This window comes from Lepisosteus oculatus, chromosome 3 (genome assembly GCF_040954835.1).
Source record: "Lepisosteus oculatus isolate fLepOcu1 chromosome 3, fLepOcu1.hap2, whole genome shotgun sequence".
Taxonomy (NCBI): Eukaryota; Metazoa; Chordata; class Actinopteri; order Semionotiformes; family Lepisosteidae; genus Lepisosteus; species Lepisosteus oculatus.
In genome coordinates, this window is record NC_090698.1 from 3,824,972 (window position 1) to 3,969,150 (window position 144,179).

A 144,179-nucleotide genomic window follows, 5' to 3' on the forward strand; every position below is an offset into this window, starting at 1 on the left:
TACAGCTCTGATCTTTCCTGTTCAAACACTTTAATTCAAATGCTAACAATAGCAGAAGTCGATACCAAAAACAGAAACCATTTTGGCAGTAGAGGGTGTTAAAGAAAGCCACATCTTATCTCACACACATTTTAAATTCTTTTAATTCAATTAATTCAGAAAATAAAAAAACCCACTCTGCCAATCCTTAACATATTGTACGTAATCCATCTCCACAATCAACGCTAATGACCTGACGAACAGCTGAAATAGATTCAGCTCCAGACAAGGCTGACACAAGACAAGAGTGCAGATATATCTGCATTGATTCCATATGCTTTACCAATAAGCCATCTGGCATATTTTCCAGAGGGGTAGGAAGTGAGAGTTACGGTCGATAAGTTCAGGCTGACAAACACTGCTTATAGATTCCTACTGTGTTTATATCAAATCAGTTTAAAAAAACAGCATGCTTAGCAGCCAATATTTACAGCAGCAATTCGATAAGACTCAAGGCCGGTGCAGACTCAGGCTCAGTACCCCCTTTTGACCAACAAAATGAAAGATTCAGGGTGTCTTTTGTATTTTACAGGTAAGGATTTATTTTTACCTACAACAGTTTTCAGCCTGGTTGGGAAAACTAAAGAAACCGAGACTGTAGCTCTGAGCAGTATCTGTAGAGTAATAGGCGACAGTGTCTGCTGAACAAAGTTTCAGGACCTTATGGACCAGATGTTAAACTTGGTCTTATCTACATGATCATTATTAAAGATCACAGCCCCATTGTTGGTTAACAGTTTCCTGGCTCAATTCAACTCTCGACTTCTACAATCTGAGTTCTGTACAGAGGTTTCTCACATCTCGATTGGTTGATGAGTGGGACAGCAGGAGTGCAATGGGTGCCACATGTCACCCAGTTGGGTGCTGCACTGCAGGGAACAAAGAAGTGGGTCCCCTCTTAAATATAATGTATTTTGGGAAGCAAAGAACTATCTGAATAGTGGTAAGTATTATTTGAATGAAGGAGCTTGCAGTCGCTTGGGCAATCATGCAGGCTCTGTGGACAGCGAGGTCTGTAGCAAGACGCTGAAGAGAACCTGGACAACCGTGAGGTTGAAGAGAGATGACACCCCACTACCTGGGTCACAGGATAACACCAAGCCCTCAGGAGGCAGGACGAGTGGCAGATTTTCACCTACTCCGTCCTACTGATGATGATGATTAATATAGTCTTTCCGGGGCTAACCAAAAGGTGGACAAACCAGGTTTACACGTGAATAATCACAATGGGAAGAAAGGAAATACCTGATTGAGAAGGCTTATACCGCAAAGCCAGCTCAATTGATCAGCAAGCGCAGATAAATTTGATGACACGATTGGTGTGATGAATTTTCAATTTCCCTGTCACCATGATTGATAGCTACCTCTGTTCACTAACACAGACCGACTAATGGCATTGCGCAGCACACACAGATAACAAAGGAAACGTGATTAACTGAATAACACAACTACCAGTACCTCACACTTTATATATAACTATATATGGCAACAGTATGAATGCGTGTTTGTGTCTGCTTTCCTTCCCCTAAAGGAATGTGGAAAATGGAAAAAGTAAAGATCATTTGTAAGCACACCACAAGGGAATTCTACAGAGTGTTTTTAGATGTACAGAGGCAGCTATCAAATTGCAGATCGCCACAGTTACTGTTGTACACATTATGGACAACCACATAAGGAGTGGGTCTGTACACTGAGTGTGCAGCATAATGAATAGCTTAAAAAGAAGGTCTGTGATATGATTATCTGCAGTAGTGGGGTGCTGCAGATAAAACCATGTAGCCTTGAAGGCAACGAGACAAGAAACTTTTATAGCGCCTATCTTAATAGGAGGTTAAGTAGCTTTTCATCTTCATGAAAACTCGGACACGTACAGTGGAAACATTTGTGTCTATGATACTCGATACACTGCAGACAGATTCTTACCATCCTAAACCAGATTAACTGCAGCATCATCCATAGATTAAGGGAGCGCGTTGCACCGAGATGACCAGGTGGCATGCCCCCTAGATCAAGCCCAACTCCTCTATACTATGCTAATGCTTGGGAGAGTCCCATTGTAAAGCCCTGCAAGGGTCAGACATGAATAATGACCTCCTTACATTATCTCTTAGCAACCTCTTTTTTCTTAAACGCTGCCATCCATTGGGCCTCATCATAGGTGTGATTAGTCGAGCCTGGACCTGCTCGGGTCTCCTCTCTGATGCTGGCCGGGTGCGAGGAGAAACAGGGCAAGATCGCTCGGCGATTCCTCCGGGCAGCAGTGCCAGGAGAGTGATGTTCCCCCGTTCGCTTATCGCTCCGGCAGCAGTCAGGCCAGAGGAAATGAATGTTCTCCTCCTAAACAACAAGGAAGCAATGAAAAATAAGAGCAATACCGAGGAGAGCAAGATTAACAGATCGGCATCTCCAACACTCCCCCCCTCGCCCTGTAGCGGAGTTTGAAGGTGACTCTGCAGACTGATTAGTCCAACACCGTTATCTGCTGCTAATCATGTCACTCGGACCAATAGCTGAGCAAATCGAATTACTGCAGAGAGGCTTTCTGAGCTGCCACTGCCCTGCCATCACAATACCAAGAATGAATGAGAATTTCTCGCTTGTTGCCGTCGGGTGTTTTTTTATTTACATAAAATACCAGTTGTTTTTTTTATTACTTCATTTTGTAAGACAAAAAATCACTGAAAAAGCTCCTTGACTAATCAGGAGTCTACAGAATGACAGGTCACATTACTAGAGATACTCCAGACACCTTCCTCTGGCAGAGAGAACTCACCAAGTCTATTTACCATACCATAATGACTCCCTAAATCTCCCCCAGATTTCAGTTCTGACCCCCTGGTCAGTTCAGAAATACACTTCCCCTCATCCCAGAAGCACAAGGTGGAGCTGTAGTTTGCAGGTAGGTTGTAGGTCAGCAAAGAAGAATTAAGTGTACTGAAGCTACACACTTTGCAATTATGATGAAAGTTTAGGGAAAATGATCCATATTTCTTCAAATCCAACCTCACACTTGTCCAAAGAGATTTGATTTCCTTCCAAATTCTGAACCGCTATTCACCCTACGTCCAATGATTCAGTCCGAAAATTAATTCATCTTCATCAAACAAGACTGCATGCCCAACAGCTTCAAACGCCACTTGCAGTCTGGCGAACACATGGTGCCCTATTCGGACAAGAGCGAAAGCAGTGAAGCCCCAAGGCTGTGTTTTCCTTCACGATCCTTAAGGCTTCAATTATAAATCCAGAAAACTACACCTCATCATAACCCTGTTGCAATAACATCTACATGATCTTCCAAAGGATCTTTAGTGTGCAGTAAAAAATGTACCAAACATTCGGCATTCAATGAAGTGCTTGCAAAAAAGCTAATGCAAATGACAAATAACAGCATTGGCAATTTTATTGACAGTAAAACAACTCGGTTAGTCAATTCAAATCTTTTTAATGTTACTCCTAAAATCTCCAGATCTGAGTTTTGGACTTTAAAACACTGCAATTCATTATATTAGGTGGAACAGCTGATTTCACTTGAGTAGCTCTCTGGAGCTACACTGTAATTTAGGAGCAGTGCTTTAGGAACACATCACTTAAATTTAAGAACATACTGTAAACATAAGAACATAAAGCTTACAAACTGAAAAAGTTCAAAATTCAGGACTTAAAGAGTTTTCTTATGCAATTAAAACCATGGTCAGTGTTGTGCTACATTTTAATTTAAGTGCTGTTTGTTTGTTACAGCAGCTGAGAGGATGAAAGAGTTACAGTGAGGTTCTCTGAACCAGAGCAGAGTGGTCACTCTCCCCATAACACTACAAGTGGTCAATGATCACCCTTGTATCATTTGCTGATGATTCTCCTAGAGGCAACAGAAGATCCCTGTTAAAAAGCACTTTCAAACTCTTCCTTACCCTCAGTAGCATGTGTTGCTTGTTTACTGAAGACCCCATACAGAGGTATGACTTGAACTCATTCCTGCTTTTCAGCACGTATAGATGCATGTTGCCCTCTAGTGCCCAGCTTGTATACTACAAATAATGATTCTAAATCAATAAATCTCTCTTTAAGTACCACTGAGCTACGGCATCTGAAAGCTGGTTATATGCTTATAGCTCTCTCTGTCCTAGCTCTCTTTAAGAGAGTTTAAGATCAGCAGCTACAGCAGGAACAGGAGAATTGGGCCATTCAGGAGAGAAAACAACAACTGCAGCCTGGATTCGGGTTCCGACACACATTACCGAAGCTGCCCCTGTAGGAGTCTCCCAAATCAAAACAACCAGAAACCACAAGAGCTGGATGGGCCTCACAGCCTCATCACCTTTTTAATAATTCAATGCTTCACAATTTGAAGACAACAAGAAGTCAGTCGACACCATGCAACTTCCTAGGTCGAGCGACTGAGCCGTGCATTCAAGTTCCTGCTGTTTAAAATCAGGGACACCAGCAAAACCTCAAGCGTGAGGGAAGAATACAGTGTTGATTTTTTCCCAGTGAAACAGTGACCTAGGTGAAGTTGTCCAGATGTATAATACAAGAATATACAGATGAGTTACTGACAGGTCCTGTCTCGATGACTATTGATGGCAATTTTATAAAGTCACTTGTTCTTGCGAAATTAAAATGGACAGAAAGAAGTACCAGGTCAAGGCCCATGAATTCTGTACCAGGTCCCCAGTGCCATCACAGGCCTTTTGTCCCCTTAGTCATTTCGGTTATGTAATAGAAACTTCTTAAACTGAACCAGCAGCTATATCACCATGCAACTGGTATCCCACTGAAGCTCTGCAGCTGTGAGCCTGGCCAGTACCTGGATGGGAGACCTCCTGAGACAGCTGAGGCTGCTGCTGGAAGAGGTGTTAGTGGGGCCAGCATGGGTTGCTCACCCTGCAGTTTGTATGGGTATAGTGACAAGGAAAAATCCAGGTTTTGGCAATTGAATTCTGTCAATAGCAAGAGTGCATCTATAAAGATGTGACGGGATTCAAAATGGAAGGGACTGCAGTGACAACGGAAAGGCAGTCCCACATCAACTGGGCAGCAGCGTGATTGAATTAGATCCTCTTAGCAATCGAGGATTAGACTTGTTTGCAGAGCCAATGGTAGTGAAAGCAGTAGTTTTTGTGTTTTCTTAAATGTGGTTCTTGAGTCAGCTACATTTATCATGAAAAGATTTACACAAGATCTCTGCTCGGACGCCTTCATCTGCATTACAGAAGTTCTGTTTTATTTTTTCATTTTAGTAGCTGAGGAGGGGTCTCCAGAACAGAGCAGAAAACAGTATCTGACCTTGTGAATACATATTAGAGCTTGAGGACTTAATTTAAATGGACCCTGCGAAACGTGTCTTTCCTCTTCAGCACTGCAAAAGAGTTGTTTTTAAGCCTTTTCCAGCAGCCAAGGAGTACTGCCAGGAACACTGCAGCCAAGAAAGCAAAACAGGAGCAGGAGACAAACACGCTTGAAGAACAATTAATCTGCTTACGGGACCTTAACGGTCTTTGCTTTAACTTCACAAGCGAGAGAACTTCGTCAACACGCTTGCTTAAGCTTCCAAAAACTAATTTGAGAAGAAAAATGAACTCTGAAGGCAGTTTGCCCCTGGCTGCCCATGGCCCAGACTGGCCAGAGTGAGGCCCTGCAGCACCTGCCCTCGAAGTCCCCTGGGGGCTGGCGTCACACATATCAAGAGGTTCCGGTTTTCAGGTGGGCGAGCTGAGGCCATCACAACCAAGCAGACTGTGTCGGTCCAAAACTGTCCCCACTCCCAACCCAAGTACCACCAGTGCTTTCTCTCTGCAAATCTGTGAACATGCACAGGGTACTTTTTTAAAGCAGCACCCAGAATGTGTACATCCTGGGACAGAACATTCATCGACTGGCTTTCACCCAGAGCTGTTGACCAGACCAAGCCTTGCATGTGCATAGGTTGGGCAATCTTCAATTTAAAAATCTTTAACAATTCTGTAACTTTATGAAGTCTTTTTCCAACAGCCTTGCAGCAATAGCGTACTTGAATTAAGTTGATTAGGTATTGTTCTGCACTAGCTTTAAGATGACCATTAAAGCATTACAGTAAGATTAAAGCGGATTATTTTGCAATGATGAGTGATTGAAATTGCCACAAGTTTGCTAAAGTTCCAAAAACAAAGTTAGCCAGTTCTAAGACCCGGCTGGAACTATTTAAGCAGTAGATCCAATCCCAGTCTGATAATTTTGTGCCGAGCAACAGTTATGTAATGGAAACCTCAAATGAACCAATAACAGGACTGATATGAACGTGCTCATTTCCACGGGTTAGATGTTTCCTTTTAACTTTTACATTTTATGAACAACTTCAGAGGAAAAGTGAAAACCTTCAAAACATGTAGCAGCTTGCTAGACCAGTGATCAAAGGTTTCAAAGAAGCACATGGGAGCTTAGCGGACTCGAAAACCAGCAGGATCAGAGGGCCTTCCAAGGGGCAAAGTCAAAATATCTGGACTGAAAACGTTCAAGTCATAACTTTCACAGCTTTCATGCAATCAGCCGGGGTACACAGTGGAGCGCTACGCGTTTGCATCAAAGCCAAAAGCACGTTCATGAAAAAGGGTCATTATTTCCCTATGCTCATTCATCAATGTTACTCCTCACTTTTACACAGCGTCGGTTAAGTGATCAGAGAAAGCTGGGGTCCTGCATCCAAAGGGGAAATTTAGAAACGACTACTTTCAGCTCACAATGAGATCTGTAAAGCACCAAAAACAGAATAAAACGCTGAGATTGTCATGGGGCCCATTTCTTGTTCTTGGTTACATAATTGCAAGCCGCTGGACAATGAAAAACCAAAATAAAAGTTCAGTTGGCGTAAAATGATTTAAGTAACTCGGCATCACAGGGTGGGGGGTAATGTTTCCTACCAGCTGCTGTTTGTTTAAAGCCATCGATCTCTGTCAGCGGTCAGAGCTCACATCAATTAGCATACAGATTTTTCACTGCATGTTTTTATTAGCAACTAATTTCATAGAAGGGACACTCTGCAGTCAGTCATCCTGCAGCAGGGAAGAAATTTCCAATTAATCCTTGAAAAGGTGACTGATACCGCTGTAATTGGCAAGGTCTCAACCACTACAGTGGCTTCTCCTGTTAACCCTAATAAATGCCACTCTCCAGCTATCAGTCAGCTCTTTTCTCATTCAGACAGTAAGCAGCTCCTGTTTTAGATGCAAATAAGCCTGCCATTATTTTGCTTTATAATATGAAAGCTTCAGTTAGAAGATAATTGCCTCGGACAGTGATACATGGAACACTGCGTCCTAAATGCATTAAATGCGAAGGCGAACCGAGTCCCCTCACTGTGTTCAGTAAGGAACAATCAAAGCTTTATCACACAGAAAGACGGGGCAGACTTTAAAAAATAAAAACAGCCAAAACAAACAAAAAAAACTATATAGGGCTTTCAGATCAAAACTTGCTTGAGCTGACTTTAGGTCAAAGAAATCATATACAATCCCCCACCTTCCCCAACCCCCAACTCCCAATTTTAGTGTAACTCTAACCCAGTGAGCTCCCCAGCCTTAAATCCTCGCTCTCACTCAATTTCTATTGCTCAAGGCCACGTCTGCAAGATGAAATTCACGGCTACGATTTCCCTGAATAATTGACATTGTCTGGAACATCACTGACAGATGATAGATGATCAAGGGTGCATCAGCTAGCCAAGGCAATCAGTCTTAAGTGGGAATTCAAATCATGTGACCATATTATGTTCTAACTCTGCGTGGACGTGATAGAACAAGTGCTGAAAAACAGATACTATATATCAGAACTCTAGTGAGGGGAATGGGTATTAAAATGCTCTTTGCCAACTTCAATATTCTCATGTAGCACTTAAGAAACAATAGGAAATTCAACTTATGGAGCTGTCCACAAACCTATACACAATTACAGCCACTGGGCTTCATGCTTATGCTGTTGTGGACCCCTACAAAACCAAGCTTAGGAGTAGCATTATAATACAGTGATCATAACTCCAGTTCTGGAGCCCATAACATGTATGGGCTTTTATTCCATTTCATTCCACAGCTGCTATCAATGACCTAATTGAGCTAATTATGAGCTTACCTGGGCCATTTGTAATACATTCCAAAATATTCCTAATCTTGAGGAGATGTGCATGCAGAATAGAAAGCATTTCTTCACAATAGAAACATCTTTTCACGTCTCCAAAGGCATTGGAAGCACAAAGCACCTATCTTTTTCTCCCAAACGAGAATGGTTCTTTCACAAAGAATATCACAGCTGTACTGGGCTCACCTCACTACACAAGGTAAGCAGTCTTGGCTGCTATTCCCTGACCCTCTGAACTGTTTCTGCAGCCGGTGATAAAGAATAAGTCTCCAATTGTACAGCAGTTTAAACCAATTCAGGTTTTAACAAATCAAGCTGACGAAGCACAAAGCAATAAATTGCTCATTTCCAAGCTCATGGTCCACCTCTCCAAGTCCACTGCAGTGCACTGAAAGATTTGTCTCCTGGCATGTGTTCCTTAGCGTTTTTGCAGGTGATCCTCCCTGGTATTAAACCCATTGACTTAAAATCCTGCCAGGAACACAAACCACCAGATCTCTTTGCCAGGTCCCCGAGAGCTCTAATCACTTACCCACTGTACTGATCACCATTCACCAGTGGGAGACATTATATTGGTTATTTCCGCCATGCACTGCTGGATATGAAATTTCAGATCATGTAAAATTAAAACCAGCATTTTTTTTACTTTATGCACATGAACTCTGCCTCTGGTACATTATCTGTTTCAAAATATAGAAGGCAGTAGCTCTAAAGAACCATCTAGTGGGTAACCGCAGTATTGCAGTTTCAAATTAAGTGCAATTCTGCTATATTCCCATTTTTGATAAGATAAGATCACTTTATTGGCCAAATACGATTTTTTGCATTAGGAATGTATCTTTTCGCATACCAGAGCTTGCTCTCCATCAGATACACAGACACACTGACAGGGAGAGAAGCTTCGGATCAGAGCGCAGGGTCAGACATTTTATAAGGCGCCCCTGAAGTAGTTGGGGTTCAGGGCCTCGCTCAGGGGCCCAACGGAGTAGGATTCCTCTGCCGGCCGTGGGATTTGAGCCGGCAACCTTCCAGCCACAGGCGCAGATCCACCGCACTGCCCCGCAGTGTTCTCACACAGAGTTACAGGAAGGCCCTCTGAGGTAGCAGGCACCTCCAGGCCTTGGAGGCTGGTCTTATCAGTGTGCTTACATCATCAGTTACTTCAGGATTTGGGAGAAGGCATTAATTAACTCCACAATTAGCTCAATTAATCAAAAGCCCGAGAGGAACAAGAAAAACAGAAGCTGCATGGTCCTCAAGGAACAGTCAGTCAATGATTGCTGAGCTGCTGCAGTGCGTAGGATTTCATTTTGTACTTCCACAGTTTATCACAGGCATGCAATAACTGGTGGCACTGACATGGAAAGCTTATCACTAGAATATTTGTTTATAGATTCCGAACCAGTGACCTCAAATACCAAAGAATAGGAAGTGGGTGTAAAAATGAGACCTGGAGGTACTTGTTTACTCCAAGGGTTGTGGAAGTCTGGAACAAGCCACCCAGTCATCACAATCTTGTTTTCAAGAACAGCTGGATTAGATTGTCAGATCAATTTACTAAGTATAAAAACAGCTAGATAGGGCAGATAGCCTCCTTTTTCGCAATTTTACTTGTGTTCTTATTTCCTGAATTATTGGGTCTGGCTATACCTGGACTGAATATGCTCAAAAGTGCACTCATGTTCCAAGAGATTTTTTTTGGACGTTTCTGCAAGTGAAGAACAAAATCCCTCAAGATTTGCTCAGAAACTGGAGGCTCAGTGTTTTGATAAACCTCCAGCTCCACTGCACTGCAAGATGTTGAACTGGGAGTACAGAAATGGCAATTAAAACCAAAAGCAAAAAAATGTGCTGTCATTTAGGTCGTGCTAACTGATTTAACCAGAAAACCAGCACAGCACGGTCACAAAATGTTTTTTCATGAAGCTGGAGGGAAATGCCACAGCTTTCTCAGAGCCCTGTAAAATTTCACAGAAATTCCTGGAATGCCAGAGACCTCCCTGCAAAGCAGAAGGAAGAACTGCAGAGAAGCACGCAGACAAAGCAGGAAAGCTAAGCTGAGGTCGAGAGATTAACCATCCGCAAGACTAAGTAATGCCACGCCTAGATAAAATAAAGATAAAAAATAAAAAAGTTAAGGTCTGTGCTGTTATTGCACTACAGATTACGAGAATCATTCTTGAGGCATTTCTCTGCTTTGTTCAATAACCACAGACCAGCTTCACTGAAATTCCAAAGCGGCTCTTACATGACAACCGATACTGCTTATTTCTCTCCTGTGTTTAAAGAAAGGAAACTGCAACCCCATGTTTAAGCAGCACACTCAACCCAGAGGTCTGGAGGAGCTCCAGGTTCTGACCGCAGAGGTTTGAGAGATTTTTTCTTAGAAGTGGAAAAACACATTTCCAATACATTGCTTTTCGGTAAGGGGTTTCCTCCCTGTTGGAGTCTATATTACATTTCTCAAGCATCCCAGTCCGAACTGAAATGCTCTTGACTTCTGGCTCTCCATAATTCCCCACTGAGGTAGACTGAACCAGAACATCAGACTTTTGTACATACTGTACACTACTACAGGCTCAAGACACCTTTGCCATGTTCAATGAAACGGTAGAAAAAAATGTAGATCTACAGGAAAATCCCACTTGAACAGGTTTTAACCTCCATATTTGTACTTCTGCATGTTTATAGATATTATATCTATGCTTCCTACATACCTCACAGGCCCAAACTCAAGATTCTGAAACTATAAACTGACTTTAAACATCTCAAACTGGAGCCAGGGAATTTTTTAAAAAATAATTTTATCCCAGGAGCAACATTTCCCCCACGTAATTGAAAAGAGCAAATGGCTCACCAGAAAGGACGGCAATTAATGTTTCAATTAGAGCACAGGCTGCGGTGCTGTAACCTCGGGCATGCGGGTACTGACGCCTTCAGGCTGCGAAGGCACAAACCCACTAGAGTGCTGCCAGGGTAGGGCAGGCGTTGGCGAACCAGGGTCCCGTCAGCTCCTCTCACAGGAAACTGCAGGGCAACTGCGGCCTCGTGGTGATGTCACAGAGTGAGACGAGCTGCTCCTCCAATCAGAATGAACTCTTCTGTAAGGCGCTGCGGCGCTGAGTGGCTGTGACTGGCGGGCACGCCAGCGCTCCCCGCTTCCCCAAATCAGATCTGACCAGGAGTCTCTATGCTGAACAGCTGGCGATTCCAAAATGAGTAGGTTTACAGTAAAGCTTCCTAATCCTGGACCTGGTGATCCACACACCCGTTGGTTTAAGGTTTAGCCCAGCCCTCAGTGACACAATCAAGCCCTTCCTTCATGAAATAATAATAAGATTAATTTTAACTAGATGTTCCCAACTCTTAAACAAGTTGGAGCTTTAACTGTTATATTTTGTCAGTGAAATAAAACCCCCAACTTGCAAATAGAAACAAAATGCAAAAGTTCTAAGGAACTTCTTAGATCAATGAAGGCTTCAGTTAGCTTATGAAGGCTTTCATTCCATCTGACCAGCGGGTGTGCAGGTCAACAAGACCAGGATTGAGAACTACTGCTGTATGGAAAAAAGAGGGATGACAGCTACAACACGGGTCTCTTAGAAAAATATCAGCAAAAACCTTTGAGACATACTCCACTTCCGGATCGTGGTCGCCCGTCTTTTCTTTTTCTTTAAGATAAACGCAAGATAAACAACGTTTTTTTCAAACCACTCCACAAATTTTCTCCCATGCAAGTATTCTCCAATATCATCACAACAAAACCATAAAGTTTGTTTCCACAGATGTGACACTATTGTGCAATAAACCAATAAATTAAAGGGACTTTTTTTTTCTCTCAGAGAAGAATGTTTCAGTTTTCAAGTACATATGCAATTTGTACAAATCATGTGCTTATTCGAAGCATGGGCGTGTTGGAAAGTAATGCCAGTTTCTTCAGTAAGAATTTAGCAGTTTTCTTAACAAATCACAAGTTTTTGAACAACAAACTTTTCAGACATTAAAAAAAACAACAACAGATCCAACATCAACAGATTTACTAGCAAAAGCAAACGCATTCCAACAAGTGGCATACAGAATCGACTGTTCAGGAAACAGTGCTTCTTGCTTTTAAGAGTCCGTGCACATCAATGTTTTTTCTGCATCTTTGCAAAAAAAAAAGTTGGCAGCGTTACACTTGAGATCAAAACGCAGAGGTCTAAACCTGGAGAATGCTAACAATATGGGAATGTAAACAAGATTATGTGCAAATACAGTGGATAGTTTCGTACATTGCGGACTGACAGAAAAAAAAGATTTCAGTGCTTAATATTCCGCCAACCTCAACATCACATAGTGATTAACAGCAACTGCACAGTAGCACCCATGACAGGTGAATGAATCATGACTGCATTGTGAATTTTTAGCATATGGCAATACGACTTTTTGGCTTTTTAAATAGGACAAAAATCTACGTTTTTGTATAACAGACAGGGTGAATCCTGCTAACAGAGAAGAGTTACTCCCTAATATAAAGCCCTTTACTGAGGAATAAACTGCAAAGCCAAAGAGAACAGTATATTAAATTCAATTTAGTCACAGAAGCATTATATGACCTGAAAATGTTTTACTGCCTTTCTTTCTATGTTGACTTAACTACTTTCAGAAAATAGTTTCTTTACTTGCAGAGAAGACAATGTAATACACTACTGTACCTCAGGGATTAGAATACAAATGACAAAGTCTAAAAATGTCTCATTTGATTACCACCATGACAAAGCACGCAGCAGACTGAATTATGAGCTCAAGCATGAATCGGTGAAGAATAATTCATTCCGAGACTTATGAAGTGCTGGCAGCAATTGCAGTTTAAGTACAAGTTCAGATAAATCCAGTTTTATTTCAGATTTAACAATGTAAAAAACAGTGCAATAAGTCACTCATAAATTGCATCCTCTAAAGTTACCGGTCTGACACGTGAAATTATAGCTGTATTCGAAGAGCTGCTACAAAGTAAATCAAAGAAAATATTCCTGTCCTGTGCTGTACAGTTTACATCATTCACAAGATGAACTTCATACAGCACAATAAAGGAAGTACAAATTTGGGGTTAGCATAGACATGTAGACAGACTTTTTTTCTATGTAAAAATAGTGGGCACAACACTTTAATGCTTTTTTTCCTATTTTATTCAGTTCTTGCCTGCACAATGTCTGTAATTTAGGCTGTGCTTTGTGTATTTAAAGAAACCATAAATATCTCCTAATTTCTCAATTAACCATTTCAGAAAAAATGACTTCTTGGAAACACTTGCAAAACTAAAAAGGATGCATGACAGCCAACACTCTGAGACTAACTTGGAATGGAGAATGACAGCCATGATCAAATTATCACAGAGAAAAGCCCCCGGCAGTTCACAAGAAAACATGTTTATAAAGCCTGTTCAAGAATAATGAGTGTCCAAACCTAAACCTCATTTTTCGACCACCCCCAATGATAGTGCACAAACTCAGAGTTTTCCTGAAAAATTACAGGAGTCATTTAGGAGGAGTAATTACAGGAGTAATTTATGGAATTTAGGCTGTGCTTAGTTTCTTTGCTAAGGCCATCAATTGATGATCCAATTAACCATTCCAGACAAAATGACTTCGTGAAAACACTTGCCAAAACTTAAAAAAAATTATTGACAGCAGACACTCGGAGACTAGTACAGTTAGTACACTCAACCAAATGCATGGGGCAACTTACTCTTTTCCGAGACCAGCTTTAATCAGAGATGACCAAGAACAAAGGTAACAGAAATATCAACAGAGTGAACCAACAGTAGGTAGCAAGATAAGAAAGTTCTCCCCAAGTCCTTAAGGGCAAAACACATTGTGCAGCAACGTTTTGCTTCCTGATAAATTCCCAGGGACAAGTTCTTAATACATACCGAATCAAGGCAGAGAATGCAAAGTCTTAACCAAAAACTCACAAACACTGGCTCATTCTGGGCAACTGAAGAAATGTCAGCATGTGTTTTCTTTTGTAGACTCCACAGCAGGATCTTATGTTCTGACGATCAAAGGGGCTTCACTGAGAGGAGACGGGGTGCTTGATGTTTCATTTTCCCACCTGAAATGCGCCCGTACCATTTTGAAAGACTTGCAGGAGATATGACTTTGGAAATTGTCTTCTGTTCTGAAGGCTGGAATATCAATCCTGAGTTTCAGGTACAGGATGGTCTTCCCATGGTGTTACACCACCCAACAGCCCAGTCCTTCCCAGGTCTATAAATCCTATGTGAGACAGCAAGCAGCCCGATACAGCACCGAAGGAAAACTACCTATGATTCTGACATTATTTTGCCAAGGTAATTTAAGGTATGATGTAACTGTGACCGGAACTGCTCTATATTGTAGTTTGTCACAAAACAAGAAGGTTTCATTTTCCACTTGGGTATTCAGTCTCAAATATGATAAGACAAAAGGGTCTTAGCCCGTGCAGATGGTCTACGTTGGAACTGGGTCATGCAGTTTATGTCCAAACACCCAAATATCTTCCAGGTGCCATTATCAACTTCGCAATCCCTTCGTTTGTCATCAGGATTATTGGTGGATCACAGATTTCATTACACAACGACCAACCACAGAGGATACAAAAGTTGTTGTTTTTTAGATCAATGAAGTGATATGGCTAGTCATTTCGTGCTTGGGAAATGTGCTTGTTCCAGAGAGCAGAGGTAGTTCTAGGTAATCAAAAGTACCAGCGATCCATTCTCCTCCATTCTCTCTGCTGTTTCAAGGTGGAGGACTGCTAGACGAGCAGGCTATTAATTGGCTCCCACTAACATTCGTCAAGAGTGGTCCCACCCTTCTTTACTGCACAACCAGATAGCACAAAGCTCCTCATCTTCGCGTTCCTAATTTTTTCCCCCCACTTTCTTCACTTTATTGGGCTTATCTACTTTAAAAGTATCAGCAGGCTGCTCAGTGATAAAGCTTGACTGGAATAAAACTGCTTAATGTGGACATTTATCGGCACAAGGCATTAGGACTCCAGATTTGGAACAGGACACACAAGGAGACCCCTTAACTTATGAAGGTGTTTTTTATAGAAACTCAGTTCCATATCGCTGCAGCAGTGCTCCAGTGAGCACATCAGTAAGGTGTGAGATGGGGTGAGGCTTGACATTTGGGAACAAACAGATTAATTGGGTGAAAACAAAGAGTTGCGACCAAGTAAGGAAATAACAGTTAACAACGCTTCCTCCAGGATCAGATGTTGTAAAGAGACATGAAATAAAGAATGGCAAAACCAAAAAAAAGTGGTAAATTAAGACATACTTGGCTCTTTTATTTTGAAATCCCATCCACCTTTAAGAAAGATGCTGGAATAAGCATTAAAAAGTATCCTCTGTAGGATAGTGACATGAATTACTTCATTGGACAACAGCTTTTCAGAGGTCTAAATAGAACCTGCTAATAAAGACGACAATAAATAAAAAGAACCAAGAAAAGTGACAGGAATTCACTGAAATCTACCAACTTATCTTCTACCTTAAAATTAGATACACCTGAAGAAGGCTCCACAGCCAAAACGTGTTTCTTTTCTTCTCTTCTCAGCATGGAATAAACCTTTACTTGTTCCTTTGCAGCCTACGCATGCTGACGGAGTTCCCCTACTTGAACTACCTTAGGATTAGGCCTTGTGAAAGAAAGCCTTCAGGTAGCAGGGCCTGACAGAAACGGCCAGCATGATCCGCGCATGAGCTTCCAATCCTCAGCACCAGTGCAGTGGTTCCTGCAAAATGTAACCGAGAGGGCAATTCCACAAGTAAAAAAAGAAAATCTACAGGAAAGAAAAATACGCCTATGAATGTCAAGAAGCGCCTGTTGTGCCAGGAACGTGCACGAGAACGCTGACTTGACGCGAGCTCTAAACTGGAGGGCAGGGTGAGCTGAGGAAGGCGCTGTTCAGGCTACTCCCACCAGGTGTCAAATCTCCTGACTCGCACTTTCTGCTTGTAATGATACTCCTTGAGGTGCTCCTTGAGGGCGCTGGGGATGGGCAGAACATCGATGCCGTCATAGGTGGTGCAGCTGGCAATCACAGCCCGGCAGATGTGCTGCAGGCTGAAGGGGTGGACGCGGTGGATGGGGTTGGAGAGCAGCGGCTCAAAGAACATGCAGGAGTTGGGGTCCTTGTAATGCTCCAGGAGGCCCGTCACGGTGGAGGCGTAGAAGACGCTGGGGTCGTGCACGTCGAAGCTGAAGTTGTGGTTCCACTGCTCGATGCGGGCGTGCAGGGAGCGGCCGTAGCGCCGGAAGCTGACGGAGAAGAGGTAGTCCTCCTGGGCCGAATCCCGCAGCAGGAAGGTGCCCTCCGGCTTGCCCTCCAGGAGGGCCTCGGCCTCGTAGCGGTCCATCACCCCCCAGTAGCAGGGCAGGTTAGTGATCTGGAGGAGGTCGGGCACCAGGCAGTGGATGTAGTCGATCTGCGTGTGGACCCGGTAGCTCTCCCTGGCTTTCAGGCGATCCGACTGCAGGACCGCAGAGGACAGTGGTCGGACAGCCGCGGCGGCTGAAGATGACAAATTGGAAGAGGATGCTGCAGATGATGCAGAAGAAGCCACCACATCATCTAAGGTGTCCAAGCAGTTTTGCAGAAGGAAGTGCTGCTGTTGTTGTTGTTGTTGTTGCTGCTGCTGCTGCTGCTGTTGCTGCTGTTGCTGCTGCTGCTGTTGTTGTTGCTGCTGCTGCTGTAGCTGTAGCTGCTGCTGCAGTGTAGCCCGGTCATCTCCTGCCAGCTCATTCATGCCATGCGCCAGTTTGGGCCCAAGCTTGTAGAGTGGGTTGATCTGTGCAGTCACCTCAAAGGTGTGGATATGGGCATTGGGCGGTGGCTCAACTCCCTGCTCGATGCTGATGCGCCTCCTCTCCCGAAGGCGGTCATCTTCATCCTCCACCACAGCCGTGATGGGCGAGCCCAGTGTGTTCCCGTTGAGGGTGTCCAGCAGGGCAGGCTGGGAGATGGGCACCGTGTGCTGCTTGATGAGGTACCACTTCTGTGCCAGGTCAGAGCCAGCTGGGAAGGGGCACTTGTCCAGCATGAGCTCGCTGAGGTGGATCTTCCTGCGAGAGGAAGAGGAGGCACATGACGAGGTGGAGGAAGAGGGGGAGAGGCTGGGAGACGGAGTGCTGCTGCTCTTGATGGGGAAGCACTGCCCCACTGCATCCTGGATCTTCTGCCGCAAGGAGCGGCTGCTGGGCAACTTTGCACTGCCACCTTCGCCCTCCCCTTCCTCTGTCCCTGCCACCGGCCTGTCCACGCCCAACTCCTGCAGGGCAGTGCCCGCTGACGTCAGGTCCTGCCACCTGCACCTCTCCTGAAAAGGCAACCCAGTGTCCCCAGGGTCTCTACCACCCTGCAGCTCTCCATACTCAAAGCCATCGCTCACAGGGCGCTCCGGAAGTGGATTCTGGGGAGGCCTGCCTTTCTTCTTCCCTCTTCCACTCTTCCGGCCATTGCCCTCCCTCCTCTCCTCCGAGCGGCTCTGTCTCACTTTGGGTCGGGCGCCCCGCTCTTTCTCTTTGCCCCGCTCCTCTGCTTCTGGGGACTGCGACATCTCAGTCTGGGGAGAACTCCGGAGCGTGCCGGAGGGGCGGCGAGCTACGATTCTGCGCTGTAAAATAAGTGGCGCACACTCGTGTCGTTATCAATGGAGGTGGTGGTGGTGGTGGTGGGGGGTCACAGTTATCTCAGCAGGAGATCCCTGGTACAGCAGCTTTCGTCAGGCTGTTCTCCATACTTCAGGTGCTCCACTCTGCTTCTCATGTTCCCGGAGTCTAAGACAAAAGAGAGCCGCATTCAGAGCAGTCGAGCCTGTGATGAAAGAGTTAAAACCCTCACAGAACTGACACAGGGCAAAGTAAGCCCAGTGAAAAACCTGTGGAACATGCAAAAGGCAAGTCTGACTAAACAGTTCAAAATATTACCCAGGTGTGCAGCAGCTAGGGCGTCCAGTGAGGGCAGCACAATATTGTCTGTCCCGTGTTTGTATATAACTCAATGTCCCTGACAATGTAATGTTAGTTTTTAATTTAAAGACGTTCTTAATAATAAATAACACTTTGCAGGATATTTTAGAACTTGGGGATTGTGAAGTTATTCACTGTCCTCCCTGCAAAATCAGTCTCCCTGCAGAGAAATTCAGGACATGTGATGCAACAGAACTGTGGAACTTCTTATGAAAGAAAAAAAGTATTTCTGCCCTTGTGAAAATGACTACCTAGATGAATAATGGCCAACATCACAATTACTTCTGTTATTCCTAAACACCTCTTTTTTTTTCAGCACCACAAGCTCCTCATAATAGCAAAAACTGATTCTTCTATAATTTGTTGCATGTTTGTTTCAACATGCACATTTATCCAGAAACTGCCTTTTTAACTGCTTGCCTGAATTTTAATTTCTTTATACATTTAAATAGATGTAAAATTCCCATACTATTCCCATAAAAGGCAAAAACATACAAAAGTAACAAAAAAAAATCACAGGCCATAACAAAAAAGCTGACAAAATGTCAGCTCAATTAGTCAATGTAAACCTCTGTAAAACAACCACTGTAAAACTGTAAAATTAGGTTTAACCTAATTAAACCTCAATTAGTCACTGTATTTCCAATCCAAAACTGGAAATTCTTTGTAATGTGACTGAAATGCGTACTTGTAGTAGCTACTGAAAATGCATATAAAATGAACAGCAGCAGCTGAAAAAAAAATATTGAAGATATAGCGAAAGTAAAACATTAAATCATCCAGGTGGGGCTGCACATTGGTGGTGGTAGAGGGGAGTCCCCATTACCTGTAAAGTGCTTTGAGTGGAGTGTCCAGAAAAGCACTATATATGTGTAAGCAATTATTATTATTATTATTATTATTATTATTACCTCTCCAGCTGCTTAAGCAAGCTGATGGAACCGACAGATCAATGTCTCTTTCACAGGGATAAAGCAGCTACGTTAACTGTCCTTACTCGCCAGAATGACAAAGCCAAACTCTTCTTTCTGGAGAAAGGATGCAAAGAGAATCAATAATTAAAAAAGAAAACACACTGACACACAGCAGGCTTGCAGAAGTCGTTCTGTTAAAGTTAAAATTATATACATTTTACGTCAGTGTTCACATGTTAATCACTTGCGTTATTCCAGACGTTACAAACTGTACCGATCCTTAAGTTAAAAACCGTAAAAAAATAAGTGTATGTTTCTTAGGCTTAATAATGCGTCCTAGTATGACAGTTAAACTATGAAAGTCTATTTCAAGTCATTGAAAAAGATGTCCTCATACATATAACTAACGAGGACACACAACGGAAAACGGATCACTAACAGGAGAGACCAACAACACAGTTCAGAAAATACTCGACTGCCAACGTTACTAAACACTGTACACGCGTATTTAACAATCTGCAATGATCAATTTTATAATTCTTAAAGTTAAAGTACAACAGGAAATAATACAATTCCCCCATTCATTACGAAAAGGTCCATTTGTTGAAAGGATTACAGTAACACACGACACCTGAGTATTCACACACCGCTGTAGATGAATTGGTAGCTGAAAAACACACATGTAGACGGTACACTTTAACCGTTACAAAATGGGTGTCCACACGGTATTGAAGTATAATACCGTACTGTACGATTAAATACCTAAGTTGAGCTAAAAACCATCACCCAACATTTTGTTACACACACAACCGAGACACCCAGCCGATCCCAAACGGGCGAGAGATTTCCTTGTTAAAGAGACAGGAAAACCGCGAAGCGGCTCCTTGCGGCAGTATGAAGACAGGCGCCCGGCGAGCCGGTTCTGTTGCGCCCTCTGGCGGGCGGAGGATCGCGCTGCTCGGCTTCTTCATCCGACGCGGCTCGACGGTGGAAAATATGCGCCCTCACGTGTGCGGAGGACCGCCCGGCGCGGCACCAAACCCGGGGACTGAAGAGTTTGCACATGCGTTGATTTGGCGCATCCTCGGTTTCTTACAGTTTTAATGCATTCTGTCTTCCTTTCACTTGTCTTAGGCCGTTTCACAGTGCTATAAGGAGGATGCACATACGCCTTATAATATTATACTAGACTTAGAATATTTCACGGTGTGGGAAAGATTCGCTGAAACATTAGCCCCCGAAAACAATTTACTGCCTCTTGTAGGTAAGGTAAGGTACCTGCCTTACCCAGGTACGCAACAGTGGGCCTGACTGTACAATGAAGCTATGCCCCCGCTCAGTTTTATTAAAGTGTATCGACCACTTAACGTATTAGCTGCAAACAAGGATTCTTATTATACTATATTAGCCGTCGCGATGTACATAAACAATATACATTATAATACGAGTTTGAACACCTGAAGTGAAATGCTGAACTGTTAATTGAGCTTAATATTTGTACAGTGCAGGTGCTTTAGACATGTACTAAAATCCCCCAGAATCAGTCTGAGGTAAACACGAGGGGTTTACGACAGTTCTTGTTTAATGAACCTATTCAATCCCCATGCAAACTCTTCTCGCTGGCTCACGCTTTTCTTAACCCTTCTATGACAGAAAACACTTTTCGCGGTGCAGTCGAGCCGAGTTATCTTTAAGAAGAGACGAGAGAACTATCCGATTCCCCAGACGATTACATCAACTTTCTCTGAAAAAAACAACAACCTGTCATTCGCCACCTCACCTCAGTGAGATATTTAAAACCTAAAATGATTTAATTTTCGGGATGCACGAGACCAGACAGGCAAACCTAATTTTCCTTCAGTCTTGACGTCAAATTCTTACCTCATTTTAAGTTGCTTTTATATTCCGAAGAAGGAGCAACACCGATAGCTGTTCAGAAACAGTAATACAGAGGGAACAGGGTAGGATTAATGATAACATGGCAAAAACAATCTTCCTCTATTTTCATCTCCCAGCCTGGGTCATTACATTTGTGAGCTGGAGGAAGTCCTTACCACAAGAGGGGTAGGTGAATGCGTTCCAACATCTTCCATGAAAACGAGCTCCGGTCTCAGTCAAATTAAAATTTTAAGGCATGCTTGTCCTCTCTGTTTTAGGATGTTTTGTAAACTGGTCAGACAAAACAAAGGACGAGCATCAATGCCAGTTACTTAGGGCCAGTCCATTTTAGATTTTTATTCAGAGCCGTCACAAGGTGGCAGAAATTTCCAAAAGAGATTTCTGGGTAACGTCAATAGGTTGTCACTGGCTGTGTGGACATTCTGAGTGGACAGTCAGGGAGTGGTGAAGACAGCAATGGCAGTACAGTTGCATCCTTATTTTTTAAATGGCAAAGAGTGCTTCACTAACTCTTAAGCTGAAGAAACAACCTCTTAAAAGGCTGATAATGACAGCCTACAACAATTAAGAATAAAGTACATTCATTTTGTCAGCTGAGGTTACAGTTCTAGAAGAGACATAAAACACACCAGACTCTTACACTGCCACTGACTGAAAAACACTAGATTGGAAATGGGAAGAAATCTATTTTACAGACCATTTGCCTTTTTTTTTGTTACTGTTCATACCCATGAATTCAAGTAGAAGAGAAGAAGCAGTTGTGACTTCAATGTGCATGAAACTCGAAGGAGTCATGATTGATTTTTTTAAGGTGCATTCTGCATCAACAAGTGTTCACCAAGTCTGACAGCTCCTCACATCTTGCCTGTTATTCTGACACCTCAATAAAAAATAAGCTGCATGCTGCTGGCCTTAGAGCCTTAGAGCAAGGTCGACCTGTCAGAGGCCCTCTGCTCACACCTCCTAGGCGTCTTGGAGGGGCCAGACAGAGGCTGCGATGGACTCGTCAGCAGTGGCATCAGGTCCTCTTCATGGATGACTCACTCTTCAGCCTGTTCCACGCAGACGGGAGGGCCGGAGTGTGGAGCAGCAGGTGTTGCATTTCTCCCCCCCCCCCACCAGTATATCTAATTAAATTAGGAAACGTTACCCTTTCACAAAAAGTGAGGATCCCTGCCTTTGTTAGAGCTGCAGATCACAATTCATAGGTATTGTCCTCCGATTAGACTAACTGTGGGTGAACTCAAACCAAAATACTGGCACTGCCTTCCTGCTTGGTCACAAAAAATGACAGAGTCCCTGCATTTTAAAATGAGCAGAGATGATACAAGTGTAAAACAGCAGCACCATCTGGGGTGCACACACTCCAGTGCCTGAGGCGGACAATCATGTAGAAATCTGACTGTGCTGAAGTATTAAAATCACAATTTTTGGTTTTGGGCTTTGTGTTGAGAACAATCACACTTGACTGCCAAGAACAAATAAAATCCCAAAGGTGGTTACCCAAGTTTCCCTCCTACCTCCTTCGTTTCGATCGTCCTTAATAAAGGAAGTGTGCCAGATGGCCACAACCTCCGAGAGAAAGAAGACACAGACACTGCATCATTTTTTTAAATGTATTATAACAAAGGTATGAATTTCCTCAAAATAATGTTTCAGCCTTCATAAACCAGCAAAACATGAACAATTTGAAACAGAGCTTTAAAAACCTTTAAGATTATTATATTTATATATTTCTTGTTTCAATTCATGTTAACTATTAGGGAAGGGCAATCAAATAAGAAAAAAAAAACAAGAAAACAAAGGTAACCCTCTCCCCTTGCTTTCGAAGTATCAAAGAGATGTTAAATAAATGCAAATTATATATATTTTTATAACAAAGGCTCCGCTTTTCAATGCTGCTGAGCACCCATAAAGTCTATTTGCATCTTTCTGTTACGAACAGGAACAAAGTAAGCAGCAGTACCAAGGTGAAATTGAAAAATAAAAACAAAAAAAATAAACAGTGTCACAACCCCCCTCTCAGGTATGGGATCACAGTTGCAGGTCTTGCTCATCTTCGAAGGCTGCTGCACGCTCCCACTTTGAGACTTTGAGTCGAGTGAGCTCCTTGCTGATGCACAATGACAGGATCGCAAGCCTCAGGCTGTAATGTGAGCCATCCGTGGCCTGGAGATCCTCAGTTTATTTCCCCCATGAGACAGAGAGACAGATTTGGAACTACTTTGCAAAGAGGAGAAACTTGTCCCTCTGTTAAATCGCGCAAAGAATGAGGAGACGGACCCGTGGAGCCCGCAGTTACCACTGCGCGTTTAAAGAGCTGCACTACAGCTCCGTGAAACAGAGCAAGAAACACTTGGAATTATATAAGGATTTAAAAAAACGTTTGAAAGTGTGGTATTTTCTCCAGAAAACCTTGCTTAACAACTCCTTAGAATACACCAGGATCCCGTTCTCCATACATTGAGCAGTGAACAGATACCAAAACACTTCAAGACAAAACTCCCCCTACTGCCCTTGTAAGCTTTGGGATCATTGCTGCATGTTGCAGTACTCCATGTTTTAACACAATAGAATGAAATAAATCTGAGTGTTATAGCTTATATAAATAACTTTTCTCTTATTCAGTTTTTTTGCCCTTCCCCAACTTTTTTTTATTTTTTTATTTTTAATAGGGATCAGATAATATACAAAAACAAGAAAAAAGGCACAGCCACATTTTGCGTTAACAAGTTGGGATACTTTTTCTCTCATCTGCATGCAGCGTTAAGGTATATAAATAATTCTTATTCAAGATAGGAGAGAGCTCTGCACCTGTAGCCAGTACAAAACACAACACACAGCTGCATTTTACACAATGGGTTTTTACAATTCATCATATCAACACAAACCACCCCGTTCCCTCCCCTTGTCCCACACTTATCTCCCCCACCCCCTCTCCACTGCACAGTTTGAGAAAGGTCTCTGTATTTGTCAAGCCTCTGGACAGCTGGAGTTGACAGTGCAAATTATTTTCAAACACATCATTACACTCTGGTCCAACTGGGCAAGGCAATGGTACTGTGGGGCCACACCTTAGTATTAAACAAGTTAGGTGCCAGCAGTGGTCTCCAACACTTACTGTCATAACCACTTTGCGTTGGCCAGCTTTGTTTCAGCAGCAATATAAGACCAAAATCCCAGACTACAGACAAGCCACTCGCTAACAGAACTCAGCACAAACACAGCTTGAAGTGCCCCTAAATCATGACAAACATACTTAAGAGTTAATGTGCAGTCGAGTGTTTTCATATGTGCTCCAGGTCAGAAATTTAATAACTTCAGAACTGGATGACAGGACACCACATTCAGCACATGAAACAAAGTAGAACAGTTGCAAATTGCAGAGTTATTCTTACGACTTGTACCAATGGATATGGTGCAAGGGAAAGTATCATTTTAGTTTACTTTATCTTTACATGCTTTCCTTTAGAAAAGGAACCATACCATCTGATTAACTTCTGATTAACTTCTAGCTCAATCCCAAGCTGTGGCATGAACATTGTTGCTGCAATGACACATAAGGAGATTAATAAGATGTTTTCTGAAGGGGGCAATTTTCATAAAATCAGCCGTGAGAAACAGATCTTTGCTCTTATTTCTAAAAACAGTCAGAGTCAGAAACAGTTGCAGTTTGTTGTTTCTCCATTGATATAGCATTCTCAGAGAGCTTTATTTAAAGTCCCAATGGGAAGATACAAGGTGCAGAAATTAACAACTATGCTAATTTACTTTAGTGACTCCAAACAAAAACCAAAACCTAACCTCAAGGTGTCCCATATTTTAAGAGGCAGACAAATACATTATCAAACATAAGCAATGTAAGTAACCTTTTTTGTTCCTATACAAAGATGCACTAGTGTCAAGTGTAAAGGCAGCTCGGAGGAGAGATGAGTTGGGGAGATTTTACCACCCCCCCTCCACTTAAACAAAAGGAACAAAATAAAATTACAAAATAAGCACAGCTTTAACATGGAAACACAAAAACAAACAAAAACAAAATTACTAATACTTGTGTTTTTATCCTCACTTGCCTTTACAAAGAGAAGCAATAATAAACCAAGCGACTACACAATAGAGTTTCTTAATGTTCTCATGGTTACCAGCCATAGCAATAACAAAAGTTATTCATAATAAAATGTATCTAAAATAACATCTATTTTTCATTTTGAGGACCCTTATTCTTTATTTTTGTAGAAATAAATATTTAACTATTGTCTCTGTAAATACACCTTGGAAGTCTCCTTATGTCAACAGGTAAAAAGCTGACCTCTCACCTTTATCCCTCTGTTCTGTCCTCTGAAAAATTCCTTTGTACCAAACTTAGGAGGCAATTCCTGCTAAAAACTCATTAGGGCACAAGCAGGCAATTAAAAATCCCTCTTGCTTCCACCTGCCCTGGAAAGGGGACAGATTTCCCAGAGGGAGGGAGGACGTCTTAGCGTTTGGTTAAAATGCTTTCAGGGTACCCTTCTGCCTTTCCTTGAAAGCGTAGCTGAAGATATTTGTACATTATGTATTCCCCAGCTACATAAAAAAACGCCAATTTCTGAATTATCAGCCTTACATTTTTTTCTATTTGGTAATTTTTTTCCCACCCAACTGCAGCCACATCTAAAACAGAAGTGAAAAGATTCCAACGAGGTAGCTCTAGTTTCTAAAGAGAAAATTCTCCCTCCCAGTCAAAACCTATTACTTTCTCTGAGCACAAAATGTTCCAGTTAGAAATGATCTCTGTACTAAATTACTCAGCAAGAATGGAATAATGTATGTCCTGATATCTATCAGAAAATAGCTGAAGAAGCAGTTAACCTGAACACAAGACTGGGAGGAAAAGAAGGTGGAATACGAAGTGGATGTTGTTTTCCATTTTTCACAGTTACACTCCGATCAAACAGTAGGCCAGTGATGAGGCTAATCTCCCTCACTTGCATTTGTATTGTTAATCCACCCTTCCGTCTGCTCAGACTTGGTCAGCAAAAAGGTGTTCCTTTTTCGAGCCAGCACATCAGGAAGAAATCTGTGCCAGTTTACATTTACACAAGGGAAGGTCAGTAAACGTCCTTCAAAACCAAACTAAAGCAGCAACGACCTACTTGGTTAGATCAAAGACTAAAATAGTACAGAGGCCTGTAGTGTCTATAGGAGAATTTCATTGCTGAAAATAAAACATTTGGAAACAAATAGCAACTGCAACATTGATGTGATTCCACCTTAAGAATACACCTCATCTGCAGCAATTAAGGTATTGCTCCACAACGGACGAGTAAGATTTCTCCATTTCTTAGTCTTTTGAGGATTTAACAATTCAAGGACACTGCCAAAGATGTACACAGCAAACTTGCAGTTCTGAAGGGAGCATCTCATGGGACAATATGGTGTATCTATGGCTGAGGGACTTTAGAGTTTTCTATTACTTTCAAATTGCCCTTGAAAGAAGATGGATTATGGAAGATGTGTAGCAAGTGAACTCAGAAGCCTTATTCAATCTCATCATACTCATTCTGGAACGAACCTGAAAGACCCACACTTTTTCCAGTCTAGGAGGTCAGTCTAAAATGAGCATATGTGATTACACAAAGGTTTTTTTCATCTCACTGGTGAACGGGCATGTTCAATCTACATTAAAGAGTGTCCCAGTGTGGTCACATTTGCAAAAGCATAACCAACCACAGCATGAGATTTTCAACTGAAATAGCAGAATGACTAATAGAAAGCACATACAATCCCATAGGCCTCCTGCCTAAGCCTTTCTTCTCACAAGACAATGACAAAGTCAAATCTGAAGAACTTTCCATGCTACTTTCACTCATGTTCCAGAAAAACCATCCCTCACCCTGTCCTCAAAATTCAAGAGTTTGGCTTTCTCTGTCAGTTCACAACATTGGTGCACAAATCAACATCACAGACATTACAAATGTGTCCATATATAGTTAACCATCTGTCTATAGTCCTTTTAGCTAAAAGAATTGAAAATACCACACCATTACTATAAACAGGCAAACACACACTGCTAATCACTGGGGCTCTCCAGTGTCTTGATCAGTAATGGCACACACTCATAAGGCAGGACAGGTCCTACAGTCTAAGCACCAGATGGACTATAGGTTTGAATAGGTGGGCTTGAGTCTGTCATACCGTTCTCAGCTTGGTGCCACACCTGAGACTTGCGGAATGCTTATGACCTTAAAGTGTTGTCAGCAAAAGTCACATCACTCCTCCAGTGCAATTTTGCTATGGGCACTAGGGGACTTGCAAAATGAATTCTGCACATTCTGCGGAAAACACTCACCGTCTAACACCACTTGTGCTGATGCTGTGGTCTCAGAGGAGGGATGATACAATTTACAATAAGCAATTCCAAATTGTGTGTGTGGGAACTGGAGAAAGGGGTTAGATCCCAAATTGAAAGGATAGTAAAAACCTAACATTAACCAAAAATGAGCCGGTAAGGGAAAAACCTCTTCCTCCATTTGTAACTGCATTGCTGCCGAATCAAACCAATCAAAAGGAACGGGACCTAAATAGCATAATCTTCACGAGACAAATATCACCTACACCAATTCCTCTTCCAACCTTAATGTTTTATTTCATCCACTGGATGCGACTCACAAAACCACACACAGCTGGTCAGCAATCCTTCCATGAGACATGAACAAGCAAAAGTACCCAAGTGCTAAACAATATAAAAAAATACTACAATATGGTCCTTTAAGCTTCTATAACACCTCTTGGATAGACAAAACAGAACAAGTAAAAGAAAACATTACCAGTCTAGCATGATGTGTACATATGAAGTCATCATTAGCTTCAGACTTCTGTAGGAGGGGTAGGTCTAATTCTTAGTAAAGCTAATTTCTCTTTCTAAGATCATGTGCGGATGATTTAAGGAGGTCCACATAACCTGCTGGACTTGTGGAACCCTGTTTTAGTGGTTTAACACATTGGGCTAAGCACATGATACTGTAAGGGATTAAAACAGCTGATATGACAAAAAAAACAAGTCCACATGCCTAAGAATGACAATTTGAGAAAGAAGGCAGTGGCACAGCAGCAGACAGCAAGGGCTCACTCCTGCTGACAGCTCAGAAAGCCACAAGATCATTACACCTCAGCCGCAAAACTGTCTCATTGCAGGAAACCTCTGTGTCAGCACCCAGGCAAGCAGCTTGGTCAGGGCTCCTTCCTCCATTCACTTCCAGCAGCCAAAGCTGGGCTGCAGAGCCACCGACACCCACCAGAGGGTACTGTGGAGTGAAAAAGTAAAGTGTTCAAGAACAAGTAATCTGACTCTGCAGTTCTGCAGCCAGACACTGTCTGATGCGAGGAACACAGGAGAGACCCATTTTTACAGCACACTCTCATTGGCTCATTCTCAATACCCAAAACAACTAAGATCTATGAGGGGTACATTTAAAATCATTGTGATTTGTAGGACTTATATGACGCTTTCTGCATTTCACCATTAAGTGCTGAACCAATAAAGAACCATAATGTCAGTGTTTGGAACAACCTGATGCAGTTTTGTGTCCTGGGAGACATATATGGCTGCATGGGCTAGAGAGATGTGCAGACAATCAGGTGAAGGAAATTTCAAATTAGATACCCTGTAATTAATGAGAAAATTATTAATCAAGGAATTAAGCAATTAAACCCCATTAGGTGCTGCAGTACTGGACAACACCAAAAGTAGACAGCCATTGCACAGCCATTGTGTGCAGTCACTTCACTTAACCAGTGATGTGGCTGGCTCAGTCTATGCACTTTACACTCTTAGTTTTGTCTGTTTCACAAGGCCTCTTAGTTATACCTCACACTACTTACACTTAAAACAACCGTTCTGCAGGTCAGTTCTGAAAAAGGTTTCCAAGAGGCCAGGTACAGCACTAAAAAAGAGAAGATGTGCACAGAATCGAGCTATAGTCTACATTATATAGATGAGTGAGTTATCTTGTCCAATATTCTGATTTCTTCCTGCCTGTCACCTATATAACCTAAAGAATTTCAAGATGTTAATGCTTTGAGTCCATTAAAGCAAATTAAACAGAACTGCACCTAATTCTAACAGTCATCCCAGCTTGGTGGTAAAATAGGTTTTTTAACTAACCTTGCCATAAACTGTGATACATCTCATCTATTCTGATTCAGAATCTTTGCGTTAATAACTCACAGGCAAATCCCCCTGTATTGTTAGTGACCCACTTTCAGTTAAGGCATCATTCCTCAAATAACTGATCTGAATAAGTAAATGCTGTTCTACTTTCACACGGAAACCCTTAATTGTTGTATTGGAAGCATGAAGACTGATCCTTTTAAGTGTGATTGATGCTTAATTATCATACAGCAACCCCAGCTTGTCCCCAAGCCTAAGATTATGAGCCATAAAGCACATAACTGATAAAAATATAAACTTTTGCAGTGCCTTGTTAATTTGCACGAAATAGACAAAAATTGTGTTGTTTTAAAGCCTGGACAACTGTGATGTCCATTAATTCCTAACTGCAACATAAGGAAGAAGTTTACCCTAGAGGTTAATGGTAAAAAGAAGGAATGATGCAAAACTGCCCAACATGTAGCCTCCTGCTTTGGGTACCTAAAGCCCAGATTCGTATTACAGAAAATAACAAAATCCGAATCATTATACATTAAAGCCAAATTAATCAGTTGAATCCAAAGTAGCTGGCTACATAACTATGTAACAAAAGCAGTAGCTGGCCTACATCAGACTTGATATGATATACCTGTTACAGGTTATGAACTGTCCATTTTATTTATTGCAAGGATTAAACAACAATCCCCCCCCAGTAAGGGTGGGGAATATGAGATGTTACAGATTACAGGGTGTGGCAGTAGATGGTTCATAGTTGTAACCTTAGTTGTAACCTTATAATGAGAAAACCTACACAAAGAAAACTGTGGAGCTGAAATAGCATTTAAGAACCAGCAGTATTGCTTTATATGAAACACTTCATTTAAACATGGGCCTGCAGTGCCCTTGTGAGAAGGATAAAACTATTTTGAAATTGGAATCATATGTCCATCTTTGAAATCCCAAAATCCTCAAGTCATTCATACTTGCATATTAAATAAGGAGATAACTTTTGATTCAGATTTCACACTTCAGAGCAACTAAAACAACCAGGATAAAGATAGCATTTTCAGACTACAATGACTAACCAAAGACATGGACTTACAATTCAAGTCATTTTTATCTAAGGAGGTACTGAAGAGAAAATATGAAAAGGGGTCAAGATTATGACTGTATGAACTCAGTTAGGTTTTCATCCTGGAATAATCCTGCAGTTAGAAGTCAGGCAGTCCTCCCCTCTCCCTCATACCAACGAAATGTACATTCTTTTAAACTGTAAATCAGAAAATCTGCTACTTCCAGCTTCCAGCATCAACACTTCCTTCTCCCCCCCTCTACAAAAAGCATTTTCTGAGCAAATCACCAATTTAATCAGGCAGACAACCACAAACACTGTGTGCTCTAGTAGGACACTTTTCTTTCTAACCAGCTTATTATTTCATAGGCAGAATAGCTGGAATCACACTAAAGAGCAACATGCTATGTGGAAATCAGGTAGACAAACATCACCCAGTACCCCCCACTCTTCTTATCTATCAGACCTCTGGCTCTAGTTAAAGCATTCACAAATGCCCCCCAAATACTACATAGCCTGAACAGTTGCTATAAACCAAAAAAAGAATTATAGTAAGAAATATACCCCCATCAACCAGAGAAACTGAAGGATGTGTAAAGCGTAGCCAGTGCACAGTGGTGACAAGAAAATCAAAGCCGCTGTTTCCTCTCTTATTTATATACACAACCTACAAACCTCTGTCTCTGTTAAATTAGGAAGTTATGCTGAATGACAAAATCTTGCTAATTTAACTCTCCAGCACCTGACTCTCCAAAACATAAATATAGAAGAAAATAGAGGATTATTTCCCGGTGACACAAAGCCAGCTGTGTACTGTGGGACCACTGAGATCGTCTTTGAATTTGTGCAAAAAGTGAGGCAAAAGTGTTGAGATAAAGGAAAATGAGACAAATCTGCACACAGCAAAAAAAACGAAAATGGTTAAGGCTGATAACTTTCAGCTGCAAAGTACCGCAAAGGCCAAGGTGACATTAAACAGCTCTTTGTAACCAAGAACTGGAGAGAAAAGGAAAGTATTAATCATTGGAGAAACTGAAGACCTAAAAATGCAGCATAGAGTGTTCGGCCTGTTCCTTTTCAAAACGACAGCTCAGAGTACTTAAGTTTGAAAGCTCTTTTCTTGAAAAACTAAACTGACAAATAAGTTACCTTCCCTGAAATTAGACTAAGACATTGTGTGTGTGTGTGTGTGTGTGGGGGGGGGGGGGGGGGGTGGCAAACAACTTTGATTCAGGTAGTCAACTGTAAAACTAGAGGCTATTCTTAACTGGCTGGCATACCAAAAAGTGAGCACCTTAGACAAATATTAGTTCATGAACAAACAACAAAAAACCTTTTTTCTTTTGGGGACGTGCTTGACTGATGGCAAATGAATTCTGACCTGCAGAAAAGCAGTTGAAATTTGAGGTTTCACTCTTGCAAGCACAGCTGAGGTTAATCTCTTTTTAAATACCAGAAGTGTCTTATTCTGACATTTTAAACATGCATCCTATGGAAAAACTAACAAACACAGGAACCCTAGACCTCAGATCTGAATAACATCCAAAGACTTTGAGAAACCAGAGAAAAGACCCTCTAAGATGATTACTCTTTAGGTGGTTGCAATGTAACCAGGGGACTGAAACAATCAATTTAAAACATTACTTCTAATATCTGTTATTATAATCATAAATTCTACTCAATGGCTGATAAAACTATTCAAATTATATGTGCATAGTATTTTCAAAATGATCTGAGAAAGAGTAAGGTTTGCGCAATCCAACTAACAAAATCATAGTGGCTCATTTTTAGAGCTTGATGAAACTGCAATGAAAACATGAGAAGGAGGATGAGGAGGACTGGAAACCTGAACAACATTTTAAAACTGCTTTTTTCCTGGTGGTGTTTTGTAAATTGATGCAAGTTTACTGAAAATCCATTTCATCATTACAGTCAAGCTCATAAAACACTAAATTCACCAATGACTTGGGTTACCAACTTAATTAAAGCAATAAACACAGCAGTGTACACCAGAAGAGCTACTGGTTGCAGCATATGTCTTTATAGAAATAGTCTCAAATAAATCTCCTACTAAAACTAATTAAGGGACAGAATGGAGAAAAAAATACGAAACTTCATGAATTCCAACATTTGCAAAAAAGCTAATTTTTCAACAATTGGTAAAGATGACTATGGAATACCTTGGCAAGTCCCAATAGTGGAGACATTGCAACCACCTCTCATGGTCTGTTTCACCAGGCTACAAGGAGGACGTGTGGTCTAGGTATGCTTGAAGAACATCCCTGCCAAAATACCTTTGGAGTTGTACAAATCCTCCCTTCCTTTCCAAATGCAAGACCAGCACAAACCAGGACCATCAGCATCACCCCCTGAACACTATACTGTTTCCATGTTCCTTTTACCTTGTGGTACATCTATAGAAGGAGACATATTGAGTAGTTGGCTTTGCTAATCAATGTAGCATTCAAAACTCTTGCAATTTGTTTAAGTAATTTTCTCTCTTAATATTGTAGTAATCTGTACTTCTCTTATAATAAACCTCAGTTAAGAATAATAAAGTACAAAAATATCAGAGAACATATACACAGTTAGTTTTTTTGTATACTTTTGTCTTTTTGTAGTGACCATTTTCTTTACTTTTTTTCTTCTTTTGAGGGTCAATTTGTCCTGCGCCACTTCTGTGAAAAGAACGATGCAGGATCCAAAGTGTTTTATAGAATGTGAAGTGTCTGTCTTTTTTAATCATTTTCATATTGTCGATGTCCTGTCCATTCCATCTGTAGAGAAAAGAAAGAGCCCTATTTTTTCACCATGCAAACGTGAAGAAGTTTAGAAAAGAAATGATCTTGCCTTCTTGAGATCTGTTCAAATCAGATGAAGATTTACTCATTTAAATGTGCTATGTCAACCAGCCATCAAAACTCATAAGTGACATTCAAGTACAATGGTGTGTTTCAAACTTAGTCATGTGATGTCAAGAGCCTACATTATGTATTGTTTGTAAAAGCTAATTACTGGTATGTATCACAGTATCACAATTTTCCATTAATCTGAATAAGACCATCATTTCCATTATAAGCATGAGAATCTACAGGGTTTTATAAACCTTTTATAACAAATTCTTCATGCATCACAAAATTCTAAAAATGGAAAGTGGTAAGTGTTCACATCTGACAAACTGATTCGATCACGAGGTACAAGCTGTTCTCACAAGATACTGATACAAGCATTCTTGTAAAGTGATATTGGCTTGGTATTGCAAAGACTGAGCTCTACTGTAGCTTTTGATGAGTAGAGAAGTCAATCCCGTAAAGGAAAAACTGAAAAGCAGGCTTGCGTACCAAGCTGAGACAACTGCATGTTCTTACCCCCTAAGGCGTGCTCCGTCATACTGAGGCACAGCGACTCCAGCGTTGGGTTGATCTCCAGATCCGTACCAGGAACTTGGCATTCTGGAAAGGAAAAAGAGCAGAAGAAGAAATTCATTACTATTTCTCAAAAGAAGAATATACTCAGTTGCAGGCACAATCACCCAGGTCTTAAGGTAATTCACTCCAACTGCAAAACACTAGCCTTCAATGACAAACCTACTTTATATTTAATGACTGTCTTTACCATTTCATTCAACTGATCAATAGAGTACCTAGAGTTGTGCATTGTCTGTCAAACAAAGTCGGCTATTAAGGACTTAAAATAGACCTGGGAACCCATCTGTATTGTGGAAAATCAAAGACAGGAGTGGAGCACTATAGCTCAATACAATCTTACATGCTACTTGGTAGGATGAACGTGTGCTTTGTTGAACTTAGGAACCAATTAACACATAATGCTTACAATGCAATATTTACTGCACACATGCAACACCTAGATTCAGAACCACAGCACCAATAATTTATATTTATCCTGCTCTGGACACTGGTTGCCCAATTTCCCTCAAAAACAAAATTATCTAGTCAGGCCTTCTCCAGTTTATAAATACTTCTGTACTTTCTGAAGTTGTCTACGAATCTTGTCTAGCTTCCTGAGAAATTCTTTACATTTCAGTAATTTGTGTATCGTGTCACTAAGAACCCTGTGAAATGGATTTAAAAAAGTAACAAGTTGGAACATATCAAGACTAATCTCTAGTCTCTACATCAAAACTTAAAACCAGTAATACATGCTCCAATGCCATTTCTTTTATTAAGCCAGTTATGGGAATACAACTGAATTTCATTTCAATCTTTCACTCGGTCTGACACCTTACCAGGCTGCTGAAACATGAGCATGGTCTGAGGAGACGTGTGGACGGGGAGAGAGTGTGTCCTTTGCACCGAGCTCCGGCTCTGGCTCGGCATGCTGTTGCTGCCCCCAGGGTTGGCAAACCACAGGTTCTGTGTGAGAGCAAGACATTATCAGAAACTAGTCTGAGACCATCAGCAGTGCAAGAACATCGACACCACGCCTCTGTGCAGAGCAACCTGAAGAGCTTCCGTTCACCAGCTTCGGTTCCTTTAATCTTGTGGTACATATTCTGAAGTAGGACATTGAGTAGACTGGATTTCTGAATCAATACAGTATTCAAAACTCTTGCAATCTATTTTTAGTTACTTTTCTTAATATTGCAGTAAACTATTTCTCTTTTAATAAACCTTAAGAGTAATTTAGTATAAAAACATTCGAGAACATGGCTTTTTGTGTATAGTTTTGTATTTTTGTAGTGACCATTTTCTGTATTTTTTTCCTCTTTTTGGAGCTTGTGAACTTCTGTGAAAAGAAGTGTGGAACAAATTCAACTCAACCTTCACTCTGATTGTGGTATGCAATATGTCAATTATACTAATTTTATTGTAATATTGCTTTTATGTGTTGTAATTTGCTTTTTAAGATTTAAAAAAAAGGAAGTTTATAACTACAAATTTATCATATCACTCCATTATGATAAATAACAAAGCAGGATGTTTTTTTTAAAGGAAGTGATAACCATATTGTGTACCTCAACCCACTGTGAATTAAGAGTGGAATCCTTCTCTGGGAACGTGGTGACATTTGTAAAAGGCGTCAAGAAGTCTTGCTGTGACAACCCTATATGAACTGCTACTCACCTGCCTACCCTGCCCCCCAAGGCCAGGGCTGGTGAGGGTGTGTCGTGGGGAGGCACCCCCTATGCTTGCTGGGCTAATCAGTCCCATCCTAGTGGGGGGGAGCCCCCGAGGGGGCATCTGAAACTGCCTCTGCCCTCTGCGTCCCAGCCCAACGCCCACAGAACCCGCTGTGGGGAGAGAGTTCGACCCATACGCCCAGCTGGTGGGAGGATAAATGTATTAAAAAAGGCAAACTGGGGACAATTAGTTATAAAAAAAGCTATCGCACAGCAAATGCATAATGGTGTCCAATTTATCCAGCAAAGATGAAACACAGATTAGAACTTTTGAACTTTGTAAGTAAGACAAAGAATCATGAAGAACAAGACCTGATCACTATTGTACTAAAATAAAATCCAACAGCAGTCAGTGGTAAAAGAGGGTACAATGAGGTGATATTCGCAGCTAGGGGAACCAGAACTGAGTGCTCAGTGAAGAATGAGGAGGCTCAGACTGAAAAGACACCTTGACTCTTAAGTTCTTTAGCAGGAAGTCAAAGGCCTAGTCCTCCAGAAGCCTGTAGAGACTAACTGTAACTATTCCACTTATCCCGCAATTCATAAGACAGAAAGGGAAACGCTATTTTTCTTAGTCTCACATTACCCACAGTCTTTCCTCACCCTTTCTGTCGGTAACCAGGCATGTCCAGCATGGATTTCCGAGGGAACAACCGGAGCAACTTCAGAACCTGTTGCTTCCACGATACCAGCCTTTTTTTCTGGGTTTCTGTGAATGCCTGGAGTTAGGAGGAATTGAAGAGGGACACCTGTGAGTGGAACACAAAACTGAATATCTGGCTTAAACAACTCCATGGGAAGGAGCAATTCATCCATGCAACGTGGCTACCAGCAGAAACTGTCAGAAAACAAAATTGTCAGTATATGCTAAAACTTAGAAAAAGAGCACAATTTATGAGCTAGAAATTCTATATGCCAAGCTTTAACATACGTAAGCATTCTAATACATTATCTTTGTAGTTTTACTATGGGGTTTTAAAAAAGTGCCACTATTTTACCAGTTGTTTCTCAGAAGAAACTGAATCCTGGGTAACAACCTTATAATAAGATGGTGCATACGATTTGAAATTAATAAAATTATTTGAATTGATTAAATTGTCATCAGAGGGACAAATCATTTAGCAGTTTAAATGATCAGTAACATCTTTTGTGAATGTCTATCTTAAACTTAGTTTTAAAAATAACTTGCAAACAAAATTACCCATTTTTGCAATTCAACATTTTCAATGAACCAATTACACTTTGGGGAAAAAAAACTTTTGATATTTCAAAAATGCAACAGAAATACCCACTTCATGCACCAGACACTTCTCGATGAGCTGTAGATAGCAGCTGATGTTCTCCTCGTCTGGCCTGGACACAAGAAGCTGGGTACACACTGCACAAGACAAACATGGCATAACATGAGTCTAGACAATCTAAGCAGAGCTGCCTGTCAGATCCCAGCCTTGAACTCAACCTCAGGCTTATGGTTAACAATGTGATCACTGTGCAAAGAACCACCTGTCTATATAAAACTAAAGATACTAGGAAGGATCTACAGAAATTTGTAAAACCTTATCAACAACAGCTTCCAACTCATTGAAATACCCAGAAAATCACTTTCTAATGCTGGTGTGCTCTCATCAAAACAGTTCCAAGGGCTTAAAGAAGAAAAAGATGGAGGTCCAGTAATGTGAGATGTATATAATCCCATAAACCCTCATTTTTGCAGATGTTATAACAGAAAAATAACTTCAAAAGTAGGAAGGGTAAGAGCACAACCGAAGCAAGGATAAAGAGTTACATCTTTTAATTAAAATATTTTGCTTTAAATTGCAACTGTGTAATTAAACTTGCTTGTATTCTCCTTATTCATATAACTACCACATTTCATGTGAGAAGCGGGCACCAGAATGAAGTCTTAGTCTGAGTGACTTTCAGTGAAATACTTATTTCAACACTTAACATCAGCACTGACTGATCCTCTGCTATATTAAAATGAAGTCAAGATAATTCCACAGGTGAGTGCATTTGGCACACTTCCAGTTCCTGCAAACTTAAGCGATTTCATCCACCCATTTTACAAGAGGTCCTCTTTAAGATTAATTCTTAATGTAAATGAAACTTACTATCAAGCTTAAAAATAGTGTTGCAAAATTGCACTTTACAAATTCTCATTATCTGCTGATACCAGTTAGCTGACATCATCAATTAGCTTTATAAAAAGCTATTTATAAAATGGGATTCATAAAAAAACAGATTGAGAATTAATCCTCAGAATCTGGTTTCAGGAAAGCAGGCTATACATGAAATAACATGAAAAAACAGGGTTCTGTAATGCAGAACCATTACCATATTTTTTGCTTCAGCAAATGGGCTGTACTATAAATGGAAACATCTGTGAAAACTCTCCAATAGGCACTAGAGTTAGATTTTAAAAAGCATGGTTATTTCAAGACATGGACAATGTGTGGTATGTGAAGTTTAAAATGGATACAATTTTAGCTGCATAAATTCTTATCTCATGGTTTACCTGTGAGGAAAAAAAGCTTCTGCAAACACAACAATACAGGCAGGTTATAAACATCCAATCAGCAGAGCAGCATGGCAACACAACATTTACCAGCATGTCCACTGTGTTCCCCCTCTCTTGATTTATAGGTTTAGAAACTTCTCTACAGAAACAAATGCTTTTATCATGAATTAGTATCAGAATAAGATCTGCAAAGCAAATTCAACAGCTCACCCTTGCCCATGACCCTGGTGAATTGCCCAGCAATGTCCCCATCTCCAATGGGCGCAGTTGAGGACTCCCCGTCACAAGGAGAGGGATTCTGGGATTGGAAGCCCTCAGCTGCTGCTTCCTTGTCCTCCCCTGGCTTGGTGCCCTTGTCCGAAGCCTCTGCAGTGGGCTCGGCCTCTTTCTGTGTAGTGGCAGCAGGCAGGGTGTAGGCCTTGATGGGTGTGATGATGATCTGCTGCAGCTCCTGCAGGGCATTACGAAGGTTGCCTCCCTCCAGGATATCCTAGGGGATGAACAGCTATTAACTTGCCTGTGGGATTGCAGCCTTTAACCTAATACAAAACTTAAGTTCAATTTTCTTCCTAAAAAGGCATTTTGTGTGCTTCGAACAACCTCCAACCTTGCCACAGGGGCGGTAGAACTGCTGTTTACTTGGACCAAGCTTGGCTTTTGCAGATAAGCAGCAAATGTCTGAGTTTTTGTATGAATTGTTTAAAAGCAAAACCATATTATCATATTGCAATTAAGTTTAAGAATAGAAAATAACACAATTTTCTAACAACCACAATGCTTTCTTCCAAATAACTGCACATCTGTTTCTTCTAGATCTCCAGTTTACCATTTTCTTGTTCACATCCATTTCTAGGTTAAATTTAGACCCTTATACCTCCACTGTCAGTCAAGCTGATTTCCGCCAAGAGAAATAAAGCCTTCCTCACTCTTATTTCAAGGCCACTCCTATACTTGCAGTCAGAAACAACAACGAGTAACTGTTCAACTAAAGTGCCCAGGGAGACATTTATTTCTGAGTCATCCAACACTATGAAGTGTCAATGAGGTAATCATATATTTCTGGTACAGTAAACCACACAATGGAACAAATTTCTTACGGATTATGGGGGGGTTAATAAAGAAGTTGCTTGACTATCACAATTATATATTATAAGACTTAAAACAGAACAGGCATCAGTGACTCTTGCTGTAGTCTTCATAGACTAGAAGGTTCAGCCTTAAAATCTACCTTTAAATTGCTCTTCTGCTCATCTAATTCAACAAAATATTCAGTTAGTTTCTTTTAGTACTGTAAGGTAACAATTCAACCTGAGCTATTTCTGCCCTTGTTTGCTTTAGTAACTTCAGCAGCATATAACATAAAAATGGTACTGGCACCAACCACAGAAATGATAGGCACTGCAGCCTGTAGGAAATACCTGTGGGGAGCTTAAACACAAGCTGTGCAAACTTGACCCATCCTGGTCCCATTTTAAATCTGAATTCAGTCTCTGTGCAAGCATGTTTAATTTTGTCCTGGTATGATTTGGTTGCCCTCCCTTTTTTATGTGCCCTTTTGCAACAGACTCCACTGTGCAATGCACTGGACTTTTACATTGAACGCCTCGAACCTGATATCTTCTTTCTGCTCTCACTTGTTTTGTGCCTGATGGCACCTCATTAAAATTCTCCTTTGTTTCTTCCAGGTTTATATTTAAAGGGCAATTGCCTGGGGAAAATCTTAAAGAAACCATGTTGTCCAGGTTACATTTCTCAGTTTTCTCTAAGTGCCTTCAGAGACTTGGGGACTACCAATATGATACCTCAAGATTATCTCTAAAAAGCACTAATTAAAAAAAAAGGCAGACTTAAACACAGTAATTAAACATTTACACTACGATATGCAGCCCATCAACAGCCAAATTGAGGGAGAACATCCATTGGGCATTAGGCAAACACCTCTCAGTCATCAGCAGACTTCTTACCTTTTCTAAAGACTTCAGCACACTCTGCCTCTCTCGCAGCTTCTGGATACTCAGGGCAATTTTATGCCGAGCCCCCTTTGTAACATTCTGAATAACAAAATGTTAAATTAAATTTATTATGTGGAACTAGACATAAATGTAGCTCTTCCGAAAAATCTGAAATCACTTTACAGCACAAGCACAGGTCTGCAAAGAAGAGCTTGTCTTATTCGTCAGTTTCACAAAGCAAGCACAGTTTTAGGCAAGTGTTTGGATAAATGTTCCAAGCTGAATTCCACAGGGAAGTTCCATGACATTCAAGCTACATGATCATAATGTGATTAATGATTATTTTCAGAAGGATATAAAAGACAACTACTTAAGAGCTCAGATTAAATTTCTTAATAACTCTACAGACTTTCCCCCCCCCAACATCTGATTTTTTCTTGATTCATGTGTATTGCCAGAAATGGCAAAGGCATCAATCTGATGCCTCATGACAAGCACACCATAATGCAGACTGCATTACACGGTATTCACCACCATCAGCACCACCATCAAGGAGTTCATTTTATGAGTGATTTGTGCCTTATTCCTCATTTCCAAATTCAATCTGCCACAATTGCAACAAAAAATTTTCACACCAAAACAGAAATGCAAATGAACAGATATCGACCTCCCCATGGAGACATCTTGCTCTAAAGGTACATTTTTACAAAGTGTAAGGTAAGAGAGAACAGAAAGATGCTTCCCCAAACCTGTGACTCAAGGTGTTGCTCTGTCAGAATCATCATTTCCTCATAGGTCATTTGGGAGAATAATGATGCATACTTGTGGAGACGAAGGCTTTTTAGCCATGTGGGGACATCTGCAAAACACAATCAGTCACTCAGTACTTCCACCCAGACCCACAGTGCTATAAAATCCTACTGTGAGATGGAAAGAACAGGTGCACAGGCAGTGCAGGTGAGAGAAAGTCTGACTCTGCCAGACAGGACTTGTAGGTTTCACACCTCAGACGACAAAGGTCATGCTAATCATGATCCAATGACTGGCTCAGTTTAATAACTGGTCTGAATGAAACCCAGGAGACTCTGCTACTCTTTTGGACAAAGATCAGACATCTTCATGTTTTAAATGTATCTGAGTTTTCAGATGCTTCTCAATATGGCTCTCAGAAATTTCAAGACAAAGGAGAAGAATGAAACAACATCCAATTCACATTGAAGCCTCTCGGTTAGAATGAATGTGGTTTGAACCTCAGATGCGCCTAAACGTAAAGACACCCCCATACTCACCTTTCATCCCGCTGCCCTCCTCCTGGAAGGTATTGCGGGCAGTGTTCTGGTCCTCGGTCTGCTCGCTGCCCGAGGACGCCACGCTGCTCTGGGGTGACAGGGGAGCGTGGTCAGAGGGCACAAAGGCTGGCCGGGCCCCTGGATCCTCCTGGCTCAGCCACTCGCTCCCGCAGGCCTGCTGGCTTGAAGGGATCAGGGACATGGACCTCTTCAGGGGGCTGGGGTGGATCTGGCTTGACAGAACTGCAACACAGCAGAGGAGGAGAAGGGAGAGAACGATGTTCATCTTGAAAGTGGTTTTGCTGTTTCAAAGGGTATTGACAATTTCAATAAACTTGTCTGGTCATTCAGTATAGTTTCTGAAATTAAATTTCCCTGTGGTTTTAATGAAAACAGATACCCTTATGTTTGCTGGCAGAAAATTTCTGTTTTTTGCATCTCTTGAAAATTTTTTCCTGAACTGAACAGACTTGAAAGTTCAATAAAACTTTTTTTCTACAAAAGAGTGCACTCCAAAAAGAGAGGATCTGCTGACAATCAAGCAAATATTTTATCTAGTATGCACAGAATCTGTCATACAGTACACTTCGCAGTTTACTCAGCATGCCAGTGGAATCAGTGGAGCAGTCCAAAATCTACAAACTTGCTGTGAGTCAGCACTTTTGTTTATCATTCAGTATGAAACAATGTTAATAAGTAATCATTACAACAGACATGCTGCCATGCGAGTAATACTGATCATTAGTTCTGCCACTTCCTAGATGCATTAAGACTCATCAAATGAGACACCCTTTTAACTCTGAATAAAAGATCATTAACAGGAAACAGAACATGCTGCAAATAAGCCTTTTCATTTTTTTTCAGAATGACAAAACAAATCACTAGACCTAAATACTGTAATTAATCCTCAACCAACGTTGCTGTCTGCTACTGTATGCTTACATCCCATTGATATCACATCACATTTAAGTTGTAAATGAAGCACAGTAATTGATGTGGACTTTTTCCAGAACAAATTAATTTTTTTCAAAACAGAACAGAAACACAACAGCATGGCATTTCACCACAGCCCTTCTGATCAACCCAGTGGTATCCACTACCCAGTTCACCCATCTAAGGACCCCCAAATATAATTCATGGCTTCATGGGTCAAGTAACATGTATACAGCAACCCTTCATACCCCCAATGTTTTCTCCCTGGCATCAGGGAACTGAGCAGCACAGAATATAGGCAAGAGACATTTAGGTTCCAGTGATACCAGGAGAGGGAAATGTAGAGGTTCCAATTGGATTGTCAGCAATTTTGTAGCCACTATAATGCCTGTCAACCAGAACCATTTCTGCTGTTGTGAAAGATCAAGACTGGATTCTTCCTTTAACAAGAACATGGGGTGAGCAAGGAATAATGCTTCTTTAGATCAAAGAAAAGGAATCTTTTGTCTCCAGAAATCACGTACATTTGCAAGTTCCCAAAACATGTTTTTAAACATACGTTTGTTTTTAATATCATGTGAGCAGAGCATGCAAAAGGGAAAAGTTTTTTATAACAACGTCTGTGAGGGGTCATGTATTGCAGGGATGTCACACAAGTAATTGTATAACATGTATGTATTCAGGAGTGACTCCATATAGTTGCAATATTTTGTCACCAGTTGTGGAAAGAGATTTACACAGAGTACAATAATCCAACTACCTTTTTTTTAAATAGTTAATTACAGTTAATAATGCAAAACAAATCCAATACTCAGAGGCCATTTTAATAAACTGGCATTTAGCAAAGACATAACAACACCAATAACATAAAACATTACAAATAATACTAGGTTATGTTTAGGCCTAGCATTGCAATTTAATATGTGGTGTGTATGGGCATCTTAAAGAACAATTAAATCAAATCTGGCCCTCTGTAGCAAGTGTGTTTAAGATCCCAGTAATAATGTTCATTCTTATGAATACTGGAAACGAATTTATACTGTCCAATGTTTAGAAAATTATATTTTAATTCCATTAGGACTTTACCCTCTAGGATGATTTATAAAATATCTCCAGTTTGCACTTCTCTGACAATAAGTTATTGTCAATAACTTATTTCTTTCTCCAGTGAAGGTAATAAATAGCTAAGCATCAGTTTAACTGTGTTTAAGGTATCTTTATCAGACAATGACTAGTTAGGCAGCTAAAAGCCTGGGTAAAAACTAGATCAGAATTAGAGGCTCCAATGAAATAGTTTTAGGGGTTCAGGCTTCATTATTATTTATGTTCCACACTCTAGCACTTAAGCCACCAAAGACAAAAGATACAAAACACAGCTTTTCTAATGGAATCTAACTGTGGAACTGAGAGGCAAGATGATAAATACATCTGACAACAGAGGACAGAGTCATAACAGAACAAACACTCTTGTAGCAAAACAGCAATCAATTCTTTTTTTTGTGTGTTTTTATCAAAAGTCTGAGCCATTTCATTGTAATACAAACAGAAGTATTTTAACCTGTTAATATATATATTTTATTGAATTCCAAGAATTGCTAAGAATATGCTTTAGGGATGCACTCTCCCAGTACCAGCTGGCAAAGAAACTCTGGCAGTTAGTCACAGAGAACATTGGTGTGCACCAACTGGCCTCATTTACACATCAATGTCAAATTCTTTTGAGCCTTTTCTTTTTTTGGTTTTTGATTATAGAACATTTCTCCTTCCTCATGCTGACAAGTACAGTTTTAAGTTCACAGTTAACATCTTTATCTTAATGCTGCAGCTACTGCCTGAAGGTGTCAGAAAACAATTAAACCAAACAATGTTGCCTTGATCAAAACAACATAAGCCTTGAGAACTAGCTTTGAAGAGAACACTATTTTACACAGTCTGTGACTTTTAGCTCTGATTTCCAGAAATGCAGGGAAAATCATATCACAGATATGCCAGAAATTAAATGTAATATATGGAGTCTTACTACTTGTCAGCATTTTGGTAATATTACCAAGACTATGATTTAAAATAAAGACACAGCTGGTGCTCTGTGACTTGCGAGGCAGACTAACCAGTGAGCACTCTCTCACCTGTGTTGCTGCCGGTTATATTGTTGATCGTGGAAGAAGTAGACGTGGGGGCGTGGAAGGGCAGATGCCCGTTCTGGCCGGCAGACGAGGTGGAGGAAGAGGATGGGGCCTTCTCCTGCCATGCGTGGCATGGATCCAGGGGCTCAGGTTGGCCAGCTGCCCACTCGTCAGAGCCCTGGCGGGGGTGGTAGATGGTGGCCGGCCGGAGGGGGATGTAGCCACTGGACAGGTGCTCCTCTAGGTGGTTGAGCCACATGGCTAGGGAGGTGCGGTCGTCCAGGGTGGTGGCAGGGTGGATGAGAGCATAAGACAGCAGCTGTCGGCTCTCCTCCACGAACAGGCTGCTCTCGATAGTGTGGCTCAGCACCTTCTGCAGGAGTTTCATGTATTCGCACTTGGCCTCAGCGTTGCGTGGCTGCAGCAAGGGCAGGTGGGACAGAAGCAGGGAGACCACCTTCTCCTTGGGCTCCTGGTGCCACTGGCTGACGATCGCTACACAGAAAAAAAGGTATGGTGAGCAAGTAGTACAAGTTGTTAAATATGTGAACGAGTACATGCATGGGACAAGTTATTTCCAGATACAGGATTTATGTCCTGCATTATAAAAATGCTGCCCCAGAGATGGAAGCACTACACTTCAATGTCATTAAACCCAAAAGACTATATCCAGAAACATTAAGAAATCAGTCATGACATTTATTCAGCAATGAAAATGTTGCATTGCAGTTTACACAACTGGTTCCATATTGCAGTGTAAATACATAGATGCAGTCAGAAAGACACACAGAAGACATTGTGCGCAGCCATGGACATCCACGAGGAGCACTGGAAACGCACAACACCACTTTCGACCGCTTCTGTCGGGTAGAGGAGTGCTCTGACCCGCTTCCTCTGGCCTACAAGGAGAGGGTAAAAACAAAATGGCGATACAAGATTGGGCCTGTGCTTTTATCACAGGACCTTTCTGATGAATATTTAAACTGGGACACCATTAAGAGCTAATAAATTAAGTATCCAGGGCAGCAACTAGATTGCCTGGGGTTAGAGTGCAGCTCAGTTAAAAGGATGTAATCTGTTCAGTTCCACATCTAGATAAACTTGAGAAGAAAATGAGAGAAGCAGAAAGGCTGTATTAACTAAAGTTAATACCTTTCAAATATGGATTAAAACATCTCTGGATTGATTATTTAACAGAAATGTATTCAAGTGCTGTAAAGATTTGATGTTTAGGAGGTCATTAAAGAACTGCCCAAATTTGGGCCATATCATTTGACTATAATTAGGCAAGTATGGCATTTCTATATTGTGCTGCACTGTTTCTACATGGTAGAAATCCCAATGTTTCTAATCAAACTAGAGGGTGATTTAATTGTGATACGATCTAGCTCTGCTTGTTACTTGCTGTGTAAAAGGATTTTAATGTGATGGTAATACTTCAGTAAGTATTACGAGAAAGGTGTGCGATAAGGCTGTATTCTGTCTCCTTTTCTTCTCAATTAGGCAGAACTATTAATAATCTCCGCTATGCTGATGATACAACATTACTGGCGGAAACAGAAGATGGCCTGAAATATCTAATTTTAAGAATCAAAAAGGAAAGTGAAAAGATGGGTCTCCACCTCAACATTAAAAAGACGAAGATCATGACAACAGCTGGAAATGGAGCAGTCAAAATAACCATCAATAATGAAAAGATTGAATGCGTCAAGGTTTTCTGCCTCCTGGGATCCATGATCGACCGAACTGGAGACTGCGGCCCTGAAATCAGGCGACGAATTGCGTTAGGCAGTAGTGCGATGCTGAGCATGCACCAAATCTGGAAGAGCAAAGACATCAGCCTCACAACCAAATGTAAAATGGTCCATGCTATTGTGTTCCCCATATCAATGTATGGGTGTGAAAGTTGGACCCTGAAAAAAGCTGACCGAAAGAGGATGGATGCTTTCGAGCTATGGTGCTGGAGAAGACTGTTACGGATACCATGTGCATCAAGACAGAAATTTCGCTTGAGGGAAAGATCACCAGACTCTGGCTCACTTATTTTGGTCACGTGATGCGATCAGATTCATTGGAGAAAGCAATGATGCTTGGAATGATCAGCGGAACAAGAAGACGAGGCCGCCAAAGAACACGGTGGCTCGACGCCATCAAAACAGACACTGGCTTAGGCATAGAACAGCTGAAAGAGAAAGTCCAAGACCGGAAAGCGTGGCGAGAGATAGCCTATAGAATCGTCAAGAGTTGGATCCGACTGACCGGATAACATCATCATCAATACTTCAGTTCTACACAACTGGCAGACTGGCACTCATTGCCTACAGAAGGGCATACTTGAGTAGCCTTGAAGCAGAACCATTTCCTGAGGACAAAATTCAAACTTCTCTCAATACTGTAAGTAAACATTGGAATGTGGAAAGAAATAATTTGCTTTGAAGGATCACTGTGTTTTTTCCTGTTATTTCTTTTTTTCAGTCTCGCTTCATTTCCTGTTGTTTTTTCCATGATCGTGCCCTGTTTTCATTCTCTTCGGAATGGGTAAATATTAAATCAGATTTGCTTACCGCTGCCAACTTCATGTCAAAACAGGGCAGTGCTTGCTTTCTTCCAAAACGCACACCGCCAGAGTCACCTGCCATAAGTCACACGGTAAGCTCAGTAACGCTGCTCTCACCAAAGGCACTGCTAGAAGTCACCTCAAACAGCCAACTCCAATGGCAGTTAAAATGCAGGATGTGCTTTTAGGATGAAATCCCAGGCACAGGAAAATAATTAAATAATAAAAAATTGATTGAGATTTCCCTTTCACGTTTTTTACCTATATTCTAACCATTAAGTAAAAACTGGCTACAAAGAAACCCTCACTGTAGTATCATGGTACAGGAGAAGAGAAGTCTGATAGCAAGATGTAAATTACATATATTATCAATTTACACATCAAAGAATCACACACAAGAAGCAAGATAAACCAAGAGAGACAAAATCAATTGCACAATCTTTAAGAAGCATAATGCAGCATATCACTATTTTCAGGATAAAACCACTCTCCAAACTTTCATTCAAGTCATTGAAATATTTATGAAGTATGCCTGACACAAATAACTCACAAAAGCCCTCTTAGCACGGTTTACATTTTTAACCACCATAGCTTAATTTTACCACCACCGATTACAAATCTGTGGCCTATAAACTGGACACAGATCAATGAAGGCTGTGCTTTCGGGTGGCTGCAGCAGTAGAAGCCGAAGTCAGCCTGCCACTTAGCTACAGCCTGAATGGTTTCCAGGGCTTTCGGCATGATAAGACATTAGTCACACCTGAGCTCAATCAGACAATACGCTTTGGTCACAGGTGTGTCTGGGTTTGTGCAGCACAGGATGAATCAGCTTTCAAAGTGGACTAATGTCACTACTATAACTTGATAAGTTGAAAATTATAAAATCACCTTTGCACTAATTAGAATTATTGAGATGCATACCTCACAATAAACTTATTTCCCCCACCTAACAATCCATTCATAATATTTTGACAACAGAATATACAGAATGTACCAAAGAAAAAACACAGAAACATGAACAAACAATTTTAAACAATTTTACTCCTTTTAAAAGGCCAGCAGCCATATTACTCTGCAACTCACAACCCACTGAAGCTAAGCAGGTGTGAGCCTGGTCAGTAGCTGGATGTGAGACCTCCTGGGAAAAAGGTTGCTGCTGGAAGAGGTGTTAGTGGGGCCAGCAGGGGGCGCTCACCCTGCGGTCCATGTGGGTCCTAATGCCCCAGTATAGTGATGGGGACACTAGACTGTAAACAGCCGCCATCCTTTGGATGAGACGTACAACCGAAGTCCTGACTCTCTGTGGTCATTAAAAATCCTAGGGCGTTTCTCGAAAACAGAAAGGGTGTAACCCCGGCGTCCTGGCCAAATTTCCCATTGGCCCTTACCAATCATGGCCTCCTAATAATCCCCCTCTATGTATTGGCTTCATTACACTGCTCTCCTCCCCACTGAGAGATGGTGTGTGGGGAGCGTTCTGGCGCACTATGGCTGCCGTCGCATCATCCAGGTGGGGCTGCACACTGGTGGTGGTGGAGGGGATCCCCATTGCCTGTAAAGTGCTTTGAGTGGAGTGTCCAGAAAAGCGCTATATAAGTGTAAGCAATTATTATTATTTTAACTTTCTGTAAAAATGGTACATCCTATACCGGAATATGTGCACATGCACCAATCAGGGTGACAACCACAAAGCCAAGCTGAGAACAGGATTCGAGTTTGGACCCCTGGGGCCACCCGGACGTCAGGCTGCCCGGGACGCACAGTGACCACAACATGGGAAAAAAAGAAGACAGCCAAACAGACAGACAGAGCGTACAGAGCGTAACAGTAAAGTACAAATAAACAGAAAACGTAACGTTAGCGGTGAGTGTCTGCATCTGATTTTCTACAAATAACAGGAACGGATTTCGAAGTAAAATGTGGTTATGTTCTTGCGTGTATGGAATGAGAGACTGCTAGCCCAGCCCCAAGCCTGCACCCTCGCGAGCTAGCTAGCCGACAGGAAAAGGTATGAACGCGTGTCATTTAAATGGGATAACGTGTGTGGTGTGCTGTACTGTCGGCAGACGGTGACAGAGATCCCTCTGTCAGGGGCTAAAAGTAACTGTAATTAACCCATTACCTGAAGAAGAGCTTTGGCCACCTTGTGTGAGCCTGAACTCACGACAAATTAGACCAACTGGGTAAAATACTCATTTACAGCAGTCATGGGGAAACAAAAACTAAGAATATAGGAGGAGCACTCTAGAGATGTTTCCCTTACTTTGCTTACAGTTGGAAACATAGGCGGGATGCATATGAGGCGATTCATAAGAGGCTTTTAGGTAAAACAGATATGCACTTAAATATTCATATAAACGCCGGGAAGACATTTTCAATATCAATACTTTTTTAATAAGGCTCTCTTCTTGTTGTAATATTCTGAATTAGTTTAATAAACAAGATGAGTATATATCTTTGCTTAGTGATTTTTTTACATTGTGTAAAGTTTACTTTACTATACCACAGTGGTTACTAAATATATTAAATTGATTGCCAAAAATGCAACTAAAATAATTAGTATTAAAATAATGATAGATCCAAATAACGACATTAAGTTAGCCTTATGTGATCAAACTGTTCAGCTTGAAGTTATCTTTAGAGCTAAAACCAGGCATCACATTTAATAACTTTACATGACTGATACCATAAAATATTAATAAAACACAACCAAAATGTTTTTTACTTTTCATCCTGGAATTAACCTTTACTTGTTCCACTGCAGCTTGTGTCGATGCAGCTTCCCCCTCGAACTTCATACTATCCGTTTTTCCCCCAAAAAATAGGAGCACAAATAAGAGCACAAAATAGGGGTTTTAGCAGGTGTTAAAGATTTGGAGTACTGTGATGGAGGAAATTTGTTGAATAAAAAAAATAATATATAGATATATCGATGTTCCCAATTTTTAGAAATCAGGGATTTAGTATGATCTATAAAACATAATTGGACTAGGGAAACCCTGAACCAAAGAGCAGGCAGAGCGAGAGCATGCTGTGGCAGTTTTGGAAGGGAGCTGGGTTCAGCTCTTAAACAGAGAGATAGTGAAGAGTAGAAACCAATCTGGTGTAGACTCTATGATTCCTGAAGCAGGCAGTGGAATGCAAGAGAGGGAGAGCAAGCAATGCTGTAGAGTGTAGCAACATGTGCTTGGAATGCTAAGTAACAAAAGATTCCCAGCTCCAGAGAGAGGCCTTTGCCTACAGAATGCCTCCAGTTAGTACCACTAAATAAGCGGGAAAGCTTGGTTATCGGATTTCACACAGTGAGGTGGAAGGGGGAGTGGGTAGTCAAGGCACTACTGCAGGCTTTAGATCAGGATGCCACTGAGAATCCCGTGGTTACCACTCAACACTACAACAGTCTGTGGAATGAGATTATGCATCAGCATGTGGCACAGTGTTTTACAAAAGATTTAAAAAATCGATCATTTTCATTCATGTGCTCTGATCAGATTAAATGAAATCATATTTGCATTTAAGGTGCAAAGACCACAAGGCAAAAGAGTGATGCCGCATTCATGTGCCATTACTCTAGTTAAGAAAATCAATGGTATCATTCAGCCGTCAGCTATTTTAGGGCGGTCTGGTTTAATTTTAAATGGGTAAGATACTTTCCGAAAACTCAAAGGTACAAGGAGATGTCTGCGCTGGAAACAAATCTCAGATATGGAAGAATCTCTTGTTCCTTGAGTCTTTGCTCATTTCCTCCTGCCCCCCTTTCCATTCGCGTCAATGTTAGACATGCTGATAATGAAGACAGAGGTCTGCAGACGTAGCTCACAGGAGTTGGTTATATGGGATGAACAGAGCCTGGAGCCCCTGTTGCTGAGTGAGAGGCAGGTTACAGGGCAGCCTGAATATGGAGCCGGCCAGGAAACACCAGAGGGATGATATCATTGTTACAACTAACTCACTTCCCCATTGGAAACGTATGCTGGAATGCCAGTGGCAGAATTCCACCGCATGTTCAGTGGATCAGCATTTGGTTCAACTTAATCCCTTTACTGTAATAAATGAAAAATCCCCCAAAAGTAATGATCCGGTTTCTCCCAAAAGAGCAAAGACCTCTATCTTCTAGGTATTACAAATAAAACAGTGTGAAACCTAACTGGTTTTATAAACTGCATTTAAAAATTTAACCAGCAATCTCCCGCACACATACCTCAATATGCAACACACATAGTTGGTTAGACTGTATCGGGAGGCAATGTTATTAGTTGACCTGAAAATGCCACAATACAAAATAGATTGGCTGCTTCACGTCTACTGAGTTTTAAATCATAGTGACTTAAACAACAACATTCAATGGCCTGTCCCATAAACACTGATAAATTCAGTTTAGCTTTTCTATCTTGTGTTTTATAGCACAGACAATAACTTGTCATCTGAGATGTAGAGCTCTATCTGGTTCTGATGATATAATTGATTTTAAAAGCTGAGGTTTATAAGCAATTAACGTTATGAATGCAATGATATTAATAAGCAATGATGGCCCCTTAGGGAAGACTGATGCGAATATACTGTAGCTTAATCGGCTAAATCAAACGTACTGCATTACATGGTTGCTTGGCAGTTAGGTAAAAATTGCTATTTTCACCCATGTGTAATTCGGTAGTATATAGGATAGAAATTGTTTTACTCTTTTTAATAAGTGTACAAATGCGACAACAACACCATCTTTTTACTGGCACTTTGGGTGGGAAGCTGTATACTGTTGCCTGATGCACTAGTTCTTGACAGTGAATAGGGATGGATAGTTAGAGCGAACACAGAGGAAGAGCTGGCCCTGACAGTGAGAAACAGACAGAGGGGGGCACACCACAGATCTGAAACTGGATAGAAGACTGGGTGAGGTTCCTACATTAGAGGGAATCTTTCATAATTATTCTTCATAATTCCTTCATGAGCAGAATCCAGCTGCTATAAAATACCAAACACCAAAATTGAGCCTCCACTAAAAAATAAATAAACAAAGATAAGCACTTTAAAAAAACTGCTCACGCTAGAGTACACTGCTGCAGTAACACTGGGAGCTGTGAATATACTACTCTGCCCCCACCATAACCTTCGTTCTCGCTGCCCCCCCCTCCTCTCCCTTGGTATGTGCTATAGTGAAAGCAGGAAGGCCCCAGGGCCTTCCCAGGCATGGCCTGTTCTCAGACTCTCCGTTTCCTATTTGCTCGGTGCAGTCTGAATTCCTGAACGGCAGGCAGGGCCGCATCCCCACATTCCACTGCCCACACAAACCATTCCTGCAGGAGAAGCCTTCGATTCGATGACTCAGGATTTGTGTGGACGTGTGTGAGACCAGCTGGCAGGGTCCAGGCATTGAGAAGCCATTGTTCAGAGCGCCATTGTGGTGGATGGGACGTGAACCTTGAGACCTGGGGATGTCCCTGAGCAAGATGCCCAAATCCACTGTAACATCTAATATCAGACAAAGCCAGAGCTTCCGTTCTCAAGCAATGACCTCATTCAATTATCTCCCCTTTTTTCTTTTTCCTCTTCCTAGAGCTCCAAGAAAATAAACCAAACATGCAAATGATAAGCAATAGGCCCGATAACTTGTTTTCTTTGTCATTTTCATAAGATACTCACTTCTTGTCAAATTACAGGACAGCATTTCAGACCCAATTCGATTGGGTGAAAATAACTCAGGAACCAGTTTTAATTAGTGAAGAATATTAAAGCAACTGATTTCCACAGATAAATTAATACCAACAACAGACAGCACTAGTAACTTGTACATCTAAATGTACATATTTTTATCTTTAATATTAAGTAATGTTTCTATGAAATTTAAAGCAATCTTATTCAAAACACAAATATCCAGAAAAAGAATGTGGATCTAAGGGCTATATTCTCTTTTCAATTTCTTTCAGCTTCTTTGATTTTTTTATATTAAATTTCAAGAAACCATGACAAGACCACCCCTCAGCTTTTACACTTCCAATGTAAATGTTTTCATTTTAATTATCAAAGCCTTTTATTCTGGTTATAAAAAGAGATGCAAAAAAGAAAACGCCTCAATCCTAGACTGTGTTGTACATGCCAAATTGCTTTGTTGGGAGGTCCAGTTCCACTTGTTATTTAAGACAGCATTCTTGAATTCCAGCTCTTGGAAGTGTGCCTGGGGCCCTCACTCTAGCTCACTGGCTTGGTATGCGACAGATTTCTGCTCTACAGCCTTCACAGAGAACACATTTTACTCCTGGCTGCGCCATCCTGCTGGGGTCCGACTTCCTACGCAGCAAAAAAGCAGCACAGACACTTTCCAATGACAAACCCCAACCTGCTTCCTCTCGAATAGAGTTTTGCCCAGCCAAAGTGGATTTGTGCACAGCCTTCAAATCCTGACTTACATAAATTAAATGACAAGATAACAGGGCCCCTTTCTGCTGTACTACAGTAAATTGTATGAGACATACCAGAGATGTTGCTTTTACATTTGTTACATAAAGAGTGATACATAATAATTCCTGTGAGCATAGCAGTTTTGTGCCCAAACAGATGTGTTATGCTACTGAAGGCAAGGTGTTAGTACATCGATGACTGTTTTTTTATGAGAAATCTTTAGAACATGAAAACCATTTTAAATAATATACCATTTTACCCATCTTTCTTTTATTCCTCAGTCATTTAATCCAAAAGAATGATATAAACACATCATGGACAGTGTGGCTTTTGATAAAGTAAATGATTCAGCATTGCTCAAATACGTCAGAATCATTGTCAATCAATGGTACTGTTTTTAACTGGTTCCACTTATATCTGACTGGCAGGCATTTTGTTTCCCTTGGTATTCATACATTCCCCATGGCTCCAGTCAATCATAGTGTACCACAGGGTTCAGTCTTGGGGCCCATTGCTTTTTATAATGTATATGCTTCCTCTCAGGTTATACACAGTCTTTAGTTTCATCGTTATACAGACTCAGATTTATGTTAAATCCTCTCCCATCTCTGATCTCCCACCTCCTTCACTTATCTCTTTTCTGCATCACATCAAATTCTGGTTGACATCCAATTCCCTGAAGTTAAATTGTGACTAAACTAATTTTCCTGATGGGCAACAAATATCAGCTGGAAACCCTGAAGAGCTTCACAGTAATGGTGGATGGCTTCCCCATTCACACATCAGCCATGAATCTCCTTAACACTCTTCTCAGTGCAATGTTGTAATGTCCAAGCAACCCACTGCAACAAAAAACAGTGGCTCCTTGTTACAAAAACCACTGACTAAAAAAAAAAACTCCACAGCAATTCACATATATACTTTTGGAAAAAATTATATGTGAAGACATTTAAGAAAAAAAGTATTTCAATGGTCACAAAGAAAATTCTGTGACACCCTGACAAAGACAGAAAAGCTCACAGTTGGTTTAAGAAGTAGTCTTGGTGAAAGTTTTTCTGGAACACAGTTTCTTGTTTGGCTCTTGTCGTCACAGGATAAGCATTGTATTAGTATCCCAAGATAGTATTGAAACAATGAACAGGTGAATTAAATTCCTCTGAATACATCCCTTTCTTGTCTTTATAAAACCAGAGACATCTTCAAATGACAAAATCAAGTTTTTGCCCCTGATCTTTAAGAGCAAATCCAATGATGGAGTAAAGGTGAACTTGCAGTACCAATCAATAGCCAGTTAAACTAGGTCCCATTTTTCATCTAAAAACAAGAATAGTTAGCATTTCAAGTTCTCATGAACTGTTAATTTGTGGAGATATTTGTGCATTTCCTTATCACTCAATTATTCGTTTGTACTTTAGAACTGACTTTTAATAGAGCAAAATCCTGAAATTGTTCCTGCACAGCAGGTTATTGTGACCTCACAAGACCTTGCAGAGGACAGATACCCAAAAATCTGATAACTGTCCTGACGCTTCTCAACTTTAAATCTTTCAAAACATAGCATTTCAGTTTCCTGCCATTGGAAAATGAAGGACAAAATGCAGGGAATCGGAAACTGTGACATACTTAAACCGGAGTCGAAATATCCTGGCTCAGTGCGAGTAAGTTCCTTATTGAAGTTCCTTAGAGACAACCATGTCCTGAACAACATACCATTACGTCGGAGACTGTGCATGTTAGAATTCAGATAGGTCCAGAAGTACACTGCTGACTGGTGACTTCCAAGGGTCAAACACAGTATAAAACAATTCAGCAAAATTACAATGTCAGGATGCTTCCCATGAGTTTTTACATCACACTGGACAATGTAAACGTTATACATCTATAAAAGATGACTGTGGTCCACACTGATGAAAGAAGACTAAGAACACTAAAAACCCACTGAGAATCATGAGAACAAATGTGGGAAACAAAGTCATAGGGAACTTGTGAAATAAACGTATGAAAACTGCAAAAATGATGCTGCACAAATGCCATTACCAAGGTGCTATACTCCACAAGGGAGAAGATGTCAAGGACACCAAGAGGAGAGGGCACAGACTCACCGGGGTTGTTGGCCTCGGCCTCCAGGATGTGGATCTCCGTGCAGTCGGCCAGCGAGTGCTCCAGGCAGATCTGCAGGAATCGGGCCTGGGTGCGGGTCACTCTCTTGAGCAGTGAAAGGAGCGCCACCGTCTGCTCACACTCATTCCAGCCCCTGAACCAGTCCGTCAGGATGCCCACCTGGTCTCGGAACATCATGGTGTCCCCACGCCGGCACGCGCTCTCACACTCGACACGCGCCCGCGCTCTCGCCAGCGGCAGCACCGGCAGCCTTTCCCAACTCTGTAACAACTCTCAGTTCCCCGCTTTAGCCAGGAGGCCCTCACATGTTTTTGGAGGGGTGTGTGGGAGTGTGGGGAGGGGTTGGGTGGGCAACTGCCTGTTATTCCAGCCTGTGAATCTTGTTACAGGAAGCAACCCGTCTCTAGAACATCCCAGTGAAGTGCCACTCCTCTGGTGCTTCTGTCTGTCAGCCACTTCTCCAAGGTTTGTGCTCCCAGTCAGCGTTTCCTCTCCTCAGTGTAAGATATGATGTTGCTTCCTGTTAAAATAAACAAAAAGGCACAAAGATCAGAACCTAGTAAACACTGTCCAGGGTCATATGGCAAAATGTACACATAGGCACAAAACATATACATAGTCGCCTTGTTTTTAAGGACACTTCTGCAGAGCACGGGTAACAATGTCTGTCACAACACTGGTGACAAGTAAAAGGAGAAAGAACATATATATATTGGGAGTTGTGCGCTAAGAAGGGAGGCAACTGCCTTTTTGATTTGAGATCTTACAATTATGTTTTTGATTCACAGAACAACACAATTAATTTTTTACATTCACAATTTTAAAGGATCCAGGAGTTCATACTGTATGATGCTGATATCTGCACACAGTCACTGCAACTGTTGAAACTATTAGTGTTCCTCACATTCCAGGAGTTTGCTTTAAGATACAGTATTTGTAAATTAAATCAGATAGACAAAGCACAGTTTTGAATTCGGAAGCTGAAGAGTGATCCATAGGAAGAATCTATTCATTCCATCACATGTGCCTAACACTTTATATTGAAAGATATATATATATACTATGTCAGACTCATACAATAGATTTTCTCACATTGGGCAGCTACTCATATAATTAAGGCTCACAGATTTTTGTATGACATACATCTAAAGAATAATCACTACCATAACATAAATAAAATACTCAGTAGGTCTAAAATGAGAATGAATTTACACGATATACCATACCAAACAACGTGTTGAACCTTCCAAGTAAAATATAGCTATCCACCTTTATTCTACACCAAATGAGAATTCAAAGGCGAAAAGACAGGGAAAAACCCACATTGCACTGAATAAGGCATATAGAAGTATATGCACTTCAATCTGAAAAAATCTAATTTAACACAAAATATAGACAAAGTAAAAGAAAGACATGCAGTGAACATGCTGCATTTATTCCATTCAAGAGCATTAACTGAGGGTCTGTATCTTAGTACAAGCCAAAGAAAATGTCAGTGGGTGATACACAAGTAACCAGAGAGCTTATTTAAAAAGATTCCCACACACAATCAGCTTGAAGACAACAGCAGCTTAGATTGTGAATCTCTTACAAAAAAGCCTACACAAATGCGCAGCAGTACATTTTGCTTGGTTTTGCACTTTCCTAGGTACTGTGACAGCCCTGTAGCTATGCACAGTGTGCAGTGTATTCATTGCTGCACAATATTTAGCTACCACTGCAACAGTCTGTGATACTCATGAGTGAGGAATGCACATTTTATGTTTGAGAAAGTAAGCCACAGCACACAGTTTTAGTTTTGGAAAACAATGTAGAGGCTCCTTTCTCTCCCTCTGTCCTGGGCGCTGGCTACTGCATTGTGCTGCCATAGCAACAAGTGCTGCCCTGTGGGAACAGCTGGAACGAGGCAGTCTGCTGTAGAAGAACAGGCCTCTGGAGCCTCAGACACAGGGCCCCACCTCCCATTCTTACAGCACAGTCCTGCAGAACAAAGGAGCTGGCTGAGCCCTGACTGATGACATGCTGCACCTCTTCATTTTGTCATGAAAATGGGGCTCCAGTAAGTTATCTGTGCATCAGGGGAACAACTATTTAAAGCAGACTCTTTAAAGTGAAAAACTGAAAAGGTGGAGACAGGGTCCTGAAATCCTAAAAGGAAAGGGAAAAAAAAGTCATCCCATTTGAAACAAGTTGCCTACAGTACATACATCCATGTGATACAGGCCCAGTACAAAAGGCTTTAGCACAGTTTTAAAAAAATAAAAAATAAGGATCCTGGCACACATTATGTGATGAAAGCCTTCCTGTGTGGCAGACAAATTAGATGAAAGACTGCCAGTCTGTATTTGTTCAATGCATGTGACTTCTTGCTGAATTCAAACCAACAGACACTCAGCAGCAGTCAACAACAGAAAAGAGCCAGGTATCAGTGGCACAAATGAAGTTCAGCAAGTTAAACGCTAGAATATTGCACATTATTCTGGTGCAAATTTCATAAAATCAGGAAAAACTGACACTAATGCAGGCTTCCAGCATCCAGCTGGTGCTCATCAGAAACTAAAATCTGTTGTGGTGATAGGCAGACTGTTGTATCAAACAACAGAGAGTAGCTAGACACAGAGCTGCGTTTCTTTTTAAACCAACAGTGAGTAAGACTGGGCACAACCTGCTAAAAGACAGGAGGGAAGAGCCACACTAATGTTTCTTTTCATGATATTTTTTAACAGGTGGTATGAGGCATGCCATTTTCATAAGCAATGATCAGACCATGGATGTAAAGATCAACCAATTTTCGAAAAAATAATCAGTGCAGATAAACTGCAGATTTAAATTGGCGATTTTCAATAATGCTTCAACTAAACCAACCAAACACTTTACATTTAGGGACTCTTTCAGAACCGAATGTTGTAGCTGCCAGCCATGACTGTCCTCTAGGTTTTTCAGAATCCAGTGATCCCATCCCAGAAGAGAGGCATTGGTGTTTAAAGTGCTGTGTTAGGAAAACCAGGATATCCCCCACCCCAGCCCCCATTAACAGAAAGACAAACTCAACTGAGGATGTCCTCAAAAAGAAAAGACTTCCACTTCCGCAAACTGACAAAGCTCAGCTATTTGGTAACCTGCAGACTGCCCTACTTTGATCAGAGCACAGAGGACAGACTCTCTTTTTAAGGGCCTCCCAATGGACTTCAGTCACTCTAGAACCTTTCATTTTCTAAACCTCTTTATAAACTGGCCTTGCTTTGTCTTTCCCCCACCATAAAACAGATAACATATCCCAAACACCAGAGATTTGCAAAAACTAATCATGTTTCTTTCATGTCTCTCTTAGCAGCTACAAACCCTGCAGCCACACACAGGGAAGAATGAAGAATGAGTTAGTTGAAGGAGTCTTCAAGAAAGAGTGCATGAAGACTCCTTCAACTAACCCACCTTCAAGCCATTCATCTAACATGTTGCAGGCAACAGCCCCTCAATCAAGGAGTTCAGTGGCATATGGCGTCTCTTGCATGCATGCAAGGATATGGTAGGCTATGAAGGTTGCCGAGTATAGCTGAGAACTCTGGCCGACCAATCCAACCCTACCCTTGGAGGGGCTCAGCTTGGGGAATCCTGGTCACAGCAGGTTAGTGACATGACCCAGGCTTGAACCCACAATCACAGAGAACGTGAGCTCAGGCTTTTACCAGCCTCGGGAGGCCCAAAAATGGACATTTCTGCCTCCCTTGTGTGTCTTTATTTTTCACTATCACAAACATCATCAGGAGAAGGACCGATCTGGCAATTCTGCAGTCTGTGCAATATCATCATCAGATGGGGCATTTTATAAAATCCACAAACAGAAGTGCACAGTCAGTTCCTTGAGGCTAGGACAATTATTTGTCTTATTTCAGATAATTTGCACCTTGCCAGCAAAGGCAACCAAGTGAGTAGGGATTCTTTCTACTGTACATCAGTACACGTGGTAAACAGGTAAATAAAACACTTTGTGGAAATTAGTGAATAAAAGCAGCAAGGGATAGTTGAAGATTGCTACACTTTTCAGACTGTTGGCTCCCAAGAGTTTTTTCCTTTTGCATCAGGTTTCAATACCATTGCCTCATGGATGCCATGTGCTGTGCAGACAGGCTAAAGGAATTCAACAATTGCATCACACTGATGCATTCAGTAGTTGAGAGAACAGTCACAAGGGCTGTCTGTGCCTCATGACATGCAGCAGTGCCACGGGGCACTGCAATAATTGAAGAGGAATCCAATACCAGGCCAGTACTGCAGGGTACGTCACTAATGAAGAGGAAGGAGTGAATGATGGAGAAAGTCATGGGCCATCGGACTGATGTAAATATTGAACAGAGCCAGGCAGTACTAACCACTGCTGGGGACACATTTTCTCCAAAGGAAGAGGAGTATAACTTATATGACTGACGTCACATCTATTCATAAACTTCTGAAAAGCTTAGTGAAAACTGCCCTTTGTACACTAAGTTCATGCCATAGTGATAAGAAAGATTTAGTTAATTTTGTGAATTTGGTTTTGTTGCAAATATATTATGGGTGAAATTTCTGATCATTTTGACTACAAAATAAAAAAAAACGTCACAGAGTTCACAGGGTTCAACTTAAGCAATAGAAAGTGAGACTACTGATGCACTGAACTGAACTCTTACAAAGAAAAACTGCTGTCAAACAGAGAAAAAAGGCAAGAGAGCCTTGAAAAAGATGTGGTCAGCTGGTCCCACACACAACTGAAAGAATCTTTAGGCTAGGAGGCAGAGAGGGACAAGTGGTGACAGAGAGACCTTGACCAGCCCCTGACACAGCACAAATGCAGGACTCTTCTAGATGAAGCTAAGCATTCTAACACAACAGTTAACTTCCTCTCCTAATCCTTATCAATACTGATGGGTCTACACCAGCAAAGGAACACCGCAATCATCAGTGGGGTGGGGCCAAATGCAGAACTGGTCCCAGGTATTGAGAAGAACGGGAGGAAGACTGCCTCTCAGCTACTGAAACGTTCTTAGCACACACAAGAGTGAAATTATTATATTATGTCACTACATAAGATCATTGTAAAGCGACAAAAATCCATTAGTGATAAGACTTGATTTGAATCATGAAAGAGGCAATTATTTTAACTGCTGATTAATAAAAACACTAAAACAACTTTTTTAAATTAGACAATTCATTAAAGAGAAAGTTATATAGTAACAACATTCATTTCTGTTTAACAATTATACTCTCTTAACCATCGTTTCCTGGTGCTCTGAGCTGGCTTTGATATAATCTATTAAATTATGTGTGATTCATTTGGGTCTTTCTTAGTCTCAAAATGAAACTCAATTACATTAGCCAGCAGTTCACATGAATGTGAGAAATGCTGATAAAATGTCAGAAATAATTTAGTCTGATGCAACAAATAAGATCAAAGACAGGCTGCCTTAACTATCAAGTATCTAAAGAATGAAACACAACAATGAAGAAAACCTTCTCCTTTTACAAGTGTATTGGCTTCAATGTACTAAGAAAATGTTACTTCAGCAGGGCATTCACTGAAAGGGCCAGCTAATGCTTCAGGTCAGTGATTACAAAAGAGTCTGCAGGCATTTCCGCAGTTCTGGAAGAAAATACTGTCTCTGGTGTGATGATTAACATTATGTACTTTCCTCTTACTTTCTGACTTGCAATGTAAAGCTCTACGACTAAGTACTTCCTCTTGGTCCTGTAAGGATGCCCCATCAGCCTGTGACAGTGATGATCCATCTCATCTTAAGTAGCCTTGGTTCTATTATAACACAAAATGAAACTATAGGGAGAGCCCCAGATGAAATAAGTAAAAAAGCAAACAACAAATGAGAACAGAAAGGGAAAAGTCAACCAAATCTGACAAAGAAAAACAGCCAATCAGACTACGTACTATTTCAGAAAAACAATCCAATTGAAAGAGTTGCTTAGCACAGACGTCTGATTAAATCATGCCACGAGGTTGTGATGCACTGCGGTAATACTTAACACTGGGATTCAGAGGACATTATTCATTACACACCTGAGCGCAGACCAAATAACTTAATCCTGAAAGATTTTTTGAACAATCTTCCTGTACAGATCTATGTTTTGTGGGTCTTTGCAATTTACATTTGGTGCTTTAAAACAGAAGTGTTTTTCTCCTCCAATTTGACAAAGGTGGGATTCCAACTATAAAGGGGGCTCCAATTGCCAACAATTTGTATAACATCACCAAATAAATAAAAAAATTAGTGATCAATAATCAGAGCCAAACTACAGACAAGAAACTCAGCTCCATCCTCCGCACTCCACTCTCCCCACTCCTAAACTCCCTGAAAAGTTGCTGCCCTGATTATCTGTGGAATGCCAATCCCAAACTGCTCGGGGGACAGGACCACCCACAAGAAGACCTGGAGAGAAATCATGGACTCATCATAAGCCAGGTTCAAAACAAAACAGTCCCATGTGGCTCCATTAACTTGCAGCCTCCTGCACAGCCATATGATTGCCTGTGATGCTGCACTGACACACAGGTGTGGCTCCCTGAAGCTGTAGAGCGTGCCAGCTGTTCAGAGAAGATTGCTGAGCTGGGTCAGGGACGCTCAAGTCTGGAACTTGGCCATCAAAATTAACATGTCTGGGCAAATTTGAACTCAACTGCTGCATACCTGACCAATCTCATGTTGTCACAGAATACAAGAATATTCAGAAAAAATAAATAAATACATACACAAGTTATATAGAGCAATTCACTACAAAGATAAAAGCAACAGGTAACAAACATTTTAAGTCTAATCAATGATTGAAGTGGCTTACTCCCCTGGAGGCCAAAGAAAGACCAGGTTTATATGCACTCTATTGGGACTACCCCAGACGTGGAACCCAGTATTAGTAATTTCCCAATGTGCTCTCAGCCACCACACAGTCTTGGAGATGTAACAGTGCAGTGAGAGGGACATGGAAACTAAAATCACAAAATTCTCTGCAAAGGTTCATTTTTGTGTTTGCATCTCAAAATTTTGGGACACAAGCCTGGATCACATCTTTTAAAGAACACCTTCAAATAAAACATTTTACCAAACTTGTTTTGGCAGGTTATTTTTTTTTATTAACCTGTCCCCTAATAACAACAGATTTAAGCTAAGGATAGTTAAAAACATCACTGTCTAATCATCTACTAAAATGCTCTCTGACTGCAGATCAACTAACTAAAAAAGGGATGGAATTCATGATGCTGGATTTGCTTGCTAAAACACTGAAACAAATGAATTACAAGAAGACACCCACCCCATCTGCACTGCACCACCACTGAGGGAAACCCATGCATACTTTAAGAGCAACTCCTGTATTCATCAATCACAGAATACATAGGCCTGGAAATTCACAACAGGATGCTGAAACAAAGCTTCTTCGAAGACATCTGCTAACAACATGTGGGGTCTTTTCAGTATTTCATTGTGCACATCTGCACTGAAACCTAGAAATGTTCAGGCTTGTGTCTAATGCACATTACATGAGACATGAGTCTGACTCATTCCAACCCGTTTATTAAGTATGCTGTCTCACCACTGTCATAGCCCTCCATGCCCTTGCTCAGGACTGTCCAGCTGATGGCGAGATCATTCCAATGGAAAACAAAGAAATCACAGGAGTTAACGTTTTAAAAATGCAACTAAATTATCTTCTTCAGAAGAAAGACTAACTTAATTTAACTAGGAAGTGTAAACTTACTACTTTATTTAACAGATTTATTACGATTTAACAGGCATCAAAGATTCTTCTCTACTTGCAGCAAACTGCTCATAAGAATCCAAATGTGTACATCTGATTTCATTCAGCTTCAGGTTTTTATCCACCATAATACGGAAATTACTTTCATGTAACCGTGGACCTGAAGCACTCTGGTTTACAGTCCTTGATGTCTAGAACATTATCCCAGTGGATGAATGGTCAGCAAATTGGAAAAAGGACATTTATTTTTGTGAACACAGATGCACAGAAGTCTTCTATCCTTTAATGAACATCTCCTATCTGGGTATAAACACTAATCTGAGGAGACCATATTCAGTATAACCAATAAAAACATTACTTCAGAAACTCAGACTGGCACAAAATAAAACAACTCTAAAACTTTTCTGACTGGCTGATTCTCTCCATTAAGGGGTGACCCTATATTAAGTGTGTGGTAAATGCATCTCCTTTATTCAGGGCAGCTTATCTTATTATGATCCAAGATAAACTCCATCCGTAATGCTAAGCAACTGGAACACCTGACTGCCAACACCAGCATTTTGACAATTAAATCATTATCATCCCAGAGGAAGACTTAACTTCACACACCTGTTGACTTGACATTAATACAGTATGAACATGAAAGCACTGTAAAAGAGCAATTCAAACAGTGCAAATTAGATTAAATTAATTTTCTCTGAGCTTCATGCTTCATTTTTTTTTATTTAAAAGCACAGGTATCAAATCCAAAGTTAAAAATTAACTCTTTCGCTCAAAGTTCTACAAGATCTAATATAAACAAATATAAAGTGTAAGTGTGATGTTTAAGTGTAAGTGTGATGTTTGATAAATAAACTTTGATAAATAAACTTCACCTTAGTTGTGCACAAAAACAGGGTAACATGAAAAATGAATGCATGAACGTCTAAACAACTTAGGGCCCTTGAAATCTGTCTTTGCAGGAATGAGTGTAACAATACTTGCAATCATTCTATTGGAGACGGGTCCTGAAAGAAGTAAAGCCAGGCTACTGAAAGAAAAAAAAAACTCCAGATAAATATGCTGACAACATGAGCATGCCTTAGAATGGCAATTAATAAGAACTGCTTTACAAATAAATTCCCAATTTAGCATGTCCAGTATGGACAGCTGAAAACGCCTTTAAATTTAAAAACACTTTCATACATAATCTGCAGAAACTTTAAGAAATAACTTCAAAGCCACCAAGCTGATATGATTTCTATATTCCTTACTGTGTGAAACAAACCAGCACAAATGCTTAAAACCACAGAGGTGTAGTTTTATTCTCTACGAATGTCAACTACCCCACCATTCTTAAATTTACAGCAATTTGTGCTTCTGAAGCAGAAGGGGCTATGCCTTTCCAAATGCACAACACAAAAGCAAATTGAGGGTTCCCATGACCACTTCCTGGAATATGCAGACTGTCACTCATTGTCACAACCTCTGTGTCTTTATGACACTCTGGACGAACCATGAAAAATACCCCACATTCATTAGTTTGGCCCAATGGTGGCACAATGTAAAAGAGGGTAAATCCTGGATCCTTTGACTCACCAACTGTTGAAAAGATATTTTCCAAGTTTGAAGATGCTCCACTGACTTTCCTATTGGCAGGAATAGTGAACTCTACAAAAATATTAAATGACTTTAAAAATTCAGCACTGACCGTTGCACACAAACCAACCCAAAGTCAAGTGGCAGGCCTGCTGTGTGTCCCCCAGTATCAGCAGTCCTGTTACGCAAATTGTAAGCAAGAGGCTGCCAATTTAGCATTTTGAAATCAGCATCAATCTGTACAAAAGCACAAGTAATGAGATTTTCTGGTTTTATTACTTGTTCTGTAGTTGTTTTTTTCAGCTCACAAAGCAGAAAGTTGCAATGACCCATTAACAAGGTGGTTTTGAAAGCCTTTCGTTCAAGTACAAAACCTTTTTTTATTTATTTCACAAATGTTGAGCAAAACCTCCCACCCTAATTGGTTGCATAGAACAACAAAAAAAAACAATTTTTTTAACATACTGTTAAGGGCAGATGTGTTTGCCATATAAGTTTAAAATTGATTTTAAAAAATTGTAAGAAATGGTGGATTTACTTTTAAAATGATTATGCAAAATATACTGTTATTCAGAGCATTCTAACCACCAAACTGAATAATCAATAATGCTTGGGATAAATGTACAAAAGCTTGATACTGCCTCAAGTGATTTCAAACATCAGGAATAAGACTTTTTTGTATACACTTCATGATAATCCAACAAACAATGCACAAGTGGATTATGCAGACACAGCAGCTTCACTGGGTTAGGTGGAAAACCTAACTGTGCACAGTGCACCCTGTTTATCAAATTGAGATTAAAGCACCTGCAAGTGCATGCCAGGAAAACCCTATTCTGCCCTTTTGAGGAATCATGATTTGACTGGGTTAAACCTGCTCTGATGAAATGTGCTTGGTGTTGATCACAAACGGACTGCTGAGATTTTTAAAGGACAACCAACACTTAAAATCAAAGTAACTAAGAAGACAAAGCAAATAACGAATACTATACAGTAATATAGAAATGCTCACCGAGGAAACAGCCAAAATAAAACTACAAGTTCCTTGAGGATTAATACTATAGTTATCAGCGTCAGTTGGGCACATACATTAACTGTACAACCACGGTATGCAGTGCCGCCTTCCACTCCCATTCGAGGCCCTTCGGAAAAGATACTCCATCTCACATTATCTGCTCTACCGCAGGCGAAAATCAAGCAAATGTTCACAAGAACTGTTAAAAAAAACTCTTACTAGTAACCCACTAGTAGTGAGCGAAACACCGGTACGCTCGCTAATGCAGTTATTTAAAAAGATCGCCGTCCCATACCGCAATCCACAATCTGATTGATCAAGCGTGGTTATTTCACAGGCGCCGAGGGCTGCATACAGTAGCGCGATCAAGACTTCGCGTTTGCACACACACAAAAAAAAAAAAGCTAGTCTTACTTTAACTTCGCCGCTGACATAAATGGGTCTTGAGAGCCCATCCTCACGCAGGGCGAAGGGAAAGGATACTGTGCATTCTTGTCCTGTTGCAAGATCGCGGTGTGAACTGTCTAGGCACCCCTCCCTTTTTTATAAACATGCAGTGTAGCACAACGGGCTAATCTCTTTAGTCAGCTACCTTTCCCCCGAACTGGCTGAGTGTCTAGAATCTGCATGTCCCCTGGTCAGTGTCAGTGTTTCTCTTATCACTGATAGTTACGCTGGGAAAGGATCCCCATGCATTGTTTCCACTTATTCATCTTTCTATCCTCTTCTCAACCCCAAAGTGGCTTCCTAAAAGAGAACCCCCCTGCTCCATCCTCCTTCCCTCTCTCTTCCTGGCACATCCAACCCAAGTCCAAGCCCTCATCGATACCCCTTCATCTCTGTTTAATAAGAACCATTTTGATTTTTTTTTTTGAGGGGGAGGGAAGGAGGAGGAGGAAGGCGGAGGGGAGCTGGGGGCGCCAGATACTTATCATGAGAAAGCCGCCCTCCGCAGAAAATGCAAGTGTAAAAAAAAAAATACATACATTTCTAATACATTATCGACTCCACGCCGCTCCAGGGGCTTTCTTCGGCTAGCTACGTCTGCATATCTCCAATAAAGACCACATTTTACAACCAAAACAACACCCCCCACCACCACACACACACACAAGAAAAACAGTAATAAAACGTTTCCGACTGGACAGACGGGTCTGGTGTAAAAACGTGGAAACCCTGCGGCGGCGGCTCCGCACGCCGAGGCAGGAGACGGGAGACGGGAGACGGAAAAGAGGGCACCGACCTCGGCGTGGCGTGGCGCGGCGTCGCGGCTCGGGCAGCGCCGGACTGGGGCTCCGCAAACGGCTGGCTGTCGAGGGGAGGGGGGGGGTCTCTCGCTCTTCCAGGCCCTCTTGGAGGTTCGTGTGTCTCCTCCGTGCTTGATGGGAGGGATTGAGTTAGGACTCGGGATACTTTCACCCACCCCCCTCCCCCTTTCCCCTCCGTGCCGTTGGCGGGGTATCCTCTTTTCTCACAGTAGTGTTGATTCTCCAAGGCTTCTCCACGGTTCAAAGTTCCTCCGGCGGTTTTTCTCCGCTTTGGCCCGTATTTTCCGTGGCCGTGTCTCTCCCTCTGTGTGTGTGTGTGAATGTCCTTCTATTTCACCCACCTCTTACACACACGCACACTCCAGCACCTCTCTCCGGTTGATTTGTTTATATTTTATATCGCTTCCTTTAGCAAACGTACGTTTTTTTTTTGTCACACCAGAGGTCAGCCTCCCTCGTTTCTTTTTAATATAATTATTACCGTGAGATAATATTCTCCGGAATATTTATAGACATATATTAAAAATAAATATTAAAAAACAAATTCACCACGAACAAGAAGTATTAAAAACACACAAAAATACACAAACACACACGGAAAGCTTTAAAAAAAAATCAACTCGGATTGAGACCTGACGCACGAGACGCAGACGGGCCTCCCGTGCGTAACGGCAACGGGGATAGGCCCGCCCGGAGGGGCGGGACAAGTGCCCCCCCACAGAGCGTTCCTATTGGTCAGTCGTGGAATGATCGACGTGAACGAGAAGCAGCTCGAAGAGATTGACAACGAAGGGCGGGCGGAGTGAAGGGTGATCCGATTGATGTGACCGAAAATGTGATGGAGGGACTTAACATTTTTAAAGGTTTTGGTTGGTAAAACGTCACGGTGACTGACGGCAAAGTAAAAAAAAAACACGCTGCAGCGTGTGTGTGTGTGGTCACTACGGCTTACACTAAAAAGTGCCTTATCACTGCAGATGCATAGGTGATCCACATATTATTCGGGGAGGGATGAGTACATCTTACTTTGTTTGCTCCCGTGTCATATCTAAATCAAACCGGGGCAACTGTGCCTTGAACATTAATCATTAGCCCAAGCGTGAACTCCTCCAGCTCGAATGGTGTGCTGTGTCTTTAAGGGGCTGGTCTCTCGTCAGATGTTGCCCGTTTGACTGATATCTCGTCTGTTCAACTCATCGCAGTCCCCAGTTTGGCTGGCTGTGTGCTTAAGAAATGTCTCGGTCTGATAAAAACTCAGATCTAATACCGTTTGCCATAGCCTGCTGTGGAAACATGAATTAAACATTACCACGAAGGCAGCCACGTCTTGACGGGTTGAGCTGAGCGGTACTTCAGAGTTTGAAACGGCACACACTGCACTGCTGTAGGATTAGGGCAGTTTACCACTATTTTGCCATCCAATGGTTTTGGTTTTCTTCTTACCTCGTGCATCTCTCTTGCTTCATTGGCATTTATGGTCATTTTCCAAGCTCTCCTTATTGTAGGCTCCAGCAGAAAGCGTTCAACGGGTCAACACGGAGATCTACTAGTGTCCCAATTAATAGAATAGGCAAGATCCATATCTTCCAGCTCTCCTCTCCCAGCGGAGTCAAGTTTATTATAGGCATCACTTTCAAAGAGTTTACCTTCTACCTTATCTCGATCATTAGGGTATATTAGTTAACTGATGAACAGCCTAAACCACCACACATGCCCAACCCACTGGAATCCAGCTACAATTTCCATTCCCATTTCCATGTCTTTTTCATGATTTTACTACCCTCTCCTACATTCAATCTAATCGTTGTAGATTAAATTATACTATAGTAAACCTTTCCACAGAATCTGTTTTTTAGCAATCCCCTACTGAGTCATAACATCCTCAAAAGAACATGCAGGGGATGATAATGAAGCTAATGCTGTTATTACAGATCAAGCAGTCATTAGCTGAGTTAGCAACCTTCAAGTTGTTGGAAAGCTATTATTAGATTGGACTTTTTTTCCCTCAGTTGTTGTTGCAACCTCACCTTAACCTTCTGTCACCATAGCTCAATTACTAAAGCAAAACATAGGTTATACGTAAACATAAAAACACAAAGTTTTTTACAGACACAACCGTCCAGACTAACTAACAGTCTAACTCAGCTTGTACCTCAGATATAGGATATAGCTATATGAAATCATGATATGATTACAATTTGTGATTTCTACAACTATTTTTTATAATATTGTAGGAAATTGCACATGGTTCAGCATATGACAAAAAGTTTATTGCTGCTCTGGGAAGAATTCCTGAGCTGTTCCTGGTCTAAAAGGGTCTAACTCACATGCACGCTGCAGGAACTGAATCTCTTTAGTCCTGAACAGAGGTGGTTATGACGGGCAAGATTCCAGTTCCTGAAAAGCTTAGGAGATGTCAAGTCAATGACTAAATTACTGTATGAAATTGAACCTAAGGGCACAACCAGTGGGAATGTATTTGGGCTGAAAATAAGCAGTGGTTTCTTTCCACAAGGAATCATGGCTATATGTCCCAGCAGTTTCCAGATGTGTCAGGAACATTACACAATTACATCACAGGAGCAGAGGCGACATCCTTTTACTGATTAAAAATGTAAAAGGTACAAAATGAAAACCAAATAATAGTAAAATTAAAAGAAGACATGTCCTGGCAGACAATCCTAAGATGTACCACCACGTTTATCTTCTAAAACCAGAAATGATGTCTAATTTTAAAAAAATGTCAATCATTTCATTGAACTGGATAAAAAGATCTTGCTATGCCAGTACCCACGGTCATGCCTCACAAGTTCTTAAAATCCCTGAAGTTCGTGTAGTCAAGACAGGGGTCTGCCCTCACCCTAACAAGCCTCTTCAGCTTTTCTTCAGCTGGCATTCCCTGACATCAGAAGGATGTCTCAAAATAGACTGGGAGGAACTATATTTAACTTTGTTTTGGTCCATAAATTCCAAGGTCAGATCCTGAGGAAGGCAAGACAGGGTTCGTTAGGAAACCACGTTCTCAACAGCCAGCGATAACAGCCCTCCACGAGGCTCTTTGTGGGCAGGCGGTCTGTAAATAACGGGCTTCCATGGAGGACTCGGAGGGCAAATACCGCTCCTTTCCACGAAAGCCACACTGAAAATTACCTGGGAGAGCGTGGATAATGACAGGTTACAGCATACAAATTAAATGAGCAAGGCAGATAAAAATGAAACAATCTCTTATTATTTTCAAATGCAACTTTCCAGCTTTTTTTTCGTTCACTTTAATTTCTGTAAAGCCCAAGCAAGAGCAAACGACCTGCAATCACCACTGCCTTCAAGATCAAAACCCCTCTTTTCTTCCGCCATCCAGTTATTTGACATATTTGTCATCTAAAATAAGTCATTCAAAATCGCCTATCACATAATCAGAGGTATAATATCACAATAACACCCTGCAGACTTGCAATTTCATGCTAATTAATGCCTAAATGATCAAAGGGCATTGTTGCTGCTCAGATTGTTATAATTATGCCAACTGTTCCAACAGTCTATAAAATTGCCTGTCTGACAAAACTGTTGGATAAAGCTCATGAAATGTCACAGGCCTGACAGGTCACATGGTTTGGCCACTATGTGGGACTGTTCCCAAAAGGGCCTTGCACAAGCCAGCTTGCCGTAATAACTTTTACACCCTCAACGGGTCATAAGGTGTGTGGCAAAACATCAGCTCTTCCAGAAGTGTTTGGACATTAAAGTAAAAAATCAGCAACTATCATGCTAACAACAAGACACTGAAATAGTTCCTTCTTAAACTAAGATGACCTCCTGACCAGCATGTTATTGTCTTGTTGATGACCACCAAGTGCTACAAAGCACAACCTGTTTAGTCAATTATATTTCTGACTACACAGTTGAAATACGGCAAATTTTGTGTTTGTGGGTACATGAAGTTTGTACAATTCACTACATGTCCACATCCCCTGCATGACTACAATTCACTGCACGACTACCATGTTTCCATGTTAATTCATCCACTCTGCCTCCATCTTGGGAGAAGACACTCTTGAGACACTTTTGCACCCTGCATTGATACTTCTTCTGCACAAGCTGGATCACGTGTGAAACATCATTAGGCTGGGGCTTGTTTTGCAACCTGCAAAACGGCTAGATGTCTAGTAGTTTGTCGAGTGCCATTTTGAGTTTTCATCACTGTTATCTGATTTGATTATATATAAGAGCAGGTTCCAGATGCACATTTCCTGTCAGCCTATGGCCCTCCCCTTTTAACAGCAGTTATACTAGAAAAGGAACTTAGAGAGCTGGCTTGCATCCTGTCACAAGGGATTCGTAAGAAGGTGAATTTGTCACAACTAGTAAACTGCTTTAAGCACCAGAAAAGAGGAAACGGACCTGTTTTGCGACAAAATGGTAAGAGAACTTATTTTACTTGCTTAGTGACTTTTTCTAACGCAAGGCCTTAAAACATGGTATGTTTCATCCAGATCATGGTCATCGTTACAGGACGAGTGGCTCATTTTAAGCTCCAACTAGCCTCCCCTCGACACCCAGCTTCTCCTGTTGTAAATGTGCAAGGCTGGCTTTACACAGTGCCACAGGACGACTGCTCTCTTCTAGTCTAACCACACGGCCTCAATCTGTCACTTCAGAGTTCTCTAAGGCTGATAATGTGCTGCAAACTGCTCGACCACAATGGAACAGAGAGGATGCCGTTCATGCTGAAAAGAACTTTCGATTTTTTGCAGTGCCTCACCCAAACAAAAAGTAATATAACAAGAAGTCATCCTGCATGCAACAGAGCTATAAACATGTAGCATCAAAACAAACCCACATCTCTATTGGATGGTGCGTGTATATTACGTAAAAAAGATCTACATTCAGCGTCCTTACAATTCCTTGATCATTCATGGTTGACCGCGATATGCACAAGTGATTTCGTTGCATAAGTACTAGTCATCTCATCTGTTAGAGAGTCGATTGTGCACAGGTGATGAGGCAAATGTCATGCATGGTGAAAATCAAAAAGACAAAAAAGAATAGGTATTGTCCCGCTAGGCAAAGACCACTCACCCAGTCGCTTGCCATCTGAGCAGCGATTTCTCAGTTTCTTAACAGCCAAAGCACATCTACCACAGGATATGATCTGGGTTGAGCATGAGTCACAACACCTCGCCAAAATCGACATCTTCATGCTCCATCTTCCTGAGCTTTTTCACACTACCGGTTCCACAGGACATAAAGGTTATTTTCTACAGAATCATCGACACAACTTGACATAAAACAGAACAGTCTGCATTTAATACGCGGACATAAATGCTATTTACAAGGAAATCTTTTTTAATCTGATTCAAAAAAATTTGTAAAACAAAAGTTTGGAAAAACATTTTCATCTGGATGTACAGATAGACAGCGGTACTTAAGTATGTATAATAGAAAAGCTTTTATTTCTAGATTTGTATCATCAGATCAATTTATGTTTACAGGACCTTAACTAAATGTAGAATTGCATTCTAAATTCTAAATGATCAAGTTACTGCTGGGCAAACCATTTCCTCAGACGTAAAAACAAAACTGTGATGTGGGTCACAGGACACAATACTTCCTGTAAAAGTTCCTGGAGCCAGACAGCTGCATTTTATCTCAATATTTCAAGCTAGTAGAAAAATAAAGATCAACTGCTGTTCTAAAAAGTAGCATCAAGTATCTGAGGTTCTCTCCGCCCCTGCTCTTATGAAACATAAAAAGACAGAAGTTAAAACGGTTATTAGACACGTTTTTTCCTGTAAAAGGCCACTCCTGTGGAGGTACCGAACCTTAGCTCTGAGCTCGTAAAGAAGTCTCATTTCTTCCCCTCTCTCGTCTCCCACAGTCAGACTCCCTGGTGGTGTGTGAGGTGGACGAGGGCCTGAAGGAAAAGCTGAAGAAGTTCCGGTTCCGCAAGGAAACCAACAATGCTGCCATCATCAGTAAGTGCCAGAACTAGTTGGCGTACCCCCCCCACCCCCCCGGTGAGGCCCACCCACGATGCCAGACGATCCTTAAACCGAGAACCACAACGGATCACAGCAAGCAGTTCGGACGCAGGGGGACTGGTGGGAATGGAGCTTTAGAAGCTGAAAACGATATTCTCCAATGCTCCGGTATAGTGGGGATGCTGCTCCCAGTTTTCGCACACGATACCAGCAGCATTCCTCTCACTCTTGGCGTCCCTGTTGGACCCACAGCCCGGGAGCACAGAGCGCCAGCTTGGTTAAAGGATTCAATTTTTCACTTAAGCAGGAAAAATAAACCTTGAGAATTTCATCTCATTTCAGAAGGTCAGGCAGCAGTCAGGAGGTGCATGGTAATTCAGACAGATTCGATTCAGGTGCAAAATGTTAAAAAGCTGTTAAGTATTTCCAAAATGCACCAGGAAGCTACGAAAAACTGCGAAAAAGATGGAGGGAATATTTTCCTTTTCTTGGGCCTAATGAGAATTGTGACTGCTGGTTTTCACAGTAATGGGAAGTGTGGAATATAAAATGTAGGAAGCAAAATAATGTTGATTCATCCTGGTGGACTGCAGGATAGCAGGGTCATCAACTCCCATCACAGATTAGCTTTTGCTGCAGTACTATACTCCACCATGACGAAATTGCTCAGTTTCTCTTTGTTTTTTAAATAAACTTGATAATTTCATACATAATGATTGCACATCCCTCTAGCTGCCAGGAGACTGAGGATGTCGGAGTGGACAGGTTTTATTTCAATATGCTCATCATACAAGACAAAGAGGCACACAATTGGTTGGACCCCCTTCAGAGACAGAGGTCTGGTGAAATCAAACCTAGCACGGCTCGGGAGAAACCACTCACTCGCCATCTTATAAAATGATTCTGAAAAAGCTGTTCATGTTATCCTAGATAATTATTTTATAAATTAATCTCACTCTTATTTAATGAGGCACTGTGAGCTTCCACACACTCTTCAATCAAACAGATAAATAAATATAAAAACAAATATCTGCCAATGACGACCAGACGTTCAGCTATATTACAGGCATTTAGAAACTCCAGACACCATCTGTTAGCTGATCTGTTAGGAGCAGACAAAATTCCAAAGTTCTGTTTTTCTGTGACCCATTTGAATTGTCACGAACACTGAGACAGGTCCATGAAAGACAAAAGACGTCCAGATCAAACTGATGGAGAGTACCCTGTGTCAAGCCACTGACAAAAATAATGGTATGCTTACCATCTTAAACATTAAAGAATATCTAATGCTCCACTTACAAAACCTAAATAACTCATGTCATGTACCCTTAGAAAAAATTATCTCGCTACAAATAGGTTGAGATGCCTTTTTTTACTTTGATGTAGCTTTCAACAGAGAAACCATTAGTGTCCCCTGGTCTAGAATCATTTTAGGAAATAGGATTGAATTATTTAAAATTTCTGATAGTATGCCTTTTTCTTTAGTGAAAATCGACAAGGACAAGCAGCTAGTGATCCTAGAGGAAGAATATGAAGTAAGTAGCATTTAACATGAGTTGATAGATTTCCAGACTGCTGCTGTACGCATGCAGTTTTCCATTTCAAAGCTGTTACAGGTATAAGATATTTCTGACCTCTCTATACTGTCATGCTATTGTACAGCAAAGCGTAACCTACCAAGGTAATGAACAGCTGCCCTTTGTAAATAATCAATGGCCTAGTAGGAGCTCCTCCTGGAGCTCAATGAGGTGAAACATTATAGTGCCTGGTCCTGACAGAATGAAACAGACAGGCAGGGATAAAAACAATGGCTCTTCACAATGAACAATATGAAGCCATTAAGTCTGATGTGAGTCAATGCACAAATGTAAGCAGTGAACACCACCTTTGTAATCTACAGTATGTGGATATCAGAAGGGACTCAGTCACTCATTGCTTACTGCTGCAAAGACCTTTCTTCATGCAAAATGGGGAAATTTGTATGTAGAATGTATAATCAATCACAAAAACCGGCACGCACTGCTTCTTTTGTTGCTTTGCAGATCATTATATTTGCCTTCTCAGCATTGCACAACAACACCAAGACCTGTCTGTATTTCTTTCCTCCCCTTCACAGGACATTTCCCTAGACGATCTAAAGAATGAGCTTCCTGAACGGCAACCAAGATATCCTTCTGAATCGATCAGCGGAATCGATTTTGTAATCTTTTATCAAACAGAGAAGCTAATTGAGACCAACTTTGCATCTACAAAGACATGCTATGTGGCAGAGCAAGAGCAGGGCATCTACAGGAGCATTCTGAGTGAAGTATCCTAGCCACCTGGGCACCCAGTGCCCCCCCCTCCTGCCAAGCTGCGCCAACTGGCATTTAGCGGTCATAAAATGGGAGGGGATTACAAAAACAAAATGAACAGAGAATTCCAATGTTATTTTATAAAGTCCCATTTTAACGTCTGCACTTGGCTCACGGTAACCACAACATCGATTTTTGTTGGCCAACACTGCAGAGCAGGCAGGTTGTGCAGTGTTGTAGTTCTGAGCAACAGGCTGGAGCAGTCCAGTGACTTTTTCACTCCAGTGTCATATTAAATGACATCTGAAAAAGTCTCCGACAGCCCTGCAGTGGTCTGTCAGATCCTCACAATGAGTTCCACCTCCAGGACTCAAGTTAATGAACTACATACAATACGCAATTCATCTTCTCTGAGGGTTTCGTACGTACAGTTTGCCTGGAAAGGTTTAGACTATACTTAACAGCGTATCTAGTGCTGGGCTGAGTTCTGTTTGTGTTACAGACCTGTTCGCCTTTCTTTTCCTGTACGACCTTCAAGGTCATTGAGGTTGTCCTTCCTTGACTGGCTTCACATTCATAGTCTACAGCTATAAGTATGTCCACGAAGACGGCAGGGTGTCCTACCCTTTGTGCTTCATTTTTTGCAGCCCTGTGGGTAAGTATTGTGCAACGGTAGCTGGTGTCTGGCACCAGGGTTCAAATGCAATCCAAATTAAACTAATATGCAAAAAATAAAGTCCCTATGGGAAAAACACTTAAGATCAAACACCACCTTTATTCTCATAGATTAAGCAACATCTTGAGATGTTTACCTAAGGCATGCTGATACCAAAGACTGAGAGCCCATGAGGGTCCAGGGTGTTTTTTGTGCCGGCTTCAGCTCCCCCCTCACTGCTTATTAAAATTAAACTGAACTACCACTGTCTGCTACAAATGGGGCGGTAGCTTCCAATTCTGAGGAGCACCTCAAAACAGCTATCCATTAGTTAAATACAGATGCAAAATCAGACCATTGAATACGGCAAAGAGGTTACAGTTTGTCCTAAGGAGGCAATGCTGTTCGGAATCATTGGGCATCAGCGTCGCCGAACGCGGCTTCTTGATCACAGGAAGGCCTCACTCTTTCACAGCCGAGAGTCACTGGTGCACATGTTGCTGGATTCTGTGGGCATGAAGCTGTCAGCACAGTGGTGATGATGTGCTCTCTGACACCAGGCTGCAAGCCGGAGCAGCAGATGATGTACGCAGGAAGCAAGAACAGGCTGGTCCAAGCTGCGGAACTCACCAAGGTAATGACGCACAGCGGGACACTCAAACATTATCGCCGATTCAAAGCCTTGTCAAGGTCTCTGAACTGTGTCCTTGCACAGTATAAATCAACCAGATGCATTTTGGATAACCAGGTGTCTGTCAAACACCTCCTCATCATGTTTTTCCAGCACACACATACATAGAACATGATCTGAATAAATTTGATTCATTCAAAGGCATGTTCATTTCCACAGCAAAGCAAGAGGAACAAACTACTAAGCTGTGTAATGGTTTCAAAAGAGCCTTTGAGTACTAACAACTAAATAAGACAGGTTTACTAATGACTTGTGTTCTTAAATTGAGAATATTTGATAATGTGGTTACAATACAAAACAATAAAATCAATCTATAGTACATCCTTAAAAGATGAGTCTAGAAAACTTTCCCCAAGATAAAACAGAACAAAGTATCTGTCATCTGGAGCCTCTACTACAGAGGTTCAGTGCTGCACTGTGAGTATAACTTGTTTAAATTCACCCAGAAAGACACATGGCTATAAAAAATACTTACAGAAGAATGTTTTTCTTAAAAAGCAGTCTCACGAAAGCTGAATCAACATAATACTTTTGAATAACCCTGACACTGAGACACTAAGGTTTACACAATCCAATGCTCAGACTTACCTCTCTCTCTGTCTGCACTGTGCAGGTCTTTGAGACCCGGAACGCTGAAGACTTGACGGAGGAGTGGCTAAAAGCAAAGCTCGCCTTTTTCCGCTAAACAGAGATAACTTGTTACTTTTAAGAAACTTGCATACCTAAACAAGCATCTTGGGTTATCACTATATATATATATTTGATATATATTTGCCATTTAGAAAAATATCTTACTTTTAAGAACAAAAATCTTATAATTATTGTTTTTCACTCATGTGGGTGTTACAACCTTTAAGCCAGTATTTCTTAAATATAACTGCCTCCTTTGTATTCTTTGATAAAATCACTCTTCTATTGAAATAAAAGTTCTCTAAGAAAAATACTACCCATCTGAAGTATTTGACAAACTACACTCAACAGAAACAAATATTTATTCACGCTAACCAGAAAACTGATGTTATAGAACCATCAAGTTTTTTTTTTTCCCCATTTATGCTTTGCTTGGATTCTCAACCTTTGCTTTATTCCAAACTGTGTTCCCAGATCACCCCCTCAGCTTTGTTTACTGTGTCTCTCTCCCTGGATTTGTTCTCGGACTGATCCCTCAGCCTATCTCCCAGATTCTCCTTGACTGTGTCTCTCCTGGTTACAACCCTTGCTTTGCCTGTATTACCAGGCTTGTACCACGTTCTGGACTTGCTCACTAGCCACAGCAACACATTTGCCTGCGAGCAAATCCGCAAGCGGCCTGCTCCTCACCCCCAGAGTGAGTGTTCCCTGCAGCTCTGGCCGTTCCCTGTGTACAGTTCGTGGGCAGCCCGTTCATCCAGCAAGTGGGCTCCTAACATTCCTGGATCGCACTCCGAGTCCCACCGTCGTAGCATGACATTACACAGATATTAAAAGAATCGTCATTTAACCCCTCAGATGAATTTGCAAAGGACCAATCTAAAAGGTAAACCAGGTGAAGTAACAGAACTCGGAAGCAGTAGACAAAGGGTCACACAGCAAAAGACAGAGCCCTCGTGTAACAACTTTTGACTATTTTGCAATTACATATCCAAGATGTTTTTAATCTTACAATGCTGAGCGTGGGGAAAAATGACCTTGGCTTTCGGACACTTCCAAACAAGAAAGGATGCTTTCACAGCAATTTCGAACAGCCAACAATAACATTCCCGAACGGGCACGTGTAAAGGTAAGCAACGCTATGAAGACCTTCTTTGTTCTCCACTGTGGAGGGTGGGAAAACTGACCGAGACCCACCAAGAAAAAATGTCCCGACCTGATATACATCACAACAGACGCATTGTAAGAACGCCTGTGCTTCCAGAAATACACTTGTAAATTTAGGTCTGCACTTTCCTCCAATAAAAACAAAATAACCTTGTGGCTTTAAAAGGTCTGCAAGCCTTGCAAAGAGGTGTGCCGCACATTTCGTGTTTTTCAAAGATCCTTTTCTGCGATCGTCTGCGTTTTTACGCCAATGGGTTAAAACATGGCAGGTAGGAATACCTTTCAACTATCCTAGCAAAATGAAGACATTTTGGAAATAAAAAACTCAAACTCTCCCTCCAAAATATAAAAGAGCACAGACAAGCATACAGGTTCAAGAAACAAAGTACACCTGCAAAAGCCTGGTTTAAGATTGGACTTACTGTCTTTTAATTATGTTCCTAGTTTATATAACAGCATATTTATAAATAGAAATCAGATTTCATTAAGACTAGTCCAAATCTTTAAAAGTAGACTCGTTTTTTGGCAGATGGAGATCTTAAGATCAGCTCCATTAAATTAAGAGGTACCTTAGGGTCAATAAAGCTTGCAAATTCTTCTGTCTTACCTGGGGCTTCACCAGCTGAGACCCATCAACTGGTCCCAGAGCAGTCCTTCTCTGACTTTCTCATCTGACTCTCCGCTGCCAGTGGGTAGAAACCATTTATTGTTCTCCCCATGCTATAAAAATCAAACTCAAAACAATTATAGCTATTTCTGTGTGGTGATGTCAAGAATTCTTTTGTTTTCGGTGCCTTTTCAGTTTCTGTTTCCAGATCTGTTGTCAACATTACGGCAATGAGGCTGAATTTCTCCTGTGATGAACTCGGACAGAGTAAAAAGAAAAAAAAAACAAATATTTCAAAGGGAAGTATTTTCATTTAATATTGTACAGTGGGGGGGATAGAACATGATCTGAAAAAAAACCTCACTCGTCAACAAAGAAAAAAAATACTTTGGGGAAGTGATTCCGTCATCAGTCATCGATCACTAGTCATCAACAAAAAAAATATATATACAGATACAGGGGGCCGGAATGAAAAAGAATAACTGACATTTGTGCCAAAGAGAAGTTTCTTCTCGTCTGCACTGATCTGAAAATCGACCCCCGTAAACGAGCTTAAAAGACGAGCTGGAGTCCCCAGCAGCGGCTGGCTGGGCTGGGCCAGTGTGCTGCTCAGCAGTCTCCCCGCGGCCCCCGAGCCGGGGCCCCGGCGGACACGCAGCCTCGGAGCCAGCAAGGCCAGCAAGGCCGGCTGCCCGCTCACTCGCTGTCGCTGCCCTCGCTGGACTCGGAGCCCTGCTCGCTCCCGCTGGCACTCTGCTGCTCCCCGTCCGAGTGCTCGCTGCTGCTGTGGGCGGGGGAGGCACTGCGGGCCCGCCCCTCCCCTTCCTCCTCCTCCTCCTCCTCCTCCTCGTCCTCGTCGTCGTCTTCGTCGTCTCCGCTGCCCTCCTCCCCGCTGCTCTGGTTGTCATTCTTAGCCTCGTCGTCGCTGTCGTCGTCGCTGCCGAAGATCTCCTCTTCGTCCCGCGCCTCCCTGGCCTGCCGGTCGTCGCCGCTGTCGCTCTCGCTGCCGCTGGCCTTCCTCCTCCTCGGCTGGCTGCCCTCCTCGTCCTCGTCCCGCCGGCCCCGGCCCCCCGCCTCCTCGTCCTCCTCCTCGCTCTCGCTGCCCGAGCTCTCGCTGCCCTTGTCCTTCTCGTCACCTGCACCAGATGGAGCAGCGCAATGCCGGGGTCAGAGGTCAGCGCCACATGCGTGCTCGCGCACGGTAACGTTCTGGGATCACCCCAGGCCTCAGAAGGCATCTGTTGGTTCTATGTTCGGGTTTCTTTTTTTTTTTTTAAATGCACAAACATTTCTGAATGACTAGAATCTGTGAGAGTATTATAAAAATATCTCCATAGTGCTATCAAATGAGAAGGACCAAAAAGATACTGTCATAAAAATAAAAAAAATGGTCATCATTTAATGAAGACAGTTATAAGACAATTATTAAAATTCCCTGCCAGAAGATACTTCAGCACAGCATCTTGTACAGCGAAAACAGAAGTGGAAACACCCAAGAGCCAGTGGTAGGAGGCTCACCAGAATCCTGGGTGTCCTTGTCCACATCCATGTCCTCCTCCTCGTCTTCAGGCTCATGGTTTTCCAGTTGAGCTTTCCGGGCTTCCTGTGGGACAGAGAGGATACACCGCACTGAACACAGCTTTTCTTTGTTTAAAAAAAAAAAATCACCAAGTGACTGAAAACGATGCTGATTTACAAAAGAATGCAAGATCAGTTAGATGTATAGGGAAGACATTGTTTGGCTAGCGCTGTCGAGATCATAAAGAAACAGGAATATGTCATAGAGGAGCACTGTCGCAAGACACTGTCACGTACAAGGATGTTATGGCCAATTCAAAGTCGACAAGGACTCCCCATAACTGCCCCACAAAACTCACCTGAGCCTCCAGCTCCTTCTCATTCATGTCTCTGTGCTTGACCACCAGCACTGCGTTCGTGGTGGACTGGGCTCCAGCCTTCGCCCTCCTCTTGCTGAGACGCACCCTGTAAGACAGCGCCTCGGGTCAGAGAGCTGAGCCACTGCAGTTACAACGTTATCAGCCTGGATCGTGAGCGCACTCTCTTCATCCACACACAGAGATTCCTGCGCCTACCAGCCATCATCTGTGCTCTTATCCTTTCAGTCAAATTTTAAGTTACGCAGGTGTGTGTCAATACTGTAGCATTTCAAGTACAATGTAATGTAACATAAAGTAACTTCAGATATAAATCGCACACAATGCATTTTGCTACCATCTCTTATTAGCAGCTATGCAAGTAAGCAGTGGGCACACAACGTACTCAAGCACTCACACATGGTGTAGGCACGTAAACTCGAAAATATGCTGTTAATGTAGTTTTTTTTCCCTTTCGTTTTATCCTTCAGGCTCCTCAGCTTGCACGAGGCCCCCAGATAACAAACAGCCAACTGGCTGATTTAGCTGATGCTGATGCTCGGCAATCAAGCACAGTGCAGGTGCCAAGAACTCTGAGTGAAGGCGCTCGCTGACCTGGTCTCCAGTTCGTTATAATAGACTCCATCTCCGTCCCTGAAGATGAAGAAGTAATTCTCCTCGTAACCCTTGCTGGCCTTATTCTTCACATTCCAGTTGTACTCCCTGGCGATCTTGTAATCATACCTGCAGGCCCAAGAAAAGCACAGCTGTTACGTCAGCTCAGTTGGTTTGATAGGAGGAACTCTTCAAGTACATTGTGAAATTCTATCATTTGCCGACCGCTTCTTTGAGAAACTGAAACAGAAGAATCAAAGCGTGCTAAAAGTATTAAATTCTGACTACAAGTACTGGAACCAATTCATTTCCATTTTTTAAAAACATGGAAGGGATGGTAATTATGCGACTGAGACTTTTATCCAAGCCAATTTACTTTTGTACCCATTTGTACAGCTGGGAGGGATACTGGGTGCAGCACGCCAACTGGCATTTGAACACACAACCTCCCATTTGTTAGTCCAGCGCCTTAAATTATCATCCTGAGAGTGATACAAACTCAAATAAGACAGTTGCAGGTGTGACCAAGGGCCACGGCAATATATTCACATAATTTAAATAAAAGACAAAAATGCCTGCAGCCATTTTTCATTTTCTTACACTTCTTCGGGGCTGTAGTCCAGGTCTTCCTCGAAGTCTCTCTTGCGTTTGCGCATGGTGTCGTCGTTGGGAAGGAAGTAGGCCACAAACTGATTACCCTCCTCGTCCATCATACCCCTGGGTGGGAGAGAAGGACACCGGCTTACAATAGGACCCAGGAATTTTGAAAGTTTTCATGTTCCGGGGTTTCAGAATCCATCAGCGTTGACAGTTCACTAAATTGTTCAAATTATCTGATTATTAGGACCAGTGGAACTGATACTTCAAAAGGCCCTTCATTTTTCAATAGTACTGGATAGGTACAGTATGTAAAATAAATGATACGCATCAACGGTGAGGAAAAATGTTAATACCAATCTAACAGGGATAACCTGATTAAACTTAACTGAGTGATGTTAGATGCCAGATAGCACATGTTTTCAAAGAACTTGTGTAGGGATTGCAGATATTTATTTTTTTTTTTACTTTACACATGGAAATCTACTTTGTGAATTTCTCTACTTCTAATATTTTACATGCCAGCGTAGTCTATGCTCCTAAATTCTGTTGAACGCTGAGGACAACTTTAAAAGAAAAACATAATACGGTATATATCTTGGAATTTTTAAATCAATGGGGTTTCATGTGTTGAGAAAAGAAATCTTTAAATTAAAATGCTGTTAAGGTTTCAAGGAACAAATCAAATCAATTTGTTGCTCAAATTATTTTCTCTGAAAAGCACAAAAAATGGAGCAGAACCTAAGACATACTGTAAATGACTGACCACCATTTATAACACCACCTGAGGAATTAGAATTTGAGTTAGAAAATCAACATTTGGCAGAGCATAACAAATTGTTTCAGACTCTTCTCTGTAGATGAAGCAGATACTGTATAATCAATTGACATGAAGAGAGGACAGAGGCCACACTTTGGAACAAAAGCACCATCATCCCATATAAGACAAGGAAGGCAAGGCTTAATATTAACCCTTTACAGATCCTAGATATCGCACCTGATCATGGCTTGAGACATCATCTCCACTGCAGCTGCTCCAGATGTGTCTTTGGGAGCTGGGTCAGAGTCAAAGATGACCTGAGCGCATGGGTTTATCCACATCTGTAGAGAAAGGTGACAGCCTCACTTGATAAACGGGTACAATGCACACAACTAAACCTCTTGAGAGTGACATCAAGCGTTTGAATTCCAATTAAAAATCTAACAGACTAAGCCTTAATTAACAGTAAAAAAGATTTACAAATCTGACTTAAGCACAATTAACTTCCTTTCAATTTGTTGCTTTCTTTCAACATTTGAAAGAAATGTTTTCTTTCCCCGATTTACACTGTTCTTTCGAGTTTGTGCCTTCTGTTACAGATGTTGTGTGTAAACATTCTTACGGTGAACCTTTAAAGAAATGCAGAACAGCCTTCAGAATCCATATTTGATCATGTTTTGTTTAAACTATATGAATCAAAAAATTATTTTGTTACAGCAATTATGTTCACAAACCTTTCAGATCTGGGGGTCAGAGCTAAAATCCAACTCTTGCCTAAATCTGATGATCTCGGAAAACCTCAGTGGATATCAGTAACTCTTGCACATCAGTACAAAATCTGGACAATGTCAGCATAACCAGATGGCATCACTGGTTCAATGCATACAGCAAAGCCATCTCACCACCTTTACCTTAAAATCAGGAAATACGGGCAGGACCTCAACAGGTGTAACTCTGGGCTTGCTGTAGTGCTGAGCAATCTGTAAAAAAAAGTCTTTTTAAACATAGGAATCTTTCAGCTAATGTGATGTTCCATCTATTGGGTAAAGCCAAAACCCTAAAGAAATCCCATTCCTGCTTTTTGTTTAAAAAATGAAAAAAAAAAATTAGAATTTGGTATTTTTCATTTTGATTACGATGTTAGACAGCATATAAAGATAATCTTGTTTCAGTGATTTTCATTCCATTTCTTCCAGCTCTAGAGGTGAGAGCTCAAACTGAACATGCTTGCAGCTTTCACAAACCCCCCCCCGCACAGACATTCGTTTTGTAAGATGCACATGAGCTCCACAATTTCCTACAGGAGATTCAGCACTTAGAGGTGATGTGGTAAATCTGTGCAAGACTGCAGTGCCCTTCAAGTTACACAAAAATTGCTGCTTTGCCACAAAGTTGAGGAAGACCAGGACAGCCAATCCTAATTCTTTCCAAGTGGTGTTTCCCAAACTGGCCTGTTCCATGCTTTATATCAGTTGTAGTTACATCTTAATTTAACTTGAACATTTTAAATGAGCTACCTGTATCCTATAATAAGATGATCAATAATATTCAGTATTAATTCATTAAGTTTTTCTAGTTTTCAGTTATACCAAATAATGTAATGCAGTATAATACTACAAAACATTGCATCTTTGCAGAGATTAACCAAGCTGCATGGTTGCAAAATTAAGACAAAATTGGTGTCACCCAGCAAATCATATTCCTATTATTCATTTATGAATTCATTTGTGTCTGCAGTGACATGCATGATTCCATTATACAGACTCAAAACTAGAAAGTAAAGCAGTGCTCTAATAAAATCATACACCGCAGTGCCTAACTACTGCATCTGGTCTCTTTCTGGCTATTGTAGTGGCACCATGCTCATTACTAACTGTTTTCTGAGCATCCTCGAAGGTCTTCTCAATAGCTGTGATCTGGCTGTCCCTGTCCTTGTAGATCTCCTCCTCTGTGAACTGCTGTTTGACTGACACTCCAATCCTGAGGAGTAAAAATGCAACAGTGAATCAGCAACAGGACAGAAGACGCACACAATCCAGGCGCTGCCCTTGTTAATGCTTACAGGTACTCTGTCTAGATAGCAGTACGAAACTCAGAACAAAAAACAGAACAGCATCAGCGATCTGATGTCTAAACTACTCAGATCAAAGACCTCTCCTGGCATCTTTTCTCTTTTTCAGTTTAAGTTAGCAAGATCATTTTACACCAGAATGATATGGCTATATCAGATTTGTCTGACCAAAAGAAAAAATGTCCAGTTAAAATGACATATAATCAGAAATACAAAAGTGAACTTGCACTACACATGTATTTCAAATCATGTATGTAAAACATCATTTTGTTATAGTTTTGTTTTGTCAAGTTAGTTATGTAGTACTCACATATTACAAACTGTAAAATTTGAGTAACACATTTATAAAGAATTAATAAAATGATAAAACCAGCACAAACTATAAGTCCAATGCAAGTGCTGAAAGATGATAAAAACAATAAGAATTTAAACAGTGGAGGGACAGAGAAGTCCACAGAGGGGGAAGTAGTGGAAGGGCTGAAAAGAAGACTTGGAAAAGGTGTTGGGAACACACATAGAGGGAGACAGCTGTGAAACAGGCAGGGTTACCTCTGTAACAGCAGGTGCTTACTTTACCACAATGCTGCTTGGCTGCACTTTAAGCACAGCAGCACAGGTCAAACTGAACAGAACCCTGCTCATCGAGCTACAATCCACTTACTTGACTTCCACTTTTTCATTGGAGACCCCATATCGGTTGAACTCGGTAGAGATGTACTCTGTCTTTCTCATCCAAGGAACAACCTTGGCATGTTGCTGGGACCTGGAAGGAGAAATCCATTTCATGCAATACATTTAACATGGTTCATGGAAGTACACTGACAGAACTGCCCAACTGCTCACCTCTCATCAGATTTAAAATAACACACTGAAGCCCGGTGCAGTAAAAAAAAGAAAATCACACAAATCATTCACACATAGCAAATACCTAAAATCACAAGTGATCATCCTTTCCAATGATTGGGACCTTGCTACAAGTGTGCTCAGATGTTTAAAAGCACCTCCCCACTGCTTTTGTTTTCTCCATTTTACCAGAACATACAGCAGTATTTGTTTTAAGTACAGATTAATTCATAGTGAAGAGGTCAAAGGAGAAGCAAAAATAGGCTCTCATTTAGACTTGCCTTGAAGAGGCGAAAATCATCATCATCATCATTAAAATAGGTTTCAGACTAGTAAAATATTTGTTTACCTGTAGTGTACCTTTGCTATTCAGATATACCTTGTCATTGCCACAGTTAATCTACACATAGCTGGCAAGTTCACCTGGTTAGTTCTCCTCATCCACAGACAGGAGTGTCAAAGCCCCTTTGCGGGATGTAACCTGTTGAAACAGACAGCAAATCCTCACCGTTTGGAGCTTGAAGGAGCTTGAATGTCCTCTTCCAGCAATTTCTCATCAGCGGGGTCCAGAATGACTTAATGAAACAAAAATGACATTGTTTACAGGAGAGCTGCAACAGACGTTAGAAAGCATCCCATCAAATGGAAGAGCAAGCAAATAATGTTACACTGAGTGATATTTTAAAATGACCATTTCTTCTTTTCCACAGGTCTTTCCCCACCCCTATGCAACTCTTTCCTGCTCAGTGAAAAAGAACAAATTAGACCATTTCCGCCAGAAAGAAGATGGTGAAAACAGGTGATTAAGATAACCGCTTTACTCGTACTCTGCAAGAAACAGGAATTGGAATACCAAATACATCTAAACATACAGGTTAGGAAATAGAAAGAATAACAAGCACTCAGACACTAAACACTAAGCTATGAGAGGTGCAAATAACAATTGTGTCATGTTTCAGATTTCAGTACAAGGTCAAGTAACACTGCCTTACTGTTGGGGTCTATCCTGTAGGTGTCGGGGTTGATGAGGTCGATGGTCACTCCCAGGTCAGGCTCTGTCAACAGCTCGTGCTTGTGCTGCTTCTCCAGCGAAGTGGCCTTGTACTGCACAAACCTGCGGAGACCAAGCAAACCTTCTTCAGAAACGAGAACCCAGGGAAATAACTAATTTCTGAGCATGTGACTCATAAAAAATACTGTAGCACTGTACTATGACTGCAGACATAAGTCATGCATGCAACTTCTTTAACTCCAACTTTTTTATGTCTGGCAAATACCTTTGGTGTGATTTGGATGCCAGTGTGAAACCATTTTTTAAATTTTAAACCAACTGCACATAATTACAAAACACTTGTGTAGAATCGTAGCACACTAACACCAAGCACACCCGTGTAAGATTTAAAATAACCAAAGTGTGTTTATACTTGTAACTAGTTTCTCAATGTAAAAGCAAAGGCCAAATTAAATAAACGCATTTGGCTGTGAGAAACAGGAAGAAGTTATGACAAGATGCAACAAGAAATGAAAAACATGGCTTTCAGGCTGGCAGCAGCTTTTCATGTGTCATTGGTTTTTTTCTTCAATCCTCACAGAACCACAGAGACATGCATTTCCAGCGTTACCCACACAGAAACTGTTCATTACAAGCTGAAGAGGAGAAATCCGAATGCTTGTGTTTTGGGGAGTTACTTCAGGGCACCAGATGATGTGCTAAATGTCTGCTCTGTCTGCCCACTGACCCCCTGCAAAGGGAAAGGCAGATCGGGCACCTTACCTGTGCTGGTCGAAAGGGTAAGTGATGAACTTGGGGTCAAAGGGGATGTCGGGGAGACTGTTGCAGTATTTCACCCGACAGATGACCCCTGACCTGTAGGAATTAGAAACACAAACTGGTGAGTAAGAACCTCAAAAGACAAACGAGCTTTCCTCTATAAAAGAAGAGCTTGACAACAGCTTCACGTACAGAGGCAAATGAATTACACCATGAAAGCAATGAATGGCTCAGGCCATCCAACACATGCAAAGATGAGAGAACGTACTGTGCCACTTCATGGCGTTACATCGTCTGTTAAACAAAAGCAATGCAATTAATACCTACGTCTAGGATGAGCTAAAATATCAGTTTCTAAAATGGGAAATCAGCAATGGAAAATGTGACAAAAATATTTTTTGTCCCTCTGCAATTACGGGAAATTCCAATTTCAGGATCAAGTTAAATATTAAAGTGAGACTCGCGGTTCTTACCTCTCAGGGACAGTTCTGTGAGAGCTGCTTCTGTCAAAAGAAAACATTACGAAAGTCATGTCAAACTGTCAAACTACTGTTTCAATGTCATACTATGACGTTTACTGACAAAACTGAACGGATCTTGTCTTTCACTTTTTAGAGGCATCGGCTCCAGTAATCTACTTATTTCACTCTTTCGCTGTTGACTTTGTCGTGAAACGAAAAGATAATAAAGTTTATGCCCTGGCGGCAACATGTTCCACTGAGTTGTTTCGTAAACCAGCAAAGACAACCTAAAAGCACAGAGCATTACAAATGCCAGATGACATCAACAGCCGTTGTCTAGTGTTTTGTTTATTAACGCGGTATTTTCACGACAGAACCGCGCCAGACAACACGAAGTTTAACCAAAACCATTGATCTGTTAGGCGATTTTGAGATCTGAGGGATTTACATAGTTGGACTATTTATAAGACTCAATAAGAGTCTACTTCTCTTGGTACACAGGTGTCCTGTACAAGAAAGACAAATAAACATAAACAGTACGTTGCGCTGTTACCTACCTGTGACCATCCTCTCGCTGCGCTTGAGTTTGGATGGTTGGGGCCATTTCTGCCGCAGTCTCACGACGAAAAGGTGGTGCAATATATCCGATTAACTACCTTGTATTACAAAAATAAGATTTTTTTTTTCCTTATGATAAATTTACGCTACGGGAAAGTAGGAGAAGTAACTAGACTTCTACCCCGCTTCTCACCCTCGTTATTCTCCGCGTCTGGAGGACCCCGAACACATTCCAGGCAGGTCGGCGATACGAGTGCCTGAACACAAATAGCTGAAGAAAAGAAGACTGCTAACATGTTATTTAAAAAAAAGAGACATGTATTTATCAGGTTTCTCACTTTATTGTGCTTATTTAATGGATGAATTTCCATTTCTGTTTTCTAAAATAACATGATTTTTTACAGGCGGGCTTGTGAGCGCCTTTCCATATTAAACGTCGTGCTTATCGGCTCTTCTTTCTTGCAACACATATATTTATTTACATTGATATGCATTTTTCTGTTCATTGATATGAACTACTGTGCAGATTCTATTAAAACAGATTTATTACTAAAATGATTGGTCTCAGTTTAGCATGCTTTCAGTTAAGACTACAAAACCAACAATCCTTTGCGAACAAATCTCCCTCGGATAAATTCCGGTGTTGTCATAGCCTCGTTGATGAAACAGGAAGCGAATTAGGTTCTCAACATGGCATCTCAGCAACAACAACCTCAAATGTCTCAGGCTGGTGGACCTCAAGTCCAATCGGGGCTCCAGGCGCCCACCCTTCAACAACAGCAACAACAACAACAACAGCAGCAACAACAACAACAACAACAGCAACAGCAACAGCAGCAGCAGCAGCTGAGTCAACAGCAAGACTTCGATCCCGTTCATCGCTTCAAAATGCTCATTCCGCAGTTGAAAGAGAGTCTTCAGGTACAGTTGTCCTTAATCGATCAAGCGGTTAAAATGTTGAATCCTAATTTTTAACTGTGCATTGAAGGTGCTTAGATTTAAGGTAGCTGTCATACAAGAAATCTTGAAGGGTTTTAGTGAACGGATTTTTTGCAGAGGCAGTTGTAACAGTGTAAGTGCAAAAAATCGGTAGCCGGTTTAGAGAGCTACTGATAGACATACAAAGACATACATCTGAGCTAGATATTTCTAAATAAAAAGATATGCTTTAACATGTTAGGCGTAGTGCCGTTTTTTAATTTGCATTCATTTGCAAGTGAAAGCTGGAATGTCTTGGGAGCAAATACAGTAGTGCGAGAGACCTCTGACATTAAGACGACCATTGAATTGTGTGTAATCATAGCTGCAGCCGGACTGAAGTATATACAACGGCATATATGCAGCTGTAATTAAAATGCAATTTGTGCGAAAAATAAACATAAAATTGACCAAAAAAATCAGCTTACAAAACATTATAGTACTGTCACTTTATCTTTAATAAGTATAACTCCCCTGTTTTAACCTGTGTTCAGTTTTCGTCATCCCTTATGTACATTTCTCATCCCTACCTGCAGTTTTGTTGACCGACTTTAATTTTTTTTTTAAATGTTTTAGAACGTCATGAAGATCGCATCGCTCAATTTAGGACACAATACTGCAATTGACAATGGCGTGTAAGTACACAACTGTACACATCTTTTTTCTTTAGCCAGTGATCATGCACAAAATTCATGTAATCATTCAAAGAGTTTCAGTAGTAAGCTAAGGAAAATCATTTTTCAATTCCTGGACCTTTGCTATTTAGTATGTAATACTAAAAGTATATGAATTGTCTTTCATGTGCAGGTGATACTCAGATCTATACCAAGTTAAACCTAATATTGGGTCTGCAGTTTCAATGCTTTTATTTCTGATACAATTGTTTTCATTTTAACTATGATAAGACTGAGGTCTTATCAAGAGGTCATACAATTAAGGTACTTAACACCAGTGCTGTAACCTTACCCATTTACATCTCTGTATGTGAGTTTCATTCTAAAATGATTTATGTAGGGATGGGTTTTGAGCCTGGGTTTACACCTAACCTGAAATGAAGTGTGGAGAATTGAAAAGTTATTTTATTTTAGAATATTGCATTTATGCTGACTGCCAGCAAAAAAAAAACAACTGACATCTGAATGTTTTTTTTCACAGACTATTGTAATGTCCTGCTTGCAATTGGTCTCCAAAACTACAGTTAAGCTACAGTATTTTCAGAATTTGGCCTTTAAAAGCCTTACAGTCATGTGCAATACTGTCTCTACTTTTGTCTTCAGTAAGAGTAGTGATGCCTCTGTGCAGAGATTTGACAAAAGCCTGGAAGAGTTCTATGCCCTCTGTGACCAGCTGGAACTGTGCCTGGTGAGTTCAGAACTTCTTCAATATTGTATTGCTTCGATACCTCCTGTCAATTCATGTTGAGCATTTGTCCTGACAGTTTAACTCCTTTGACCACTCTAAACTGTAAAAAGCCAAAACACAAACGTGGTCTAGGGGCAGTGGGCAAATGAGTGACACGTTGCTGTTTCAGACTCCCTAAACAAGACAGCCTTTCGGGTGTTAAAACATGGTGGGTGTTATTTGAACGTGTAAAGGTACACTACAGTGATTTGAATCTTTCTGGAATTATTTGTCTTGGAAAATGCAAGACCAGGGCTGTCTTCTCCCTATCTCTGTTACCGTGGATTATAGTGTCTTGTAATGGTACCACTGAATAATTTTACCTTTCAAAAAAAAAATAAAAAAATTCTTCCCTTTGAATGCAAACTCTGTCTCTTTTAGCGACTGGCCTACGAATGCCTCTCACAGAGCATTGACAGCGCCAAGCACTCCCCCAACCTGGTTCCCACGGCGACCAAGCCAGACACAGTGCAGACGGAAAGCCTGTCCTACTCGCAGTACCTCAGCATGATCAAGTCCCAGATCTCCTGCGCGAAAGACATTCACAATGCTCTGCTCGAGTGCTCCAAGAAAATCGCAGGCAAGGGTCCGTCACAGGGATTACTCTGAGCTCCTTCTTGTTTACTTTCTGTTATTTTTCTATTTTTTTAAAGAATAAAATGTGCAACTAGGGCAAAGCTGTTCCATATTCTGTACTTGCGTGGCATTTCGTTTGCTTACTATCACCCTGCAACTCACAGCTGGCCACCCACAGAGGCTCAGCAGATGTGAGCTGCTGTCAGTATCTGGATGGGAGACCTCCTGGGAAAGCTAAGGACGCTGCTGGAAGAGGTGTTAGTGAGGCCAGTAGGGGGCGCTCACCCTGTGGTCTGTGTGGGCCCTGTTGCCCCAGTATAGTGACGGGGACTGCAAACAGGCGCTGTCCTTCGGATGAGATGTAAAACCGAGGTCCTGACTCTCTGTGGTCACTAAAAATCTTAGGGTGTTTCTCAAAAAGAGTAGGGGTGTAACCCCGGAGTCCTGGCTAAATTTCCCATTGGCCCTTACCAATCATGGCTTCCTAATAATCCCCATCTATGAATTGGCTTCATTCTCTGCTCTCCTCCCTACTGATAGCTGATGTGTGGTGAGTGTTCTGGTGCACTATGGCTGCCGTCGCATCATCCAGGTGGGGCTGCACATTGGTGGTGGAGGGGATCCCCATTACCTGTAAAGCTGTTTGAATGGAGTGTCCAGATGAGCGCTGTATAAGTGGAAGAAATTATTCTTTTTATTATTCTTTTAATGTGTTAGTTTAGATAATCTCAAATTGCAGAAGTGATTTAACACCAGATGACTTAGACAATTAAGGAGCCAATCACTAATTAATGGATTGAAAGAATCTAAGGTAAATAAAGGTTCCAAGTGCAGAACTTACACAGACTAGCCTCTAGAGGTCAGACGTGTTCCTTTTTAAAACATTTGGTCAAGAGTTCTCTATTGCATTCTACACACCTTTTGGAGAACTAAGAAGGTAATCTTCTGAAAGATATGATGAAGGGGGATAAATCATGGGATTAATTGAACACAGGCTGCAAATGAGTGATATTATTGCCCTGTTATTTAAGTAAAAAGCTTCTACACATTACACATTCATGCTACATTAAAATGTATTTTTTTAAATAACTAACACTATATACGATCAGAAATGGTAATCCCTATTATGTACCTGTTGTATCAAAAGCCTGTGAAGAATTACTTCATCAACTGAACAAGCTTGAGGAAAAGATGAGAGGGGACTTTGGAAAATGCAGTATAAATGACAAAATGGGAATATAAGATTACAGCCAAAAAGAGGCAAATCTAGCCCGTTTGGTAGTTGGTAACTGATTTATCTGTTTCTTGAAAGAAACCACGATTCTGGCTTCAGCGGTGTGGTTGGGTATTTTGTTCCAAAAGATGCACCTCGAGTTCTTGGTTTTAAATGCACCTCCATGTTTCACCTTGTGTGCTCTGGTTTATGTTTCACTGTTCATTCTGAGAATGGCAGTGCATCTATGGGTCTTCATTCCCTCTCTGCTCTTAACAAACCAGCTAGTTGCTGTTTTAACTGGATTAATTGAACATCTTCTGTAGGTGCTTCTTTAAAGAGATTTTGAAAACCTGCAGACGCACTGGCCTTTCAGAACCAGGATTGGGATAACCCTGTCCTAAGGTGGACTAAAGGCGTCACTGACGCTCCTATGCATAAATGAATAAATCTGCAGGAACAGTAACCATACGTTCCTGACTGCAGGACTCGTTAGCTAGGGCAAACACACAACCCTGATCACCTCTGTAGGCAAGTAACTTGAACAATTTGAATAAAGGAGAATTGGAGATGTTAAGTACTTAGCGGTGCTTGTGCAATCTTGGTTATTACAACACTTTACGGGAACCCTTGTCATGATCTTTAGCAAGAGACGTGAGTCACCTGTGCATTAATGAATTTATGGCTAGTTTCAACAGAGGTCATGTGTGAGATGATAAGGGAGCAGCAAGGTTTGCTGCAACATTATCCTGTATGTGCCTTACTGACCAACAGTAACCGTTTGTGGCCTAAACAGAAAAGATCATGCATTGATACAGTGCAGACAGTGGTACTTCTGATCGATTAACCTGTTTCTCGAGATCTAATCTCATCAAAGAGTATTGATGTGTTTCAGAGAATCTATGTTAACCTTTTTCAGCCTTATGGGAAATGTTCTTAATGTTTGCAGAAAGTATAGCACTAATGTTCAAGGCTAACATCAAGCAATTCATAAAAAATTAAAAAGACAGAATAGTATAAGTAAGAAAATATCAGTTAATTTCCAACAGTTCAGTAGAATTATTAAAACTTGAAACACCTGCATCGAATTATTAAAAAGTATGATATAAACTAAACACTTAGAGTACCAGAGTCTATCCCAAATGAAATTGGAATATACCAAATGAAATTGGTATAAACAGCTGCTTGAAGGCAGATGAGAGCACAAAACAGGAAAAATAATTAACATTCTCTATCCCTCCACTTTCTGTGTTGAATGATGAACTACAGCTAAAAGGAAGATCGTCAAAATCATGCAAGCTCCATGAACACAGGTGACCCAAGAGAGGAAATAAAGGGTTCTACTTCTTCACAGGAGCTGTGCATACAAACTAGGACAAGATCATGACATCTGATAAGTGGAATGGTTTTAGAGCTGGAAGATTGGTGAACATTTGGGACTAATAACCATGGCAGAGAATGCAACATCCTTTCAGGATTTTATTCTGCTTGTGTTGTTTTTGCTATTCAACATGCACCATAAACAATTGACTTCTAGTGTTTTTTAAAAAGGTGATAATCTTATTGGTCACCACCTAATGTACATTTGTATATTTTTTATATGATTTGTTATTTAGTAAAAATGGCTAGATGGTCCATCTTCTTGCGGATGAGGGCACTATACACTGACTTCACCTTCTCAAAACTACATCAGTTATACCCCTGGCCTTATTCCCACAGATTGGAAATACTTTTAAATCAGTCTGCCAAGGGGTAAACTGCACCATGCGAGACAGGACATAGAGGGAGATAAGAGGGCTGGAGACATAACAGAGTGAAGAACAAGGACAGAGTCGTCCTGAAAAGGTACCAGCTGCTTCCTCAAAAGACCTTTGCGATAATGGAACCTACTGTATGTTTACCCAGCTGAGAGTGTTGCTTGGAAGAGTAGCTGTGATAGGGCCAGCAGGAAGAGCAGGGGGCAGATGCAGAAGGAGAGAACCTCTTGTGCTGCTGTAGGTACAGTGCAGCACAGGCACGTAGCACACCACACAGAACTCAGTGTTCCAGGCAGAGGGATGACATCACTGTTTCCTCTGCATGGCGCCTTCCAGCTGGGGTGCACCCAGCATTTAGGTCAGCCATGCACATCGAGAGGGCAGCTGCCACTGGCCGTGTAACTGAAATTCTACAGTACATTCTGTGAAAACGTGAGACTTCACGCCTGTATCAAAGGAACGGGGAGCAAGTCCATTTTACCCACTCAAATACTCTGGGCAATAATTCACCAGACCCTGAAACTAAGAGGAGTATGCAGGAACCCGTTTAAGATGTAAAAAAAAAAAATCAAAAGCATCTGTTCTTACTGTACGTTCAAATAAAGACAGACATTTCAATCCTCTTAGATGTTTCAAAGTGCACTTCATTCACTGAAAGATGTTTTTATCCAAATCAGAGCTGGCAGTTACAAATTCTGAAGATGCATAATGTTTGTTTTGAAAAAGAAACAGTCCTATAATGGTGAGATTTTAATGAGAGTTTTGGTGAAATGGCACAAAAAAAAGTCTGAACAAAAGCTGTTTCAATAATATTACCGATCTCAAACGCACAAATTAGTTAAAACTGTCACCTGGAAGGACAATAAAAGTAGCCTTGTAACACAACCCTCATTGTCAGCTTCTGACTGCTGCAGAATGGTTTTGAACCATTTTCACTTTTGCCTGGTGCAGTGCTATGCAGGGTAAAAAAAAAAACATACACTCCACTTATCAGGTCTATTAAAAAATAATAGTTCACATAATCTATTGTGTTTTAACTCAATAGTATTTTGGCAAACATTCTGGTAAGTGCTGAGAATGCCAACTAGCCAGAAGCTAAAGTAACGCTAGCAAAACAAGACTCTTTTTCTTGTCCTTTGCAGAGTGCTGCTACTGAAGGCCCTTGCTTGCCACACCCCAGGCGGGGAGTAGGAGGTATCTGTACCTCTCATTGCAACACACAGGCCCTGTGACAGTCCCAGCCCAAGGCCAGCACAGGCAAGCAAGAAGTGAGTACTGCAGAACTCTCCTAAGGCAAATATTCCACAAGATGTGCCAACATTGATAGGTTTCTGGGAAGAACAAATCAGCTCTCTGAGCATTTTTTTTTGATTGGAGTCCTGGTTACAAGTGTAGCAGGAACAATGCGAGAGGTTACTAACAAAGTACATTCAAACTTGTGGCTTCTAGTAGTTCATTCATCCCAGGGCATTACTATACCACGTCTTGAGAGAGTCTCATGAGTTCAGCTATGATATTGCTTGCTAAATTGTTCCACTCAGCCACTCCTTTTCCCTACGGGAAAGCTGTATTAAAATATGCAGCATACTAAAATAAAAGCAAACTATTGACAGAGTGGACCATTTTCAGGACCGGAAGAAAATCATTGATTTCAACAAACACACAGCTGTTCCCATGCTGCCCACAGCATTCTTTTTTTAGTATTTTTTTCCAGTTATTTTGTTACATACCCACTCAGTTTGTGTTCCGAAGTCTTGGCTGTCAGTGAGGAACCCTGCAGCCGCACACGGGGAGAACGAGGAAGTCGGAACAGACTCCTCTGTCCTGCCTGCCCGACCCGGGAGGCTGCAGAGATCACATTCTCGCCAAGAGCTGAGAGCTCCCCGGCTGACCGATATCACGGTCGGCATCCCTCTCCCAGTGGGTGCTCTAATGGGGTACCCTTTGGACTTTGGATACTGCTATCTGCTGTGCCTTGTTTTCAGACTGTTGTTTTACTGCTGAGCCTCGGGTGTTTTGGGGCTCAGCATTTGGAAGCCCACCCACCAGCGGGTCCAGGAGTGGCCTGAAGGCACAGGCTCCATCACAGCGTCCTGACCACTGAGTCTGGGACTCGGCGTCCCCAGTCCCGTTCCTGTTCCGTGTCAACGTGTCTGTGTCCTGCTTCCCCCCCTTCTGGGGATTTTATCCTGTGTTTGTCCCGGACGGATTACCTGGTGTTTTGGATCTTGGACTACCCCCTGACTACCCGCCTGGACATGCCAGGACTTGGATGCCTAAGGCTGCTTTCCCGTGCGGACCGGATCACGAGCTGTAGCCCCTCACTGCCTTCCCTGGACCCTGTCTGTGGTCCTGTTTCCGGATTCGCCGCCTCGCATGGGGTCTAAACACTACCCTCCACAGGAGACCGACCCGGCTCCCGTAACAATCAATCCCTCCTACCCTTAGGGGTGCTCCTGCACTAGGCAGCTACTGCCTGGGGAATCCCCGTCATCCCCGCCTATCCACTATGCACTAAAAACCATCAAGATCTCAAGGTATGTGAAATCAGATAGTAGAACATTCCGTTCTGCCCCAGTCTTACAAACAAACTTTACACAGACTAAAATTTCCAAATTCTATGCATAGCTTTCCTGAAGGAAAGATACAGCCCTGCTACAACGCTGCAGTCTCACCAGGAGGTGGTGTTGCTCTCCTACCAAGCAGGGTTTGGTGACACTGATGAGGCACTGTGCAAGAAGTAGATACAAACTCAGGGAAGTACAGACCATATGTATATCACCACAAGCCACAAACGTAAAATAAAATCAGAGTGGAGCATCCCTGTTTTTTCTTTACTTTACCAGGGAAGTCAATTGAGATCAAATTCACATTTATGACACCATACTATTTATACAGCAGGGCATTTTTTGGAACAATCTGAGTGAAGTTTCTTTTTCCAGGGTACAAGGGTAGCACCCCACTTGGGATATGAACCCACAACCCTCCAGTCTGGAATCCTACCCATTTCTCTCTGGCCTTGGTATTTTGCAGCAGTAGATGACACATATTTCAAATCCTGATAAGTACCGAAATCGAGGACTGCTCCAGCACCTGGATAACCCGAAATAACCCAGGAGGACACAAGTCAGAACTAAGAGGAAAACCATTCAGTACTGAAATCAAGAGCATGTCTTCACACAAAGGGTGGTGTCAGTCTGGAACATGTTGTTTTCCAACATTCCTTGAGATTCTTCAAGAAATTCCTGAACAAGATCTTTAGATCAGTTATCTACTAGCACACCAGATGAGAAAGATGGTCCGAATTGCAACCTCTCATTTGTCATTTTTATGATGTTCATAAAACCTCCATCAGAATCTTCTTGACAAACATCTACCAGAAATAGCAAAAACAAAGAGCCACAGAGAGAGAATAAGAAATAAAGATGCTCTTTCTTAAAAACTTGCTATCTCATTTTTTTCCCTTTCAAAATGGCAACACTCATTAATACTTTAAAGTGAACAGAGTAAGAAAGTGGTTAAAGGAAAAGGAATGATGCTTTGGCTGTATATATGTTATACGTACACAAATCTCTGAATACGTACATCTCCCAAATGTACCCAGGACATGCTGCTGGCCTTTAACTACAGTTAATATTTAATGGAACATCTGCAAATGACGTTTCTGGCTGCATGAACCATGTTCAATGGTTGACTTTCAGGGGGAAAGTTCACATCGGTAGACATCAGCGTCCAGCAAGCCTGAGTCAAGGCTGTTCAATCACTCCTATGTCATTTGACTCCCACCAAGCCCTCCACCTACACTGCAATCACAGACAGTGTATCGAGAAGCCCTTATTCCCAGCAGGACATCATGAAACTCCACGTCATGCTGGGATGCCACACTACTGATTTGGTCACATAATGTGTTCTCCTGAAACAGCAGAGAAGGCTTGTCATGATGAGAATGAAACACGCTTGTGGCTGACCCCCCTGTGTGGTTTCTCAGAGGCCTCCGATTCTAAAAAAAAAAAAGTCAGACAAGGTCCCAAGGTTGTGAGGTGCCTCATGTTCCATTCCAACTGAGAATTAATTCTAAATTTTACACTAACCCACCTGGGAAGATTCCCATCTGTCACATGACATGCTGAAAGCACTTCGGTGCTATTCTGCCATGCCCACCAGCCCCCTCGAATCGCTGCTGATGTGAAAATTGAGGATATGACTATAGCAAGCCCAAGTCCAAAGAAACAACATCTGGGTTCCAGGACTCAAAAAATACTCTGAGTTCCTTTACTGTTTGACCCATTCGGAAGCACCGTACTTGTACTCAGTTCAATTTGACAAGGCTCTGTCACAGTGAATGATGGCATAAGAAGAGGCAAGCAGATGGCACTCAATGCAAGGCAAGAAAAATTAAAAACTGAGGATCCCCTATGTGACTGATCCAGATCTGATCCAGACATGCGTCCATTAATGTCCTGGCTACTCTGACCAGGATCCCCCAAACCAGCACAATGCTAACAGCAAGGCAAGCTGTGCAATCCTGTTCACGTGAAAACTAATGGACAGCCATGAAAATGCATGCTGATGCATAAGCTACCCTAGTAAAACCAAGCTGATTAACAGTGACCATTATCTGATTATCTGATTCCTTTTTGTAGACAGTCCTTACCAAAGGTATAGGCACAGAAAATAGTTGCTGTTGTGTATTCTGATTGCACAAACCTTTTAGGGACATTAACATTGACACCATCTTCGGTGACATATATGCTTGCTTGCATGCAAAAATCAGTAAAAGTTCAAAGATGTTGTTTGATTGCAGGAAGCTGTTCATGAACAGCTTGGCCAAGCTACTACGTTCTTTACTGATGCACTGCTGGATGAAGTGTGCAAAGGGGAGTCCCTTGTTGAGACTGTTCCTTCAGTCTTGCAATGAGCGCATGACAGAGACAGTACAACTCTGAGGCAAACATGCAGAGACCTGCATGTCACGCAACACTTCACACCACACACAAACATCAGAGAATAACGAGACAAGGTACAAATTGTGAAGACTCGTTCTGGTATTTCATGTGCATTCAGGGGGTTCCAGAAACGTAAGTGGGAAGAACATGTCCAAGACACTGGCTTTGTTTTTATTTTGATCATCACTGACACCTATCTTCCGCTGTTTGTCCAAATACCGAAGATGAGCTCTTCCGCTTTACAAATGCCAGTGGTGCATATTTTGCTCTACTGTAGCTTATTCAGAATTCTAGTAGTGTCAACTGAGGCTTTAAAAGTTCCATGACAGTTTTTGACTTTTTCTGAAAAACTATCCATAAAAGATATTGGTGCTGGCCTGGAGATCACAGCTCAGATTCTTCACTGTTTCATCAGTTTTCTTTATAAACTACGTCCTTGATCATTTTTATCTTTGTCACTATGATTATTATTGTCCATACATTTGTCATTTTTCTTTCCAGTAGACAATACCTTGCATACAGTAAAGACAGCTGGAGGCTGTAGCACTGATAGTTCAAGTTAGAAATGGTGGGAAAAGTTACATTAGCATTACTGGCAACACGCTGCAATGTGCAGTGCAGAGCGAAAGCTTATTTTTTAACACACTACATTAGAACGTCTCGGCTTGCTTCTAGGAACGAGTGAGGGCTATAAATGAGAAGAATCCACCTGAGCATAACAATGCAGCAGCCGTCACACCTGTCAATGTCAAAGGCCTGCTTCTGAGAACAAGAAACACTGCTCGCTCTGCTTGAACTGTCAGGCCAGGCCCGCGTCCTCTGTGCAGATCCTACAGAGTACCTGGAAGTGGAACCACTTGGTGTGCCTCCACGGGAGGTTCTCATGCTCCTGAGCACAGTGCGGTATCACTCAGCCACCGCGGAGCGCAGAATTTACAGTACCGGCTGCCAGTAAAAGGACGCCCAGCTTCCTCTTTCAGTGGATTTCTGATTGAGTCACTGGAGAGATAGGGTACAGTCAGCGCACTAGAGAACAGAGAGAAGAAGGAGAGAAGAACGCAGCCCAATGAACGTCTCACAACCCACATGAGTGTGTCATTAGAGGAGGGCGGCTATACGTTGTGAACAATGTGCTCAGGCACTAGTTCTTAATGAAGAAGACTGGTACAGTGGAAACTCCTATGGCTTTCATTTCAGTCCTTCAGTAGGTGTCAGAGATTCCATTTCAGATTGCTGTTCTTGGGCCCGAGCGTGGGTCTTCGTAATAAAGTGGGTCCATTATGCGCTCATCCACACACCTGTTGTTCCAGTGCTGACACCATTTTGACACCATTTTGATTCACTATAAAGAAGAGGCCTGAACAGAAAAGAAACCCAAGAAACTCTAAATAACTCCAAATAACCTTCTGAAAAAGCCCACAAGGGCCAAAGTGAAATGATGAACTTTTGGCCGGATTAAGTGAAGAGAGATCACGCCATGTTATTTTTTTCATTCCCACGCAACTGGAGTGGAGCTTAATGTGATTACACAACAAAGCACTCAATGCCCTCCTTTCATTTAATGCAGTTTCTATATTTGTTATTTAAGAAAAGGACTAAATAAATAAACCCTAGATAACTGTGAAGAAGGTCAATCTGTGGATTGAGATCCTACTTTTCATGTACCAATGGAGGGAGGAATTTCTCCAGGTTGCAAAAAAACTCTCAGTCATTTTCAGTTGTAGGACCCCTTGTGAAATTGTACTTATGTTAGTGAGCATGGCCTGGAGGTGCTAACGTGACACAGCAGGGTCCTGAATGGCTCAGCCTGTAAAAGCATGAAACCCTTTAGGCTGAACCCTTTAGAATCCAGTTGTCATACTTTTAAACTGTGTGTCTTGGCAATTACTCATTGTTGTCTTGTTGTAGTGAAAAATAATTCATTGTGGCATTTGAGACTTCTGGGCTTATATATCAGGATTTATATATTCAATACTTTTATTTAATTTTGCTGGGCTTGCTCTACTCCTGATGGAGAGCAGAGCCTTTGATGTAGTCCTGCTCGATGTTCAATTCCACCCTTCTGGGTATCTTCCTCCTTTAACAATGCTGGAGGTTCATAGAGGCCTAAACAGCAGCGAGAGCACAGTCTAGACGTAGTGGTACAACACTGATAAGCCCCAGTCAGGAAGAAAGCAGCCTGGAGTCACTACATAATAATAGTTCATCTCTTACACTTATATAGTGCTTTTCTGGACAACGACGGGGACTCCCCTCCACCATCACCAAGGAAGGTACCTTTAGAGTACACTCATACGCCAGTATCCAAACCTAATTCATTCCTGAAACTCTGTTCGGAATGTGGGAGATCGTAAATCAAAAATAAAAGTGCCATTATTTCTTATGGGGAAAATTCCATCCCCATTCTGAACAGAAGACAAGTTCACTCAAAAAACCACCCCCAACATATAATAGCATACAAACCATTATAGCAAGCTTAGTGAACAATGCCATTCTACTCACTAAGCCAACTATAGCTGTAAAATAATTAATGATCTCATATTTACATTTTTCATTCTTTCATAATAGATCTCTATCCAAGCGATCGGATAGAACGATGTGTATACTGTTGTTGACTATAACGCTAAAGAATCTTGTTCCCTTCCTTAAGACCCCATAATGAACAGCAACTACAAAAATAAAACAAAAAACACTTTGAAAATGAGAGCACAAGCTTTTGCTGTGATGGTAAACAAAGCAGTGACGCCTCACGGTGTCCTTGACCACAATGCCTTGCGCCCGCGCAGAAACATACAGCTGTTCGGTGGTGCTGAATTCAAATGTTTGCAGAAGGTTCTTGGCCAAAATCGTTCACTTTCTAACCTCAAAATTCGAATTAGCGAAATTTTGTTCTTAGAACGAATTGCAAGGTACAAATTCTTCATGTTCGGATTAGCAAAAAGTTGCATGCTGAATGTTTTAATACTGGGGTATGAGTATATAGTGTCCCCATCACTGTACTGGGGCATTAGGATCCACACAGACCACAGGGTGAGCGCCCCCTGCTGGTCTCACCAACATCTCTTCCAGCAGCAACCTTAGCTCTCCCAGGAGACTCCCATCCAGGCACTGACCAGGCTCACACCTGCTGAGCTTCAGCATGTTGCTAGCTGTGAGTTGCAGGATGATATGGCTGCTGGCTACATGTCTTGACTGTTCACTCACGAGCAATAGAACCAGCCACGTGACATCACTTTTAATTTTTCTATCTATAACACGTTGAGACTTATATTACATCCATCCACCTGTTTTCTAACACCTTTATCCAGCACAGGATCGCAGGCACACCAGATCCAAGTCAGGATGCACACTCTGGACAGGACGCCAGTCCATTGCAGGCAATATTACACAGAAATGAATTGAATGTATATACGTGCACACAAGCTGACCATTTGAAAGAGGAATTAGAATTAGAAAGAAAAGAATTAGCTAATATTGTTATCTCTGCGAAGGATATGACTAGTGGTTTAGTTGGCCAACAGAAGGCTTCCTTAACTGCATTAGAAACTCCCGGTATGTCACACATCTTCAGCGTGAGTCACGGCAGCAGAAAAAACAATCTGACTTCGTCATTTCACGTAACTCACACATGAGGCCAACGTGCTAGTAAACATGCACACTATCGTCTGCCCACAGGGCACAGGGCTTTCTCCAAAACAAGGTGACGCCATCGACTTCCACAGCCGAGAACGACTTTGAAACTGTCAGGTGACTTGCTGAGTCAACACCCCGCACCCCAGGCTCCTGTTGTGTCTCAGGTTCAGGCTTTCGATAACGATTTACCAGTTAATGGGTGTAGATATCACATGAGGGAAAAGAGGTGTGTCCCAAGACCCAGCGTACAATTCAGTTGTTTTCAGAACGCTGAAATGCTGGTGCACCTCAAGGTTAGAAAACAAATATTTAACTGACATCTCTTCTGGATTTGCACTTGAAGTCCGTCTTTGCCCCACTGCGTACATGTGTAGGAAAGTAAAAGTTACTCTTACTGTGGGTTTACAATGTTATGATTTATTCCGCAATGCAGAGAGGGAAATTTTGATCTCCGTCAGCAGGCGATATCAAACCACATAAATAAATCAGTAACTTTTTGCATCTCTGAGTGGCAGAATGTTGTCTTCCTGCTGGAGTTTCGCTAACCTGCAGTGCAAACCAAAACCAACATCGCACAGCTGGAGCCAAGCATCTGTCTGCTTCTGGGTTGACAGAAAACAACAAGGGCCAAGCTGAGACTGCAGTTGCCCAACAAAAATGCGTGAGACGCATAAACAGGAAACCTGAATCCTTACATAATTCACAAGTGGGAATGCTTGGAAATGGGACAGCCCTTTTTGCAAAACTGTGCTATAGGTCCGTTCATTGCAATGTATTTCTAGAAAGGGAATTATTTATTTTGCAGTATATATAAAACCCAGATTTCTCACATAAGGATGACTGTTCCAACATAAATAGTTTCGAAGATTTCCACATTTTTCTGCGACTTTTCACGTTTGTTTTCAGAATTTGTTTGTACTATGGTTCTCTGTTCTTTTGTGAAACATGCCTAAATTGGTAGCTTTTCACTGTTAGTTACCCGAAACACTTTTGAGCAGCCTTATCTCCTGGTTGCATGAACAAGGGACAGTCTACAGCACTGGGCAGAAATGGGCTTTCTTAATGCCTCCCAGTGTCTGTTTAACTACAGTCAGCTCTGACTCTGAGTAAGTTGCCTTTGTTACAGAACCCTGCTTCTGCCTGTTGAGTGCTGTGTTTGCTCTGCAGTTGTCCCTTTTCACTTCACATACTATAATGTGTTTAAACACATTTTTGTTAAACTCCACTTATTGAATTTCCCTGCCGCCTACAGTAATGGCAGCTCTACAGTTTGAAATTGTTTCCTCTCTTGAAAATGCACAGAAAAAGAATAGTGTTCAAGACTTTGCATTCCGGGAAAGCCAAAGATTAATCATTTAACTGGGCACCAGTTTCACAAGCTGCACATTAATGGCCTGGTGTGGAAAAGCTGATCGTTTGTCATTTGTTTATGGTTTCAGAAAAGAGAATGTAATAAAGCAAAGTCCGTTTTTGGAATGACGGTCCGTTTTAGGAAGTAAGTCTGACAGTGAAGTTTCCTTCACTGAAAGAACAAGTTGTACTTTTGGAAAAGGAAATAAAACTCTTTTTAGCTCTCTTACTGGCATTCTCTGCTTTCCACCTCTCAGTCTCAGGAGGGGAAAAAAGACTGGCTGATGTCAGGAAAAATGGTTTCCCTGGCAGACCCCAAAAATCAGGACTTTCCTAATATAACTCCTATTGCTGATGACCCTGGAAAAAAATTAAAAATAAACCTCTGCTAACACTGATTATGAGAGAAAAGGGAAATGTGACTAAAAGTGTTACAAAAATATTTTCCAAATATTTAATAAGTTTGCTTGTATGCCTTAAGAAAACGTACCTATCCAAAAATCAATTAAATTCGCACACACAAATGTGGAAGCTAGAATCCATAAAGAGAGGTTAAGATTATGATTCACATAATTCTGCAGTATCATGATGTGAATGTCTTCTGTGTATCCAGTTGACAAAACACACTGTTGCTTTAATACTGTAGGTACCGAAGCATTTCAGACTGCTTGTGCCTCTATAACATTTTAGCTGAGTAAAATGGAGTGCATGCTTCATTAAAGGAAGGTAACAACTTTATATGTGTGTCCATACACTGTATTATGTAAACTGCTGAAGTTTTAAGTTTCAGTTCCATAAGCTGAAATTTTCCTCATTTGAAACCTGTTCTGGTTTCTAGGGCAAAATTATTGAGGTAAATACAAAAATATAAAAAAAACATGCATGGCAATTTAAAATATCTAAAAAGCAAATTCCTACTTGTTCTAAAATTAAAAAAAAACTGTTCTAGTTCCCCTTATATTATGGTAAACTCCTCCTTGGTTGCCACTATTTGCATATAGAGAAAGATCCATCAATACTAGTCTTTGCATTAATCAGGCCAAGGAAACTTCTATAATGTGTATGAAGGAGTGGCTGTAAGTGGGATAAATCCCAGTACAGTAGTTGGGGGAAGAACAGCTCTTGAAGATTAGAAGACAGCAATATTTTGTAGTTGACAGAAAGTAAACCGTTAAATTATATAATTTTGCTAGCTATAAAGACTATGCACTAAATTCAAAATGAAAGAAACCTTTTAAGTTAAACGCTGTTAACATAAAGTACTAGCCTTAAATTTACCATCTCGACTCTTTGTAATATATAACAATAAAAGTAATATAAAGCAATTAAAGTAATGTAATATATAATATTCTTTTTATAATCGTATTATGAGAGATTGCTGTTGCATGGGGTCTAATTTATATGAAGAAAAAGCAATTAGCCAGTACAATTTATATGAAGAAAAACGCAATTACCGCTAAATATCTCCTATGTCTGCTAGAAATTGGGTTTGGGTTTAACTCACTTGAACAAAAATAAGAGTCGACGATCTCTCCTGAGCTCGTGATTCATCTTGCTATCAGAGGAGCCGTTTTGTTTTTTGCTTACTCAAAGCAGTACTTAGCTCTGTCATTGTTCACGTTTTTCTGTCACACTCAAGACGTTTTACTGGCAGCACCCTGGGCCCGTTGCGTCATCGGCGCTTTTATAATTGCTGCTTCTCGTTGGGGTTGAAATGACTCACAAGAGGGAACAGCACTCCTGTGAAATCTGCGGAGGAATAATCCAGCTTCAAGGCACCCGTCTAAAGTTCTTCCTTTTAAATGATGACATTTTATATATTTTAAAGGAAAGTCCTACTCTTATAGGTTAAAAGAACCCAACCTTTCCGTTGCTGAGCAGTGGTGACTAAGAGAGGACCTGTTCAAGTATTCAAAGTCCTCAAAGGCAGTGACAAACTCACCCCATTGAGCTTCTTCATGATCAACAGCAAAATGTGAAGTGGAGATGTGGGAAAGGGCATTTAAAACTTAGGACAGGAGGCACTTCTTTACACAAAGGGGTGTGGAAGTATGAACATGCTGTTCAAGTTGAAATTAATACTACTAAAAATGTCCATAGCAAATAACACTGCATCCTGGTGAAGATTCAACACTGCAACAGGCAGATGTCAGCTCAGTTTTTGCCTGGCAGCAATGACTTGTACCTAATTCATGGTACAGGGCTTATAAGACATTTTGAGATCTGCAGAGAAGTACAAAAAATGGGTAGTTAAAAGTCAGCTTCTTTCGAAAATTCAAAAATGAAGGTTGCACTCTGAGAATCAAAACACAATATGTGGGAGAGCACAACCACATATATAGTACTAGGAATACTACAGAGATCTGCTCATTACTACTAATACTTATTAAATAATATACTGCACCCAGTTTACAAATTTCAATATTTTTCACAGTGCACGAGCTCTAGATCTAAATTAACAAATTTTGCTTGGTGTTTAGTCATTCCTCCCATTATCTCTGTGGCCAGGATGCCGGGTTTAAGATTACAAAGTTCTGTAATTCTACATTGCCTATCTCCATTGATTTTGAGTGGGGTAAATGTACTTACAGTATCTGATACAATGAGTCACAGTTAAGACTCGATAGAATGTGACACACATACTACTCTGCTCTGTAAAAGACATTTCCTGGAAATAAAAATTCTGATCTTTTCTGGCACAAAATATCAAAAATGTATCAGGCACTTTCTAAATAATTAAAGTTTGGGAACAGACTTTGAGTAAAATGAAAAAATTAAGGTGCTAACTTGTATTCCACAAACTCATGTGTAATACTGTAAATCAACAGTCTGTACAAAACTAGCAATATGCTGAATCAATTAAAAAAAACTTCCAGGAATCATGCACAAACTCCATTGAACATGAATCAAACCTTTAAACAGCATTTACTGTAAGTAGTTGATCACCTTTTGCTGAATTATCACATCTAGAAAAGGATAAAAACTGAATTAAAAGTCTGAAGGTGTGGCTCTTCCTCGATAATGGAGCTTTTATTTGGGGTTTAGGCCCAGACTGCTTCAAAACCTCAACCCAACTTCAAACCTTAAATCACTAAGAGCTAGCTGTTGTTCAGTTTTTTCTTTGCCTGGTACAAACCCACTGAATAGTATTCAGATTGTGAATTGTGATGGAGAAAGGTTAGAGCTGTGATATAACACATGAATACAATATGCACTTGAACAAATTCTGGAAAATATGCTTCCCTGAGACTGGGACTGTTGAAGAAACCAATGTTGCCAATGAAATGTGTTATGATTCTAGCTGCTAGGCAACTGGGCACATCTACACATTAGAAAACAAAAAAGCTGCTTACCACAAACATCTTAGGGATAACAGTAGGATATTGACACGTCCGTCACTATGGAGAGCTTCGGGGAAATCTTACATGAAGGAAACTTATTTTAAAACACTCAACTAAAAGTTTTGCAGGAAGTGGGTAATTCTCATCTTATTGCTACAATGGCCTGAACCGGAATCCTTATCCAAGCGTTTCCCTAGAGGCCTTGAAGTGCATGGCATGACACACTTCACAGAGACTTCCAAGACATTTAACTCCTGCTTGCCTCAGACCTGCAAAGTGCATTGATCTTGGGAACCCCCTCCGCCCACCCATTCCCCCCCTCTGGAACATCTGCCATAAAAGTCACAACAGTGCATCAAGACCCCCTGGATATGCCATGTCACTGAACAACAGGCAAGCGGTTCCTTTTTTGTCAGCCGAGGCGCAGGATTAAGCTGGGCTGAGCAGACGTGCAGGCCCCACACCAAGAACATCTCCGCCTGCGTTTCTAAACCTCCGGCACAGCTAGATTAATGACAAAGCGAAAACACTTCCTTCTAGGTATATACCAGCTTGACAACATCCAATGGCAATAACAATTTCTGAATACATCTGCCTCCGGGGGAAAATGTCATTTTGTTTGATAAGATCTGGAAACATGTATCTGGGGAAGTGTATCTGGGAAGGCTCCCAGGGCTATGGGCACACCAGACTGGGGAAAACCAGGGAAAGTTGGCATTGCCAGGAGCAGGAATAGCCGGGGTAGAAGAAATTCAGCCAGACATGTGACCATGTTTTTAATTCCAGACCCTAAAGCTCTGCTGGAGAAGCATGGCAGGTGAAGAGATTACAGGAACTGTCCAACCTGTAAGTTTCCACAACACAAAGAACAGATGACTGGAACTATGTTAACTGAAAACTGGCATTTTCTTTATCTTAATGGAGCCATGTCATTCTTTTCCCTGTTTCCCTTTCGATTAAATAGCAGTAGTTCCTAATTCTACTTAGGAAGAGTGAAGGCAGAATTGAAAAACGATTTGTTGGAAGTTTTTTTTTGTTTAAATCGGGTTGTGTCTTCCTAAAAAAAGTTAACTCAGATGCCCTTTGATAAAGATGCTGCCTGACTGTTAACTCTTTTGCAACCCAGTGAAAAAATAATACACGCCACCCTTTTCTGTTGTTGCAATTCGCACAAAAACGTGAGAAAGAAAAACACAACGGACATGTAGTGGTGTCTTACAGTACTCCTGCTGGGGACCTCAAATAGCCTTAGCTTCTCTCTTTTCAGTCAGCAATCCTGTAGGTCTCATTCCATCTGAAAAGAATCCCCCCCGTACATTTAGTAATGAGCCCACACAGGAGTGAAGCGTAGGATGCTCAGGTTTAGTCTCTACCATATTCTTCCGAATGCTGGGAATTTTAAGTATCGCCATTCCACATGTTCTCTAACCAAGACCTTGCTAAATTGCGGGATCAAGATCTGTAGTCGAAGTTCAGTCTCGGGTCAGAAAGCCAGGGGATTGATTATATTACAAAAGGCAGGAGTTTCTCGAAAGCAGGCGAGAGACAGGAGCTCCAGTGGTGAAACCAATGCTGAGCGCTGTGGTGACGGTACTGAGCCCTTAATGCGGTGCTGTGAATAGTGAGAGGTGCGATTGGAAAATTAGTTTCACTAGGAATGACAACGCCCAAGATCAAAGTGCGATGAACTGTTATGGAGCAGATATTCGGCTTAACCCGCTTGGCCAAGGGCCGACCTCCTGGCCATAGGACAAGGAAGCCAGGACCCCCACACAGGGTAACCAAGGGGACGCTGCAGAGGTGGAGTTGGGGTGGAGGTGGGATTCGAAAGTCGCACGCGAGGGAGAGAGATATCACGTTGGTATTTATAGCGTTTGGTCGAGGAAGGATGATGGGAGTGATTGCTAATTACTGACAGCTGAGTATGGTTAAGGGAGGTTGTTGTCATCCCTCCCGAACTTTCATTATATAAAAACTCCATGAATACGCTGACGTTTATGGGAATTGGGCAGAGCAGGTGTCTGACTGTCCGTGGTCGTGGGAATGCGTTGGTGTTTGTGGGAAGGATCTGGTGTTGAATTGTGTGTGGTCATGACACCTTTGCTTTATCAGGTGCCTGCAGGCTTGTGATGATGACAGTGTGAGATGTGCCTCTTGTCCAGTCAGTGCTAACCCTCCTGTAAAGCACTATCAGGAGATGCATGTCTCTGACATGTTAGCATATTGGATAAAATTAAAGTATTAAAGTTTGTTTACTTTTTGATCTGAATTGGGAAAACTGAGATTATTAAACACTCATTCTTGCTAGAATTAAATGTGGTGCTCCACCAAATTGTCAGAGATACTGGTATGACTTAGAAGAGCAATGAGTTATATGAATATATTTTTACACCTAAATCTGCAAATAACATCCTGATATTGGATTGCAGTGCACACTGCACTCACGTCTGAAATGGTGGGCATGCTATCGTTTTGTATTATTACTCACACAAATAACCAACAGTCTATAGGTTTTTCCAAAGACGTTTTGTCAGAACAACAATCAGTGAGTAGTGCAACACATATTACAGACTGTTGCCTCACACTCGGTTAGCCTACATACACAGGCATGGAAAGCCCTAAATGCACAGAGGTGACTTATACATACTGGAAGATGCCTGCTATAAGCATAGATGGAGTCTAAGTCAATCCATCACGTCTCAGTCTCAGACAGGCAAAGTTCTGCTTTATCATGTACTGCAATCACTGAGAGACTAATCATACTGGTTTGTAAGAGAGTGGAGACAGAATTGGATGACGTGAAAATAAATGAAAACAATATGTAGGAAGTTTTAAAAAAATCTGGTTATGCCTCCATAAAAACATAAACTCAGATGCCCTTTGATAAAGATGCTGCCTGACTGTAAACTCTTTTGCAATCCTGTAACAAAATAATACACGCCACCCCTTTCTGCCCTTTCTAGACAGTACGTATGACAGCACTGTTTTTACTGGACTACAGACAGTTTGGGACTCCCAGGGGGATATCTGACCAAGGAAAGCCATAAAACAACCTATATGATGGCTGTCTGTTTTTCCTGAGCTTCAATAATAATAAGAAGAATTACTTACACTTATTTAGTGCTTTTCTGGACACTCCATTCAAAGCACTTTACAGGTAATGGGGATCCCCTCCACCACAACCAGTGTGCAGCCTCACCTGGATGATGCGACGGCAGCCATAGTGCTCAAGAATGCTCACCACACATCAGAGCTTTATCACTGCCTTTATCCCTTAGACTATGAGGCTCTGCTTGGCACCTCAGTACCTATCTGACTTATCTTCCTACACCCTACCTTGCAAGCTTCATTTGTCTGACTCTGGTCTCCTGTTTGTCCCTCAAGGTGTTGCTGACAGGGCCTTCTCCTGCTGTGCCCCAGAGCTCTGGAATTCTATCCCTAAGGATATTAGAGAGTCACCTACCCTAAACACGTTAAAATCCAGACTCAAAATCTTCTAAAGGAGGGTTTTTATTTAACTGGGGTCCGTGTCCACTCATTGCAATGCTCATTGTTTATGTTCCTCCTGATTTGAGTTTGATGATGATGAGTTTGGGCTCATCAGTTAGCGCTACCGACGCTCAACTGTTCTAATCTTAACCGGACAATTTTGCTACAAGCAGCTCCTTTAAGTTGCAACCATAATCAGCAGACTCAATGGTGGTGCTGAGTGTATCAGAGTGCTGTGCGGGGTTGAATCAAAGACTGGTGATTCCATACGGGCTCTAGGGTCTGTGTACAGTACATTGAAGATGGATGATCAGTGGCTTTTTCTGCACTCCACCCATTCCAAACTCCAAGCAAACATTAACTATATGCTAAAGGCACAGCAGCTTGACAGTATGACCAATCTGCAGAAGAAAACTAGGGAGCACACATAAGGCACACCTTAAACTAAATTAGTTTCTCAACTTCTCAGTTCTTCAAGTCCTTTTGAAGTCCGAGCAGGACTGTCCAACACCGTACCTGGAGGGCGGGTTTAATAAGATCAATCTGGACTTCATATACTTGTTTTAAAGAGACCTAGAAACATGAACATAACGGCTCTCTAGGGCCTGAAGCAGACAGCCCTGAGCTGAAGGAATATCTTCTAATTTCTGGAAGCATTCTATACAGTAAAACTGCACGACCGCTGAAAAAAACATTAAAAAATGTTATGCACAAGCTATAGAATACGACATATGACACATACAACAATACAATGTGAGCACAGGGCAAGGTTGAATGACATGATAAAACTAAAAAGAAAATATCATCTAGACTATAATCATTTACATCCTGGCAAGCTTATTTCTAAAATGTCTCTGCCGTGGGCTTACAAGAGTTATAATCAAGGCCATTATGTAGTTTATAGCAAAATACCCTGCAGTAGTCCAGTAAAATAGGTGCAATTATTGTAATAATAATACTTTATTTTTTAGGGTCACTTTCATCCAATACATAGTGTAAACATACCTATACTTGAATAGCCTTCCACACTCCCTAATAGCCAGCAGCCATATCACCCTGCAACTCATAACTCAAAACCCACTGAAGCTAAGCAGGTGTGAGCCTGGTCAGTGCCTGGATGGGAAACCTCCTGGGAAAAACTAAGGTCCCTGATGGAAGAGGTGTTAGTGGGGCCAGCAGGGGGCACTCTCCCTGTGGTCCAGGTGGGCCCTGATGCCCCAGTATAGTGACGGGGACACTATACTGTAAACAGGTGCTGTCCTTTGGATGAGATGTGAAACCGAGGTCCTGACTCTCTGTGGTCATTAAAAATCCCTGGGTGTTTCTTGAAAAGAGTAAGGTTGTAACCCTGGCATCCTGGCCAAATTTCCCATTGGCCTCCTAATAATCCCCATCTATGAATTGGGTTCATTCTCTCTGCTCTCCTCCCCACTGACAGCTGATGTGTGGTGAGCGTTCTGGCACACTATGGCTGTCGCTGCATCATCCAGGTGGATGCTGCACATTGGTGGTGATGGAAGGGATCCCCATTACCTGTGAAGTGCTTTGAGTGGAGTGTCCAGAAAACCACTATATAAGTGCAAGCAATTATTAATTATTATTATTATTATTAATAATAATTGGCCCATGTGGTTATGTACTAAGGAGGAAGTGATTATTTTCTAACCCTTGATGATCAATAACCAATGATCCTAAGTTATGTTGTATCACTCCAAAAACTGACTCTCATATTCATGGCTTAAAGAGTTAATAATGTTACTCTTGTTTTTTGGTCACCTCCTATTTATGCCAGTACGGTAAACTTGAACATTACTATCGCCCTGCAGTTACCTCCGGGTGGCACTAGAGTTCAACGGGTAGTCAAGGAGCTCAGCTGCAAAGAAGAGAAAGGCTGTCCCTTCAGCCATGTGTTCCAGCACTCTCCCCCCCCACAACACCTGTACAGGTAGAGAAAAGAAAAGATATTAGTATCAAGTTAATCTGTGCCATCAGCCACAGTTACTTGAGGAGTGTAAGACATAAGTGTGACTCACAGTGACCATACAGTTTGATATGGGTTTGAAATGTGAAGTACTCTAGACTAAATCGATTAACATGGTAGGATTTTGTCTTCTGTAATTTGATTTCTTACACAGATTTAGAGGATAAAAGCATGACCCACAGCTTGAAAAAAGACATTTTAGGCACTGAGTCAGATGCTGTTAACACAAACCATTCCTTAACCTAATTACTTTCCAAGCCAAAGGAGATACGATGAAAAAGCTTAGCAGGATTTGGAGTTCACAATGCCTTTTGAAAGGATTTTTTTCTCCGAAAAGCAGTGGCTTAATTCACTTCTGGATCACGACAGTTCACAGTTAACACTGCAAAATTATTTTGTTTTACTCCCTGGATGATGATGATGCAAATCACTGTTTAACTCTAGCACGCCCAGTGTGTGTGTCTCTCACGTCTGTCGGCAGAGACAGCTGTTTGATGTGGTGTGCAAAGGGAACAGTACTGTAACAGAGCTGTTGGAAACTCACCATTTGCCGAAGTGACGTTTCATTTTCTTGTCACCTAATTGTCTTTTTTTAACACAGACTAAAATTCTGTCATTTTCCGCCCGCTGGGTGCTGAAATTCAGTTTTTCTGTTTGCTCTTCAGAAAGGGGGTGGCGTTGCAGGCACTGACGTGTTTCTTGCTTCGTCGCCAGCCTTGCTGTCTGCATACTTCACCTCTCTCATTTGATGGGGTCCAAATCTGCAATCAGGTTTAAGGCACAAAGCGCACACCAGCAAAACTGTCCCAGCAGCCCAGGATCAATGATGTACATTCTCAGCCTGGCTGTCTTAAACTTGTATAGCCTGTCCAAACTTGAATGTCGGAAGCAGAAGCAGTAGAAATGGTCTATGAACTCTTTATCTGGCCTTCTGGGAAGGGAGGATATTCAGTGAGCAATGACATGAGACAGCAGAGTTGAGCTGGACACAGAGCCAGGTCTGAAAATGAGTACCTCTTACCTGTTTTTACACCAAAGCAAACGTTCAGCCCACAGAGGGTTAAAGAGTCTGCTGACACCCTCTTCTTTACACAATCCCAGCCCAAATCAGAGAAGTGCTAAATTTAGGCTAACCCCTAATTCCAAGCCCCAAACTTTGCTTTCACTAGCATGTACAGTTTGCAGACGCTTTGCATTCAGCACATCTGGAGAGATTTGGATGGACTGCTGCTCTGACGATACAGGCGCTGGGAGTGGAATGCATTATTGCATCAGAGGTGTTCGTCTTAAATGAAAATGAACTGCTCAAGTATTCAAAAAGCCCCATTTTCTGTCCTTAAGCCTCAGAGACTTCATTTTGAGAGCCACTTGCAGAGATTACAAAACAGCTGGGTCCGCCAGCCTGTGGGAAAAGGCCTTGAGGTAGCTAGGGAGCCTCAGGAGAGATGATCTAATGGCACAGCCTCTAACAGTGGCACCTGGTTACCAGCAACAGTTACCAGGCATTTTGCAATCAGCTTGTTGTTGTTTTTAACCTCTTCTGCTAGCCACCACCTCCTCAAGGTGCAGCTACACTCCTTTTCATATCGTAACCAGATCCAATCTTTTGTCATCTCAATCTTGTCGAACACTAAAAAAGTCAAGCCAGCATTGTGTAAACACAGCATCCATGTACCTTACGCTACACTTCATGGGCTTGGCATTCAAATACAAGAAAAGGTTTCATGATTAGACAACTGGAGCTACACATATTCAAAGACATAGAAGCATATATAACTTCAAATGCGGGAGACATATTTTGCTTCTTTTTTTTGCAGGCAATCCAGCCCTATTCATTTTACAATACAAGATGCACACTTGCAATGAACTCTATAGACCTACAGTATGTTTGAAGTTCTTTTCTTCACTCCATCTTCTATAGACTGCCAGCTGAAGGGGGACTAAGCACAAAGATACAGTTTTTTCATTTGTCTTCTAATACTAAAGGGCAGCAGTGTCCCTCAGGTCTGCAACAGCAATTAAACTTTTGGATTTGCTGAGGTCACTGTGTGTTCAAGGCAAGATCTGCAAGGGGAAAAACCATAGATGTGCAGCTGTGAGGGAGAGAGAGAATGAAACTCTTGCTCTGGTGGTTTGGGAAGAACTTTACAAAGAACAAGACTCTGTCGGAGCTGATCCTAGTGATGCACAAGCACCTATTCACCTGTCTGATAAGCCAAGGTAAACCTTGTTCAAAACAAACAAAAAGACCAAAAAAACACAAAGGAAAAGTTAAAGAACTGCTCCCATGTCACCTAAAGCCATAGACCCAGACAGATATCGACACCAATCCCTAATAAAACAAATACTGTACCCCTCCATTTGCTTCTTGCTTAAAGCACTGTCCTGTTTGTTTAGAACTGAAGTTGACCAGAACAGTGGTTTTCTGCCTACTTGTAAAGATGAAGATGGAAAAAAAGAACTCCCTGGGTTGACACATGGTTCAAACACTGTTTTTTAAATAAACCGTGCCCTTAACTTCTAAAACTAAAAATAAATCCCGGATGTAAAAAAAACAGGTAATTAAATCAGTCGGGCAACTTATGGCCAAGTACATAAAAAACGTGCTTACCAGTAGAGATTTCTTTTCTATAAAAAAAGACAAGACCTTACATGCTCCGAGAATATACGCTTATTTGACCCAGCAGTTCCAGGAACCACACTTAGTACAGCAAAACGCAGTATCACTCTCTGCCTTGAGGCTGCCATGGAAACCATGCAGGAGAATTAAACCCGTATCTTACAGATGGGATATCAACACACATCAAGGATGTGACCGTGCGTTTTACACCATCACCATTTATCAGTGCAGCCTTTATCCGTCACATATGCGCCTTCACCTACTTAAATGATTTTGGAACTTGTTTCATTCACCAATCTAAACACTCGAATTTGACAAAATGTGTTTTCATACACCTTAAAAGGGAAAAGAAAGTATTGTGTAAATTAAAGTCTGCATAGGAGCTACAGCTTCATGTCACTCAGTCTGGGTCACTGCCAAGCCTTTTCATATGTACAAGTATTATACGTACTGTATATACGCAAGGGTACTGCACTACATTTATACATCCTGTTCCATTTTTAACCATTTAAACTTTGCAAACCGAATGATTATTTTCTTTTTAAATCTTATATTTTGCACACTGCAGTTCAACTTCTTTAGTTCTGATTCCCAAGGACCCTGCAGTTAAAGCAGTGCTGAGCTTCTCACCCTCAGGGACTCAGGTCACTGTTAGTGGAGTATTGCCGAGCTGACGCCAGTGAGACTTGCATTTTGGGGTTCATACTGTTCACCTGTGTCAACTGGTGATGGTAAGAAATGATTTAAGAAAATCACCATTATGGAAGTGTGATTATTATTTGGGCGTCATATTGTACACTTGTGTGAATTCGTGACAATTATCGAAGTCTGCTTATTAGAAGTACTTTCAGTAATGTTTTTAACTTTTTTCCAACCCTGGCAAATAATCCCTTGTCTTGGTTTACTGTAACGTTGCTCTTTATTATGCGGTTTCTCTTGATAGTAATTATAACCACAGAAGAGAGCAGTTCTGTTTTTGATTTTGCTTTCTTCTGCAAGTCAAGGGTATCATACTGTGAACACTGCTCTCATTATTTCTGACCGAAAAAGAACCCTACAGGCGCTATTCTAGATGTTAAAGCACTCCCACTCATCGCAGACTGACAGACGCAGAGATGGCCACTCAGGTGGGTGGAAGCTGATAGCTGTCTTTCAGCTTCCTGTATGGGTCAGGAATTGGGTGCCTGCATGACAGTGTAAGACAAACGGAACTTTGTGACAATTCACAGGTGGTGCCTTTAGAAACTTCCTTCACTGAAGGCCCGACTCACAGATCACAATCCTAGCCACTCTGGACATCCGCAGTACTGAAGTGCTGTTTTTTTTTCTTCAAATTTCGGTTCAATCTGGAAAGCAAAGGGTGTGAGAGCACAGACTCAAAGGAAAACAAAAATGTCTGCTAAAATTGATCCCATGAAGGGAATCCTCCTTTTCTGATGGAGTTTTCTGGTCCAATCAAAGTACTGATTTCATTGATTCACAGAGCAACAGCTACTAATTAGAATTATTGTCCTGCATTTTCTGTAACAACGTGGCTCTGTTCTCACGAGTAGATGTATCTGTTGTGGTATTCCGGCACATCACAGCCCAGCAGATTATATGGCAGTCTTGATAACGGCACCACATGTAATTTGGAAACAACGTACAGTTCCTTAACAGATGACGGGGAAACAAATCCATCATTTTGTCATGATTGCCTCTCACTGACCGACAGACCTACGGTATCTGTTCAAGACCTACGGTATTATCAGAAAGCCAAAAGTGGGTTCACAGTCCGGATGTGATGCCACCCCTCTGCACTGCAAACAGAAGAACAGTTCAGAGCTATCAATTAACCTCTCCTGCATGTCTTTCGAAAGTAGGAAAAAAGAACAGAAACATGAAAAGAAGATGGAAACACTACACATTCTGTAAGTGTCCCCAGCCTAGAATCGAACTTGGTACACAAAGCCTCGATTTAGACCCAAGCTAATGAGGAACAGTTTCAGCAGTGCAACTGCGGAGAACATTTCAGAGTTTCATCAGATGGCGTGTGAGGTTCGAAAACAGAGGCCTTTGCTTTTTAACACCAAACTACCTGACATATTAATCGAGCTTGTGTGACAGCTTTGCAGAGCTCATGCTTCTTGAGTGCGAGATGCTTCCAACAATGTGGCAACAGGGATTATTCTAAAAAAAAGCCATTCTAAAAAAGTACTTGTACTCACTTGCCCTCCCCAACTTTGTTTTTAGACCAACAAGCATGGTGCCTCTTAATGTACTAATTACCTGAAGACTGACCTCAATCACCTGCAGTGATTAAGTTTATTCAGCCCTCAGTCTTCGAGTCATGTAGTGAGGAAGGTAATTTCCTCTCCCTCAAGTCAAAGTAAAGACTAATACAATGTGCAGCAATAAAACACGTCCAAAGGAATTTCCAACTACCCTGAATAACTCATTTTATAATTAACAGAAAAGCATGCCCAGCACTTGTCGACATCACAGACTGTCGTTTCATGATACATCCCCACACCCAACACCCCCCGGCCCCCACCTGCCCTCCCCTCCGCTACAAGGCAGGAGTTACGTAATATTCCATGAGCCAGTCAGGGGTACCAGGACTGTAAGACAGTGTGTGAGGGTTAGGGGGTGGAAACAGTTAACCAGCATGTTATTTTTAGCACTGAAAAAACAAGCCCCCAGCTCTAGACACTAGTGACTGAAAAAAAAAAGAAGAAAAAAAGCCTTCTCTCGCCCAGAGGCGAGTGCAAAATGTTCTGTGCTGATACTATTCTGTTGGCTTCTGCTGTCACTACTTCTTCTAACTTACAGTACAGCATACTATGTCAGAATCTATGTAAAGGTCAAAAGAAAAGAGAAAAGGAAGATATAGAAGTAAAACAGGAAGAGCTATGCAAAGCACACCTCCTATATACACGGTCTGTGCAAGTGACGCAAAACAGAGAAAATTTAGATCAAACAAGCATGCTCACCATGGATAGAAATCACAGAAGCTCTTCCTCTAGGGTTGTTAGAAGCTGATTTTCTTTGAAGCAAAGATCTGGGTTCACTTATTTAAGGTGAAAGTAAGACCGGGGTTCTGGTGTGGAATGAAATGTGTCAGAATGGGACTTTGGACACAAAGAATTAAAATGCATTTTGGGTTTATGCTTTTAAATAAAATAATCAGATGCTTCTGACACCTTCCCACAAATTGCATGGTAGTCCCAAGTTGATGGAATTGTTACTTCATCATCTTCTTTTTCAGCCTTTAGTGGAGCCTTTAATTGCTGGATTAAAGCCTTTTGAATTTGAAAACCATACACTTTAGTGCTGTCTTTAAAAACGTACACTTCTAATGTCACTATAGTAATTCTGAGTTCAAACAAATAAATATACCCTGGCCAGTCATACAGAGTCTGCTGTCCTATATAACAAGATTTATCTCACATTCGCATTCACTCAAAACAAGGGGTGGTTTTGAGTAAGTAACTGTAAATGACCTGAAAAAGATCCTATATATGTCTCACTAACATCATCTCTTAATGTTTAGACCATAATATGTATAGGACCCAATACCTTGTTGAGATCTACAGGGATGAACAAGCATTATGATCTGGGCAGGCGTGTTTAGTGGCTGAGGAATCACCTGTAGTGATTGATGACTGCCTGACTGCAGAACACAATCAGATCCTGGGACATCACTTGCCATTCTCCCTGTGGGCTCATCCTGATGTGACAACATCCCTGTATGACAATTCATGTGCTCCTGCTGGCTGAGCAGCAACAGCTGTCTTTCTACATGCAAATGTGACTGTTATGCCATGAATGCCCTGTTCACCAGACTTGAACCCCACTGCGCAACTGCTGAGCACCTCGGTTTTGTAAGACATCAAGAAAATACATTTCTAGGTTTCATCCTTACAGAAACAAAATTCATAGTTTGCTGACATTGTAGAATATTTGCATGGCCTGTAGTTCATGTACTGTTATTGTACTGTTGCCAATTAAGGTAATACCTTTACAAAAGGCAGTTGAAATCGAAAGATAACCGATAAGATATAGCCATTTGAAAATTCATGTTGCCGTTGGTCAGGTAATACAATGATTTAATCTTATATACAGCACATGCTTTCAATTGCTTACTCCATATAGCAAAAAAAATAATTAGATCCTCAAAGCTTGAATTAACTCTATTCTTTTGCGCAACGGTAGGATGATTAAACGTGACATATGAAAAACCATTCAGTAAAAACTGTATTTTCAAGTTTCATAATCCTGAATGCTTTACAGATAAGCACAAATGTGTGGCTTCTTCAGATATAGCCAAAAAATATTATAATGATCTAATTAAATGAATTCATAGAACTATCTAACACTCAGCTGTGCACTAATAACCACCAAAATGCACAAGCAGCTACCCTCCAAGAAGAACCGAAGAGAGCACCAGAGACAGAGTGCAAACTGAGCGCTGCCTCTGAGCCACAGCTGTGAAAGTCTTGTTGCTCCTGACAGAACCTCAGAATGAGTCAGAGGTGAAATCGCCAGCCCTCAGCATACCAGATCGTGCCACTGTCGCCTGAGAACGCCGAAACTCGCAGGAGTGAAATAACTCAACTGCAGTGGGATTGTGGTTCGCTTCATTTGGTTTACAACTGCCTTGACATTCTAAGCTCTCTGCATCTCTCGCTGTTCCTGGAGGAGGGGCGGTTAGATCTGTTTCACTTGTGGTCCAGTTTAAAGCACGATCACATGCATCGTTGACTTATGCAAATGTCTTGCTCAAGATGAAATCGATAAGGAGCTGCTTTGTGAGCTGTAGTTCTGTTTTGAACATCTTAAACTAGGAAATGATACACATGAAAGCATATCCCACTGTGAAAACAACTCCTTGTCTGTGCGATGAGTAGTAACCCTCTTTAACAGGTGTGCTAAACTGGGCTCCAGGCCAGCAGCTCTGCAGATTTTAATAATAACCCTAATTTAAATAATTAGTGCCTAAAGAAGTAAAACAGTCATATTAACTCATCTTTATGGCCTTTGGTGTTGTTGGCACTTTTCTTCTGTATGACAGGTTTTTTTGCTGTGCATCATGCACATGTACTTTTCGATCACCAATTTCTTGTATAAGATCCATCTCATGTGAATTTTGGACCCACACAGGAGTAAAGCTGCCTCTCTGGCACTGTCCTCAGCCACGTGTAGGTATTGTAGGTCACAAGCCCGGCTAGCACAGTGGGTAGAGCATGAGACTCTTAATTTTGGGGTCGTGGATTCGAGCCCAATATTGGGCAATGTCAGTGTGGTTAAGGATCTGCGCCTGTGGCTGGGAGGTTGCTGGCTCAAATCCCGCAGCTAGCAGAGGAATCCTACTCTGTTGAGCCCCTGAGCGAGGCCCATAACCCAAGATGCTCCAGGGGTGCAGTATAAATGGCTGACCCCAAGCTTCTCTCTCCCTCTCTGTGTGCCTGTGTGTCTCATGGAGAGCAAGCTGGGGTCTGTGAAAAGATTCCTAATGCAAGAAATTCTAAATGGCCAACAAAGTGATCTTATCTTATGTTACTTGACATCCTGACAGGGGACTCTGCACCGATCAGAGAAGCAGAGCATCTTCCCTGAAGTCGATGTGACCCTGTAGGCACTGGGCAAGTTGCAGGAATCACCTGTTTGACCAAAACCTGAAATAGCCCTGGCTGACTAATCCCAACTCTTCCTCGAGGTAGTCAACCAGTTATGCAGCATTGTGGGGGGAATCTCGGTCACAGATGGCTAGCTAAATAAAAACAGAGGCTTGCTTTTTAATGTCCAAAAGACGGCTGGAATGAGGAAGCAGAGATTAAGCCATGCAGAAAAAACAGACAGCAACACGAAAGAGAGATGTGAGGGGACAGACGGAAAGAGAATTATCTCTCTAGTGCAGCTATAAACTAGCCAGCCAGCTACAGTGAACCCACAGCTTTGCCATAAAGCAGTCACTCCAACAACCGAAGCTAACTCTCCTGCTCAGAGGAGCACAAGCAAGATGAAAGAGCCTCACTCCTTCTAATTCTGTAGAGAGATGCACCAGTAAAGCCAGGCTCATGAGGAACTCAATAAGCAAAGCAAACAGCTCTCCATCTGGAAATCTAACACAGCATGAAAAAAACAATTTAGTTAAGAAAATATATTACAGGACTCAATGTCACTTTTCGATGGTGACAAAGGGCTTCTTATGTTTTTCCTTTACCTTTTTCTACACATTTTTTCTAAAGAAACATGCAGGACCAGCAGCAGTGACATTTTCCAGTGTTTACAGTCTAGCTGCTTAATATTTACAGCCCAAACCAAAGTCCATACAAACAGCTCCCAGTTTGCAGGGCTGTGTTGACAGAACATCTACTGCAAAGCTAAGTTTACAACCTTTGTTTCAATCCTCACACAAAAACAGCGCAGTAGAGTTGCATGTTATTACATCCATCAGGGCAATGATGTTGAAATACACACAGTTTCAGTTCTCCTCGATTTGTGAACTTTGAGGGATTATGCTTTTCCAAAGCGAGACTGTATCACAAGCACAGAAGAAGATGTTTCAAGAAAAGTCCCCAGTTCTGCTTCTTGCAATCTGACTCGCCTTCAAGCCCTGGTTTCTTGGAATTGAGCAACTTTCCCACTTAGACTGGAATCTGTTTTGGATTTGGCATGCCCACTCATCCAAACTGAAATGCATTTAAGTACAGAATGGATTCCAGACACACTAAGTACGTGTCACGGCTGTGCATTAATATGCCCTGTGCTTCTCTGGCCTGCTGTGAGGAAGGCTGTGACTTGGCGTCAAGTGCCGTTCAGGAAACGGCAGCCACAGAGATGCATGGGTTCAACTCATGCGGGGAACGTAAGGAGATGTGCCAAATCCACACTTCCGACCGCAAGGAGGTTTAAAAGTGAAAGTTGTTTGAGCAAAGAGCAACAGGAAATGGGAAAGTGCCATTCCTGGAAAAGAGGAATGCTGGATATTTGAATTCCGAGCCGCTCTCGCCTTACCATTCGTTATCGAGTGATGCGAGGGTCAGTTAAAACTGAGAAATTGCTCATCTTAAAAAGAGCTGGGTTGCCTTGGCAACAGAATGCGATTATCATCTACTTCCTCTTTCTTTAAAAAAAAAACGATTATATACTGTAGAGATCTTTTCGGCTCACCTTCTATATCACTGTAAAAAAAAAACTAAACACCCTTTTCACGATCAGTTTCAGACACGTACTAAATCTTTGAGATAAACTGACAGTCTCATGAAAATCAAGAACCTGGTGATTGCTGTCTGTCCTTTGTTTAAAAATGAGAATATGTGGTGAACTGAAAGATGTTTTCATTTCCTGCAGTTAGAGGTGAGAAATGTCTATATTTCACTAAGCCCAGTTTACTCATCTAAGACTTTAAGCTTTCAGCTGAAGTTTTCATCAGAGTAATTCAAAATTACTTTCTTAGAACAGGCTTTAAAGTATCATACTCTATAATACATCACAATGACCAAATGGGTTTCTTATATTTAACAGTTTTATTGTTTTTAAAAAAGGTGAACAGAGGGCTATTTGCTCGGATGTCTGATGTCATTTTAAATGACAAATAAGATGAACCTCAGATATTAAGTCTTTAAAGAAATACCCAAGCCAATCTACCTGTGACTCAACTAAGAACTGGTCATCTGACCTGGACAGTAGGAGGCATAAGGCTGTCTAATGTGCCAGGTATTCTTTGATCGGGCTCGTTTCATTCAGCTGTCACTGTTCTCGTTTGACAGTGGGAGGTCAGTGTGATCTGGCTGTTCCCCATCTCTGTCTCTCCCTAGTCAAGCACTTGTTCCTGGACAGCAGCCCTCCAGCCTCCTCTCTAAGCTCTTCCCACAGTTTCCCTCTCTTGTGAGGAGGAGGAGTGAAGGAGAGATCAAGAGGTTTTATACAGTGCTTATAGAAAGTCACCACCTCATTTCAAAATGTATACCTTTCATTGTGTGACATTCTCAAAATAAAAACAAATTAAATTAAGCTTGTTCTGTTTTTATTTACACACAGTAACCCATATTAGCAAAGTGAAAATAAAATTCAAAAACATTCTGAAAATGAATTAATATTCCAACAGTAAAATACCTTATTTGGATAAGGGAACACCACCCTTACAACTGCATTTGTAACCTTGCTCAGGTATAACCAATCACCTTACAGATCACACAACAAACTAATTTGCTCCCACCTGTGATCAATTGTGGTGATTGTGATTAGTTCAGAATAAAAGCAGTTGTTTCTAAAGGATCCCACTGCTTGGAAGTGTAGTTCATAAGACTCCACTATGGACAGAAAGGTGCTCTCAAAAGAACTTTGAGATAAAGTTGTGGAAAGGCACAAGTCAGAAGATGGGTATAAAAAGATTTCAAAGGCTTTCAGTATCCCATGGAGCACAGTCAAGAGCATTAGAAGTGGAAGGCATGTGGCACCACCCAGACCTTGCTTAGATCAGGCCAATCCTCCAAACTTGATGACCAACCAAGAAAGAGACAGATCAGAGAGGCTACCAGGAGGCTGATGGCAACTTCGAACAAGCTACAGGCCTTTATGTCAAAGGCTGGTCATTGTCTGCATGTGACAACAGTATCAGAACTGCTCCACGAATCTGGCCTGTATGGGAGGGTGGCAAGAAAAAAGCCACTCCTTAAAAAAAGCCACATCAAGTCTCATTTATGTTTTGTTAAAAATCACCTTAAAGGTTCTCTGGCCAAGTGGCAAAAGGTGCTGTGGTCAGATGAGACCAAAAACTTGGTCTCATCAAACTTTGTGGCCAGAATGCAAAACGGTAGGTCTGGCGAAAACCCAATACATGTTTCTCTTCCGCTGGGACGGGGACACTTGTCAGGATAGCAGGGAAAATGGATGGTGCAAAATACAGGCGAATTCCCGAAGAAGAAGAAGAAGACCTGCAGCCTTCAGCCAGGAACATGACAATGACCCAAAGCACACCGCCAAAGCAACTGTACAGTGACTGAAGGACAGGAAGATGAATGTTCTTGAGTGGCCTAGTCAGAGCCCCGACCTCAATCCCATCAAAAATCTTTGGAATGACTTGAAGAGGGCAGTCCATCAACGGTCACCACACAGTTTGACTGAGCTTGAACAATCCTGTAAGAAGGAATTGGCAAATATTCCTCCCTCTAGGTGTGCCAAGTCAGTAGAGATGTATCCAAACAGACTCAAGGCTGTAATTCAAGCAACAGGTGCTTCCATCATGTATGAACACAGGGTGTTCTCTTATCCAACCCAGTTATTCTACTTTTTTATTTTTTTCCAGAAATGTTGTTTTCTTTTTTCACTTGGATGTTGCAAGGTACAATTTGTAAATAAAACGGGAAAAAGTCTGATTATTTGTCTTCTCTTTTGGTTTTAGGGCAACAAAATGTGAATATTTTCAAAAGGAGGTGGTGACTTTCTATAAACACTTTAACCTGGAGAACACTGAAAGGACATTCCAGTCTGCTGTTCAGGCTGAGAAAAACTCTCAGCAGCTTACCTGCTACAGTTATGCCCAATAAGAGTAATAATAAAAATATTGTAACGCAACAGGGTTCAGGCGGGCGCCCTTGCCGCATCAGGTCGGCCCCCTGCCGTCGGGGGCTCGAACCCAGGACTCTGGCATCACTCAACGGGGACCCAGCCTGGTGAGCTAAAGAGAGATCTCCCCTCAGCCCAGTGGCTGTGGTCCTGCTATTACAGGAAAGGCGGTGACATCACCACTCTGGTAAGCCGGCTCTTACACAGTGCCTGTCGGCTGTATGCGTTACAATATTAATGCTGTGACCTTAAGCATGGCAACAGACTACATGTAAAAAATTAAGGTAATATATAAGATTGCCCAATTTTCTCCAAAAGCCTTCTGGCAATTCACAGCAAGAGTGAAATTAAAAATCACAATCTGTTCGTCATTTCCTCACCTAACCCTCCAAATGCGCATGAGTCTGACGTATACAGCTGTGTTTAGTCTGAGGAGAGATGGCTAATGAGACTGGTCTCTAGAGACCGGTTAATTAGAAAATAATAACCAAAATGTTTGCAGAACCTGAGTTTTTAAACCTTGTTTGTTACCGTAAAGCATTGCTGGACACTGAGAAATTAAGACACATCACAAAACCAGTATTTGAAGACCAAACAAATATTTGTTAATTCAGGCTGAGAGCTTTACAGTCATGTACGCAGAGACATCACCTCATTCTAAAAAAAAGCAAGAAACTGATGAGCTGACAAGCAGGCAAGAAAATGAAGGCAAACATTTTCCTTTCAAAACATCACATGCCTCTCCGTGGAGTAAAAGCTGATGTATCCAAGTACGGGCTATAAATACTTATATATTTAATCTTAAGGCACATTCATAATGACATACTGATAAAAGAATTGAAAACACTAAAAGATTATTCAGAAATACAGTACCACATGGTAATTTCTTTGATTAACAATTCCTGATAAGAATTTTGTGTTCAGAACCTTCCTTGTTTTGAGGATATTTTTACTTTCCATTATACTGAAATGAGGGTCTGGTTTAGAGTTTTTTAGGATCATGTTGGAAATACCTGAATAAATAATGAGAAATACCTAAATACTGAGCAATATAAAAGTATAGTTCATGGGGAAAAAAATTAAAACTGGCTAAAAAGTATTCTATGTTCAGAAGCAACAGTTTACGGTAACAGGCCACACCTCTAAACAACGTTGCCTTCAGAAGCCGCTCTTTGTCTTAGAGAATGAAAAAAATCTCTTGAAAAAACACTGCCATAAATGATTTTGTGACATAATAGTGGCTTTATGACTGCACAGGTTTTTGGGAACACAGCTTCCTTAATCCTTTCAGCATTCTGCTGTGAAATTTGCAGATGGCTTCATTTTTCCTGTTCCCAAATCCAAAGCTAAACACTGGATACCCTTCATCATCACAGATGACAGCTTCCGGCCATGAACTCCATATCCAGGAAGGGTCGTGGGAATAGCGACAGCCACAGAGCCAGGCGAGGAAGCATGCCCCATTCCTTACTGCTGCCAGTCGGAAACAGAAAGAGTTCTGGAGGACGGTTCACACCCACCCAGATCTCCAGCTCTCAGGCTCTGACTAACCACAGAGTGTGGGACGGTTGTAGGCCAGCTTATTCACTGAAAGCTACAGACAGGGTCTGGGTACATATCAGAATGCACATTTCTATTATTATTGTATTTTCTGCTAGCATTTTCATAAAATACTAGAACTACGCATATGTAGAAACAGAGTGGCATTTAGCCAGGACAGTGGGGTTAACATCTTTACTATTGAGTACAGTGATCTTTAATGACCCCAACGGAGTTAGATCCTGATTTAATGTGTTATTCAAAAGACAGCTCCTTCCATACAATTTGGTCACCTACTGGTCCATCAATACCACTTACAGTATCAACTGGCTTTTCCTTGGAGGTCACCATTCCATCACTTGCCAGGTCCACCTTGCTAAGCTTCTAGTATCGGAATCGAAACAGGGCAGAGGGAGCCATTGGATATTTTAGATTTCTTGGCAAAACTAATGCAATGGTCGGCCCAGTCAATCAGTGATCTTCAAAGGAATTATTCTGGTTGACAGGACCAAAACTGGATGACATTTCAGTTGTCGGGGCCAAATGTGAAAAACTCCAGTGAGCCGACAATGAGACTTTCCCACTCACTGACTCCAGCTGTTGTGGAATTTGTGGAGCTCAGACTGTGACTCCAGTATCCCATCTGGGGAGGGCGCAGACCTCCAGATGTACTCCCCCGGTATACCCTCCTCTGTACAAAGGCCATGGTACAAAAAAACTGTAGAAGAATTGGATTTCAGGTCTCTGGGATATGAATTCCACACAAGTCGGGCCTTAATAGCAAAAGTTCTAATTAACCAAGGAACAAAGAGCACCATCCTTAATCTCTGGGGCCAGCTGCCTCTTCTTCAACAGGGCCAAACTGCTAGCTGGGCGTTATTTGTTTCTTCCCACCCTTATGAAATGAGCTTTCACTGGAGGTGACTCGTGCCCTCGCCACTCCACCCCGCAGGTTCGTCCCGCAACACCTGGGGCACGAACCCGGGTCTCCGGCGTAAAGCAACAGGGAGCCAGCCGAGTGAGCTAAAGGAGACCTCTCCCACCCCCAGGTAGCTGAGGTCCCTGCTACGCGCAGGGAGGGTGATGACATGACTGTGTCCAAGCTACAAGTTAACCTGGGTGAGGGCAGAATTCAGCCCTTCCAGTGAGGTGCTGTTGTACACTTTAATGTACCATTTGCTCAGAGTTTTAAATCAACATCCTGAGAGGCAACTCTCAAGATCACCAGGGGTCCAGGCCACGAATCTACAATGGAAACACAGCACAATTTGATTTAGAAAATGGGGCGGGGGGGAAAACGTTTTTTTTGTTGCTATTTTTACCTCTTGTTGTTTTCTTCGGTTTGCCCGTCACTCCCACACACAGTTTTCAAGGGTTCTGATGCAACATCGTGGGTCTTTTCCCCTTTTCGGTTTCAGCACTGCCGAGAGATTATAAATAACCTGGCCAGGCTGCCTCGTGGTTGCACTGGCTATACTTGGCCCTCGTTGACAGAGCAAGAGACCTAGATTAGACAAGCCTGAGGTCAGAGATGTTATCGAAGCATGAGGAGGGGCCAGGAGATGTTCCAGCCCACTGAAGGAGCGGTTTCTACACCTCGAAAGGTTGTGTCACGGCACATTTTCCAGGCTCTCTCAGGCCTTCCGTCCCCTGTGTTCACATGACATGAAAAAGACGCAGAGAAATCAAAGGCCCTGTTTGACTGTACTTCTGAATACAGTACGTGGCAGTTTGATCCCTTTCTGGATGACTTCTGGGTTTCATCATTCCAATCACCGCTTTGAAAACAAAGAAGGGCATTTTGTGAATTCGATGGACAGGAAGGTGGAGGTTGACATAGCCTGTGTGAGAGAAAAACAATAAATCCAAAATGTATTCCATAAAAAAACAGGTGTGTCTTTGGTGGATGGCACTCCTTTGCCATTAAAACCTTGAGTCTTGAGATAGGTGGTCCTGCAGTGAGATAAACTCTGAGGCTTGGTGGCCCCCTGTTTGTTCCTATGCCACCTTGAGTTCAGTCCTGTGGATGAGACCTAAAACTGATGCCAGGCTCCACAGATCTCTCTAGGTAAAAGGCCCACTAGATGTGTATTTCAAAATTAGAGAGGCAAGACCAGGAAACAACCAAATCTAGCACAAACCTTCAAAAGAAAAGATTGAAAATGAGCCCTCATTTCTCTGTGTCATTTTAAACAGGCTCCAAAGGTTAGCAAACAATGTTGTCCAGACTAAGTCAAACACTGACGTCAGGAAGTGCTATTAAAATAGAACAAACAAGCTGTCCATACAAATAGAGGCCATTTAGAGATAAGAGGAGAGACTGTGGAATTATAATTAGTCTGTGGACTTATTTCAAGGCAAAGCAAATGCATGGATTTATCTTTGACTGTTGTAAAAACGACAAAGTATTCTGAAAAAGACATTTACAAGCAACAAGAAACGTTTTCACACTTATCCTGAAAAAAACCTATATCTGCGATGTGTGCAGATGAGTGCGATAAGATTCATACTGCTCCTCGGGTGAGAAGGCTAGTCTTCTCATGTGACTTGCAAATGCTGTTAAAGAACAAGACAGGGTTTGTGGACTCCTGCTCTCAGCGCCAAAATCAGCCTTGTGACAAACATTTCTATCAACATCCGAAACCGCAGACAGGATAAAGCATGTGCACAGGTGTCTCATCGAACGGAGGCCAAGTTTGCTAGACTCAATGCCAGTGTGGACTAAAGGAGAAAGACTGTATAAGCAAAGATAGAGGAAAAAGACTTGGGGGAGGCAGAAGTTAAAATAAAGACAATGAGATTTTAATTATTGCTGATCAAATCTCTAAAAAGATGGAAAAGGTCCTTCTGTGTTACATTACATTTGTTTTGCTAAAGTTAAGAGCATACTTCATGTGAAATACAACATCGCCCACAATCCAAATAGATACACTGTAAAAGAGTTTATCCAAAACTGAAAATACAGATTAACTTGTATCTGCTTTTCTAGGTGTCACTCTTGTCATGGGAAATATACTGTATAAGCAGATGGACAGCGTATGAGTCTGACTGCTATTGTAAGGAAGGTCCCACCTGTCTCTTGGTACAAAAAAACTAAAACAGAAGTGTTCTCTGGCTGTCTTGCTCTTAATGAAAGATCTTAAGCACTAGACTTACAACGTGGACACATCAGCATTGTCAGCTCTGAAATTTGCATTCATTTTGAATCCATTGAGAGCTGAGCAGAGAGTAGCAGAATTCCAACCCATGATTTTACAGAGAGTCAAGGGCTCTCCTTCAGCTTGCTGTTCTGTTTTGCCTAACTTCAATGACAGAATACAATTTAATCAACATATTGCTTCGCACAGACAACACTGCAGACATGCAGCTGGGGTTTACATGCCCTGGAATATCACCTGCACTGTGTGCTGTCTGAGCTAGCACACAAATGTAGTAGTGCTCTCCCCCGTCAGTAAAAACCACGACAGCTGCATGACGTCAAAGGCAGAGTCCGTCTCTCTCACGCCTAAAACAGCTGAAGAATACTCTGAAAACTGGAGGCGGCAGCACACTGGAGACTTACGAGATCTCAGCACTCTAGATCCCAATTCCTTACCAGACATTTGCACTCTTTACTCCCAGACACAAAAACTGTAAAAACAAAACTCTGAAGCTTCTGTTTCAGACTTAGTATGAAATAAGATGGGCTTCTTATCATGCATTCTTAACACAAGCACAGGAACTATAGATGAGTGCGTTTGTCCAGTATTCACTACATTCTGTTATTGTCATTTCTGTGTTTCATAACAACTACATACTGGTTATTTTCTAAAATGATCTCCCACTTTATGTCAGCTTTTCACTGTATCACATAATATTGCTCAACCGGTTGCGTGAAGCTGTAATTATATTTTCCAATTCCTTTTTTACTTGCAAATGGGGAAGGGGTTCATCTGTAGCATGACAGGGAGTGTGATGCCAGATCCAACTCTTAACTGTAAACAAGAAACAAGTGCAGTGTCTATCAGATTAGGCTCAGGTTGACAATTATTCCTACCAATAATTTCACAACTTTTTCTAGTGTTTTCTTTCTTTGGCATGTTTTCATGTTATCAAGAACATTCACCCCTTCGGACCTTTTCACATTTTATTCTCTTACAGTATGGAATCATTGTGTATGTCATTGGGATTTTCTTTGCTACTGATGATTACTTATGCAATCAATTATTAGCTGTTTTATATTTCGGATTAATTTAGGTGGATCTGCAAGAATTTTATTTTTACTTTGACAGTACACAGTGATTTGTATTGATCAATGGCAAAAAATCCCAATTAAATACATTATGATTCCATATGGCAGCAAAATAAAAAGGGGGTTAATACTCTGTACTCTGTGGGGAGCGAGGCACTGCTGAATGTGAAAGGTTCTGATCTGCCCACCCACACACTGCCTTAGTCTTATCAGTGCAGATCTTTCTGTGTAAAAATCTGCCCGGTTTTGTCGGGCATGTAGCCTTGGTCTTCAGCTTCTTAAAAATCTTGCGTTTCCTGGAAGAGCTTGAACTTTTCACTAAGGTGCTCTGTAACACATCTCTTATCTACAGCCTGCAAGGTTTTACAGCTTCCACGTTGCTACGGAACGGACAACAACCTCTACTTCGATTTGAGGCTTTTATTTTAGCAGGTTACCCACTGCATGCATGTGAATCACAGAGTGAAATATAGAGGTCCTAGTATAAGACCCTGAGAAGTGGGGGTCTTTGGGCACAAAGTAATCAACTTGGCCTATTAAATATGCGGTGGGCACTACATGCAGAATAACTGACATGAAATCACTACAGCAGAATAATTTACATGAAATCGCCACAGCCCACACTTTTCTATAATACGCAACAGCAAGTCACAGTACTTTTTTATTCACTATATGCTTTGGGTGTCTGTGATTAATTCAATTTTCATTGGACAGCAGATATGGAGGTTTAGACCAGCCTTAAAAAAATAATGCCAACACTGAAGCTGTGGCATTAGAATAGAGAGCCCATTTAACTCTTAATGCAACCACCATTAATTCCCATTTCCTTTCTAACACCAGCACAGAAGGGAAATTGCAGACCGAATAGTCTTATTTCTGTTTCTAGGAAAATAACAGTTTGAACTACACACTAAAAGAACACCCACAAAACGATGGCGTTTTAAGTTATAGCCAACATGGAGTTTGTAAAGGAACATCTTGTTTAATTTTGCTAGACACTAAAGCTATAAAGATATCGTAAAGATATACTTACAATTTCACAAACCTTTTGTTAAAGCCCCTTGTAAAAGGCTGTAAAAGGTTGATTCAGAAATACTAGGTAATTGGAACACAAGGCAATCTATGCCCGTGGTTTGTTACAGTATGAGCATATACAGTAGTTCAAGAACTGGTAAATAAACAAGAAAACAGCGCCTCATCTTAAAAGGCACACCCTCTAATTAAGCAGAGTAAGCAGTGGTGTACCTCGAGCATTTATTTTAGGCCCATTGCCACTCTTATGACAGTAAAAAAGGAAGAGAAGAAAACAGAGACAGCAGCGGGGAAATTACAATAAGACTGTGACAATTACGTGACGGGTAAGGAAACTGGTACAGTGCACAATGACAAGTGCACAATGATTGTCACAGGAAGGAGGAACTTGCACTGCTGTATATACTTTGCAGATCACATGGTTGGTTTTGAGCTGCAGGAAGCTCTGCGTGAAAGCAGGAACACTGTAAACTCTTCTATGTCCCCATCAAGACAACGTGGGGAAGCAATGAAAAACGATTGCTGGGGCTTACAGCAAAAAGTGGGGATTTGAAATTAGGCAAACTCATGCTAAAATTTCGCAATGCTTAAGTGAAACCTTCTAACATTGTGTTCAGCCAGCGTCACCATACAGTATGCATAAAATATCTTACAGCCTTAGAATTCAAAGGTGAGAAACATGAAACACATACTCTCATGGGAACCAGGTCTTCAGTCTAGAGCAAAGGAGAATGAGCATGACCATGTGAACCAAGCAGGATCTATACAGTAAAAGATGCTTTTAAGAAACTAAAAGGGAATTAATATAGGATTGAACACTGAAAACACTTCTACACAAAGCATTCCCGCTAGACAGTTAAGGCCCAGAACATGTGCTCCTTTAAAAAAGAATGAACTTAGGTTTTCAATTACCTAGTTAACTACCAAATGAGCAAGCAGGGCCAAATGCCATCCACTTGTTTGCTACCATTCTTCTGTTCTTACCTCATGTTTCCATCTTCTGTAGCTGGTTTCGGGATGATTCTACTGGGTGCGGTAGTGAGATAAGGAGGTATAGTCTGCAAAGAGGAACAATCTCGTTTTTGTGGCTCCTACAGCTGGGCAAGACTTTAAATCTGAGAAGTTCCTTCATCAGCGGGATGAGCTAAGATGTTTGAAGCAGCCCGAGCACTCACTATGAGACAGCACAGAGTCCCTGACAACAGCGTAGTTCTGTAATTACATTCACCTTGAAAACATCGCATACATATCTTCACAGTTTGTAAGGTGACATTAAAAGCCCACCTAATCTCGGGAAGGAGAACTATTGACAGGCACACAGAAAAACAGATAGACATTTCCTTATTGTACATCTTGTGTCAAGAGAACCAAAATCAAAGAAAAAAGAGTTCACTTTGCGGCTCGGTGCCTGAGACTGAAATCCTAACCACCAGTGTGTTTTTCCAACAAATGGGTTTTATATAAGTGGTCAGATTTTAACCATGTTGCTCTCTCATCTCACTTATCTTCCTAACGAGCAGGAGCTCTGACGAGTCCAGAAGCATCTATGGACCTTTTATTAATTTATTATGATATTATTGATCACATCTGTGCATAGGTTCACAGTTGCTTTGGCATTATAGTCAAATGGGTCTAGGAGTCCTCTACATTCAGTTGATCATTTACTGACCGAGCAAGAATCTGGCATCTTGTAACAGAAAATGAGCCTCACTACTCTTGCTTCCAGGACTATTAACACACACTTTTAGCGTTTCAAGTACCGTACTGCCTCAGAGCTCCCTGCAAATGACGCAAAAGCAGCCCCAATACATTAAGACCCTAGGCTGTAATATTAAACTGCAGCACCTCAGTTCAGTTATTAGCCATGCAGTCGGTGAGTTTTGGTTACAGTAACAGACGTTTCAGCAGAAATAAAAATCCCCCCCCCTCCACAGAGCTGTGCATTAGTCACATACTTCTTGCCAAGTGGACCAGTTACCCTTGCGAAAATGGCAAAAGACGCCTACCAGCTTTAATACTTAAATTATCTCTTAAAATTCCTCTTAAAAACCCCAAAGACAAATTTTTCAGAAACCAAGGTGTCACATGTTCAAAATTAAAGCAAAGCCAGGCATGACGATTTGCTCCATTGAGTGTTTTTTGCAGATGTTTTGCATCTGTAGCGTCAGTCCCTCAAATCACTGAAAAGGGAAAAGGGGATGGTGATGGAAACAATTAACAATTCGTGGTTTCCTAGACTCATACTCCACACTGTGTCAAGGTTGACGGAGGTAAAAACACTTTTCAGTATTATATTGATAAAACATTTGTTGGATAGAGATCATCTTTAGCACAAGACCCAGAAGGATCATCTTTAACATAGTGAAACTTGTCTCAAGTCTTAAATTGAACTTTCTCTGTTGCTGAAAGCAGTTTTGAGAACATAGGGGTTGTTCAGTTCAAACAACAAAGCCAACATCAACAGGAATCACAAATCACCTCAGACACAAGAAATGGCAATTGTTTTTGGCAAATGGCATTTCTTGCTCTTGTTTTTTTTTGAAAGAATGACACAGTATGCTTGGTGACCTTGGCAAACAAATAATAAAAGAGAGCTTTTCTCTTTTCCGCTCCTTACAAGAAAAGGCGGAAACCAAGACACTCAGAGCACATGTCTATGCACACATGAGAATAAAAAGTCTGAGATGTCAAAATCTTGAGAGAATTCGCCTTGTGATTTCCGCACAGACGGTTTACATTTCAGTTGAGTTGAAGCTGCTGCACAGATCAGGACTGCCTGACAAAACCTTTCACTGCTGGCACAAACTAGAAATGTGGCATTGTTAAACTTGTTCAAAATAAACCCAGCTGCTGTTTCAGCTATGTAGATGGAAAACACATTTGAAAAATTCCTGCATCACTCTTTCTATAGCAGGAAATGTCAGCTGTATCTGGATCCAGGGAAAGCGCAGAAAATGACCTTATTTGCTGCAGCAAACCATCAGTCTGTTCATACTCTGAGATGGGATGGAAAAATACTGAATCTTCTCTAAACTCCAACACCTGCTTACACTGCTTGAACCTTTGGCATCAGATACCTGCATCAACACACCTGATTGAGTGACAGGAGTAGTGACTCTTTCTTCCTGGAGAGCAAAAACTCTTCAGGACATTTTAATGGATGACAGCCTGGGATATTAGAATTTAATCTGCAGTTATTGTATCACTCATTCTTTCTTCTAAGTAGCGACGCAAAATAGAAAACCACGAAAATACCTGAATTTACTTTTCTCCAGTTTTTTTTCTGATCAACAGTAACCGCTGACTACAGTTCTGGTGAACAGCCTCATCTTTCTGTTGGAGTCACTCTGTGTCACATGATTTCTACTCAGAAAGAACTGATAAAAGAGCTGAACATCAGTTAATATCTTCAAAGGGCTCCCTTGAAAAAAATAAAAACACAGCAGTTCGAATTCGGATAATACCTCAGCCAACGACAAGACAATTTTGTGTCCCAAACACATTTTCTCCAGATCTGAGATTATAAATAAAACATAAATTTATAGACTCAATGTTTAATTTCTGTGTCAAAACCTGGGAATGCTAAAGTACCTTTCATAATGGACGCTGCACATTTTGTAGATGGTTGTTACTTGTGTGCTTGAAAAAAAACTGCTTATTTAAAGATGACAATTTTTTCCGTTCATCACCTGATTTGGGAGAAATCTTGTTTCTATCATCTCTGACAATGCATATTTTTTTCATGTATCAAAATGCGAAACTTCCTCTGAGGTGATGACTCCGCAGTCCTTGCCCATCCCTGAATACAGCTGCCAAGAGACTGCAGAGGCTCAGCTAAGCTCTGCGAGTCTCAGAAATCACTCCAGCTCTTCACCAGCCTGCGCTCTGACAAAAGCCCTTACTTCAAGTCTGGAAGTATCACAGGACCAGTCAGCTCTGTGGAAGCCTGGCTTCTGTTTAAACAACACATCGCAAATGTTTTCAGAACAAACATGGCAGGGAACTGGTCTCCTCTTCGCAAAGTCACAAAGATTCAGTGAACTTGTTTGACTCTATTAAGCTGAGAATAATGAACAGTTTCAGCAAGATGTGGCACTAGATGGCTTGGACTACAACACTTGGGAGAGAGGTTTATCTTCATACCTCTGTGCTTAGGAACTTTATAACACTGCATGAACAATCTCAAGGCTTAGACTCATCCTAATTAATCACCAGACCAGCCTGAGTCAGCTCATAAAAGATCCCAATATAGTCAAGAGTCAAGCTCACTCACCAAGACAAACAAGCTCAAAATAAATATTGAAGCTTAAGAGGGTAAGCCTATCCTTCATTATTTACATTAAACACAGAGGAATGCTCTTCATATTGTTCAGAGAAGAATCTGGAGGCCAGACAGGATGTGGCCCCAGTGCGGCTGTCCTACTTAGACACAGCTGCAGAGAATTCAGGCTCATGACAAAGCATGCTGGTGCGAGGGGGTTTGTAATAATATGCAATTCTTCCTGGGAGAGACAAAGCAAACATCTTGAACAGCCTTATAGGTTTTTATTATAGAATACATGTGTCGGACCAGAAACCATTTTGCAATTTTGCAGTCGTTTGTAAAGGACATATTTAAGTTGAGTGAGACCTGCTGGTCACCTCTCGGTTATCTGGAAAAAAACATGACATGAAGGACCATAATTCCTATAAGGCATCTGAATACAGCTGAATGTTTTTGCTAAGCTCTCACCCACAGAATTCACAGTCCACAGAATTCTCCCAGCGTCCAGTTTCGCTCGACTCTGTATAGTTTGTGTCAGGTTCAGAGTAGAGCTCTGAGGCAGCATAGCTACACAAACAACTTAACGTGTTCCACCTGTACCCACCTTGCACACAGGAGAGTGCGGTCATTAACAAACCAGCTGCCCCAGGCACAGCCCTGATCGCAAGATAAACCTCTAGATTATATAACAAGGGCTGTTTTGTTTGAAAGTCACAAGGCCAACGCTGCCAAGAGGAAAGCAGGTGAGGTCATGTGCTAATTTTAATACGTTTTTTTTGCTTCCAATCTGTTTGGAAAACCTTCGAAGCCGGCTAGTTTGTCAACACCTGACAGCGGGCTAAAAGTCACTCTCAGGTGACTTTCTCATGGAGACCGAGGAGAGAGTTTCTGCAATATGAGCTTTCACACGACTGAAACCTACGAGATGGGTTCAGAAGAAAGACATGACTAGGAAAAACAACAAGGAAAGGGAACATTGGTGAACTAGAGTTTCCGAAAGAAAACAATTAGTCAGAATTAGGGGATTAGGGGGTCTGTTTGTGAGCTAGTGGAGTCAATCTATTGCAAAAGCGTCATGTGCTTAAGCAGCAATAACTAGCCTACCTTACTCCTTTTAAACTACAAATATACAGTGGGATTGCATGCGAAAAGGCCTGTAAGCCCGTACTGTATATTAAGAGTGGATTTTGCGGTAGTCACAAGTGAATGTTAGTCCTATATTACATCTTTCAAGCTCTTTCACGTGACTCTCTTTGGGCCAGTTTTCTAAAGAAATCTGTTCCTTGACCCGGCAACCCACAGCATGTTCCTAAGCACGAGGTGCAGAACTACAACCTGCACAGGATGGACGAACTCTTTCCAGCTGTGTTTAACTTGAAATCATCATTTTCAGTTTCTGTTTGCATCACAGATAAATGACAAAAAACAAGAATCTTGACTCAAATCAGGCTGTGTGACACACTGATGAGACAAAAAAAAAGATCTCCAGGGTTTTTAGAATTTCTTTCAGCACAATTGTAACACAAGACAAGGACTGTAGATGAGAAGTGCTTTTAGCACTGACAACTGCAGAAACCTCTGCCTTGAATTTGAAGGTCCCTTTGCTGTACTGACTGTTATACAAGGAACAGAAGAATAATTTGTACAACTGTTACTGTATGTTGGTCTATAAAACAAACCAATGTGTTATTTACAAGATTCTAAAATGCTTATTTGTACTGATTTATAGTAATGATATCAAAACTAGGGATATACTAGGAATGGGGTTAGAAATTATGGTTAGGGGTATGGTTCAGACTATTATGGGATTACAGTTACTACCATCCAACCCATCACATTTCTGTCAATTTAGCAATGTTTTTGCTTGCCACTTTAATTATGCATTTAAAAAAAAAAACTTGTATGTTTTTAAAACCTACATCGGTAAAAACCACAGAATACAGCAAGGAATACACCATTAATATAAAAAAACTGCAAAATGATCCTTCACAAACACAAAGATACAGAGGCATATCAATGGAAAGCCATGCAGGAGAAGGCTGTGCTTGCTTTTAAGTAGTGTTTGTGGGGTTTTTTTCAGACAGGGCAGGCAAAACTGACTTTATTCGTTTTGTCAAGACGCTCTTTTACAAAGGTTAATGTAGGTGGATCACTGCATAACACTGTGCAAACGGAAATCTCCTCCTTGAAAAAGTCTGGTTTGTTTGGTTTCAGGCTGGGACACACAGCAAAGCCAACACTTCTTTTGGTCTGGAGTCAGGTCAACACAACAGAGCTGTATTTTGGACACAGCAGCTACCCAACCTTTGTTTTTGCATAGAATACATGATCGAACCAACATTTTTATATCAAGGCTTTAACACCTGATGTAATTAAACAGATATTTAATGCTCAAGCCCAAGTCTCAATATATATACTCTATACTTAGTATATGTAAAAGCTTAAGATGGGGAGAAGTGTCAGCGTGCAATGGCCACTACGTAACAAACAGGGGTTAATTTCAGACTGTTTATGTAGAAAGAAGAAGCCAGGAGCTATTGTATATCACCCTGCAACTCACAAGCTAAGATTTATTCTTATTCTTATTCCTGTTTCAGTGTAATTAAAGTAAACTCTAATTGTTTCCGAATACAAAGTAAAACTCAACGGAATGTACAGTAGTTTTTGCACAGCTGCGTTTGCGTCTTTATCTTTCACATCACTATGGAGTACATGTAGTTTCAGAGGAGCTCAGGCCTGCAGATTCCGTGTCATTTTCAACCACTGTTAGCTTTCATCCTGGGAAAATTGAATAACGAACGAAGTTCAATCAAGTGATCAATAGTCCAGGTGGATGGAACACCAGAGGAGTCTGACCTCCGCCAGAGAAGAACATGGAAACACCTGGGTGCTCTCTGCAGAAGAGAATGGATTACCTCATAGTGTTTGAGCTCTGTCTGCTATGCAAAGGCAGGAGCTGTAGTTTGGCTGCCGGCCCTGACAGCAGGTACCTTCAAAGGCTCATGTGATATCTGACGGATGGGGTGAGTTTTAACTGTTTAACCTGAAGCTAAAAACAGATCAGCCTGCTGAAAAATGAACCCAAAAATGAATTAGGAAACGGAAATTCTTCCCTAAGCCTCTCTCTCTTTTAAAGCATTTTCGCAAAAAGTACAGATAGTCTTGCGGCAGAATTTACACTGATAGGCTAGTGGTTATTTACGTCAAATGTTTTGCTTATTTGTTTCAGGATATGTGCTGCCGTGCAATTCTGTTTTATGAAGGGAAACACAGCATGCTAATGCAAATCACCCATCACTAACAGGCAGGAGGGAATATTTATATATCTGTCTCTGATAAAGTAAGACTATGATGATATTTTGGTCGTGGTAGGCCATATTAATTCATAGCAGCTCAAGTAGGTACCTGTGTCAGCATGCGTAGGCTGCAAAGGAACAAGTAAAGGTTTATTCCATGCTGAAAGGAGAAAAAAAGAAACACGTTTTGGCTGTGAAGCCTTCTTAGGGTGTTTTTCTTCTCTTTTCAACATGGAATAAATCTTTACTTGTTCCACATTAATTCAGATATACACAAAAGCACATTTGGGTCTGTAGAAAAAAAATAGTGTTAATAATAGAGGCTCAACATAGTGTCTTTTTTCTGATATTTTGTTCTTTGGTCCAGCTGTAATGCTAAACACTTCCTGTGAAAAGGGTATTTTTAATCTATTTCCGGAAGAGGAAACAGTGAGCTCTGTTGACTGCTTGTTAAGACTAAGTCACTAAGCACCATTCTCTTCCTTGAGAGAAAAAAAATATTTCAATACGTATGTGCTATGTCACAGAATCCATATTGTGAATCTGATGTCCATGTGTATTTAAAAGTCAGGTATAAAAGCTAACTGATTCGTGTCAAAACAAGCACTATAAAATGCATATTTTAAAAAAGGACTGTAAGGAAACTAAAATAATGGAAGCATTAACACTAGGCACACATTTTACAGACAATAGGTAGAAAATAAACGCTCGTAATGGTCTTGCTCATACCTTTTCTTAAGGAAAACAGGAGGCGAGTCTTCTTCCTCCATTCAATTTTTGGGAGTATCTTCCAAACAGAGAAATTAGTGGCTGCACTCCATGGTTCTGAAGCGACGTGCAAAAGCTATGGTTTATACAGAGACCAGGGCACGTGGGCACACACACACCTGCCTGAAAAGGGCTTCAGTTTTATTATTTTCTTCACCAAGGTAAGAGCGAAGTTAAAGACAAAGACACTAAGAGTGCCAGCCTTGATAAAAAAAACAATTGTATGTTGGTATTGTAAACTGATATCAACAAATGAATAAGATAAAATTAGCATATGACAAGGAGCTCTCTGACACTGGGGATGTGTGTTTCAAGGAAGGCAGGCTGACACAAAGACTTGAAAGCTGGGATCATCGGTGCTTTCTTGACTCCATCAGACTTACTGAACATACAGCTTCCATTGGCAAGTTCTTGCCAGCACTACACCTGCTAACATCATCTATACCAACAAGTTAGAGTCCTCGAAAATTACAAAATATACTGTATGAGGGTTTTTTTTTAGAACTGCGCTAAATTTTATTTTTATTTTTCGCAAACAAGAAAAAAAAAACAGGCAGTTTTTTCAAAATTAGCTTTACAAACCTATTCCCACACACAGACCAGAGCTGAGTCACTGTGGCTTGTGACTCGCAGCGCGTCAGCCTCGTGTGACCGTGTGTCACTGTGGTTTTGGAGAGCTCTGGTTTGGCAAATCTGGGGCTCTTTAAACAGATTGGCCAGTAAAAAAAAAAAAGGAAGAAAAAAACACTGCTGCACTGTTCAGACTCAACTGACCAAAACAGAACTAAACTAAACAGTGCCTGAGCTCCATAAGCCACAAAGATCACACAAGGCTTTGTGAGTGCCTGTTCTCGCAATTGTCTAACTTCACAGCCCCTAATCTTCCAACCACTTATTTCAAACACACGGTTTCAGGACTGTGAAGTCTTTTTAAAACAGAAAACCGACTGGTTGGATTTTGGCAACTGAATCTTGTTCAGTGACAGACACATCCTTTTGGACACAGAACAGGGACGTACACTTCCGTGAAAAAGTATTCGCCCCCTTTGAGGCTTTCTGCATTGTTGTGTATTTTCTCCTGAATGATTATTTTCTCCAACTGAATGTTGTCAGAGCTTCGTACGGGTCTTAGTGGCATTTAAAGGGAGCCTGAGTGAACAAATAGCTCTGGTGCTTGTTTAATTTAATTCACAACCAAAGTTGTCCAACTTTCACTGTGTGAAATGTCCCTTTTTGGTGACATTAAGGCGCTACAGAACACAGCCTTGAAGTCAAGATGATATGACTTCATTTGAAGTCAAGATGACGTTTCAGTTCCCATCCCTCTGATCTTACTGCTCACCTGCCAGCTACAAGCCCCACTGCTTCCTGCAGCTTGTTGACTGGGCGTAACGGTGCTGTGTCCACGAGGTAGAGGGAGGACCCTGTGCGTTGTTCTGAGAGTTTCAGGAGATCGTTGGCTACTTTTCCAAATCACGGGGCTGCAGTCGGAGTCAAGGGACAAAGGGTAGGATGTCACAGACCAGGGTTTCCATCAGAGGGGGATTGAAGGGTAGATATCCAAATCCCGGGGCTGAAGTCAGAGTCGAAGGACGAAGGAAGAATATTCGAAGACCTGAGTAACAATCCGAAAGAGAATGTCTCAAAAGTTATGGCGAAGTAGGAGCTCCAGAGATAGAGGCTAATACCAAGCATAGACCTGAGGGTAATGAGGGTTTAAATATCCCGGGAAGTGGAGGGTTTGGTAATTAGTGTGGTGTCATGATGGGATAATTGATCAGTGCGCTGGCGCTTGCTGGAATTACCCATAGCTGTGGCCGGCTTAGCGAAAGGTCGTTTATGGTTGCTGGTGGACTTGACACTGGCCTCTTCAAGTCCTGGCTCAGCCAAAGTCACACTTGAGTTACACACCATCTGCAAGCAAGTCTACATTGTTGGCAAGTCAAGTGTTGATATCCAAACCTTCTGAACTCATTGAAGAAACATTGAAACTGCATTTAAACCCAGAAAGCCCTAACCAGCTCTTCAAGGTGCAGACCAACCCAAGTAAAACTACAAGTGCAAGAAGAGGGAATTAGACACTGCATATTTTTTTTTTACTAAGACTTAGCTATACCACAGGTTGTATCAGAGCAAAAAAACAACACATCTTTCAAAAGTTGTGCTCAATCTGACTCAGTGCTCAATGTGAGCATGAGACAGAAAACGAGGCAGAAAAATGCTGAGACTAGATACACTTTCAAACCGAGCTCAACCCCAGTCATTATTTAAATAATGCCATTGTTAAATGAGTGTTACAGCTTTTCTGAAATAACAGCTGAAGCTGCCAAAGGACAAACTGTTCAAGCTGTTCCGGGCAGACAAGGAAGCAGAGGTATATATCTTTGCTAGTCTTGTCTATTTGACATCTAATCTGACAGCTTTGGCAGCTCTGAGGTGGTGTTTCTACAAGGAAATCAATGCGAATTTCAACTATCCTCGAATCTCGTTCTCCTACAAGCGGAGCTCTATAGCGTTAATCCACATTGTCTCACCAGGTGACGCACTTGCAGGTGAAACTCTAGCAGCTCCACGTAAACCGTGTACCCTCACCTGGCAAAAAAGCTTTTGGAAAATCACAGAAGAAAAATAATTGTGCAGCTTAAATTACCACACTGATTTCCTCAGTATCTAAATACAATAATAACTCAATTATGGAATTCATCCACAAAAATCTGCAAAAGTACAGGCAAAGAAGGCAGCTACTATAAAAATATACTTTGTGTGTCAAGAAGTATTCTATTGTATTTTTCCTGCTATAAAAAGGTGAGTGTATCATGCATGTCTATATCCTTTGCCTGGCATATAGACTTATAGTTCTGATTGCTAACTTATGGGACATCACTGAGTGGTGACAAACAAAGACAGAAGTCAAGTCAAGTACAGCTTTCGGAAAGGAAGCTGTCTTAGACAAGAGTATACCGATGGCTGTCATGCATGTCAACCTGTCTGCTCATTTAGTAATGGTCTGTCTGTCTGACGGAGGAGAGCAATGTGGGTTGGAGGCCTATTGCACTGGCTAATGCTGAGCTGAGCTGAAGCAGAGGGGCAAAAAAGTTAAAGCCCCAGCATCAATACTAACACATCTCAGAAGGACCTAGCTGCACACAGAGGTAGGGGGCTAAGGAACACAAAATATCTGTTGAAGCAGTTGATATATGAGTTTGGATGGTTATATAAATGTCTATCAGGTTTTCAAGGCTTAATTAATTAAATATATACATATGTTCTGTCTTCCTTGCTGAAGTGTATATCTGGCTTAAATGTAATTAAATCCAAGAGACTTAACCATTTCCATTACTGCAAGGTGTCCTTGTTTTACAGTATGAAGGAGATAGTGCTGTTGATGGCCGACGCACACTGAAAGCACACACACAGGGGTGTGCCACCCTGTGTTATGGACTGGGAAAACACCTCCACACTAGCAGCAGGGCAAGAGGGTCAAACTCAATAGCATTTCAAGGATACCAACAAAAGTAGGCTAATAAATTTACTTGCAGAATTTATAGACATATGAAGGCAGAATTTAAAGAAAACAAGCACTAATGTCTGTTTGCAACCACAGTTCCCCAGCAGAACAGGGCCCAGATGAGCTGGCTGTGGAATGTGTTTGTAGTTTGTCTGTAAAGGCAACAGTGAAACGTTCTCTAGTACAATGCTCGCCCGAAGAAGGTCCTGTGACTGCTGGCAAGACTGGGCACCATCTTTGTTTTGGAGAAGGTGCAGTTACGCCAGGGTACCTAAATTGAGACGTTGAGCTCATTGCCTTTTTTTTCTAAAACCACATTCCTGGTCTCATTCCAGACTCTGCTGCTGTTTTC

General features: G+C 41.5%; 5 protein-coding genes across 10 annotated transcripts; 2 read left to right on the top strand and 3 right to left on the bottom strand.

Moving 5' to 3' along the window:
- Positions 1-12,164: 12,164 nt before the first annotated feature.
- socs9 (suppressor of cytokine signaling 9) lies at positions 12,165-19,938 on the bottom strand. 4 transcript variants are annotated; one of them, XM_015341082.2, is made up of 3 exons: positions 19,817-19,938; positions 19,052-19,168; positions 12,165-17,948 (listed from the first exon to the last, which is right to left on the bottom strand). In XM_015341082.2, exon 3 carries the CDS (start codon positions 17,726-17,728, stop codon positions 16,082-16,084), a length of 1,647 nt encoding a protein of 548 aa, XP_015196568.2. In that variant the 5' UTR covers positions 17,729-17,948; positions 19,052-19,168; positions 19,817-19,938; the 3' UTR covers positions 12,165-16,081. The 4 variants fall into 4 exon arrangements, with proteins under 4 accessions (XP_015196568.2, XP_015196566.2, XP_015196567.2 ...); XM_015341080.2 differs by having other exon boundaries at positions 19,702-19,938; XM_015341081.2 differs by having other exon boundaries at positions 19,686-19,938.
- A 2,617-nt stretch (positions 19,939-22,555) lies between these two features.
- On the bottom strand, positions 22,556-67,544 carry LOC102682627 (protein Smaug homolog 2). Of its 3 annotated transcripts, none has more exons than XM_006627588.3 (13): positions 66,756-67,544; positions 55,164-55,702; positions 44,115-44,606; positions 41,056-41,298; positions 40,516-40,625; positions 39,779-39,865; positions 38,025-38,304; positions 36,589-36,674; positions 35,900-36,015; positions 35,241-35,439; positions 34,403-34,529; positions 33,525-33,608; positions 22,556-32,933 (listed from the first exon to the last, which is right to left on the bottom strand). In XM_006627588.3, exons 2-13 carry the CDS (start codon positions 55,357-55,359, stop codon positions 32,905-32,907), a joined length of 2,049 nt encoding a protein of 682 aa, XP_006627651.1. In that variant the 5' UTR covers positions 55,360-55,702; positions 66,756-67,544; the 3' UTR covers positions 22,556-32,904. The 3 variants fall into 3 exon arrangements, with proteins under 3 accessions (XP_006627651.1, XP_069042409.1, XP_069042410.1); XM_069186308.1 differs by lacking the exon at positions 66,756-67,544 and adding an exon at positions 65,927-66,352; XM_069186309.1 differs by lacking the exon at positions 66,756-67,544 and adding an exon at positions 65,808-65,881.
- Positions 67,545-71,051: 3,507 nt separating this feature from the next.
- On the top strand, positions 71,052-77,341 carry gmfg (glia maturation factor, gamma). Its single transcript, XM_015341022.2, has 7 exons — positions 71,052-71,196; positions 72,656-72,752; positions 74,244-74,293; positions 74,875-74,924; positions 75,625-75,707; positions 76,268-76,341; positions 77,012-77,341. Exons 1-7 carry the CDS (start codon positions 71,194-71,196, stop codon positions 77,081-77,083), a joined length of 429 nt encoding a protein of 142 aa, XP_015196508.1. The 5' UTR covers positions 71,052-71,193; the 3' UTR covers positions 77,084-77,341.
- A 1,752-nt stretch (positions 77,342-79,093) lies between these two features.
- Positions 79,094-88,596, bottom strand: paf1 (PAF1 homolog, Paf1/RNA polymerase II complex component). Its single transcript, XM_006627587.3, has 14 exons — positions 88,352-88,596; positions 87,807-87,836; positions 87,337-87,429; positions 86,555-86,676; positions 86,071-86,137; positions 85,381-85,482; positions 84,523-84,628; positions 83,560-83,628; positions 82,886-82,989; positions 81,892-82,008; positions 81,292-81,420; positions 80,680-80,785; positions 80,321-80,405; positions 79,094-79,938 (listed from the first exon to the last, which is right to left on the bottom strand). The coding sequence occupies exons 1-14, from the start codon at positions 88,396-88,398 to the stop codon at positions 79,499-79,501; spliced, it is 1,617 nt and encodes a 538-aa protein (XP_006627650.1). The 5' UTR covers positions 88,399-88,596; the 3' UTR covers positions 79,094-79,498.
- Positions 88,597-88,996: 400 nt separating this feature from the next.
- med29 (mediator complex subunit 29) lies at positions 88,997-91,419 on the top strand. The gene is made up of 4 exons (XM_006627586.3): positions 88,997-89,273; positions 89,907-89,965; positions 90,608-90,692; positions 91,113-91,419. The coding sequence occupies exons 1-4, from the start codon at positions 89,043-89,045 to the stop codon at positions 91,338-91,340; spliced, it is 603 nt and encodes a 200-aa protein (XP_006627649.2). The 5' UTR covers positions 88,997-89,042; the 3' UTR covers positions 91,341-91,419.
- Positions 91,420-144,179: the final 52,760 nt, after the last annotated feature.

What these genes read in the sequence shown, in the direction of transcription:
- paf1 (XM_006627587.3), bottom strand. Translation starts at nt 88,398, where the DNA reads ATGGCCCCAACCATCCAAACTCAAGCGCAGCGAGAGGATGGTCACAG. An exon ending in CAGCGAGAGGATGGTCACAG is followed by an intron (nt 87,837 to 88,351) that starts GTAGGTAACAGC and finishes TTCTTTTGACAG; the next exon opens with AAGCAGCTCTCACAGAACTG. An exon ending in ATGTCTCAAGCCATGATCAG is followed by an intron (nt 82,009 to 82,885) that starts GTGCGATATCTA and finishes TCTCCCACCCAG; the next exon opens with GGGTATGATGGACGAGGAGG.
- socs9 (XM_015341082.2), bottom strand. Translation starts at nt 17,728, where the DNA reads ATGTCGCAGTCCCCAGAAGCAGAGGAGCGGGGCAAAGAGAAAGAGCGG.
- gmfg (XM_015341022.2), top strand. An exon ending in CAACAATGCTGCCATCATCA is followed by an intron (nt 72,753 to 74,243) that starts GTAAGTGCCAGA and finishes CTTTTTCTTTAG; the next exon opens with TGAAAATCGACAAGGACAAG. An exon ending in AAGCTGCGGAACTCACCAAG is followed by an intron (nt 76,342 to 77,011) that starts GTAATGACGCAC and finishes TGCACTGTGCAG; the next exon opens with GTCTTTGAGACCCGGAACGC.
- med29 (XM_006627586.3), top strand. Translation starts at nt 89,043, where the DNA reads ATGGCATCTCAGCAACAACAACCTCAAATGTCTCAGGCTGGTGGACCT. An exon ending in ACTGCAATTGACAATGGCGT is followed by an intron (nt 89,966 to 90,607) that starts GTAAGTACACAA and finishes TTTTGTCTTCAG; the next exon opens with TAAGAGTAGTGATGCCTCTG. An exon ending in ACCAGCTGGAACTGTGCCTG is followed by an intron (nt 90,693 to 91,112) that starts GTGAGTTCAGAA and finishes TGTCTCTTTTAG; the next exon opens with CGACTGGCCTACGAATGCCT.
- LOC102682627 (XM_006627588.3), bottom strand. Translation starts at nt 55,359, where the DNA reads ATGATGTTCCGAGACCAGGTGGGCATCCTGACGGACTGGTTCAGGGGC. An exon ending in CCTGGTTACCGACAGAAAGG is followed by an intron (nt 35,440 to 35,899) that starts GTGAGGAAAGAC and finishes TCCTCCCACCAG; the next exon opens with CTGGGCGTATGGGTCGAACT. An exon ending in TTGGGGGGCAGGGTAGGCAG is followed by an intron (nt 34,530 to 35,240) that starts GTGAGTAGCAGT and finishes GCTCTCACACAG; the next exon opens with AACCTGTGGTTTGCCAACCC.